The 121896-nt window shown below is 32.5% G+C and overlaps 3 protein-coding genes across 8 annotated transcripts; 2 read left to right on the top strand and 1 right to left on the bottom strand.

Moving 5' to 3' along the window:
• The first annotated feature begins 9256 nt into the window (after positions 1–9256).
• On the top strand, positions 9257–51413 carry Pstk (Phosphoseryl tRNA kinase). 5 transcript variants are annotated; one of them, XR_004760161.2, is made up of 7 exons: positions 9257–9794; positions 17610–17859; positions 22517–22718; positions 24828–24897; positions 33265–33358; positions 43891–44018; positions 51045–51182. XR_004760161.2 is itself a non-coding variant. In XM_035372859.2 (6 exons), exons 2-6 carry the CDS (start codon positions 17610–17612, stop codon positions 51287–51289), a joined length of 861 nt encoding a protein of 286 aa, XP_035228750.1. In that variant the 5' UTR covers positions 9273–9533; the 3' UTR covers positions 51290–51413. The 5 variants fall into 5 exon arrangements, 4 of the variants coding, with proteins under 4 accessions (XP_035228750.1, XP_035228747.1, XP_035228749.1 ...); XM_035372859.2 differs by lacking the exon at positions 43891–44018 and having other exon boundaries at positions 9273–9533; positions 51045–51413; XM_035372856.2 differs by lacking the exon at positions 43891–44018 and having other exon boundaries at positions 9273–9794; positions 51045–51413.
• A 6715-nt stretch (positions 51414–58128) lies between these two features.
• On the bottom strand, positions 58129–76504 carry LOC118200874 (uncharacterized). Its single transcript, XM_035372863.2, has 7 exons — positions 76369–76504; positions 67592–67700; positions 67317–67402; positions 63797–63913; positions 63543–63663; positions 58450–58519; positions 58129–58361 (listed from the first exon to the last, which is right to left on the bottom strand). The coding sequence occupies exons 2-7, from the start codon at positions 67680–67682 to the stop codon at positions 58307–58309; spliced, it is 540 nt and encodes a 179-aa protein (XP_035228754.1). The 5' UTR covers positions 67683–67700; positions 76369–76504; the 3' UTR covers positions 58129–58306.
• LOC118200873 (innexin shaking-B-like) lies at positions 75470–101091 on the top strand. 2 transcript variants are annotated; one of them, XM_035372862.2, is made up of 3 exons: positions 75470–75609; positions 85779–86040; positions 98526–101091. In XM_035372862.2, exons 2-3 carry the CDS (start codon positions 85789–85791, stop codon positions 99345–99347), a joined length of 1074 nt encoding a protein of 357 aa, XP_035228753.1. In that variant the 5' UTR covers positions 75470–75609; positions 85779–85788; the 3' UTR covers positions 99348–101091. The 2 variants fall into 2 exon arrangements, with proteins under 2 accessions (XP_035228753.1, XP_035228752.1); XM_035372861.2 differs by lacking the exon at positions 75470–75609 and adding an exon at positions 76931–77033.
• Positions 101092–121896: the final 20805 nt, after the last annotated feature.

The raw sequence follows: 121896 nt of genomic DNA, 5'->3' as shown, positions 1-121896 counted from the left end.
TTTTATCCATGTTACATTCTACTTAACAGATAGAATTATATCGACAGGGATAATGTTTAGATAGTATTGCACTCTTCTTTCTTAGTTTCCTCATCCATACATTTGCGTTAAAATTTCTCTTGGCTATGCTCTTTCGCCACAAAATTCGTTCCCGTTTCGCAGGTAAGGCACTGCGGGTCCCCCATCAACTTCTATTTAATGATTCTCTCTCCCTTTAACACACCTTCGCCCAAATCACTGCTAACTTCCCCTCACCGCTAATGTAGAGGGTATCCCACATAGTACCTGATACTTCCTCCCTAGTTCTTGAATTCAAGCGTATGCACTTGGTTTTCTGATAACTTCTTTGAATAAAATATTCTACATAACAATACAGTGTAAATAACAGTATTCTATATCGTATTATTATGTATTGATATAATTATGACGGAACTCCACAAACATATGCAAGGTTCTAAAATTTCAAGTTATTTGATAATTACCTGCGTATATAAAGCATTTTTAGAATTTTACGAAATAAAGTAGAACTATATGATGTTTGTTTAACTCATTATTCGCAATATACGCATTATACGATAATGGTGAATAATTTGAAAATGTCATAGGTGAAATGTTTTACTGAGGCTGAACTTCTGTTTCTCATGAATATTCTATGAAATAATAGTTTTTCAGTTCAGTTCTCTATAATTCTCGATACAAGGGAATTATTTCAATTTTAAGGTAGTCTAGCGAATCATGACTTGAATTTATTATATTGGTTTCTGTGTATTGACTATATTGGTTTTCAATATTAATTTAAAAAGAAAATATTTTAAGTGAGTTACCAGAAAAGCTGCGATGACCTACAATATATATTACTTATAGCCTGAACAGAGAAAATTTTATCATAACAACAGCATTAATGTAAAAAAGGGGCCAAGTTCGAGAGAAACGACGTTCGGCATAGTCGGTGTTACCGACAAAAGAGTTGAGATCTAACGCATGACAAGCTCCATAGCAGTTCCTTTAAACATATCTGTAGGAATGTACGACGTTCTTCAATTCATTTAAAAAACAATTTATTACTTACTTTGATATCGGATTTTTAGCTTGGCAAGTTTTTTTTGTCGATAAGTTACATTAAAAAAATTTGACTTCCTCAATTAGAAATTAACTTGCCAAGTTTAACGTATTCATTTTCTGTATTTCAGTACTTTAGCATCATATCATCATTTTCTGTATATGTTGGAAATATTTATTATAATTTGTAATCCTGTCTTCGTCACTGGGGTCATATTCTGTAGCATTTCATTCATGTTACCGGAAGGCGACGCATCAGCAAGAGGTGCACATAACGTTTTACTTTTTACGTCACAACCTCTCTCTCCTCAGAGTCTCTTCTGGCGAGTCCTGTTGGGAGGACAGAGACTGCTATACAATGCTCCAGGTGCGAATCTCTTTTCTGTGTGTGAAATAAAATATGTTTTTATATTAAATGTTTAAATGTTGTTCCATGATGTTTCATTCATGTCCAGGAGTCAGATCAGTTAATAACACATTTACCATAACTAGAGTGCTTCCGAGAGAACACCAAGAAAAATGGGGGAAATAAGAAACAAACACAAACAAAATAAATAAATAAATAAAATCTGATGTGGGACAATCTGAATTTTATGTGGGGCACTTAAACCTCGTAAAATTCAATTCAACAGCAATATCACAAAATATTTAAAAACAATATATCTTTAGAATTTCCGATAGACAGTCTCCTGTACTGGAGATAAAATTTTTTTTTTCGTACAGTGTTGCATTTTCTGGCTTTGAAATCGTTGAGTTTGTTAAAAAAAGTTCCACATAAAATTCGGGGGACGTTATTGAAAATTTGATGGTTTTGGGCACCGTCGTTTTTTCACAATGCGAGGAACATACATGCATTCATGCAGATTCTTCATTATTTAACTTTAATATAATACAGGGTTATGATATTTGGTGGCAACAATTTGAAAAGTGATACATCGCAATTAAGTAATTCAACGCAAAATGCCGATTCGAGACTAATAGCCCTTCCGGGCTGACACCCCTTTGGATTAATAATTCGATAATAATTAAGAATATGAATGCGAATCTGTTTCGATATTTAATATAAAACTGAATTTTAATTTTAATATTTTTGATTGGGCTGGGTTTTGATTCATTGCAAAGCACATAGAAACTTCAAGCTTAGCAGAAGGGTTGTCTGCACAGAATTTTCTTTACCAGAAATTTACTGAACTTCTCACTATACATATGGCAAAATCCGAGTAGCGAGTCCGGTGCAAGGAGGTTAGAATAGAAGGAGGGAAGGTTCAACTCAAACGGTGAAGCTTGGCGGCCATGTTACTGTTATCACTGTGACTTGTGCAAGGAAGTCTGTAATTGTAACATTTTTTTTTACCTTTTCTTTTTGAAGCATGTCTGCTTATATTGCATATGGATGCACAAATAGATTTTTGAAAAATATTTCTGGGATTACTGTTCACTCGTAAGTATTTTCTTTTTTTTTATGTAATTTCATAAATATGTTAAAAAAATGTCACAATGTCATGTTGTTTTCTTTCCAGATGTGACAAAAAAGACTTAATAATAATCGAAACATGTTAAATACAATACATTTTAATGCTTTTGCTTACAGCTGGTATCTTCGTTCCTTAACATACAATGATATATGCTAGGATTATATGCTTGCTGTATAATTTGAACGCTTAGATAATTCGTTTTATAATTTTCATGAAAAGTAAGAAATTAATTGTTGCTATTTTTATGAATTGTAAAGGTGTTAAATAAAGCAACGCTTTTCCTTATGTATTAATTATTATTCATTCTTAAGTTCTGTGAACTGTTACGAATATAATTTGTGCATTTGATCAAGATAAACTGTTCTGTTGTTAAAATGTTTTTGCATAAGCTGACAAATTTCTGAGCAGTATAACGATAAACGTAAGTAAAATATTTACACAATTGAACATGTGAAAAGATATATCCAAAAATTTATATAGGTATATTTCTGTAATTCAGTTTAATTCAAGGTAATTTCTTCGAGATTCATAAATATGAAACGCGCATAAACTGAAATCATTGAATTCACATAAATCTGTTTTATTTTATTAAGATTTATTTTCTTGTTGATATAAGGTTGTTGATTGTGAAAAGAATCTATTTAAAACTTTCATTTAAAAAAAAAAGCAACATGTTACCATTTTTTTAGATAATTATCTGCTATTAATTTCAGGTAAAAATGATTCTTTAATAAATTATAATAATATTGCGAATAAATCAGAAATATCACTTCTTAAAGAAGCAATTGGAAAGTATACCAGAGAAGTTGCTAATAAAACCTAAACAAATTCTTGAAATTATGCAGAAACATAATTTGTAAAGGCTTTAATGTTATGCACATGCATTTAGATTTCGAAATATTTCTTAATGATTTTCTGTACTTAGTAAATTACAGATATCACCTTTATAACTTTAAAACAAAAAACTAACAATAGCGAAGCATTTCATTATAAATTTAACATATTTTTACTGGAAAATTCATGCATAGAACAGCTTACAAACACGTACGTTTCACTACCGTATTGCAATGTTTTGAAGTAACAAACATGGACGCCGCTTGTTCCGTGGAGTTTCATTCCCCGATAGTGGAGGAAACTGCGAACCCTCCCTCCTTCTATTCTAACCTCCTTGGTCCGGTGCTACTTTGGTAGACGGTTGCACGGATTTTTGGCGATTTACGTTGACGCAATTGTTGGCGCGATTTTTACAAACGTCAGCCATCTTGAAAAACGCTGTTTTTCTGCATAGTAAAGTATTCAAAACTTTTAAAAAAATAAATATCGTTAAAAGTAATGGATTAATTTTTTGTTGAAAATGTCGCTTTTTAAGATGGCAGCAAGGGTAAATAAATACATTTACTATGAGTATAAAATAGTAAAGTAAAGTTACTATTATTTTCATATAGAAGAGAATAAAAACACCGCTATAAAAACATTGTGCCAACGTTTAATTAGATTAAAATATTACTGAAATTGAATATTGAATTAAAAACCATCATACCAACATTTAAAAGAATTAGAATATTATTAAATTCAAATACTTAAAAATACGTTATATAGAATATAATTAACATTAAAACATATGGACAATAATTATCTCAGCAATTTTTGAAAATAGTGTATTAATTTTTTCAACAAAAAATTGAAGTATACAATTATAAAATAAAGGAAAAATATGTACTTACATTTTCTTAGTCATTTAACCTATTTCTTATTGATAAGTACCACAAAAAAAATCAATCGAAATCATAATTTAAATAACATCTTTGAAGACATCTTTCAAGGAATACGAAGATATGAATTAAATTTTAAAACGGCGCGGAAATGCACAAATTTTCAGAAACCAATCAGAGAGCTGATTATAGCTTGTTAATGCCCAAATATTCTATAACCAATCAGAGAGTTTATTACATCACGCCTAGAATTAAAATTATTTAAAAATTTATACATAATAAAATCATTTTTAAAAAAATGCAAAATTAAATTGTATTTTAATATTTAACAGCCATAAATAATGTTTAAAACATTAGATTAAATTTATACATATAAAAACCAATTACTTTTAAAGTAAGGTGATGTCATTGGTTACATCATCCACAATATAAAATTTCATAAAATATGATAAACAATAAAATTTTTATTTCAAATAAAAGTACAAAATTAAATTGATTTTTAATATTTAGAAGCCATAAATAATATTTAAAACACGGAATTTATGCACAATAAAACACATTATTTTTTAAATAAAATGACAACAAAGTATCGGTTACCATAAATAACTTAATATCAATGGGTTTACCATAAGTTGTATTACTCGCCAAAAGAAAAATCGCCAACAAATTGCCAAAATCCGTGCAACCGTCTACCAAAGTAGCACGGCGAGTCCTTAGGTTAAGAAGTTACTTTGCATAAAAATCTGCTAATTTTTCAAAAGGATTTTAAAGATATTATTGCTTTAAACTAAGACAGATGGAAAGAAATTCTTACATCTTAATTCATTGTTAAGAGTTTAAAAAAAATCCTAGTTTAGTAAAAATTTTTTTGTTGTTGTTTGGGTGGTTAAATAGAGAAATTCAAAAAATCTTATATGACAGTAATTAAAAAATGTCTTCTTATTCAATAAAAGTAAGCATTCTATCTGTATATGGATGTTTAGTTTGTGAAAATGGTGATGATTTTACATTTATTTAATTGTCATAAGGAGCTGCTCCTTATGAATATCCTACGCTTTTGCTATTATTATTTACGATTTAAAACTGTGTATAATAAGTAAATATGTAGATACCTAAATTAAGAATAAAAAGAAAGGGAATGAAATGTTTGTCTTTTTTTATATTTTCTGCGTTCTTTGTAAGAAGCTTTGTTTTTTGATGGAAGTTTCTCATTGTCTAGCCTATTATTTTTATTGTATCTCTTCAGCACGAGCTTTTCTGTCATCATTTTTTACTCCTGCAGCTAAATAGGAATGTTCTGCAGTCAAACCTCCGAAACTAGTACTGTGTTAACTTCCTTTTGTAGTTAAATTAATCACTCGTAAAATGGTTGTAAAAGACAAACATTTATTTAAAGATAAATCTTAATAACTTATACGTAACGTATTCGTAAACGTACATAACATAACAAACGTACTTACTGCATCGCACCGTTAAACATTTGAAGCGTACATCATCTGCAAGTATATTTAAAAAAAAAATAATGATAAAAATAAAAATCTGAAATGTTTCAGATTTTAAATTACGTCCAAAGGGGCGTTTTTTTAATGTTTTGAGTGTTACCTTTATTTATTAAATATCATGTTCTTTGCACTTAAACCATAAAATTCAGTTCAAGAGCAATATCGCAAAATAATGTTAAATTAAGCATATCTTTAGAATTTCCGATATACACAGTCTCGCGAGCTGGAGATAAAATTATTTTTTTTTCTATATAACGTTGCCATTTCTCGCTTTTAAAGCATTGAGTTTGTAAATCAAAAATTCGTTAAAGTTTTACAAAATATAAAATCTATAATAAAACAAATTCCAAATTTGAGATTTCAGATGCCCATATTCGCAGTAGGATTTCGTCATTCAAAATTCGATGGCTCTATGTACCATTGTTTTATCACAATGCGAGAAATAAACAATCATTTATGCAGATTTTTCATTATTTAATTTCTTAAAATATAATACAGGACTCTAACATTTTGTAGCAACAGTTTGAAAAGTGAACCGACGTTTATGAGTCTGACGCAAAATCGCAAAACGAAAACAATAGTCCTTCAGGGACAAAGCCCATTTGGACTAATTATAAATAGAACGACATCCAGAAATTAGCTGTTGCCATTTTCTCAATAGATATTTGGTCTAATAACAATTAAATAATTTACAATCGTTCTTACAACTGTAAATGTTTAAAAGGTACCGTGGATTCCTGTTGTGTGAACTCTTTAATATTTGTTATTCGGCGTATTATTTTTTACTTTAAGCTTGTAGAAGCTCATCATTGTTGCTGTCTCTTGAATAATTTAGTTAAATATCCCTGTGTATCTACCGTTGATTTCTTTAATATACAAATAATTGATCCTTATTATTTCTGGTATTTTTCCCCTTCATATTTTTGTAAAATTATGGATATAGGATCTTAGGAGCGTCAAGCATTAAGTTTTTTTTTTATAAATGGGTGGAGTAAAATTGAGAAACACTACTCTAATCCCTTGGAGGCATGCCATTACTATCACTCTTTCATGAAATGGCCCCAGAATAACCGCTTCTCTTCGCTGCATGCTCTAAAGAAACCCTCTTACATTTAGCTCCAATCAGCTAAAATTCCACTGAAAAGAAGAATAAGAATATACTCTCTCCGACTGACCGGCACCGGTGGCGTTGTGCTGTAATCCAGCTGCTTTGGAGGTCTGGGCTGCTGGACGGCATGAGGTTGGGTTGGGAGGTTCTGTCCTCAATGTCTCCCTATAAGACGATCAGGCCTCCGCACTAAGCCGTGGCCTTCGAGATAACATGGCTGGTTAGCTACGAGTGACGTCACGAAAGGCGTCTGATCCTTCCGTGACTTTCTTTGCTTCAGATTTGAATACGAACGTTTCATCCGATGTTTAGAGTGTTTTGTTTTTAATAATGCATAATAATTAAATTTCCAGAGACTTGACTGGAAAACGTATATAAAAGGTCGTATATTCATTTGCAGTTAGAATTAATAACTTAATAAATATTATTTTTTAAGAAATATTAACGAAATTTTCTATGCCATGTTTTAGGTTATCTTGGGCATTTTTTTTTACACTGTATTGTAATAATTTGTTAGGATACACTCAAAAAAGAAAGTTTTGAAATAAGTAATTAAAAAGGCTGTTATTTATTAACATAAAAATGTCTTTACAGTTTGAGAAGGAGAGGAATGAAAAGATTTAGAAATATAAATAATTCACTAACAAAAGTAAATATAATTTAGCAAATTAAAATATATAAAAAATTATTTTTCCTTAAAACTATAAATATTTTAGAGCTTCCAAACATTATGCAAATGCATTTTTAATTCATTTAAATTACTATCTAATAAAATGAATAGCAGTTCAAAAGCCACAGAAAAAAATTTAAATCCCCAATTTTTAAATTAAATAAATTACAATTTTGCTGCACCATTACAGAAAACGAATAATTTTCACATATTTATATGTTATCTATAGCAATAACAATAATAATATTTACATTATTACTTATGTGTAGATGCATAATAAATAATATATTTACAAATAAAAGCCATCCATATAATGTTTCACAAAAGCGTAAAATCAATAAATTTGCCAACGAAAACCGCAAAACAACTATACATAGAACAAACCATCATTTCTGTCTAATTAGCAAATACTGTGCAAGTTGTACTAGTATACTGAAGCAATAATTAATCGCAATTGATAATTTATTTTGAAAAATTATGAAGTATTATCAAATAATAAGGAAACAGCAAAAGGATTCACCATAAATTTAAATGTAAAAGATACATTATTGAAAATATATTTGAAGTGCATCATATTTAGTACACTATTTTTAAAAAATAAAACAATGTCATTTACATACTCATATCTTTTCATCACGTATTCTTGACTTTTTAAAGTTTCCTTTCACCGATTTTTGTATGCATATTATTTTGAAGAACTTTAGTATAATTGTTTAAACAAATATTTTAAATGGTGCTCATTATTTTTTTTAATCTACTAAAAAAGGAATTCCACACATTAAACAAGTTTCATGAATATCAAACATGTTAATGTTTTGTACATATATCTCGGTAAGTTTGACCAGTAAAGAATGTTGTTCAACTTCTTTACTGGTTCTTCTTTACTTTCAGCTGGAACAACTTCATCTCCTTGATAAACTGCTATATCCATATGAAGCGATACAAAGATACTTTTCTCAATTTTAGGATGTGGATGAAAACTGAGCAATAAAATATAAATACCAACATCAGATTTGTGTAAAATAATATTTGAAGTATCTGAAATATTTAACTTATTCGGTAACATAGAAGAAAAATCCTCAAATGATGCTATTTTGTCCTTTCTCAAAAATTCGTTAAAAATATGCTTCTCCATCTTAGTTCTTTTTGCCTCCCTGCTCATCCTCTGAGGGGTTGGACTTTCAGATAAGTATTTTGGACAACCAGAAAAACTGCATGGGTAAGCATCGTTATTTAATTTAGGATGCCCTCTGCACATCTGAATAAAAGTACCTTCGTTTGTTGGTAAATAATCATAGCGAATAATATGATCTTTTCGAAAATGTTTTTCACACACAACGCTGCGATCACTTGGAATAAAAACTTTCCTTGGAATTTTTTTGATCCATAAATCCCGTTTTACCGTATCGTTTTGAAATTTGAATACTTATTCATTGGTGAAATCGTAATTGGATTTGCATGCTGGAACGCAACATCGTGCAGGTATGATGAAGACAGCTCTACATAGACGTTGATCGTTATTCTTGTTAACAAAGTTAACTAGTAATCTCAATTTAAAAACGAAAATATCCTTAACAACATTACTTAAATTTAGCAATAAAAAAGACACGAATAATAAAAAAATATAGTTCGTAATCAACGTAATAAGAAGTCTTCGCTTGAAGTGTCCACACAATGCAGTGCGAAGGGTGAAAGTTCAGACGCCTTACGTGACTTCAAATCACGCGATTCTGCAGCTGACCAGGCCATCCACGACTAAGCACGTTTAAGCAGGAGCGAACCGGTAGAGAGCGGAAACTCTCTCCGACTACCCCCCCCCGAAAAAAAATCGTTACCTAGTTGTAAAAATTTGCCCTATGTTTCTACTTTTATTTCTTTTACAACTATACAACTTACTTTCTTTCCCCTTTGGGCAGAAAGATGGTACCGAAAGTCTAATTTCCAGCTGCAATTAATTGTTTCATAGTGTATGTTGATTACCTCTAAACGTTGCGACCTGTTATAAATGTAAAATATAAACTGTGTTAGATTATTCTTATTTACTTATGAATCATGTCCTGTATTGTGTTAGTTGGTGGAGGAGTAGGTTGTGGTAAAACCAGGTTTATAAATTTTTTTCAAGAACATAAAAATGTGCTTTTCTGTTACAACCATGAGGAAAGTAAAATTTCGTCAGAATCTGCGCCGTTTGAACCAATGAAAGGAAAATCAAAAATATTAACAATTATCTTCGATGATTTATGCTCTATTGATGAGCAAGTGGAGATGGTACGCAAATCTTAAATTTTCTTATCATGAAGCATTTTCGTTTTCAAGCGAATAGAACGTGTTATAGCTTTTAATATTGATCATATTTATGATTATGTGTAATGTGCTATAGCTCACAAAAATGATTATGCATTAATTCCTTTTCTAACGATACCAGATTCAGCGATTACAGCATAGAATAAATGTTTTTTCATCCGATTTGGATTTTTAGGCACATTTATATAAATAAAATTTTATATGTTGTAGTTTGAAGTGCAGATTGAATATATGTAGTTTATAAAATTTAAAATAAAACTGTTAAAGATGATCAACCAAGTATTGTTTTATCATTAAAAAAACATAATAAAAAATGTTTATTCAGGAAATTTGGCTAATCTTTGGAATATGGTAACAAGTAGTTTGGCGACATTTTGGTAAGGTGATAAAGGTTATTATCTAGGATATAGTAAGGTACACAGTTCGAATATGTAAGGATATGAGAAGTACACAGTTTGAATCATAGATTATTTTGTCTCGGAGAAATGAGAGATCATAGAGACATGTAATGTGACATTTTCCGGAAAATTCCAATCGGGATTTTAGCTAATAAGCACTTGAAACAATTTCGCTGCTAAAGTGCAGAATTGCCCACTTATTCGTTTGGCGCTTTTTACAAGAGTAAGAAGAATTGGATTTTTGTCAATTTTCTTTGACTTTTTAAGTGAAAATAGGTCGACGTGTACATGGATAAAGTCAAGAGTGTGCGCAATGCCATTTTTTTGCAATTCTGGGATGTTTTTTAAGTAAAAATAGGTCGACGTATACTTGGATACCGTGTATATGCAATTCTTAAAAACACGGCAAGCAGTGGGCGATTCTACACTTTGTCCCAATTTCGCACCTAATCTTCGTCATGATTAAGCACTTTTGTTCCATAAAAGTTCTAGCATAAGCGTAATTCAGCTAGCATTGTTGGAAAAATGTTGAGGAAAAAAAAAAGCCTTTACTTCGTGAAAACAAAATGGCGTCAAAAAAAAAAAAAAATAACAGGTTGCTGTAGCAGGGTTGGTCACTAAAGTTTCACCAAAAAATCACCAGGTTACCATAATCCGAAGATTCCAGAAATTCTTGTTATTTTTTCCTCCTGTTGCCAAACAGTGTGTTCGCCCTAAAGCTTGATTATTTGATTGGCCTGAATATTTCTTGGCTAATATGGAACATTTATAGTGTTCTCTATCTTGAATTTTAGAATAAGGCAGTCAAGTATAATCAAATAATACTTTATATTTTCTATTTATACTTTCTTTGCCAAGTGAAGAATTTGGAAATATCTACTTTGCTGTTGAATCGCAAGTATTTTAAGACAAGTTTTTCTTCGTCAGTTAATTTAGCATGTATAAAATTTGATATTTTATCTTATTTTTCATTTCAGAGAGGGATTTTAATGTCGGGTAAAGATTTTGTAGCAATTCCTGAATTAGAATGAAATGTACTTGTAGAGCTTTGCAGATGAATCTGTCTTTCAGCTTGCTGCTGGGTCTTAGCATGCATTGCTTAGTATGCAATACTTCTTTGTGCATTTTATGTTTCATTTCAGTGTCATGATATTTTTTAAGAAAATTTAAGAGGGAATGTTGTCTCTTCTTACTCATTTTAAAATTAGTGGGGGTGAAGTGCAGAATTGCGTACTTATTTTGGCGCGTTATGTTTGGTGCCTTTTACAAGAATAAGAATTGGATTTTTGTTAATTTCCTTTTACTTTTCAAGTGAAAATACATCGATGTGTACATGGACAAAGTCAAGGGATTGCACAGTGCTGAATTTGTGCAATTCTATGATAGTTTTCCAAGTGAAAATAGGTCGATGTGTACATGGATACCGAGTTTGTGCAATTCTTAAAAACGTGCGCAGCAGGGGGCGATTCTGCACTTTCCGCATTAGTGGATGAACCTAGATTTCCTGAGTGGGATTTTTCTTTGAGGGTTGCTTGACCATAAAATTAATAATGATTAATATTATTGAGTCATGTCACTTTTCACTAACTCCGTAGGTTAAGAATAGTTCAAGTATGGAGTCTAAAGGAAAGATGAAATGAATGTGCTCATTTTCAAAACTATCACCTGATATTCAGAAATGTTCTAAAATGAATAGCAGGAAAAGATGCCAAAGGAATAACCAATACCATTTTAGTAAGGATAGCATAGGGATATTTCCTTTGAGTAAAACATGGATGAGAGAAATGGAAGCATTGCTGACACAATAGGACCTTGGGTCCTAAAGGAACTCAAAAGCCCATTTCTTAATTTTTTGTTTTCAAAGGCTATTTCGCCAAATGGGATATCATGTGAAGCTTAGGGCTTGGCTTAAAGGTTAGGTCTCTACCTACCCTACCTGTATCTCTATGATCCTCCAAAACATTTTAGATTTGAATGGGAATTTCAATAAAATTGATGCTTCCCATCACTTCTTGTAGCTCTGTCTTAGCAGATGTAAATAGTAACTTCCTTACGTGTATTCAACCATTTTCTGATATTCACAATTAGACTACTGCAGTGGTCATCTAGTGTGTTTAGTGAATAGTAAGTAAAAGCATTAACAAGATGAACATATGTGGCCTGTGATAAGAGAAAATCCAAAAGGCAGTAAAAAAAATCTTCAATAATAATATTAGAAAATAATGTCACTTTTAGTTTCTCTAAAGATTTTACACATAAAAAACATTTTGCGGAGTGCACATGGCCTTTTCTCCTTCCTCTGGGTACAACACAGATTTCACATGTTTTTAAATGCAATATTTGTTTGAATAATTTATTAACAATTAATTATTCTTGGTAAAAATATTTTCTTTTGAAAACCTAAAGTGTTTTCCATGTGAAGTACTGGATGTGGAATCCTAAGTAATCAATGCAACTGGCATGTTATATAAATTAAATACATTAGTATGTTAAATCAAAATATATATTTATATTTAATTAATTAAAAAGTAATATAGTCAAAAGTCGTTAATCCTGACTTGTCGGGACTTCGGCGATTCCGGATTATAGATCATCAGTTTAAATCTGGTAAGATGGCATGCAGAAATTATAAAATTAAAAATATGAAACCGTTATTTATAAGATAAAGAACAATTATGATCTAAAGGGTATCAAAATTTACAAAAAAAAAGCTTAATATTTATTTGTTTACTTTATTAAATGTTTTTTTCATTGTAAGTTGTTTAAGTTGCTTCATTTTATGTGATAATACTTTCTCTTTAATTCTATAAACAGACATAATTTCTTCTTTAGTTACAAAGTTCCACTGTTCAAGTCCTATAATTGCTGTGTCGAGAATACCGAATAATTTGTCAATCGAAATTTTTTCGTTTTCAATAACCTCTGTGTCACTTTATCGGAAGCGAATTATAATGACGAGGAATTTGATTTAAATCATATCAAAGATGGAGTACATCGAGATGATATACTACATTTAGGAAGGAATTATAAGCCAAATGAAATAAAAACATCTGCCCTGAAGATAAGGATAGTGCTGACAGATCAACTTCCAATTCATTGCATGCAGCGGCATTTCCCTTCCCCCTTGTCCCCGCAGAGCAGCGTGAAATTGATAAACAGATTTCGGAATGGTTTGAGAAACAAAGGATATCTGCTTATCCATTTTTTACTGCAATTCCACTTTTTGTTTAATGGACATTGAAATATACTTTCACTTTGTAGATCCTTTATATGTTAGTAAATATATATCAGAAATTCTATTTGACATAATCGAAAGTTCAAGCTTACTTTTATAAAATTGCTCTAACAATCTGCAAAAAATAATAAGCCGGATCCAATTCGAAGATTAAGGAACAACGCAATCTGCAACATTAACTGAATTAGATAATTTTTAGCTTAGCTTATACCGTCCATTATACATTAAACACGCATGCGCAAACGTATTATGCGCATGCACACACACATATTTGCAGCCGTAAATACCTTACGCGCATGCGTAAACGCCTATGCGCAGAGAGTTTGTAGCTTTGAGGTCCGGATTATGTGTGTCCAAATTAACGACTTTTGACTGTACTTTTAGCTTTTATAGTTTATTATAAATGAACTCTATTTGCTTTGTGTGAGCAAAATTTCCACTGATGATCATTTTAACCCGAATGGGATGTAGTCTCAAAATGAGATGTTGTGTCATCCACTGTAAACAGTGAATCACTTTTCAAATTGTTGCTGCCAAATAGTGTTGCCCTGTATTATCTTTAAAGAAATTATATAATGAAGAATACATGTGTGTTTGTAGGTTCACCATATTTTGAATAAACAAACAGTACCTATAGCCATTAAATTTTAAATAATGTTGTCGTCCATCCAAACGTGCACCTGAAAGCTCAAATTTTGAATTTTATATTTTATATTTTGTCAATTTTTGATATGAATTTTTGATTAACAATTTCAAAACAAGCAGTGGCAGTACTTGTTTTTATCTCCATCGCATGAGATAGTCTGTCAGAAATTCTAATGATAATATTTTGTGATTTTGCTTTTTCATTGAAGTGTATGTGACATAAGTGTGAAGATTGTAATATCTAATAAATAAAGTTAACACACAAAATGTTAATAATAAGAAGACTAAAAAAAAAAGGGCTGATCCTTGGAATATGGTAACTGGTAGTTTGGCGACATTTTGGAGGCGATAAAGGACTTTGGTAATAATGTGAGCAGTACTCAGTTCCGATTACGCATTATTTTGTGTGAGGGAAATGAGAGATCATGGGATATGTCATGTGATATTAATGCATGAATTACAGTTCTTTAATCGTAAAAGGGGGGGAAATTTGGAAAAATATCTGTGGCAGTATATTATTTTGTATTAAGCTTCATTGTGTGTTGTGTGAAGTAGTGTTGAATAATTTTCAGATTGTATGGTGCTGTCTAATATTATTTTAAAGATCCGGAAACAGGTGCACATACCAATACAATAGAGGGCACGTGGAGTGCTATAAAAAGCGCCATTCCGAGGCATTGTGATAAAGAGAATTTTGCTTTTTATTTAGCGGAGGAAGTGTGGAGGAAAAATTCGCAGAAAAAATTGTTCAATAATTTTATTGAATCAATAATAAAAGTGTATCCACCATGTAAGCAAGATTCTGAAGAAGATTAGGTAAGTTAGTATTTTTAATTATTTGAGGATATTATTTTTATGCATTGTTCTAAATGTAAGGTGGAAATAAAGTAATTTGGTATTATTGGAAAATTGTTATTAACAATGATTTAGTTTAAAGTAATTAGGATTGTAAGCTAATTTTTATTAATTTAATGTATGTGCTTATTTATATTTTAAGTAGTGTTTTTGAATTTAATTATATTTTAATTAAATGATAGTTATTTTGTGAATTATATGTTTGTAGAATTTGGTATACGTTAGAGTGGAAGTAAACGTGCATGGAAATAATTTAAATATTTGACGCTAAGTATTTGTAACCATTTATAATGTTTGCGGTATGAATTAGTTGGTGACGTTTGTAATATAATAGATAATGTAGAGGTAAAAGTTTTTGGATATTTTATTTATTTTATACGTGGAAAAGTTCATATTTGGAAAGTGTATATACTTTTTCGTGATCAGGTAATTTCATATATGTTCTTTTTACCAGGTTTAAAGATTCAGAAAATTGTCATGCATTTTCGTGAAATTTTTCTAATTTATGAGAAAAAAGCAGTGTATGTGGATATAGTGAAGAGTGTGCGCAATGCCATTTTTGTGCAATTCTGGGATTTTTTTTAAGTAAAAATAATTCGACGTGTACATGGTTTATATGTATGTGTTATTCTGAAAAACGCGCAAGGAGTTTGCTATTGTGCACTTTTTCCCAATTTTGCAGTGAATATTTGTTATGATTAAGCAGTTTTGTTAGATAAAATTTCTAGCATAAGTATAATTCGGCTAGTAGATTGTTGGAAAAAGTGTTGAGTAAATAAAAAGAAAAGAAACATGTCTTTACTTCGTGAAGACAAAATGGCGGCGGAAAAAAAAAATAAGAGGGTTGCTGTAGCAGAGTTGGTCGCCAAATTTTCGCCACAAAATCGGCAAGTTACCATAATCCAAAGATCAACCAAAAAAAGTTTTATAAGCCGTCTTACTAAGAAAACTGAACATTGATATGATGAACTAAGAAAAGACTGGACAAAAATAGAAAAACATATGCCAACACTTAATAGTGCATCGGGAATTCTAAATATATCCTGAATTTAAGGTTTTTTAAATTTTGCTGTTGAATCGTTGCAAATGGTTGTAAAGAAAACAGTGCTTAACCCCTTCGAGCTGGGTAGCGAAAACGCGCGCTTATCGCAGAGGCCGGCAGTGTCTTCCGCGAGCGTCTCTCCAGGGCCGGGAGCTTTTTTGCTACTAAGCCTAAATCCATGAAATTTCCGAAGTATCAATGCATTGTTTAATAATGCTCTATAGAGTATTTAAACGGCTTATGCTTTATAGATATTTTTATATATATACTTTAATTACCTTATTTCTTGTCTAAATGCATATTTTACACATTTTATTTTAATTACTCACCATTTTATGACTTTTAACATTATACATCTGAAAACTAAATATATTACTTAAAATTATCTTTTCGTATGAAAAATTTTAAAACAGGGATCTACACACAGTCCTACGTTACATTCCTTGAACTCGTAATAACTCATTTGCCGTTTTGGAGGATTTTTCCGGGAATGTGAACAAACGAAGCATCGTCGTCTCATTTTCTTATCAATCTCTTCTGAACAAAGTTTTGGAAAATGTCTTTCAGTTAATCTTTCAGAATCAATATCAGAATTTCAGAATCAATATCTCAAATATTTTGCATCATTTCTGCTATTTCATGCTCTGTTAAACATTTTCGACGCTTCGACATTGAAACGGTAAAAACAGAAAGAATTCACGTCTAACAAGATCTAATTATTTTCTAAAAACTGAACTGTAAACGGAAATACTCAACGCTTTAGCGCATATAAAACTTCTACTTACAATAAACAACTACCACGTGCGAATAAAGTGCGATTTAAGGAGAGGTCATAAATCACGCCATTCGGAAACATTTAGTTCCCCGTTTGTTTATATAATCAAAAACACGTGTATGTGAGTCATGCTTCTCTCATTTCAAGTAGAAGGTCTAATGCACATGTATCTGAAACCATATGGACATACAGTGCCATCTTGTGGCAGAAATTATAGTTTGAAAAACGTTCCAAGGTACTGGCACAAATACGTGACAGTCGGTAGAGAATGCAACAATCCTCTGGCACGCCTGCGTGTCGGCCGGTAGATAAGTGTGTTCGTTGCTGGCACGTATACGTGACAGTCGGCGCGAAGGGGTTAATAAGCTGGCTAATGTGTGTGTGTGTGTGATTATGGCAAAGCCTCGAGGGCTATCTGCCTAAAGGGAGGGATGCCTTCGTGGAGGACTTTCTAAGGAAAAATGGCTCGTATACACATTACACATAGGGAAAACCGCGAAAGCACCCATGCAGCCAGCCTGTTCGCGAGATTCGAACCTCGGACCGACCTACCAGTGATCAGCGACTTTACCGCTGAGCCGCTGGTGGGCTAATAAGCTGGCAGGAGTGACTGCAGCAGCAGACTCGTGGACTGCGAGCTCTCTGAGAGCTCTTCGTTATGGACAAGGCTGCCAAGTTGCTCTTCATTATGGATTAACAGTCTGAGAGTTCTAACATGCTATGAGTATTTCTACAGTATCATTATAGCTAAATTTGCCTCATTACATATATATGTGTGTGTATGTGTGTGTGTGCAGATAATTGAATCCTATAACTTTTTTTTTTTTAGATGCAAACAATTAAAGGATGGAGGAATTTTCGAATTGACCTCTTGATGGCTGCTGAACGATTCATTTGTATGGCTTGTGGTTCTGAATGCAATATGGCTGGACCCTTAACTGAAAGAAGTTATAAATTATTAAAAAAACTTGAAAGTTTAAATGAACCTTGTAGTAATATAAAGGATATTATTATATTTATTGAGGATAATTTTTATTACAGAAGTATGCGCTATGATTGGTTTCAAATAGCTAAAAGAGGTAGGTTTTAAAAATTTTTTTGGTGTTTTTACGTTTTGAGGACCGTAAAAAAATTGCAGCAAAAATGTATGCGCAAAAGCTCCAAATCTAGCAAACGTGCCCATTTAACAGCGCGTCAAATCTAGCGTACACGCTGATTTTCAGATTTTGTTAAGTTGAGATATTTCTTAAGATGTCATTGAAATACTAGTTTTAATTTTTAACACCTTTTTTTCATATCCTATGGATTTAACAATTTGGGAATTGTCCATGACGAAAAGTCTGCAATAGAAATTTTTCAAAGAAAAGGCATCATTCATTATAGAAAATTATGTTTGAACAACCAACCAGATGAAATTATGCTTTAGTGATAACTCGGTAGCGAAATAGTGATGCAGGAATCCATTCAGTTATGTTTAGCCTTTTTTTATATAAATTATAATAATGATCTGAAATAGTTATTTATTCTTATGCTTCCTATCAGTTATGTTTAGCCTTTTTTATATAAATTATAATAATAAAAAAGTATTATATGAAATTAACCTTTCATCTAAATTAAAACAATAATCTTAGTTATTTACTATTATACTTCTTTTCTTGCGTTAGGGTTGCCGGAATTATTTTTGGCAGCACTGGCATCAACAATAGTTTGGCGATTTTTTATGGTCCTCAAAACGGAATAGTACTTTTTTTTTTTTTTCTCTTTTTGTTAGATTTATTTCTATTTAAAGCAGCCAATGAATAGGTCTTTAGGAGTATTTAGAAACTTGCAAGTTACAAAAATTATCATTAAGCTATTTTGGCAACTAACGTGATGGCTGTTTTTATGAAGAAGCACCTAAAATATTTATCAATGAAAAATTATTTATAAAACACAGTTTTTTTGTCTGAAATTACTAATTTGACTTGTGTTTATTAAAGCAAATAATTTTGTGAAAGATTTACAGTATAGATGTTCTCTACAAGTTTTGACTTATGAAAACAGGGCTTAAAAGCTTTTAGACATAAATAATTATTTTTGGAAAAATATAGATGAAATATAATTTTTTTTCCCAGTTCTGAAAGTAGTAATCTCAGAAATTATGGCCTTAATTTACTTGATAAAAGCTGAACAGTAAAAACAAAGAGCTACTGAGTAGATCTCAAGACGCACTACTACTTGTTTCTCTTTCTGCGTACAGGATACATATTATGTATATATATATTCGTGAGACATCAAATGCATTTTAGAATATAGTAGAGAAGATTGTTATACCTAGGATCACTTTTGCAATTAGATTTTGTTTTTAAGAGTTATGTTGTTATTATGCATAAAGATAATTTTCTCTTAAATATAGGTTATGACTAAAATATAATTAAATATGTAATTTTTTCTTTTATGATTGATTGTAATTACTGTGCTCTTATACTGTACTTTAAAATAGTGCTTTTTATAAATCACACATGGAGCTATGAGCAAAAAATTCATTACACTATAAAATTTGTTTGTTAAGAATAGTGTAATGTTATTTAATGTAAGAACATTTTTTACCTGGTAATTTGCGAAGTGTATCTAAAAGCCATAGTTATTCTCTTATAAGGAGCTGTTTGAATGACTTTGGCAGATTTTAACTAAGTAATTTTCTCAGTGACATCAAAACATTCAGGAAATCAGGGAATATTTTCTGTTTTCCATTAAATCTGTAAATAATTTTAAACCAAAATTCATGTTATGGTTTTTCCGGTACTGTGTTCAGTATTTAATTTTTCTTTCTGAATTCATTCAACATATAGTACTGAACATCATACATAAATTTTTCAACCCCTTTGTAATCTTTTATAGCCTAAATCTCTTGATCAGTGAAACTGATTGATATTTGACCATGATATTCCTTAATTAAATTTAAGTGTAAAAGTATGTCACTGATATCTGAATCATTACTATATTACAGTAATATAGAAGCCTTATATTTTAAGTCCATAATATTAGGCTGAAATGAAAATTTTGGTAGTATTTACTTATTTTTCCATCAACCATGAAAACTGGCTGTAGTCCTGTCTAATTATTTGCCATCATTCCAATGGAAGTTTGGACAAAACAGGTCATTTTTTTTTTATTTAATTAGATAATCAAAAGATGCATATTATGAATCTAGCATATAAAAACTTATGAATGAATCTAGCATATAAAACATGAATTCAAGCCTTGAGATTATCTCACAAATTCATTAAACATGTGGCACTCATTCCAACGACCAGAAATCCTTAATGACACTTAAAATAGCAAGGAAATAGTCATCAATTTAAAGTTAGTACCACATATGTTCACTTAAATAGGAATTGTTTGTTGTGTTATACAGCTCCATGGTATTTTTTTATTCTGCTGAACTCAAGTCGTCGAATGTTTTGAAGCACACCAGTATCGAGTCCCAAATTTTAATAATTTTTTCAAAATGTGAGAGAAAAACAGAAAAATACTGTCTAACTTATCTTTTTTTTTTTTTTTTTAGTAAAACTAAACTGGCTTATCCAGGATTAATCAGGATTACATAAAAACAAGGGGAAGATCTTATTAATGTGTTACGGTGTCACACTTATCCATTATTGGTGTTAAATCACACTGTTTGGTGATAGTTTTTGTTAAAAATGGTCCATAATAAAGTTTTTTCTTTCATTTACTTCTTCTATAATCCGTTACTTTAAATTAGGCTTCAGGGTTGTTTTTTCACATTCTGTGTACCTTGTAATCATGATAATGACTGCTGCAACTGTTTTTGGAGTCATCTAACTGTTTTGTTCCATTTCATTTCTGTTTAACAAGTTTTGCTTTGTGATGATTGAAGGTTGAATGAAGGAATGAACATAAATGAAGGTTAACTTGAACTATGCGCAGTGATGACATCACACATTACGATTAGAAATGGAGAGATAGTAAAAATATCTTGTAGTTCTTCAAGTAACAGTCTATACAGTACAAAGTCCGTAATCTGGACTCATATTGACTTTGGCGATTCTGGATTAGGGGTTTTTCCGGATTATAGATCATCAATTTAAATCTTGTAAGATGGCATGCAGAAACTATACAATTAAAAATATGAAACCGTAATTTATGAAATAAAGAGCAATTATGATATAAATAAAGGGTATCAAAATTTACAAAAAAAAAAAAAAAAAAAAAAAGCTTAATATTTATTTGTTTACTTTATTAAACATTTCTTTCAATGTAAGTTGTTTAAGTTGCTTTGTTTTTTGTGCTAATACTTTCTCTTTAATTCTATAAACAGACATAATTTCTTGTTCAGTTACAAAGTTCCACCTATCGGAAGCGGTATTTTCTGTATCTAGAACTATACTACAGATTTCGCTGTCCGTTAATTGATTAATGATTGGAATATTGTCGTCGCAATGAAAAACTTCTGTTATATCATCTTCATTTATTACTGCTTCTCCACATTTCTTTACAAAATCCAATAACTGGAAAATTTCACCTTTAGTTTGCGATGTACGAAAAACTTCAAATTCGCGGCTATCATCTTCATTGTCCTCACAATGAAATATGCCAGCTGGCCATAAATTATGCCAAGCATTTTTTAACGTATCTGGAGACACATCCTCCCAATGCGCTTGCTTAAACACGCATTAATACGTATGCGTAAAGCATACCAAAAAAAGAAATGTGTGGCTTTGAGGTCCAAATTATAGATCATTCTTGATAATGGACGTCTGGATTACAGACTTTGTATTTTACTTGCCTCCTTTTAGATAAGTGTGTTGTCATCTTAGTTCTACCGATTATTCTGCTTGCTATGTTGTAGTTTTATTTGAAAGTCTTGAAACTGGTAGAGTATACAATATTTCTGACAGAAGTTTGAATTATTGTATATTTTGTTGTAGTATGTAACATTTTATTTGATAGAAAGCAGACAATTCAAATTTAAATAAAATTTTTTTTTCTAATTTAAATCATTAATTTATGCAAAAAACAATATTAGTACAACAACTAAAAATAAAGCATCATTTAGTTGTAATTTAGATCAAACTAATGTTTTTTCTTCTACTAATAATTTTTGTAAAAAACAATATAAGTGCAACAATTCCCAAAATGAAAAAAAAATTAAATAAAAATAAGTTGTCATTAAGCTTTAAATTATCGAGTAATAATTTGCATAACATAATCTATAACAATATTATATGTGTTAATATAATCTATAATTATTATATTCTTATTAACTCCAATTTAAATTAAAATAATTTACATTATTTAAATAAATAATTTGCATTCAAAGAGTAGTACAGCATATGAAAATTCCTGTTTAAATGGAATAATATGATTAATTTGATTTATATTTTCGTATCCTGTGCCTTTAAAATAATACTCAAATATGACATCAGAAATTGCTAAATTGCTACCACCAAGATTTACAAGGCCACCCTTTTCCTGATTTTGTTTAAGATATACTCAGCCTAGTCTATCTAGTAAATTGACTAGGTAGACTAAATTGGCTATAGATAGATTGACTAGATATCTAGTAAATTGACTAGTAAATGTCATGCAGTATTGCAGATATTTAATCAAATTAACATGTGGTGTTAATATTGCAAATATTCATGTTGTCTGCTGTATTTTGTTAGCTTTTGTAATTGTGGTTTAAGTCATAACTGCATGAATTATGATATTTTGTTTCATATTTCATTGTAGCCAACATTGGTTTTTGTCAAGTATTTTTGCAATGTGCTTTGAATACTGCCATCCATAGAAACAGTATTAGAGGGTATCACATTCCAGAAGATAGAATAAAAAGAATGCTGTCTTGTATGGAGTATCCTGATTCTGAAAAATATAAATGGGAAAAATATTCTATTGTATTTGATTCTTCATTATCATATGAAAATTCTCCAGTGTAAGTTATTTACATATTTTAATTTTGAAAAGTATAGTGAAATAATTATTATTTTGAAAAAAGTTTTTCCTTTGGAAATTAAGAATTTTTTGCACAATATTTATTATTACAGTATTTATTAAAAAATTGAATAGTTAAACAAATTAACACATTTATAAGAATAACTGCAGAGATCTGTCTTAACTATTAAGTCTCCCTATCTTGAGTACATACTTAGCATTTTCTTTTTATCCCCTTGTTGAATTTTAATGTCGAATTTAATTGTTGTTCTGAGAACATCATGTTTTCTTCAACCATATTTTCAGTCTTTTACAGGCTTCAGAATTTAGAAAGCAGATGAGAAATTTGATGCAGAACATATGGCCATCTTCCTTTTTTTTCTAGATGATAGATGATTAAAACTTCTTCGTGAAATCCACAAGAAATAAGGCTGCTTGAGTAATATCATCTGTTAAAAAGTGAGAACTGTTAACTACGCTACTGACATACATGCCAGGGATGATGTTCTCAATATATTTGCACTTTTACTGATGGACATGTAGAGATTAACAGTGTTACCCAAAATGATTTAGGTGGTACTTTTCGTCAAATACGTTCAGTTAGCTAAATTTAGTTCTTCTTTAGTGACCCAGATGTAATATTGTACTTGAACTGTTCTGTGAACATTTATGACCTTCTATGTTTGACTGTGATTTATGATATATATCTAATCCAGATTAATTGACCTCCTTTGTATGATTCTGTAAAGAGATCACAGTTAGCAACCTGCATAAACAACTTGCATGTGAAATTATTTATGGCCATGGTAGCTTAAAATTAAAATTATTTATGGCCATTGTATGCTTCTATTGCTACAAAATGATTGGCCACAAAGCATTCCTCCTCATTCTATTAAAGAGTCTTAGAAAACAATTTTTAGAAGTGATTGTAATATATGATCAACTTCATACTGACTCGCTGATACTGAATCTTCATTCTGAAACTCATTCTGCAGTTTATAAATGAAATTACAGTGGTATTGCTCATTGACCGGTTTCAAATGAATACTTGCTGTAAACAATTTTTCCACTGAATTTATCATTAAAAGAAATATGTGTTATTTTCTCCTTCTTTATGCAAAAAGCTGTAGATAATAGGTTTTCGCTCAATCATTTGTGAGCATTGAACTAGAGTACCTGAGTAGGAATTCCTTGTTGCTTTTCTCTGTGTTTCTAATGGAGTACTAGTTTCTCTTTTGTGTGAAATTTAACAAGAGGGAATTATGAAATTTAACAAGAGGGAATTATAGTGATTGGCTGTTCTATATCATGTGAAAAAGCAAAAAACTTGCACTAAACAGGTATCTTTCTGAAATGTTCTTTATTCTAAAGTTTGAAATAAGGCAGTTTAGCATTAAGCCCACTGCTCTATGTCAAATAGATCTTTGGGTTAATAATTAGGTTTCATATATTTCTTAATATAAGCTGATCTTTGTATAAGCCGAGAGGTAAGATTTTACTGCAGAAGTTCAACCAGTTTATTCTTTTATCATTGCACTGCCCCTATGTTGAATGATATATCACTGTAACTAGCCCACTCTCCCAATGTGTAGAAGCAGCCTATTAATTGAATTCATTCAGTTAGAGTCTGAATTGACAGTGTCCTAGCAATTGTATCTTATATGTAAGTAGATCATAAACTTTTAAGTAATTAATTCATAATTTGTTTTATTAAGATTGTGACAGTTTTGTTGTTTTTAGTTATAAGCAGGGCAGAAAGGCAAATTGTACCTTAAATATCACATCAAACATTCCACTTGTTTTATGACTGTGCAAAATATCTACAATAGTCTTTTATAATGATAATGCAGTTATCTGAAATTTTTTCTATTCTTTACTATATTTCGATAAAATTTTATTGAGTGATTTTTAATAGATCTCTTATTTATATATTTTGAATTTGTAATTTGACAAAATTTTACTTTAACAAGATGATGAGTATTAGATGATTTTTGAGATGAATATTAGCTTCTTAGCTTTGTAATAAACAGATTCAATGAAAAGTCATTGTAGCTGTTTATTATTTTTATCTGTATGTCATTGTTTACAGTTAATTTTTTAATTCATGTAGGAAGGATGTGGTTAATATAATAAAAGAAGCTACTAATAATCCTGCTGAAATTATGGTCACTGAAGACAAGGTATACTATTTTATCATTAAATGATTGTACATATGAGTCATATACATATGTTTCTTTTTGACACTCGCAATTAAGATAATTTTTATATTTGGTCATATATCTCTAAAACTGATGGACAGATTTAAAGAAATTTGGTACTGACATAGATTGATATTTAAAAAAATGTACCGTACAATAGTTATGACATGCAAGTATGATCATAGGTAAAACTCGTCAGCACAGAATGGTCTGAAACAGAGGCTGCAAGTTCGAACAAAAGAGGAATTTAATGATACTTTGCAAGAGTCGTACAATTCTCGCAACATGACTTCTTACAAAAAATGAACAATTTATGAATCCCTTTGGTAGTTAGTTTCACTCTTGCAAGTCAGATGAGAGATAAACAACAGTGCCATTTTCAGGTTTTGTGAGGGGAAAGGGAAGTTGTAAGTATCCTGTCAAGTGCATTGCAGACATGTTTTATAGTGTTTAATTCTGGAGATCTAGCTAGCCAATCCACCTGATTAATACCCTCACTTTCCAGAAATCATCCATCAGATTAGCTCTGTGTGGATGAGAGTTGTCCATAAAAATGAAATGTAGCTCTACTGACTCCTGAAAAGGTAAACAAGGGGTTTTAAAATATTATCCTTTTACTTCACAGCAGTCACAAAATCTCTGTCTAAGACAGTCTATGCATCCATCCAGTATAATGCCTGACCATACTGTAATGTATAATATACAGTCAAAAGTCTTTAATCCGGACTCGTCGGGACTTCGACGACTCTGGATTATCGGTTTTTCCGGATTATAGATCATCAGTTTAAATCTGGTAAGATAGCATGCAGAAATTATAAAATTTAAAATATGAACCCGTAATTTATGAAGTAAAGAGCAATTATGATGTAAAGGGTATCAAAATTTACAAAAAAAAGCTTAATATTTATTTGTTCACTTTACTAAAAATTTCTTTCAACGCGCGCATGCGTAAAGCATACATTACGCATAGTCGAAATTGGAAAATTGCAACCAGAAAACTATTTGATGTGTATTCCTGATATTTAGAATGACGAGAAATTTGATTTAAATCATATGAAAGACGGAGTACATCAAGATGAAATACTACATTTATGAATTGGCTAAAATGCTTCATAAGAATAAGTTCTTTGAGTATCAGCATTGGTTCGTAATCCCTTCTATTCGCGGAAATATTTGGCTTGACTAGAAGTGCCGGTTTGGCGTTACTTTATAACTCGAGTAAAGACGAAACACCTTCGTATTTACGTATTTTTATTAATTATTGTTCATTGAACGGGAGTTGGTTTGTTCCCCTTGAAAAGTCAACTAATTTCCGATCAATGACAATGATTACATGTTTTTAATTTAATTTTTCCTTTTACAATTGAAATTTTGTTCTTTATGATGATTTAATTCCAGTCCCCGTTAAAACATTATTAACATTTTACTTTCAAGTTACTTCAAAACATCTTTCAAAATATAACTTACCAGTATGGATTCACTCTTTTAAAATAATTCTACTTTAATTAAACTTAGGAGATAATATAATCAATTAATCAATATTGTTTAGGAAATAAATTATTATTAACTAACTTTGCAGCAATTGCGCAAGTAGTAGTAACTTGTTTTCGCACTAAATGAATTTAAGATCATACAATATATCGAGATATGAATATCGAGATGAAATACTACATTCCGCATTATGGACGTCCGGATTAAAGACTTTTGACTGTATATAATTAGAATAAGTAAATTATAATCAAATTATATTTTGAGTACATAGTTACTGTTCTGTGTTCACAATACTTTTAATGCTAGCATTTATTAATTACAGAATGCAATTACATAATGTAAAAATTATTGCAATTACATAAAGTAGAATTTATAGCAATTACAAAATGTAGAAATAAAATGAAATGGCGAGAAAAGTAAGGAATTATAAGCCGAATAAAATAAAAACATCTGCCCTGAAAATAAGGATAGTGCTGACAGATCAACTTCCAGTTCATTGCGTGCCGCATCCAATTGATAAACAGATTTCGGAATAGTTAGAGAATCAAAGGATATGCCTTTATCCATTTTTTGCAGCAATTCCATTGTTTGATGGACATTGAAACATGCTTTCGCTTTGTAGATCCTTTGATAGCTCCAGAATCGGAAATTCTTTTTGACATAACTGAAAGTTCAAGCTTACTTTTATAAAATTGCTTTAACAGTCGCCAAAAAATAATAAGCCGGATCCAATTCGAAGATTAAGGAACAACGCAATCTGCAACATTAACTGAAATAGATAATTAGATAATTTTAGCTTAGCTTATACCATCCGTTATACTACATTAAATGCACTTGTGTAAACGCATTATGCGCATGCGTAGACGCATACGCGCATGCATAAAGGTATTATGCACATGCGCAGAAAGTTTGTAGCTTTGAGGTCCGGATTATAGATCATTCCGGATTATGGACGTCCGGATTAAAGACTTTTGACTGTATAAATATATTATGTGGTATTTATAGCTTACCCAACTTAATGTAGGCAAACAAATAAACTAAGATTCAATAAGTTAATGATGAACTTAGTAAATGGCATGTGATATGTAGCGTAACATACAAGTGATATCAAGATGTCAAATTTAATGTTCTCATAATTCCTGTATTTTTAAAATTTAAAGAGAAAAAAAGAAGCATTGAAGTTTTTTTTATTTTATTTATTTTATTTTATTTTATTTATTTATTTATTTATTTATTTATTTTTTTTAATTAGATATAAGGCAAATAACTTTTCCTATTGATCAAATGTCAGATTTAACTGTTATGTACTTAAGAAGTGAACCTTGCATAAATAAATTTCTACTTATTCTACTAATATTAAAAATTAATGCAAAACTTTATTGTATACATCAGATGCTTTGTATAAAAAGAACTCAAAATAATTTAAAACAGAATAATAAGGAAATCTATCCCTTATTAACTTAAATCTTATTGGGTGCTAATTTTGAGTAAATAATTAAAACATTATGCACTTTCTATCCATTCATATTATTAAACCAGATTAACTAGATTGTCTTTCAAATCAGTGCAAAATTTTATTTCTCATATCTGTGGGTTTTGGGAGAACTATACATTCTAGTAGAATATTTTCTGTAAAAAATCCAAGTATGCAATATAACTTTATTATTTGCATTAATTGATATTAAACATTGTATGAAGAAATATTCTCATTAAAAAGGCTAAAGAAGCATAATTTTTATTTATTTTACTTATTTATTTATTTATTTTTGCATAAAATTAAATATGTACTCTGAATTGTTTACTACTTATTTATTAATTTTTAACATTTTGTTTATAATATTTAATTTTGAAAAATTCAGAATATTAGTAATCACCATCCAAAGCCAAATGAAGTGTGCTAATGTCAATGATTACAAGACTTGTGTACATTTGAAGAGGGAAAACTATATATTTTTTTATAATTAGAAAAGTGGTTCCCATCTTCTAAACTAGAATCTTTCATGCAAAGCTTTATAAAAAATAATGGTATTAAAAAAAAATCAATTTTTCTAATTTTCGTTGATTAAAAAGTAAATAATGAATGTGTTTTACAAAATTTTTTCTATGTATCAAATGTTATTTAATTATCAAATGTTATTTAGTCCGTATCAAATGCTATTTAATTTTGATTTAAGTCAGTCTGAGTTGTAGGAATTGCTACTGTAGATAATATGATATAACTGGATAAGCAGATGGAGGATAACAAACTGACCCAAAACTCATCTACCCCGTACAGCCATACAGTAATAAAAAATATTGTCCTATACAGGGCAGCCATATGGACAGAACTGATAACAAAAAGAAAGAAAGAAAAAAAAAAAAAAAAAAAAAGCTTCATGCAATCCAGCGCTCTTTCTATTCAACTACACAGGAAGCTACAGAATTACATCAGATGTAGCCCTCTTCCAAATTGTTAAAACCACAACAATTCTAAACAACACACCACTTGTTATATGACCTGAGCAAAAATTTTGCAAGACAACAGTACTCCAAATATGAAAGAATAGCAACTACAATTCCGTAGAACTTACAGCAGAGAAATACAAGTCACAAACACGCCCATATGTGCCCCTCCCCCCGTCCCCAGGAAAGAAAAATCACATCATTTTAAGCATGAAAAAAAGAAGCAAATGAAAAGAAAAATTCTCCCAATGGTATACAGACTGTTCTGGCCTAGAAGAAGGTAAAGGCAGCAGAAAGAAAATCTGCCTAAACCCCCAACTTGACAACCGAACAAAAGCTCCACTTGAACCAATAAAACACTGTATTCCAGTCAGAATCAGAAGCACTCCTGGAAATAAAATGCACCATTGCAAACTCGCTAAAAGTATCATAATATCTTCACAGACAGTCTTTCAGCAATGCACGCCATCGTGAACCCACACCATACATCGTAATTAATTCAAGAGATTACAGAAAGAAATTCAGTATAACAAATCAAAACTTTTAAGTCACATGCCTGAAAGCACATGCAGGGACAGAAGGTAACGAGGAAGCTGACATTCTAACCAAAGATTCAGTAAGGGGTCAAAATGCATAAAACGTATCAGTGCCATGGCCTGGCGTGCACTTCAAGAAACTCATAACCAATGAATCTAAAGCTGAATGGCAGAACTTGTGGGATAATGCCAAACAAGTGAAAAGGACATATCAACTGTTCCCAAAAGTAGACACTGCATCTAGTTCGAAGAAATAATGTGCTTCATATCAGGGCATAACCCCTTTCCCATGTACTTATATGAAAGGAATATAGCTATATCAGATCAGTGTGTATGTGGAGAAAGAGGCAACCTTAACACTATGTCACAGCTGAACATGATCTAAAAATTCTGAACTCACAAAGTAAAGTAAATCCTCTCATTAAGTTATGCCATCAAGAAAAACCATCTCGAAAGGAAATCACAAACATAATGAACTTTCTGTCAAAAGAGACAATGAGCTATGCAGCACAGCATAAAATAGCATAGCAAAGGTACTCCCTGTCCAAGAAATGAAACTAAAGTAACATCACATTTTCAAAAATGCCACAGTGCCCCACTGTAAAAGCAAACTACGTGCAAGTATAGCAGTCGAACAATGTAGATGTAATAGACATATAGATTTTAATATGCAATATAGACTAATAACAATGAGACTTTTAAATTTAGAAACTTAATGAGAGCCTTCTGACTTGCCAAATTCTAAAACTGTAGTAATTCACAATAGTGAACTGTAGTAATTCACAATAGTAGCTGTGTACAAAAAGCAAATAATTTTTTGCAAAAATGTAGAATGTAACCTCAGCCATCGCACTTAACCGTAATAGAGTATAAATGCGTACAGAAGTGGAACTGTTCTCCATAGTGTGTAATTATGAGAGGCATCAACTATGAAAGCATCATTGTAAAAAAAAAAAAGAGAGAGAGAGAGAATAATTAACTTTTTTCAAATTTGACCAACAACTTGGCCAATTGGTAGAGAAATCTAGTTCCTGTCAGAAGAGGCATGTCACGGTATGGAATGCACCAAGTCTGACACCTTGGTGGGCCTTTTTGTCGGTTATGTGGAATGTAGTTTTCTAGATTATTAGTGCAGCTGGACAATACCCACATTGCCAATGATTAAACAGTGAGTATACACTGCATTTCACCATGTCCGTATATAATTTAAAAGTAGGCGTTTGATATTAAAGTTGGTAACAAATAAGATAATTGTTTTTCTAACTTTAAAGTGGAAATTTTCCCCTTGATTGGGCTTTTTAATGTGAATTTTGTTTTTTATAGGCTCAGCTATCCAGAATTTTCACATATCTGAAATTCAGCATTTCTTGAGCTTTCTAAATAGTTGAGCTGTTTATATATATTGTTGCATTCTGTATGGAGTCATGGATTTGGAGTGATTAATGACAACACTTGATGAAGAATGAACACACATTTATTAGCCAATATTACACAGAACAGCTCCAAAAGCATGTTTACAGTCATTGAAAAACTACAACAAGCATGCTGAAACAATCAGCAACACAGCCTTCAAGCTATCGAGCTATAGCGGTGAAGACAGCTTCATAGTAAAGCAATAGAATATAGCTCCCAACTCTGTTCGGTCATTCTTGGAAACTCGGTGTACTCTCGAGACTCTTCATGTTACAACTCGCAATGTACTCAATGACACACTTATGCTAGACTCGCTGATGCACTAATTTGCGAAACACTAAGAGACTCTGTTGATGCACTCGATGAGCAACTTGACACTAGACTGACAATCAACTTAATAGACTACTACTTCTCATACAGGCAGGTTTGCATAGGTTTTGACATGTTTTCAAGAGCATTCTGGACCAAACCAGTAAGAATTCGTTGTAGAAGGTTCTCCATCTGTCTATGCCATATCACCAATTTTGTCACCAAATGGACAATTTCATGCCAAATCTGACAACCCTGCATCTACTTGCCATTTATGGCAACCCTAAACCCACCTTGCGAGGAAGCTATCTTACCAGGTGGTGGACATTTCATAACAATATATATTTCCATTTACTAAAAATATAATACTAGAACTATTAACTTTCTTATGAAGAACTACCAAAATCCCAACAGGGTTGTACAGAAGCATTTAATCAGTAGGAGCATTGGTGTTTTATGCATTAATTAGTTTGTGAAAAGGTAATAAATTAGAAGAGTGTTGGTGCAAGTTATTTTATTATACATTATTGCTCTGTGTAAATTGTTTAATTACCCTGGGAAACGCATGTTTTTGCAGTTTATCTGTAAGTCTCTAATTAAAAGAGCATTTCTACTTTACGATTTAATTAATTATAAAACAGACTTTAATTGGAGTTGGAGCTTTATTATAGTTTTTAAAGAAAGGTGGTACTGGAATTTTATTAGGGGGAACTGGTAATTTAGTTATTTAATTCTTTAGCCAAAATCAATTAATTAGATTTGGTACCTTTCCCCCTATACACACAGTGATCCCCAGATGCTTCCAATCTGGTGAGAGTGCCGAGTAACTGTTAAACACAAGTACCCAGTACATCTACAGGAAAATTCCTACATATCATTCTTCAGGAGTGACTAGTAGGAATGTTGAGGATTTAGCATAGGAGTGTGTTTATGATTCAAAACATTTACATTCATGATATTTAACTGAAACATTTTCAACACGTTACATGAATCACATCAGATTAGAAAAACTTTGGTGAAACATATTCAAATATTAAAGCTTAGACTATCTTGCAATAGAAGGGTTTTATTGGCATGTTACTGCGTGTTTGTAACAGTTTGTATTTATGTTTGTGACTATAAATTGCTGAACATCATTGAACACTGTTTGTCAGTGTGTAATTAAATTAATTAATTACTACATGATCATAATTATTAAGTATATATGAGAACTGATTTAGTTATTAATTGAGAAACATGCCTGTTGCACATGCATGAGACAAACAATTAATTAGTTAAGATACAATAACAAGCCGAACAAATATTAATTTAAAAGTCAAACAACAAAAATCAGCGTTGTATTTTCAAATTTCATAGGACTAGTTTCTATGGTTTTACCGAACCATCATCCTCAGCTGCAAAAGTGCAAATGAACGAGATAAGATATAATGATAAGATAAGAAAGCCTGGACAGGAGATAAGCTACTGGCACCATCTGTTGATGAAACCAGAACTAAAACATAATTTTTTTAAAGGCTGAAAGCAAAGATGGATTGGAATTGGGGTCCTTAATTAGAACAGAAGATTTTTTTTTTAATGTGAAATGCCTCTAGAAAATCCAGTTCACCAATCAGTGACTTAATAGATGGAATTAACTTTTGTGGTAATAATATTTATTTACTTAAAAGTAATTATTGATATCAATCACGGTTTCTTTTAAAGACTTATTAAAAATGATTAATTTGTGGCTGGTGATATTAAGAAATTAAAACATAATATTCTTACAGGGAATCTGAAGCATGAATAGTGAATAAGAGGTCTGGAAAGCTCCTATTTCATTCCATGTTACATAGTGTAGTTCAAAAGTTTGAAACACCAAACTAAGCTCGAGATTGATTGAAACGATACATGAATCCATCAGTTAACATTTATGCTGAGCAAATGGTATTTTTTTCATGTGCTATTAGTTAGTTCAGGATAAATGTGATTGGCGTTTATGCAAATTCTTATCCGAAATCAATGAGTTGACCTTCATATTTGCCTGATTCGATTCCACTAATTTTTTTTGTAGGAATTTGTTACATATATTTTCCGTATTAAAAAAAAAAAAATTAAATGTATTCTTATAAAACTGCATTCACCATTATTTATTTATTTATTTATTATTTTTTAATTATAGATTGAAGCTCAAAGAATTTGTTCCAAGAATGCTATACATCAGGCTGATAAGATATTAAGAAAATTAATATCGAAAAAAATTTTGGATATTAAAGGTTAGTTTAAAATGATGCAAATATTGTTTGTATGTTTTTTTTTAGACCAACTACAGTTTATTCTTATTTTAATGATGATAAAGATTACTACTTGTGGGATGATATTTTCATATTAGTTAAGATTAGAGTGTTGTGATATGATCTTTTTTGTATGTGTCTTTTACATTTTGTAACAAGTTTCATAAGATTAATTTAAATGCCTAATATTGGAAACTCAAATTACTTGGGAGATATAAAATTAATCAATTGGTACTCTATTTCAGAGCTTCTCAGGGTGTGGATAATTTGAGTTCACATAAAGTGTTGGAAAACTAAAAAAATATTTGTATGTGCAATGGCTGAAAATTAATTCAAAACCAGTTTGACAATACTGCGTATGTTGTACTTCTGTGAGTTTTATGATTACGAAGGGTGCTTCCTGACAGCATGTAAAAACAAGAATGACTATAGCTGTCTCTCTATGGCTAAAACTTTTAAGTGAATTGTTTGTCTATACAGTGGAACCTCGAGTTACAACCACCTCTATAAAAATTCGAAATACGAGGAAAGTATGAGCGAAAAATCTGTCTCTAAATATGAGTATTGACTCGAGTAACGAGCAATGAGCCAGGCTGTTGGTATGCATGGCGCTATTCCCCCCCCCCCCAAAAAAGAAGGAAGCCATGGTCATTGAAATTAAGAAAGAAATCATTGATAGACATAAGCGTGGTATAAAAGTAATGAAATTAGTAAAGACTTACAGCTATTCGACATTTGATGATCTGCACTATTCTGAAGAAGAAGGAAGAAATTAAGAAACTTGATGTGGCCAGAGGAGTTATCATTACTTTCAAGCACCATCCAAAACTCCTAGAAGACATTGAGACGCGATTCGGTGTCGGAAGCTGTCATAAAGGTAAAGTACGGTTATATTATTTACCAGTGTTATTTATTGGAAAAATAGATTTTTATGTTGATATTTTTGGGGATTCGGAACAGAATAACTGAATTTCCATTATTTTCAATGGAGAAGTTTGTTTCTAGATACAAGAAATTCGCTATACGAGCTCAATGCTGGAACAAACTCGTATCTCGAGGTTCCACTGTATCTCCATCAGATCAGATAATGGTAAACCTATTGCAATTAATTTTTATGTTTACTTTTTTTTTTTTTTTTTTTAGTACTCTTCAGCTAGTTATCTTTTCTTCCATTAATCTTTTCATGAGTAAAATGTTCTTTTCAGAACTCTTAGTAGTATGGCTACTATCTATCTTTGTTATAAGATGGGGGGAATTTTTATTTTCTCATTGTTTTACTTATGTCATTTGCCATACATTGTGCTTATTTCGTAATGAAATTCGTAAAGCAATTTTATTCAAGAAAACATTACAACTTATAATCTCATACAAGGCATTTTTGAAAAATAAAAATACATCGGAGACAGCAGGAAAGGTGATTTTTTTGTGAATTTTGTAATTTTAATAGATTGCAATTTGTGGATTTCAAATTATGATATCAGTTTTAAACATTTCAAGTAAAATAATAAACAACTAATTGAATAATTTATCTTAAAATACAGTCAAAAGTCGTTAATTCGGACACCCATAATCCGGACCTCAAAGCTACAAACTTTCTGCGCATGCGTCGCGTTGACGCATGCGCGTAAGACCTTTACCGCTGCGAATTTGCGTGTGCGCGTGCGCAAAATACGTTTACGAATGCTCGTTTAATGTATAACGGACCGGATAAGCTAAGCTAAAATTATCTAATTATCTATTTCAGTTAATGTTGCAGATTGCGTTGTTCCTTAATCTTCGAATTGGATCCGGATTATTATTTTTTGCAGAATGTTAGAGCAATTTTATAAAAGTAAGCTTGAACTTTCGATTATGTCAAACAGAATTTCCGATATATATTTACTAATATGTAAAGGATATACAAAGCGAAAGTATCTTTCGGAGTCCATTAAACAAGAAGTGGAATTGCTGCAAAAAATCGATAAAGGCATATCCTTTGTTTATTTAAACTTTAACGTTTGTTTATGTAAACTTTGTTTATCTTTAACGCTGGGGCGTGCAATGAATTGGAAGTTGATTTGTCAGCACTATCCTTATCTTAAGGGCAGATGTTTTATTTTATTTGGCTTATAATTGCTTACTCAATGTAGTATTTCATCTCGATGTACTCCGTCTTTGATATGATTTAAATCAAATGCCTCGTCATTATAATTCACTTCCGATAGCGAAGAAAGTGGCAGAGGTTATTGAAAACGAAAAAATTTCGATTGACAAATTAGTCGGTATACTCGACACAGCAATTATAGGACTTGAACAGCGGAACTTTGTAACTGAACAAGAAATTATGTCTGTTTATAGAATTAAAGTGAATGTATTATCACATAAAAAACGAAGCAGCTTAAACAACTTACATTGAAAGAAATGTTTAATAAAGTAAACAAATAAATATTAAGCTTTTTTTTGTAAATTTTGATACCCTTTAGATCATAATTGTTCTTTATTTCGTAAATTACGGTTTCATATTTTTAATTTTATAATTTCTGCATGCCATTTTACCAGATTTAAACTGATGATCTATAATCCGGAAAAATCGATAATCCGGAATCGCCGAAGTCCCGACGAGTCCGGATTAACGACTTTTGACTGTAGTAATTAAAATTAATGCTAAAATGAAACTATTTATGAAGTTTTGAAATTCATTTTTCTAATTTTTTATAAAAATATTTTTCTAATTACGTTCTTGCTAAAATTTTCTCTCTTACAGACAGTTATTCTAGCTGTGTGTGTTTCATATTATTCAAGAGCAGTTTTTAAATTTTCTCAATTTTGAAAATTGCTCATCAGTATCTCTCAGTTCAAGAGTCTTAGATTTATAGTGCTGTTATAGATTCAATTGGTGTTGGCATATCGTCGCTTTTTTTATCACTGTCGATTTCTACTGTACTTTCAACTCTTTCATAGTTAGATTTTACATAGATTGCTTCAATATTTTTGTAAATTGATGCATATTATTGAATCTTCTAAGCTTTCCTCATTGATGTTTCAAACATTAGTTATAGCTTGTATTTCCTCTAAGGCTTCTTCAACATCCTCCTTTTCGAAAACAATATTTAACTGATTTTTAAGAGATAAACCTTCTGCATGAACTGTCGACTTACTTATGTCCCTTGAAGTGCATTTTCACAAAATTCAATTCTATTCACCTTTTCTGTAATGGCTACCTAGATGGGAAAGTGGTTAGTGATTCTAACTGCCTTATCCAAGGGCCTGAAGAAGGCATAGATGTAAATTGTCTGTCCCTTCATAAGGAGGTAGTTGTGGCTCAGCTAAATATCTTTTCTGTAATGGCATTGAAACCGTTAATACCTGTCTGGTCTAAAGGCTAAATGTTACACTGCAGGAAGTGACACCTATGTTTTTCAGAAAAAGATCGGAGGTGTGTGTGTGTTTCACAGTTATCTAATTAGTAAAATCTTTTTTTTTTTCGTTTCTCAGTTCACTGTCCCCATGTCATTCGCAAAATATCGCTGTGTTTCAAAGAAATCTGCAAAAATGCTAATTGTCATCCAAGAGTTTTTGTTCTTGTAGTATTTTAGAGTTCTTGTAGTATTTTATTATTTAAATCTTTACTCCTCTGAAACAAAGAATATGTATTGTTAAATTGTCATCCAAGAGTTTTTGTTCTTGTAGTATTTTAGAGTTCTTGTAGTATTTTATTATTTAAATCTTTACTCCTCTGAAACAAAGAATATGTATTGTTAAGAAGGAAAACCTCTCTGCAACAGGAGTGGCTCCGTCCCAACGTAGAGGGAAACAGCTGTGCATGCACAAAATATGTCACCAAAGCTGGAAGCCGGTGGCGAAATATGAAGGTCACATTTAGCAAGAGTTCATAAAACAAATATCGTTTTAAATTTCTTTAAACTTAAAAAAAAATTAGTATATTTTTTCGCACTAGTAAATTAATTAATAGATTAGTTTTTTTCAGAAAAAAAAAAAAAAAAAAAAAAGCACGACAATCCAAGTATAAATTATTGCGAAAAATCAAAGAAGAAATGTTTTGTCAAAGAACATTTCTTCTTAATGTGTTCTTCAGTTTCCTGTACACATCGCAGAGGGGGACATTCTCGCTGTGAGGTTCCGTCGACAAATCCCTTGGTGAATTTTCCATAGCAAACTGGTTTACATTATGTCTATGGAACCATTCCTTCTTTACATAGATGTTCTTTGTCTCGAGGTTTTCTGCTTTTGTTGATAAGCAATACTGTCTTCTTAATTGTTGAGTCCATATTGCAAGTTATTAACACAGGAACATCAATTTTTTTAAACCAGCTGCTGTTTCCCTTTCAAATAGTAATGCATGTTTTTATAATGTTTTGTAATGCAGTTTCATCTGGAGTATATATATTGTGTGGTTTGTGTTCATCTAGTAGGTCAAGTAAGACATCTTTTATCTAGCTATCAGCCACATACAGGGTTCGTACGGTCCTTAAAAGTCCTTAATTTTTTCAAAAATGATTTTTGGTCCTTAAAAGTCCTTAATTTTGGCCAAAATGAATAAGTGGTCCTTAATTTTGCTCATTTGACATTTCTTATCATTTCTAATGATTGCCATTCTATGTGTGAATTGCAATTTCTCATGAATATGGAATTAAAATTGCAAACGATTTAAAAAAAAAAAAAAAAAAAAAAAAAAAAATTAGCTACCCGAACGAAAGTATCGGTGTCTGATGGCTATTCACCCAATCTTTCGAAACAGGTGTTATCTATAAATTTAGGCAGATTGTGACGAAAGCGTGAAGCCGGAAGTTCTTTAAGAGGCGAAAGTGATGATGAAGGTGCTCGAGAAAAAAAAAAAGGGGGGGGATATTCTGAAAATATTTGCCAAAATTAGAGCATTCCCAACCTGGAAGGCCACAACCCTTCTGACGCCAATAGGAACGAGATGCCTGGAAAGTGCATTTTCAATAAACTGTGGCTTCATCAAGCTGACTACGAAGACTGGATATTGATGGATGACAATCCTTATAAAGCTAAATGTGGTCTTTGTCTGAAACAAATTGAAATTTCTTTAATGGGAGAGTCAGCGCTGGAAATTCACATGAAAATTAAGTTTCATTTTATCATTTCAATTTGTTTTTACATGGTTTTGCTTAGCTTAATTTCTGTGTTTGTTTCAATTAAGCCATAAATTAATTTTTTATCACCTTCTATGGAGTTTATTCTCTTTTGCACATACTATATGTATGGGATATTGGGATTATGAGTTTATTTCTGCAGAGGGTCTGTTATCGATTTCACGGGAAATCTGTTGGCTCCATTTCGATTTTAGGTCGCCAAGGGCAAATTCGGTAACGCCAGCCAAGAAAAAGTGAAGTTCGGAAATACGTTTTGAAGCTTCAATAGACAATTAAGTATTTGGTTTAATCCTATGCTGTTGATAGTAATGCATTATTTTTGCTAATGGCGATACAATTATTAGTTGAAAACAACTAATTTAAAAAAATTTAATATTTTTAAAGCTGAAAACAACTAATTGAAACTAATTTTCCTGAATTAACTAGACCCAAAATTAACTTTCATGAATTACTAAAGTTATTGGGTAGAAGTTTAACTGAAAATCTGCTTTTACCGATGGTTGCAAAATGTCCCAGCAGTTGAAAGAGCCATTGAAATATGGGATGACTTGCTACTGTACATTAAAGAAGTTTAAATGGGGAAGTTTAAAAAAAATTCATCGAAATCCTTCTCAAATATTTTGGAGGCAACTAAAGATAAAACATTTCTTATAAAATTAATTTTTTTTCTCTCTCTGTCGAAAATATTATTGCCTTTCCTTGAATATTATCACAGTGATAAACTACTTATTCCCTTTTTTGCTGAAGATATCTTAAAACTTGTAAATGATTGCCTTCAGCACTTTAAAATTTTGAAACTAGAATAGTCAAAAATAACTAAAGCAGAAAATCTTTATAAATTTAATTTTAATGATCCAAATTGTTATAATAATAAAATTAAAGTTTATTTGGGATTCATTGCTGAGCAGTTAATGAATGATAAATGCTGCAAGAAGGACATTTCACAAGCTGAAAGTTTTGCATTGAAACAAGAAGGTCAACAATGTGTCTTAACAATGGTACAACACTTAATGTCTAAATGTTCAATAAATTATTCTCTTATTTGAAATGCATCTTGTATAGACCCGCGATTGATGGTAAAAAGTCCAGAAAAAGAATGAACAGAACAAAATGAAAATAGTTCTAACGGTATTAATGCAGAATAAACGTGTTTTACAAGATGATTGGGATGAAATTCTGCTGCAGTTTGGTGAGTTTCTAGACAAAGTAGTTAAAACAAATTTACATGAATTTTCTACTTTTGATCCTCAAAATCTTTCTCTTGACACATTTCTCACTTCTTATTTTCATGATTTTCACTATTCAAAAGTATGGAAAATAGTGAAAATGATTCTTTCTTGTCACATGGACAGGCCTCTGTGGAAAGGGGCTTCTCTGTAAATAAAGCAATTGAAATTGAAAATTTAAGTGACTCATCATACATTTTTCAACGCACAGTATTTGATTACATAAAATTTTCTGGAGGTGTTCTTAATATCGAAATTAATAAAGAAATGAGATCAGCAGCAGCTTCTGCAAGGTCTAAATATATGCAGTATTTAGAAGAACAAAAATCTTTAACTAAATCTGAAAATTCAAAGAGGAAAAGAAATATCATTGAGGAAGAAATTGATTATATGAAGCAGAAGAAAAAATTTCTTCAAAGGGACATTAAAGATATTAATGAAGAAGTAGATGCTTTAGCAGATGAAGCTGAGACCAGCATGAAAATTGATTTGTTTATCAAAGCAAATGAACTTAGAAGAAAAGTTAAAGAAAAGGAAATAGACATAAATAAATTAGATGTTAAAATAGCTGAAAAGATTTCAGATTTTAAAAAAGCACAAATGTTTTGTATCTTTTATTGTACAGTTTATTATTCTAGTATCTTTAAAAAAACCAAGGAAATGAATTGTATGTTTACAAATCAGTTATTTTAATCTGCAAAATATTCTTACATTGTGATTATAATAGTACTGTACTGTGTTTAAATAGATATCAAATAAGTTAAATAATAATCATGTAAATCTCTAAAATAGTGACTGTTATTAGTGTAAAATACATTTATACATGTTTTTAAATAAATTATGTTCCCAATTTAATGTTATCTACTTCATAACTTGTAGGGAGTTAGTTTAATTTTTAAAATTGTTTTATGGTAAGTATTAAAGTGAATTTAATAATAGTGCATAATACACACTTCTGTTAGTTTCTTAAAGTGAAATTACAAGCATGAAGTCGGTTGTATGGATAATTGCTTTATTCTATTGGTTTTTTTTTTTTTTTTTTTTGTTTCTTTGCTGATAGGTCCTTAATTTTTTCTTTGATGGTCCTTAAAAGTCCTTAATTTTCATGTAAGGAAATGTGTACGAACCCTGCACATAATAATCTGCCTCTTCCTTCTCATTATAGAGTTTCTGTTGAACAATGTTGGATCTCTCTTTCTCCAACTTACGAGCCATCTGTCAGTTGATATAATATTTTTTATTGGATTCATTTAGTGTAGTGGAAAAACTCTAGAAATAAAAACACTTTTTGGTTTTATAGCTTGAAACCATTCTAGAAAAGCAATTTCAATGTCTCGCAGTTTTGTGCTTCTTTGAGAGATATTCATTTTTATTATTATTATTATTATTATTATTATTTTTTTTTTTTTTTTCAGTTCTTCATTAATTATAATTTCGTGTTTAAGTAAACTGCACATTGCTGTTTCAGAAGCTTCTAGTTTAAATGTAGTTTTTCTCTGGCTGAAATTACCAAGAACATCAAAATTGTTTAACAATTTATCCTTTCCTGTCATGCTTAAGTCTTTTTGCTAGGCTAAAGATGGGATATAGAAGTTGAACTTTCACCTCCTATCAACTGGAATTTCAGAAGAAACCCTCACTCATTTACAGTGCCTCTAGAGGATTCTCAACCTTCAAGTTGAGGGAATTTTGTCCCTCTGAGGTCCACTGTGACAAAGAACTCTTAAAACAATGTTTTCGTGGTGCAGAGACTGGGGAATAGGAAAATTTCAGAAGTACAAATAAAATAGTTTGTCACTTAAAAGAATCAATCTTTGGTGAATGTGTTATAAACAGTGGAAAGGAATGTAATAAATAGCAATATTTTATTGATTAAACATATTCATTTTGGTTACTGGAAACTTTAAATGTAATAATCAGCTGAATTTATTCACCAGTGTGTTTATTCACTGGCTGAATTTATTCACTAGCAGCAGGCACTGTACATCCATACTCAGCATTATGAAACTATTTGAATAACTAGGTAAAAGGGATCATTGAATTGAAAAGTTTGCCAAGTTTTCAAGTGGCCTAAAATAATGCAATTGTAAAGCTGTATAAATTTTGTTATTTTATGATGCATATATATAAGTGATTCAAATTATATCATTCTTGTAAAAAAATTGAGAATTTGATGAATTAGCTTTTTGTCTCTAGGATTTTGTTATAATTTTATATGTTTATATACATATTCTCAGAAGAAAATCCACTTTTAGCATTAGAATTGAATACCAATCAACTGTATTCAAACAGTACATAAAGTGACATTTAAATACTAATAACTAGTAGGATTTAAATTTCATTTTCCATACTGTTTGAAATTGGTATATTTACTGTAATCCATCGATATTTTGAATTATTTCTGGAGTGCTTTTTAGGAGTCTGTGATAAAGAATTAAAAAAATTGAAAATGCTTTAAAATTATGATTTTGACTGTATACCTTTCTCCATCAGTGCAGGGTTTAAATATTCTATCTGCAAACTGTGATTTTTAAATACAGATTAGCACTGAAATTTTTAAGCTGAAAGCCATTTTCTCAAATACCAATAGTCAAGTTTAAACTATTCCAGTAATATTGTGAGTCAGTCCCCTTCATGCAAATTTTTTTCTAACAATGTATGGAAGAGACACTTGCCAATATAACAGGCTAAATATAAGAATATGTAAACAAAGTAAAGCCATATTAGATTGTCATAAATATTTGTTTCAGAATTTAATCTTTTCTATAACATCTATACCAATGTCTTTCCACCTTAAATTTAGACCTTTTATAAGTTTTTCAGCATGTTCAAAATGCTCATGGTTTGTGGGAAGATTTATTAGGGATATAGTGAAGTGAAATAGCATGTATTTTAATTTTCTAATTAAAACTAAGTAATTTTAGTCGATTAGGAATGCTTTGCCATGGAAATGTTATCATTTTTCATATTATTCATACTTTTAGGCATATTTTCCCTATTATTCATTGAAGTGTTTGAAAAAGTTGCCACAAGTTTTGTTTTCACTCAATATTATTCTTAGACATGTAATTTCTAATGCAAAATTTCTCAAAGTAGGGTAGAAAATTGTTTGGAAACATTCCCAATATTAGAATTAAGCTGATCCTGTAAGTAAAAAAAAATCTGTCATATATTCAAGCATGTAATGTGCATTTTTAATACAAAAAATAAGATTTAAATTTACGGGTGCATGTTATACTCGATATATAATAATGATAGATTTAAAAATAAGGAAAAGATAAGCATTACAAAAAAATTAGATTTCTACATGGGCCTAAGTGCTGTTTAATTAAAAGAAATGACATACCTTATGAACTTAAAAATTTTCATTATCGGATAACATAAAAAGTTCATCATATTTCATTTTCCATTATATCTTCAGGCATATCATCAAATTTTTTTCATCTTCACCATTACTGTTACTCAGATGTATAAATAAATAATCATCTTTCGCTCCATCTAGATTGTTAGAAATACTACAATTTTTAAATGACTTTTGAATTATGTCATATTTAATTACATTCCATGCTTTTATTATCCACTCACACACTGTTTCTAGATTGGCAGAGGCATTTGACCTCTTTTTGTAAATATTTTCTTATTTTTTAACATCCAGATACTCCAGATGTTAAAAAATTTAAATTTATTTTAAATTTCCTTTGAATGTTTTATTGATACACACATCTAAAAGCTGAGTTAATGGCGTTAATCCATCTGAAATAACTGTCATGTCTGTATTATACACTTTCAACAATTTCTTTGTATTAATTACTAGATGGGATCTGAACATGTTCCAAATTAAAAGACTTTTTGGATTCTTTTAGGCAACAGGACACCTTTGCCATACAGTTCTTATCCACAATTTCATACCGCTTTCATCCATCCACCCTTTCTCATATACATGGATGAAAACACCATTTGGAAAACTACATTTCAGTATCATCTTTCTTTTAGAAAGAACTGTGGGTTTTAATTTTGTACCGTGAGGTAGGGCTTTTCGTAACCTCTTGTTTTTATATGAGCCAGTTTTGGTCTTTCACATCAAGTGTTTTATTTTCTATCATATCAAACAGTGCTGGAGTTTCATCCACGTTTCCAATACGTGAAAGTAATTTTTTTTTTCCCTTCATAGGTCAATAATATACTTCTGGAAATTTATCAATTTGCTATCCAAATCTTTCTGAAGCCTTTGTGAAACTTTTGTTTTTTCTCTTAGAGCTAAATTATCCTGTGCCATAAATTGATGAGACCACTTCAAAGGTAATTTAAAGTTTTCACTTTAATTTGCATTCTTTTTTGCCCACTTTAAGGCAAATAAATATACGCTGTTTCTCGTATTAATTAATCTACTGTGGTTGTTTTCTAGGACCCAACTCATAACACTTTCTTCTAGAATGGGCCATTTCATTATTCTTTTAAGCAAAGAACATTTATTCTTTGGCATATTAATTATTGTGATTTCAATTTTTTTCCTGTCACGTACGGAGCTTTTACCAAAATCAAACACCTTTACTGCAGCACGATTCCCATTTTCTTTCGCAAATTTAATGACTGCATTTGAAACCAGTTCTGTATTTGTTTTGTGTGATAGGAGTCATATTTACTAATAAAAGGAACACTAGATCAACTGTAATTTAACTAAAGCAGATGTGATTTACTAAAGCCTTCGATGTTCACTTCAAAATCATAGCTTCAAATGACTACAGAAAAAGAACACACTTGACTACTAATTACCTGAATTCATTCAGGTCAAAAGTGCATTCTTAATCTAAAGTATGTCCCTCTTTTTCTTGACATCGTAGAATATTGTTCTTGTGTGCACCAGCATTGAAAACAACCTGCCCTGTTTGCAGAATGATTTACTCCCCCAAGGATTTCCCTCCCACACATAGTGTTTCTTTTAATGCTTGTCAATTCAGTGTAATGTTCTTCAAAAGCCTGGGGAAACTATTCAAAAGATAAGGGCATAGCACATGTATCTTTGATGTATCTTCTGAAAGAAAAGGTGGCATGTTATGTCCGAATATAACTAAAAATTTAAAACTGTAGTTTGAAGTTATAAGTGTGCATTATACAATAGAATATGCAGTATTTTTTTAATAAACTTTTTTGTATGAAGTAAAGGAAATATTGTAATCGTGAAAAATTTCAGGTATTATATTTCAATGAAAATATCCCTTTTGATAAATTTTTTGCTTGACATCTCTATGTACAGACAGAAAAAAGGCTAATTTTTCCTAAACGGACTGTAAAATGGATTTAAAATGCATTCAGAAGGGATATTTTTTGTGACATTTCTACATACATGTGTACATATGAATCTTGCATAACTCAAAAACAATTAGCCATAAGCGTTAAAATTTTATATAGGGGGACTGCTATAACATCTAGTCGTGCACCTCCTTTTATTGTTGTAATTGACCGCACCAAGCATATATATATATATATATATACAGTGCTGGCCAAAATTGTGGACACTTTTGGAAATTTTTATGTTTTTGAACTTTGTATGCTTATAGAAAACGTTACGTTTCACAAAATACAAACTTGTATATATCATTTTAAAGAGAATTTATTACTGAATTCAATAAAAAACAAAATTCAATTATTTGCAATACAAAAAAAGTTAAACGATAATAGTTATCGATATACATTAGATAGTGATGATTGCAGTGAGTTATCAGTACTTAGTAGGGTACCCTTTATTTTTGATTACAGCTTCACATCGATGTTTCATTGAGCTGACAAGAGTTTTAGGCTCTTCTTTCATTATTACATGATGCCAGGAAACAATTATAGCCTCAATTAGTTCCCTTTTATTTGATGGGCGCCTCATTCGGACAAGAGTTTTCAAACGGTGCCACAAATTTTCGATAGGATTGAGGTCAGGACTATTTCCTGGCCATGACAACAATTTAATGCTCTTTGTACGAAACCACTCTTTCGATATTTTGGCCGTGTGCCAAGGAGCAGAATCCTGCTGAAAAATAAACGAAGCATTGTTGGGAAGAGATCTCTGATGGAAGGTAGAAGTTTTGGTTCTAGAATAGTGTCAATGTATTTTCTGGCATTCAGTGTCCCATCGATGACATGAAGGCGACCAATACCATTTGCTGACATGCATGACCAAATCATAACACTAACTGGGTTCTTCACAGTTGCTTGAATGCAGTCAGGACGTAGCTCTTCTCCTATTCTATGTCTTACATATTTTCGCCCATCACTACCGAATAACGATATCTTAGTTTCATCACTCCATATAACTTGTGACCACTGATCATCTGTCCAATTAATATGTTCCTTTGCCCATTGTAGTCTTTTTTTTTTTTTTTTTTTTCGTTGCTGAAAATTAAGATAAGGCTTTTTTCGTGGAATTCTACCTCTCAGTCCAACATCTGTTAATCTTCTGATTGTTCCTGAACTGACAGAAACACCAGCATCATTCAGACCACTTCTGATGGCCGCTGATGACATTTTTTTATCTTGGAGACATAGTCTTTTTATTCTTCTGTCATCAATAGATGTGGTGCACCTTTTTCAGCCTTTCCTTGCTTGTTTTTTATTGAATTTGTCTCCTTATATCGTAAACAAAACTTTCAGACTCCAGATGTAATCACTGAACCACCCACCTGCCTTGCAATTTGAGCATAGGAAAGACCACTTTCTCGTAACACAATAATATTACATCTCTTTCTAGGTGTCCAATCTACTCTTTTATTTGATGTCATTGCTTCTTGACTAAATATTAAAAATTTTTACAAAAATTCCTACTTGTAATTGCAGTGTATAAGAAACAGGTCCTCCTTCTACAGAACAAAGCAAAATAATGAATTGTTTCAAGTGTAAACATGATGTCAGCTTCTACTGGCAGTTACTGACATTTGATTGGTTCTCTGAACAAGAACAGTGATTGGCCAGGAAAGCTAGACATTACAAACCACTTCATAACTGTGTTTTATATATATATATATAAAAGTAGGTATAACTTTTTTGTATTGCAAATAATTGGATTTTGTGTTTTGTATTGAATTCAGTAATAAATTCTCTTTAAAATGATATATACAAGTTTGCATTTTGCGAAACGTAACATTTTCTATAAGCATACAAAGTTCAAAAACATAAAAATTTCCAAAAGTGTCCACAATTTTGGCCACCACTGTATATGTTTGTGCGGTTATCTTGAATAAGAACATAGTAGAGCACAACTTAAGCATAATTAACTGCTTTATTTTACTAATATGAAATAAAATATATAAAAGGTAAGTTAAGTAAAAGTTAATAGTTCATGTGGCAGGTAATCTCACAATAATGAAATAAGTGGATCCGATTAACATAACGGTGACTAATATTTCTCACACATTATCAGTCCTCAATAAATACATTCAAAGGCACATCTTACCCTCATGTGGCTAGCTATAGACAAACACCATCCACTTGGACCACAAGGAACTTGAGCCTCCAAAGAAACCGTCTGTTTCCCACCGTCTTGTAGTCGTTTGCAAGCTGCACTAAGCTGTGATGACGTTACGCCTTGCTGGGTAGAAGTAGAAGTAGTCGAAGAATCTACCTCCATATATATATGGGTAGGCCTTCTACAATGTGGTTGATATATTCTCTGAAAATACTGCATTGTGGGTAATTGCGTTATAGGAGACAGAACTTAATACAAAAACTGGGATGCTGAATGATTTAGAAACAATAAATGAGCTTCTTAATAATTTTTAGTTTTAATTTTAGTTTTTTTAACAATGAATCCATTTGACATAAATTAAACATACTGTAATTTATTTTACTATATTAATCATGTATATAGATTAAACTTCAGCCTCATTGCATAAAAAATTGTTAATTAAATAATCTGGGCATGGCAAGAAGTTGCCAAATGTGTAGCGAATGGGAGGAACCAAACAACTGCAGGCAATTTGGTGTGTATGAATAATTTGAAGGGCAGAGTGAAAAAACTGAGAAAGGTCATTCTACCATTGTAAATTGTCATGAAGTACAGTGTACGTGACATCGTCATGAAGTATAGTGTATGTGACATTGTCTTGAAGTATAGTGTACATGACGATGAAAATGACACATTTATGGGCACTCAGCCCACTTTAATTAAAGTCTGGGTTGGGTTGTACTCTTACAGGGAATTAATGTATTCATGCTCAGAATGTCTACATAAGATTACAATACTGGAAAAGCAAGGAAGCCACAGTTGTCATACAAAGGTAATGCACTTGGTCACAAGGGAACAATTAGAATGAATGTGTAACCCTAGCAGTTTCTAGAACACCTGTCTAGTGATAGGTTTCTACTTTCTACACTGGCACGATGTGTTGGTTAAAGGTGTATTCAACTGGAGACTAGGGGGAGCCAGCACACATTTCCTAAATCACGTTGTAAAAGTACTGCATTGTAAGAAAATTTACGCATTTTTCTAACTACGCTGGAGGGAAAACGCATTGTAAAGGTATCATGTTGTAGGAGGCCTACCTGTGTATATATATATGTCTGTGTGTTTGTGATGTATATATATATATTGTTACGAATTTGGTATTTAAAAAGCTAATGTTAGTTCAATTATAAATTAAATGGTTTTATTTCTCGCGCAGTGCAGCACGTGACGAATATTAAAAGAAAGCTAAGCCAGAAAATTGAAAATACAAGAGCCCGTGCATTAAATAAATAAATATCTCTTTTTGATTTCGAGAAAGTACTGGAAAATTCTAGCGCGTGATTTTAAAATGTTATAAAAGGAGGAAAACATCTCAGTTCGTAGTAGTTGCTTAGTTTGTTGTTGTTTAGAAAACTGCTCTTGTTAATTGTAGCGAATTCGCGGATTAGCGTTCTTTAGCTGTTTTGAATTACGTTCTATTGGATATTTGAGTAGTTAAAAGATAACTACTGTGAGATATTGTAATACTGCATGATAATTTGAGAAAATTTAAGCATTTTTGTTGTGATAATAATAAATTTTTGTTGATTTTTCATTGGACTTGTGCATTCATTTCATAACGAACCCGTACGCACGCAACAATATATATATATATAATTTAAAGTAAAGTAGAAAGAACAAACAATAAAAGACCTATGTGGTCAAAATTATAGAAGAAACTCATTGGGTAAAAAAATAAAAAAAAAAATAAAAAAAAAGAAGGAACTCACTGGGTATTCTTAATTCTTAGATGTTGATAAATTGTACATTTTTTGCTTTAAAAGTAATTGAATTATGTTGTTCTTATGTTCCGTTTAAGCATTTTATGCTTTAGTTAATCAGCATAGTTATTGATCATGCAGTAGTTATTGATTTATCAAGAATTTAAAAATGTTGTGAGGCATAAAAAGGCCTCCATTTGTTTGCACTTGAAACTCTTGGTAAAATAATTATTAAATCTGATTGTGTGCCAACTTTCATATCTTTTTGTCTACTGGGACCAAAAGTTGACTTTCCATTGCGTGCAACAAAAATTTTGCTTTTTGCCCCATCCTCCAAATTGCATGTTTTAGCGATGAGACTAATTTTATTTGTAAAAATTGTATTTTTTTAAACTATATTCATTTGTTTAAATTTTTCTATATTTTACTGTTTTTAGTGAAGATGTTTTGAGTTTATGTATTTTTGCCTTGTCACAAAGTGAGAACTGAATTGATTGAATGAATATATCACTAATGAAATTTGAGGAAATAAGTTTAAATAGAGTGTGGCAAAGTGTGTGTATAATTTAATAGAGTGTACAAGGAATTCATGTGGTCATCAGATTTAAAAAAAAAAAAAAAATTTGTTTTATATATAGGTAAATTTTGTTATTAACTACTCATTACTATTAATTACTAATTACTCTTAATCTTGAATTACAAACTATCAATCCATCATTATTATTATTATTGAATTTTTAATAACTGCATAACAATGCTACAATATTTAAAAAAATTATGAAATAATACTAATGAAATCTTGTTCTGCTACTTAGGTTAGATCTCCTCTGAGATCTTTTTTTTTCCTAACTTCACTTCTTTAAACAATTTATTCAAATTAATTATATAATGATCTAAATAAATGAAAGTAACAATATTTTTTCACATTTAAATATTTCTAGTTTCTTTTCTCTGAAATTCCCTAGTATTTATTTATTTCTAGTAAAATGCCTCTCAGATAGAACATAAGTTTTAAGATATATAAGTAAGTATAAGTAAGATTACCATTCATCAATTACTTAATAACTGTAAAAATTCTTTCAAGCTATAGAATATTTTAATTTTATATTATGTTATCTAAATGTTGTTGTTATTTAAAAAATATTTTCATTGCCAATAGCCTCTTTCTGCTGTGAATGTAAGGAGTTAGTTATTTTTTGCATTCCTAAAAATTCATATATATATATATATATATATATACCAGCATTACTTATAAATATTTTGGATGTCTTTTGGGAACAGGATTGAAATTAAAAATGGTTGATGGCCCATGAAATAAAAGAACAAAATTATATTCTCAAATGCAAAATTTTTAATTTACGTATGTACTGATTTTGGGTGTTTAATGTATTAAACACACAGATATATATTTTCATGCATGTACTATATTGGGGTTTGTGAAATGTGTCACAAATTCCAATATAGTGCATGCAAGAATTGTAATTTTTTGCCTTAAAAGGTTATTTGTGGCCTGCAGCTTTCTCTGCTACAAACTTTTGATTGTAAATAAGTAAAATAGTAGTTGATATTCAAATGCAAAATACTTTACTTTTCAAGTGGAATTAGATATCATCTAGGAAATGAGCTAGCAGATACTTTTAGATTGCAAAAATTTTCCTCCCTTGCTTTCGAGAAATTGTACAAATGAAATTTCAAAAGGTTTAGAATTTTTTTTGTGAATTTGCTCTCAAGAAGTTAATTAATTACTTATCATTATATATTTGAACTTTCGTAAGCGGTTAAATGCTTTCATTTAGACTGTTTGATGTACACATTGGGTACTTGGGTACACTGTTGGGTGTATCAACTAACCTCCACCCCGCCCCCCAAAAAAAACATGACCAAAGGAAACTGGTCACTTTTTTATATTCAAATGTATTATTTAAGCTTTTTATTTTTCAAATGTATTATTTATCCTCCATGAATAACTGCCTTAATTAACTAATGATCATATTAATTGAAATTGACTCTAAAATTCTTCGCATCATTTAGCTTTTACATAAGTTTCTTTATAAGAATTTAATTAATAAATTTTTATATTTATCATTTTGAGTTAATATAAATTGTATGATTTTAATGCATGCAATTTATTTATAGAAAATCTGATAAATGAAGATATGAAGATGGCAATTTCTACCACTGTTAATCTTCGTCAACAACTTCTGAATGATTTGAGACAAGGTAATATTAGTATTCCCAAAGAACTTATAACGAATATTCAGAAGGTAGGAATAGAATGTGTACAGAATGAATACGAACAATATTTATCTAAATTGTTCGAGAACATATGGAGAGAACGAACACTGCAAATGGACATAATAAATTTAAAACTGAATCTCTGAATCAGTTTTCTTGATATATTTCTGCAGGCAGTAATTGATATATCTCTTTGTATATATATATATATATATATGTGTGAAAAAATAATGTAAGTTATGTAAATAAATAAAAATAATATTTTTTTAATTTTGCTGTATCTGTTGCTTTTGGAGTCCATTTTAAATTATGGTTATTTTCCTTCTACATGTAACTTAAATTAATAAATAAGAGAGTTGAAAAAATTGTAATTATAGTTCAATTTCAATTATTCAAACTCCAGATATCTGAATATGTAATCATTCATATTCCCTTTTTTATTATTATTTAAATGAAGTTATTCTTATTTGTCATTAATTAATTTTTTCCTTTACTTAAATAATGTTGCGGTGCATATTTTTTTTAAACTATTGAATTAATTTCAATAATTTTTAAATGTAGATAAATGTGTACAACCTGTAGAATCACCTGCGTTTAGCAAGTGTGGAACCTCTAAACATTTATCAAAAAGAAGTAGATTACAAATAGAACATACAGAACAACATCCCAATAAGAACTATTTTTATTCGTATTTTTCAGACTTCTCGGATAATTTTAGTTAGCAAATCTCTGAGCCAGTTCAGAAATCACTTCAGCTCAGAATCCAAAAATTAAGTGATAGCAATTAGAGGAATAAAAGGTTTCTGGGCCAAAATCCAGTCCTTTAGCAAAAAATGTATTAGTAAGCACTTATCATAAGTTTAAGATCAAGTCAAAGACTTAACGTTCTTGAAGGATCTTGATGAACGTTATTGAAAGTTATTTTCCAAGTGAAGTTTGCTGCAAAAGAGCAAATAATTTCAACACTGAAATGTAATAATATGTGCTCTTCATTTTACACTGGATGACTATATACAAGATCTAAAGACAGAATTGCTTAGTGCAACTCCTAAAATGCTGCTGAAAGCCAATGCTGTTCCTGTTTTACATCTTCCATCATCATCACATGAAAATAATTCCCTAAAGCAAATAAATTATATATGTTGTACTTCAAAAACTGAAGTCAGTGTGGAGAAAAAGATTTCTGATAATAATGATTCATCCAGATTTATGCTAGGAATAGGGCAAGCAGGTATCGGCTTATGAAACAAGGAAAAGGAAGAGCAAGCAGGTGACAAACTCATAAAACAAGAAACGAGCTTTGGAAAATTAGCTTCCCTTTCCCCAAAAAGAAAAAGGTAGAGACATCTAGTGATACGTTTGAATTAGCTTAAGACATGAAGATGCTGGAAAATAAGAGATTAAATAAATATGTTGTGTTGTCAACTAAAAATGCAAAAGAAAATTGTTTTTACTGAACCTTTTACTGCTTCTGGTAAAAGACTACATAGCTTTCAGAAAATGAAGATTAACAAGCAAGCATGTGAAGTTAAAAAAAGAAAAAATCAGGAACAATTTTCTCATACCAAATTTGTTTTCTGAGATCAAAGGAAAATTGTTAAGTGAAATGCAGATGATATTTGCAAAACTACAACATTAAAGGCAGTATCCTGAAGATGATGCAATTACCTTAGACAAAAAATAGGGTTACCATTTCCTACGATTTCGATTTTTAAGAGATTGATTTTTCATTGTTCTCTTGGTTTGTTATGTGATGAGCTTAAGGTTATGCATACTGAGGCATTAAGATGACAAACCAAGAACATATGTGTGTTCTTTCATCTGATGGAATGAAAGTGCAATAGAATCTGGTATGACCAAGCAGAGGAAAGATTGTGGCTCCATATAGAAATCTTCAACTGGTAACCGTGTTAAAAATGCCCCATAGAAACCGTTTTATGGGTATCCATGGAATTTTACTTGTCTACTGGTTTTTCCTACTGGTATCAAAATGTGTGACAGAAGCCAGTAAAACTTCCTAATGGTACCCACAGAATTCTACTGATCTCTGTAGTGGTTTTTCTTACTGTTATCAATTGGTACTTATACAATCAACCTCAATTTCAATACAACTTTGTATTGGTTTATACTGACTTTTGCTGATTTTCGTACTGGTGTTGACAGAATTATATTGATACCAACACAATCGAAATGTATGTCACTAGACTTTCTATTGATTTATATGGGTTTATACGAATTTTCTAACTGACATCAATAGACCTCTTATAAACGATTTCCCAATATAAATGTCATTAAATAAGTTATTACTTCATCATTTTAACATTTGCATTGAGGTTATTGAGCCCTCATTTTAAAATTACTGATTATGCTGTGTAAGTTTTCAGATATTTTGTGATTTTGTTTTTAATCATAAAGATTTTTTTAAATTTTAAAATGTGTGCTTCTTGCACGATAATTTATATTTGCTATTTTTTAAGCGAAACATTTAATTAGAATTTCATATTTGGTTTTTATAAGATAAAGTGCAAGTCCTTTGTTAAAAATTTCATAGCTCGTCATTGGATGTAATGCTAAAATTTTTGGGAAGCACTGAAATACATGTTATGCAAATTTATTTTCATTCAGAAGTTTCAGTGGAATAAAGAAAGCATAGCAAGAACATGAAGCTGTTGAAATCTTATTGTAATTTCTCTGAAAATTCTGTTCAATGTAGCAACAATTCTTTCTCAGTTCAATTTTGGATAATAATTCAGAATCTTATGATTTTTCACCTCTGCAATGATCGAGCAGATAAGATGGCTCAATATTAGTGATTTGATCTGCTCAAAATAAAATAGCCAATTTCCAGGTCCTAAACTTTCGAAAAATTCTGTTCAATGTAGCAACAATTCTTTCTCAGTTCAATTTTGGATAATAATTCAGAATCTTGTGATTTTTCACCTCTGCAATGATCGAGCAGGTAAGATGGCTCAATATTAGTGGTTTGATCTTCTCAAAATAAAATAGCCAATTTCCAGGTCCTAAACTTTTGAGAAGAACTAAAATTCTTCTATAAGGTGTGCCTCCCCTTTAATAGAAATCCACAGTGAGCTTTGTTTTAATTCAATAAGTCCCAATCCTTTTTTTTTTCCTGCTTCTACGATCCATACAAGTAAACTTATAAATAATTATGCTTCACATGAGAAATACCAGTGCCTGGGGCAGACCCTCCTCCGCCACCCTAGCTACGCCACTGATCTCTATAAGATGCATTTTAAAATGATAGAATTATTGCATATATATGTAAATTAAAAATATGAAAGCAAACTACTAATTTTTATTTTGCAATAGTCCCTTTGTTCTTTTCTATTTGGCTACTTCTCCTTTTCATCCTTTATATAATGACGATAATATAGCTAATTTGAAACTTAAAATTTCTAGAATTGAAGCCTCTCTCCTAAACTAAATTTCCATATTGAATAACTATGCACTTTGCTTCTGTATCTCAGCCAAGACTGCTACTTGCTGCTTCTCTTCTTAACACAAAAATCTCAAAGATGTAAATGTTTTGAATCAGGCACAATTAGAGTGCAAAGTGAGTCGTGGACAAAAAGGTAAATCAAAATAAAAATGAACATTTAATCTGCTTCGGCTGCCAAGTTTGCTGTTTATTATGGTTCATCATCTAAATTTTACATCAAGTGTTTTTGAATAAAGTAAGGTTTTAATTAAAGCAACTAAAAATGTTCTATATTTTAACCATATAGAAATAACGATTGCATAGATGTTGATCCATGATGAACAGCAAACTTGGCATATTTATTTATTTGATTCCACAATTGACATTTGTGCCCACAATTCACTTGGCACTGTAATTGTGCCTGATTCAAAACATTTACATTTTTGGGATTTTTGCATTAAGAAAAGAAACAACAAACAGCAGTGTTAATTAAAGTTACAGAAATTTACGTCTAAAAGTCGTAAGTGGTACTTACCAGGTCATCTTATATCTTTATGGGCTTTCATATTTCTAAAAATTCCTGGTAGCATTCAACAATAAAATATGTCAATAAACTGAATGCGTGTTATTTATATATTTGCTCATAAAAGTATACTGGAAACAGAATACAATGAGCATTGGTTGCAGAACAAACTATCACTTCCAGACAATTCTCAAGGGGGAAAAATACAATATAATACAGTGCTAAAAGTGTCATTACATGGTTTCAGTTAATGTATATAGAATATTTCACGAAAGTCACTGAGTCTATTCTCGAGATTCCCCATCCTGAGTTTGGGTAATTAACCAGAATTCATCATTATTTTCAGTGTTGATACTTGTGGGGTTTATGCATTAATTGTCCACTACATGTAATTTTAGTACTATTGCATTCTTTAGCCTCCTAAACAGTCACTCTATCCAGATGAGAATCAGTCAGATCTAATTCTGATAGCCAACGAAGAATATTCACTGTGTTTAATTCATGTAACTTGTTTTTCCAGTTCTGAAACCTTTTAACTGTATTTTCAGGTAGTTTAGTGTCCCATGATGCTTCTATTTTCCAAAATTTCTGAAGAAGCAATTTTGATATCAACGTATTGGACAGGTGAACCCAGTCGGGTCAAAAATCTGATGTACTACTTGATAGGATTCTTTGCTTAGTAACTGGCTCATTTTCATTCCTCATATCAAACAAATTGTATGACAGAATATCATTTTTGATATTTCAAGTGAGACCTAACACTGACGCATCAAAATCTTTTACAATGTATGTAATGTGACATTCCTACTTTTTAATTATACAGCTGATAATCAAAAGAAACATATAGTTATACTTACATCAAATTTAAAATTAGCAGTAAATCATAACTTTACAATTAAGAAAGTTACTGGATAATTTTTAAATAAATATAAGTTCAAAGACAATTGCTGTCAAAAATAAGGTAAAATTTGTATTAGTCTTATGTGTCTCTAAATTCTGCTATTAGTCTTAACAGTTCTGTAATTTCTAGTGGTTTTATTCTGATAGCAGATTCTTCTTAGATCATTCTGAGACGCTCTATGCTTGAAGTTTCACTAGAACTCTCCTTTTCTGTCGACGTTGAGGGAATCGCACTAAATGTCGAAGATTCCTGTGATGTAGTTCTTGTTGTTCGGGTGCCAGCGTAACATCTGGTATTCTTACAGAGCATAAACTAACTAGACGTTAAAAGACTGTAAAGAATTATCCTTACGTCTTAATTACAACAAAGTCTAGAGAAAGGGTGTAAGGGATCCTTTATTAACTCAGTATATTCATAAATGTCACCGACTCATGCTTACAAAAGCCAATACTTTTGGCTTAACTCAAAAAGTAACAAATAATTTTAAGTAGAATAGAATTTTTTCACAGGTCACTTAATGTGCAAGCAGGCTCTGACTCGTAAAAAGTTGACGTAAACTAGCCTAATGGGTATAAGTGCTCAACACCACAGAAAAGATATCAACGTGGCCTTCAGGCAGGCAGAACATTCTCGCTCGCTCTATCACTAAATTCACCTTCCCAAACCTTCCATGAAATACTACTAACATCCTTTTACCTCATTAGGATACACGTGTGCAGGGATGCACCGTCCATGTGGGCAAGGTCGTGGGGGCACAATGGCACCAGCCTTAAAGGTGTCACTGATAATTTTATTATCTACCAATACAGATCGGTGGTGAATACTCCCTCTTTCTCTAGGGGCTTCTAGGCAGGCACACCATTCATTGTTCGGTCAAGTTTTTAGGTCTAAGCTTGCAAAATTTGGGCTTATTTAAACGCTTTTGCTGTTGGTGCAGTTTAGCAGTTTATTAATTCTTCATTGTTGTCGTGAGCCATATGAGTGTACCAACTATATGTTTTTGTAAGTCCTGATATGCTAATGTAGAGATTGTAAAAAGTAAATCCAGAAAAGTTTTATTTCTGTTACATATTTCCATTATATATATTTATTTAACATGGGCAGTCTAAATATATTTTATTTGTCGTTTTGTTTCTTAATAATTTGGAATAATGCTTAACAATAGTTTTTGTTTTTGGTACTGTTGTTTCATCCTGTAATAAAAATATTAATAATATATTTGTAAGTGTACCTATTTGCCTCAAATAAAAGATACATACCAGTACTAACAAGTCTAAAGAGTTTATCGTAAATCTCAATGTTGAACTGTGGGTAAGTGGATGGTAATTTTAACCCAATACATATAGTTTGAGGGAAAGGTACCATCAGTATTTCGTATGATGTCACCAAAGATACTTCATGTGTTCCTGCATGTGCACTACCCCATTTACATTCTGGTGAGAAAGCATAGGTTGAAAGTGAGAGTAATAGGAAAGTTGCTTTAAAATAAAATTAACTGTTAAATAACTTAAACGAATCCCCACGGTATATTTTGATAATTTTATGAAGTGTAAGTTAGATTGGGTTATTTGTTATGGTGAAATATAGAAAGAATATACGTACAAGAATATTTAGGGAAAGTTGAGTTACGTTAATGTTACAAAGTTGGAAAAAAAATCCCTCTAACAAATCAGCCTATTAGAGTGCTAGATATAAATGAAATATTTTGGAGCAAAGTTCCCTGGGCTGCCTACTGCTTAATGACTTATTATATAAACTGTAAGTAATATTCTTTATGCATCCAAATTCATTATTTATAATTTATTTATAGTTTGTCTTTTGCTACGTTCATGAGAGGGGAAATACCTTATTTGCTGACTTTTAAATCAAACAAACTTCAAATGTGTTTAAGTAATGCTTTATGCATACGCATTGAGATAGCTGAGAATATTATCATTTTTTAGCTCCAATATTTATTAGAATATTTGATTTTGACAGATCTAACTAATGGTTGCATTAGTTGCAACAACATTTTGGCTTTTTTATACTTTTAAATAGGTTGCCTGTGTGTTAGTTAAAAATAAAACATTAATCCAACTGGGTTAAAAGAAGTTGAAACAAATTTAATATTAAATTAGCTAAATAAATTACAGATTGAATAAACAATAAGAACATATTAATTGTAATATTAATAATTTTTAGGTATGAATTTAAAAGAGCTTCTTAAATTATTTTAAAGAGCAAAGTAAATGATTCAGTAGATTATGCAATATAACTTCTGTTAAAATCCATAACCTTACATTTTTCATATATCACTTTGGTTAAAAGTCTGCATCAAATAATGAAGTGTCTATACCTTCTAATTCTGACATGTACCTAAAAATAAATTTAAAAAACACAAGTAAAAAACAGCAGGGTTTTTTTTCCCCATATTTACAAAATTTAAAAATAGGATTTTTCTTACTCATCATTTTTCCCGTCATTATTTGGTTGTATCTCTGGTGGGTAACTTCTTTCTTCATTTACACTGTCATCTTACATCAAAGAGAAAAATGAAAGCATATAAAGGATTTAGACTATTAAATATTACATTAAATGTTTTAAAATAGTAAATATTTTAAAAGACTAATTTAATAGTAAATATTTTAAAGAACTAAGAAGTGACGTGAATTTACTGCCATTTATAGGTATTACATATGGAAATATTGAAAAATGGGAATTCTTTAATTGACCATAACTATAATACTAAACTTGAAATAAACTTTTAAATATGAGAAGACAGATTCCATCTTAGGTAAGTCAAGATTTGAAACAACATGCTCATCTAAGTTTAAAAAAAAAATATGCCTTTAGATAAGACATATTTTTAAAGAAGGCATAAGTCATTCTTGTTTAAAAATAGTAATCTCTTGTTTCATAACCATAAATATATTTTTAACGAAATAAATCACCATGACCTCCACATAAATTAGTAAATTTATTCAGAAGTTGATTGGGTAGAAAAGTGTATAATTAATTAAATAACCAAGTATGCTTTTTGTAGGTTTCCCATTTGAGCCTAAAATCTGGTTTTGATATCGAACTTCATGTGGTTAAAATGTATAAATTCAAGTTTAAATGTGATGAAAATTATTGCAGTTTAGAATAATGTGGTTAATGTTTAATTGCACATCAATCCATTAATGATAAAAAATGTTTCTCAACAGATAATTTGCATTTGTTTATTATTTACTTATTTGTGGTGATGTATATGATTATTGCAAAGAAAATAAATGAAGATTTTCATTTTTGACAAGTTTCTTGCAAACTGAACCATATATAACCAAACTGAATTGCTAAGATATTACATACGTGCTTAGCATTGCATCTACAATCGTGTGCAAAATTTAAGGAACTTTTACACATTATGTCAAATTTCTGAAAAAGTGAAGAACAATTTTAATGATATTTGGTATGAAAATATGCATTTATAATAAAGAAAGGGAAATGTTTATGTAGTGATGATTATCTGTAAACCTCATAGTGCAGGGATTTTCAAAATTCATGTTGTCATATCGAACTAAAAATGAGCCTAATATTGGGTATGGTCCGCTCTCACAGCCATGCAAGATCACGCAGCATGACTGTATACTGGACAGGAGGCAGTTGAGGAGACCTGTTGAGGAGATCCCACCCCTGCAGCAAACCAGCTTTTAATGATTGTCAAAGGGGAATAGCGAGATGACATTGCCCTCTTAAGAGTGTTTCAGACATGTTGTATAGGGTTAAGGTCAGGAGATCTGGCTAGCCAACCCATGCGGCGAGTATCCTCTTTTTCCAGATAATTGCCAACCAGCTGAGCTCTATGTGGACAAGCGTTGTAGTCCATTAATAGGAACTCAGGAGCAACTACATCTCTGAAAAGTCAAACACATAGGGCCCTGCGACCTCCTCTCTATAATACCTCATAGCAGCCTTTGTGAAACATATGCAGGGCTGTGCAGCTATTCTATTGATATATAATGCCTGCTCAAACCATTACCCCTTCACCACCGGAATTGTCTTTTTCCCTGATGCGGAAGAGATGGTGTTGTGTTCCAAGCTCTTTCCAGATAAAGGTACGTAGAAAATCAATGTCCAGGCTGCATCTCGATTCATCTGTAAAAAGTACGGTGCTGCACTGAAGTCAAGTCCAAGGCGCATGTTGGCTGCACCATGCTAAACGCGCTTCCTTGTGTGCTGCAGTGAGCGGGACGCAAATAATGGGTCTTCTGGCACACATATCTATTTCATAAAGCTTTTGGGCAAGTGTAGACCTTGAAATTCGGGTTCCAGTGGCAGCATACAGCTCACGTGAGAGTCTTCTGTGCTGTGTGCGGCTGAAAGTGTCCAACTGCGACTGAAAGTGTCCAAATAACGATGCTCATTCGTTGTTCTGGATCTTAGTTGACTTTTCCAGGTCCTCTCGATATGGATCCAGTGTCTTAAAACTGTTTCCACAAATTGCAGACGACACTGAGTGTTACATTGAGCTTTTCTGTAGCGGATTGCTCTTGTGATTGCCCTGCCTCCAGTTTACCGACAATTCTCCTTCTCATTCCGCCATCTATATATTCTTGGCTACTCATTTTACTCAATACATTATAAAATTTATTTAGCGAGTGTCGTAAAGGAGTGCGAACACACAAATGGCCGAGAATACCTTGGGTGCTTATCTTTTCTTCCGATCCACAATCACAGCCTCCCAGACGCGCACTTATGCGCTTATACATTCGACTCTGAGTATTTGCATAATTTTGCGGGGGGGGCATAATTAGTGCTTTTAGTTCAATACGTTTCATAAAAATAGGTAAATTTGCAAATTCTCTTAATTTTGCACACGAGTGTATTTTACAACTATTTACAATTTCATGATTGTAGTCTATGCAAATATATTTTTTTAGTCAGCCACAATTATAAATTGTTCGATTCTAACATGATAAAAATTGCAATATCTAAAATTTAATTTCTATTCATAGCTTAAATTTAGATGGAGCTTCTAACGAGATTAATTCCAATATTTTAATTTATTTAACCGTTTGTCATTAATTTTAATTCTTTTTTCATTCTTAAACTTATTGCTTTACTTTTTATATAATTTATTATTCATTTTTATTATTTTAACCATTTAATTTTATTTATCTTTCCTGATGCATTTACACATGATTCTGGATCTGATTTTAGAAATTAGCTTCTATCAAAAAATTACGTTTATTAATATCATTTTGTTCTGTCAAAAAATTATGTTTATTAATATCATTTTGTTATCTTCTGTCAAAAAATTACGTTTATTATCATTTTGTTAGCTTCTGTCAAGAAATTACGTTTATTAATATCATTTTGTTAGCTTCTGTCAAAAAATTACGTTTATTAATATCACTTTGTTAAAACCAGTATTGTAAATGAAGTTTTGGAGAAAATATTGTGAAGGGAGACACATATAACAATTTATTAAATTAAATTAAAGCTAAACCGATAAACATGAACTAGAATGTTGAAATTTCATTAAATTTATACAAATTGAGTAAAGTTAGTGAAATATATCACAGTAATCTGGACTGAATTGTAAAAGTAATATGTAGAAAAAGACATAAAAATAAAAACTACAATAATAAATACAATAAGGAAGGAGCTGTATTATCTCTGTCAAATTCAAACTTTTTCAATTCTTCTCCTTTTTCAAGAAGGGGAAGAATTTAACAGTGATAGTTACCTCTTTTTCTGGCATAATCAGTTATGTTTCTGTCACTTTCAGTTAGCCGAGACATCGAAATTAATTATTTTAAATTATTTTTACCTCAGAAAATAAGAAACGCCATCTCGATGTAACCAATATGCCAAAACAAAAGTAAATAAAAACTAACATTCGAACTAAAATTCATTGAAACAAATATTTATAAAATATGAAAAAAAAGTTTTAACTGCCAAAAAAAGAAATTCTACACATGAAAAACTGTAAACAATAGCAAAAATATAGAATATTATACAATCTGGAATTTAATTAAATTAAACTTTCATCTAATGTACCGAAATTCGTGTTAAAACAAAATAAAAAAGAGTTCAGCGCATTAAGCCAGTAGGAATTTACTTACTTCAAGCTTTAAAAAAAAAAAAAAAAAAAAGAAGGCCACATTTTTTTTTTTTTTTTTGCGTGAAAAAGGCGTCATAGGAATGTACTGGGCTACTGTTGACATTTGAAAGGAGGGGAAAAAAAGAAAAAAAAAAAAAAAAAAAAAAAAAAAACTTACGCCTATTCCACGCACATGTGATGGTCATTTTTAAATTAATTTTAACTTAAATTTTGTTCGACCCAAAGCGCCGTGGCTTTGATAGAAATTACTTATATGACAGACAAGAAAATTTATACATTCCAGCTATTTTGTGCAAGTGACTTACATTTTAGTTTTATGTTATTTTAATTTACCCTAAGTAGGGTAGATTATAGTTTAGTTTACTGTTACTTGCTCGTTTATATGTATTTTTAAAGACAAAATTTGTCATTAACAATTCAAAGACAATAACTCGTATTATAGTTTTAAAGCAATGGTGTTCAAACTGTCAACTCAAGGATCCCTCAGAACTAAAAGGTACTTTTCGGGGAACCCAATCTCACGATTAGAAAATAGATCACAAAATTAACTTAAAGTACATCAATAAGTTACAGGTACTTTATGTACAGATAATTAACGAAAAGCATTGCATTTTTTAGTTAAATATTTTAACATAAAGTTACTGTAATTTACTCCTTTATACATTAACATGTGCTCTGGGTGTCACCTACTCTTGCGTTATATTTGACGGGGTTCTGCTTGCAGTTTTTTTACACAAACTATTTAGCTTTGTTAATGGCAGTAGCATTCCAAATCCTGTATTTAATTTATTTGCATAATTTTTGCTTTCACATACGTTGAGAAAGATTTTTCACTTAAATATGTTGTTCCGAACGGCATTAAAATTGTTTATAGCTGTTTAAGACCCTTCTAGTTATTCTTCATGAAACTTCAACCAAAAATTTAGGGGCTACTCTTGCATAAATTTGGATTTTAATGCCGAGTTTTGCTGATATGCCGAAAGTTCTTTCCTGATCGTAGTACTCGAATGGAATTTTTATCCAATTATACTTAGTTTTTGATGGGAAATAATTTTTTTATAGCTTTCTTCAATTGAAAAGGTGTTCCTTTGTACCATTTTTAAGACTGTCGTCTAAATTCAGTTAATTTTCCATTAACAAACTGTTTAGCATTGCTGGCATTGCATGTCATTCTCTTTGACATATGAAGATCACATATTAAGTTTTCAAACTAATCCATAACTAAATGGATCTTTATATTTTTTAGTTAATAAACACTTGTCAACTAGTGTGAGTGCTTTATAATTTTCTTTTCGAATTTCTATTTTGACTCCTGGGAATCAGTGGAACACAGTTTGAAGACCACTGCTTTAAGGTAACACTGAGGGGTAAGGGTTGGGTGTAAGTACTTAATCAGTTAAAAATAACCACTTAGTTGTTATAGCATACACAAAGTACTTTGTCTTTACCATTTAAACCATGAGTATCCATTTCAGATTGTTGTAAAGAACATCGAAATTCCTTCATAAACTGAGCAGCATCAGAAAAAAACTGTTCTCTAATAGACTTCAAGTGAACTTTCAATTCTTCCTAAGGAGTTAAAAACATCTATTATTCGCTCTGGTATATTTTCGTTTGTTGCTAGATTCTGTTTTTTGTTAGTTCAGTAACTACTGTTAACAATTTTTAGAATCTGGAAGGGAACATGAAATACATTAATTACTTCGGTTCTTTTCAAAATTTCATTCTCTGATTTGAGTTCCTTTATTCTTTCTCCGAGAATTTCCTTTCTTATTGTTAAGGATTTCAATGATACTTCACGGTAGCTTAGCTTTTTCGCCTAGAAATAAAATTGTTCATATATTTAATGTTGTACAATTTCTAAAGCACAAATAAATCTTATTTTTTCAAAACTATGTATAATAATCTGATACGCAAATTTAATATGTTGAATTGTTTTTCATTAGATCTAGATGTTTTAATTTTCAAGTAAATAATTAAAGTTTAGCCGATAATTATAAATAACTTCTAATCTCTTTTATGTGCATGAAAGATGGATCTTTAAACTTTTATAATATTGTGAGAGATTTATACATTTACTCGGATGGCACAAAATAAATAAATAAATAAATAAAATAAAAAATTTAAAAAAGTTAATTTAAAGAATCTGAAAGTTTTCAGGTATTACTCTCAAAGGAGCTTTTTCTAACGCTTTGTGTGTTACCTTTATTTAATAAGTATCGGGTTCTTCGCACTTAAACCATAAAATTCAATTCAACAGTAATATTACAAAATAATTTTAAAAAGCATAACTTTAGAATTTCCGATACACAGTCTCGCGCCCTGGCAATTTTTTTTTTTTTTTCTGTACAGTGTTGCCATTGCTGGCTTTGAAATCGTTGAATTTCTTAATCACAATCTCACAAATGCTTTAAAAATATGAAATAGATAATAAAACAAATTTCAAATTTGGGCTTCCAGATGTCCATAATCGGGTGGAGATGTAGGTTATTCAAAATTTGATGGCTCTAGGTACATTTGTTTTATCACAATGCGAGAAATATACATACATTTATACAGATTCTTCATTATTTAAATTCTTTGAATATAATACAGGGCGATAATATTTGGTGGCAACAATTTGAAAAGTGATTCAAACTTTTGAAGTTTTCGACGCAAAATGCCATAACGAAATTATTAGCCCTTCTGGGCTGACGCCGCTTGGGCTAAAATGAAAGAAAAATCTGAAAGGATTTAGATTTTAACGTTGCATTAGAGGTTTTGTTAAGATTTTTTATGCCCTCGCGGAGTTCGCAGTTTACCAAGCTGCTCTTAGTTTCACTCCTGCTAAAACAACTTTTATTTCTGCCTTTTTAATTTTATTATTAAACATCATTTTCTTCGCAACACCGCCACATAAAATTTAAAATAAAAATAACAAGAACTTTAAGACCGCCATATTTTTAGAATTCTCAATAGAGCGTTAAGAGCTGCCATACAGTTTTTATTTATTTATTTATTTATTTTTTGTCAGTCTTTTTTTAGTTTATCCTGTCAAATTTTCTTGACATACGCAAGGTGATACATAGCATTCTTGTTTGGTCTTCCTTTAATTTTTTTTTTTTTTTTTTTCTTGAAATCACTTTTACAGTTACACCACATAAAATTCATCAGCAAAATCAGAGCAATTTTAGAACAGCATACATTTAGAATTCTCGATCCAGTGTTGAGTGTTGCCACTAATTTTTTCAGTGTTTTTCAGTTCATCATAATCAATGTTCAATTTCTTAGTAAGATGACTTGCACAATTCTTTTTTTGTCTGCTTATTATTAACTTTTTGTCCTTTTAACTTAATTACTAAACACCATTTTCTTCGCACATACACTACATAAAATTTAACAGCAGCATCACAAAATATTTAAAAACAACATAGCTTTAGACTTCGCGATGCAGTAAAGTGTTGGTATAGTAAATGTATGGCAATACATTTTTTATACACGCTGCATTATTTCTTTAAAAAAAGAATGGCAATAATATTTGGTAGCAGCATTCTTTTATTTGTGTTGCTATGCAATTTGTTTTTATATTCGCTACATTATTCCTTTAAAAATAAAGAATGACTATAATATTTGGTAACACCATCCTTTTATTTGTGCTGTCATAAATTGTTTTACATTCGTCATATTATTTCTTTAAAAATAATATATGGCGATAACATTTGATGGCAGTATCCTTCTATTAGAAAAAGTAAAACGAACACAAAAGTGGGGATCAAAATTAATAGCATAGCACCTCTTAGTGCTTAAAAAAAAAAGAAGAAGAAGAAAGATTTCAAATTTTAATGATCACCTAAAAGGATTTCTCAAGGTTTTTTAAACTCTCACTGAGGTCAAAGTTCAGTCTACTGTTGCACTCATTCCTGCTAACCCAACCTATTTGCTTTTGTCTTTTTAGCTTTATTATTAAGCATAATTTTTTTCGCACTTATGCCATATGCAATTCAACAGAAAAATTGCAAATATTTGAAAAGCAACATATGTTTGAAAAGCAACGTAAGCAACATGAATAACAACATATGAGAAAAGTTATATGGACTCAGAGCTGGAAAACAGAAGGTTGCAGAACTACTGAAATGTCATTTTAGTCAAAAGTTCAGTAACGGAGAGCGTTCTCCTAACAAATATTAGAAGAATAATCTCTTGATCGTTAAAAAAATAAATTAGCATTGATCTAGATGCTAATTTGAAAAGATCTGATTTGGGATTTGCTAATTCTTGTCCCCTCTCAAAAAAGATAGGGGGGGGGGAAAATGTTTTTTTTTTTTTTTTTTTTTTTTTTTTTTTTTTTTTTTTTTTTTTTTTTCTAGATATCATTGGAAAATACAGGAGTTTTCACCGATTGACACTTTTCTGAGAAAGGTATTCTATCATTTTAGATACGTTCTGTAAGGTCTACAATTCTCCATTCAGCTTTTCGGCTTTCTTTCTGCTGAAATATAAGGTGTTTTTGAACCAGTAGGGCATACACCATTCGCATGTCCAATTTCATAAGGCGTGCAGAATTCTAGGCATAAATTCTGCACACACGGTTTAGATTTAGATCATTGCTGATCTTCTCTCACTATCAGTTTATAGGTCACTATCAGTTATACAAAGTTATTACCTTTACTACATTTCAGTCTATTCTGGATACGCAAAATGTTCCGAAACAGCTCTTGTTTTCAACAGTTTCAGGGCTCTTTCAAATGGCTTTCTGACATTTGAAATTTTAACTGCTTATTATAAAGCATGGTCTCCATATTCCCATTTGATCTTTCGAAAAGTTTCATTTGCATTTTCTTTAAGTTCCACATAAAACTTTATTGCACAAAGTTTTTCAAAACTGTAATACTAAAATGTTTTAATACAACGTCTTAAGGCGTGCTTATGGTACAAAGTAAAAACTAATTTCAGTACATCAAAAGAAATGTTTCGCCTTTTCACATGTTCTGTTTCCATTCTTGCCACAGTGCGAGCAGTTTCATTACTTTTTTACACTACATCTCATAGAAAAATGAGTTGCCTTTCTTTGTAACGTAATGCTGAGCATGAACTATCATATCAAAAGTTAATTATTTTTAATAATCTACCCTACGGCCATTAATGATCATAAGAATTTTGAAACTAAAGATTTTAATAATCAGAGAAAAGGAAAAAAGTTTTGTTCGTTATAATTCTGTTATTACAGCATAGTTTTTAATTACCATTTCTGATGAATTCTGTCGAATCGAACTGCAAATTTTTTCCACTTCTTTTATTTCTTTTTCAGAATCTGCTATCTTCTTTTTAACTGTAATTTATAAAATTATTAACACAAGTTTAAATCAATGATATGAATAAATAACACTGTATGCATAGAATCTGATTCGCTTGTAAGAAATTGAAGATATTGCATTCAGTAATACTAAACTGGAAAATAGGATTTTTTTATCTTAAATTTAGACAAGCCAAGATGATACACAGACGGAAAAATTCTTACGATTAGCTAAATGTTGATGTTGTGCCTCAGATTCTTGCTCTGTTAACTGGATAGTGTTGAACAAGTCATCCAACGACTCAGTCATTTTCATAAAATTTTTATTATCTGTCTGTTTCATTTTTTAAAAGAGAAAAGAAAAGAAAAGAAAAGAAATATATATAAGTATTTTTTTTTACAACTAACTGGTATTAAAAAAGTTTAAACAAATTATTATAAAAATTCATTTATGTACTATATATTTCAACATAAGTTAAATTCTTAAATAAGGTATATGTGAATGATAATTTGAAATGAAAAAGCTTACTCGTTTTGATAAGCTACTAAGGTAAATAATAATAAATTTTTACTAGAAATTTTATATATAGAAATTTAGATAACTTGCAGTATGCAGAATTCATTTTCATTTTTTTTTAATCAACAGGGGTACACACGAGTACAACTTCCTAATTTCTTTTTGAGAAAAATCGAAATTTCTGTGAAGGCGCGCTAAAGCTATTGATTAGGGTATGTTCCGGTACACACATTACGTATCACCCATCCATGTTGTAATCGAAAAAAATTGAAAGGAAAATCCATAAATGCTCGCATAAAGAGTTTAACTTTCTTTTAAGAATTATTTTAAAATGGGATATACTACTCTGGAAGTCTTAAGTACAGTGAAATATATGAGAGTCAATTAGCTCATACAATTTATTGATTTATTCCTCTGTTTTGTTTATCTTCAATTCATCATCTTTATAATAAAATATATTTTTATTATATATTATTTATTATCGTTAACGGCGTGTATTTATTTAAAGGAAAAAATTTATTTTTTAAAATTAATTACAGTATTTTCATACAATGATCATGGCGTTATGTTAGATTATTGATTTTCAAATTTCATGTACTAATTTTTATAATAATATGCGGCCTTAACAAGCACTGAATTTTACGTTCGTATAAAACTGAAGGATTTGATTCATATTATAAACGCAGAAAGATTCATTTCCTTCACAGCTGGGATAGTTTAATAATAGTATTTCTCTTTTATAAATAGTACTAATTTTTTAATTTTGTAAAAATCACATAAAGGTAAGTTTTTTTTTTTAAGCATCAGGTATAAAAAGGAGCAACATATATTCTTGTTTAGTTAGTAAAGGTTTACATACTGTGATTCAAATAAATCGTCAGATAATTGCTAATGATATCTAATGCTTGATATTTCATAATTTTCTCAAAAAGAAGTGAAACAGGAAGTTATGCATAAATACGTTTTAATATTTATAATTACTGTGTGAGAATGAATTTATAGTCTGAAAAATATATTAACAGATGACATATTCAAATATGCATTTCAAAAACAGAATGGCATAAACATATTAGTGATTTTTATTATATTTTATGAATCATCATTTATATTAAAATATTAATTTAAAAATTTTATAAACTTCAGTAATGAAAAATTATTACATTTGATGTTCAAAACGTAGAAAACTTTACAAAGTGTATATATAAAACTATATACTATATTGATATTGAAAGCTATTGTAAGCCATTTTCTTCCACCTTCCTTTTTTTTGTTTAAAAATATGTCCTTCCATACCGCGTGCCTTCGTGGCGTAACTGAAATCACGAAAGTAATTGGAGCTAACAGTATGGATATCCAAAGCTCAAATCCTGGTAAAGATACTAAGCCGGAGAAAAACACAGTTTTACGTATCCTGTTTCGACAGACCTAATGACTCATGTCCGAAACAGAATGTGGATGAAGGTAATTCATCACTACCAGGATTTAACGATTCGGTCTCCGCTTTTCCAGTCGCCCTTTAAGTTTTGGGAGGATGTAAAATATTTTCGCCATCTTTACCATGGGCATTGGTGGTGCAACAAATCACGTCCGGATCGGAATCATCGGAATCAGAAGGTCTAGAGTTTGAATCTCAGAAAGAGAACAGCATTTTTCATGTCTTTTGCTTCGACAAACTTAATTACTGTACAATATGTTTAAAAAATATTGTTTATGTTAAAAATGTTTATTGCAAAATAAATCCATGTTGTGTAGCGAAATTAAGTGGTTTAATTAATTAATGGTTTATCCCGCGACGAAGCATCTGTGTTTTAAAAAATATACTTAGTTTGATGTCTTAAGCAACGCACTGAAGGTCTTGTTTTTCCAAGTGCAGATTCTCAATTTTGTGGATTAGCCGCGTGCATCGTCTTTTAAAATGTTGTTCGACTTGAAGGCATATGAAATATAATATATTTCAGATATTTGAATTTTTATATTTTGAGCCCCCAAACAACTCAATACCAGAAGATTTTGATGTCAACGTTTAACGTTTCATCGATGTCGATTTTATCACCAGACACAATCTGGAAGGAAACGCAGGGTGGCGTCCAGATGAGTTTACCTTCCAATTCCTGAGACAAATCTTTTCGGATGATGGCCTCTGTATCTATAGTCATAAGGAACTCCGTTAATATGTACATATAAAGAGTCCATTACTGCCGCCATTCATTGCGGAAATCTGAAGCGCTTTACAATGGGGTAAGGCAAGGTCTGACGTGCAAAACTCGTGCTAATCTTTCAATGCTTGTGTGGGCCGAAAAGGACGAAAGAGAAGCAGCTGAGGGAAACTGCAATGTTATAATGTACGATCGCCTTTTAAACGCATTGCCTCTGGGATCTCTGCCATTGATATGCTAATGGCAACTACTACATCCTCGTTGTTACTCATTGCTTCTCAAAGACTCAGGTGTTAGAAACACTTGTTAGCAGGCACCCGGGTAAAACCACATCCTGTGTCGAACTCGTACGAAAATGGCATATATTTTCTAAAATAACGTGATGAAGTCCATAGGTGAGATGAAATCTCACCTATGGCAAGTGCGATGATTGAGTCTTGATATATAGGGTGCGGCAGCGTTCATAGTAGAATATTAAAAGCACACCATAAGGCAGTAACTGTAATTTATTTATTACCTCTTATGTCAATTAATAGTTAAAGGTATGCCATTTACTAATGTGTAAGTCATTGTCCATTGCGTGGATTACTTTTTGAATATGATGCCTTCTCTGCACAATACACTCATCTAGGCGGCGTTGGAAGCTTGCCATAAGTCGGCGTAACGTATTCCCTGGAACATTGCCGACGGCAGTTCGGATGCGATCCTTCAACTCAGGAATGGTGGCACAACGTGTTCGGAAAACTTCTTGCTTCAGGTACCCCCAAAGTCGGCACATAAAAGATCAGGTGAGCGAGGTGGCCAGGAAATGTCACCAAAACGGGAAATTACCCTACCTGGAAATGTCTGTCGCAATGGTCCGTCCATCTGGAACTTTCCCATGACGTCCCAAGTTGAAATTTTGCCAATAACAAAGTAGTTATTCTTGAAATAACTTTCAACAGCAAAGGCACAATGCTGTGCACTCCACCGATCCATATCAATGTCACACTCAAAATGGCAGCTCATTAGTACACGAATGCGGCACGAGCACATCATTGTACTACATCGTGCAGTACGGCATTGTACTACATCGTGCAGTACGGCATTGTACTACATCGTGCAGTACGTCATTGTACTACATCGTGCAGTACGTCATTGTACTACGCAAGTCAAATTACGCTATGAACGCTGCGTTATAAGCGTTAGATACTTCCCCTAAGAATGTCCGTGGTATAAATGCATGCTTCTCAAAGTGGCTTGAAGCGTATCCTATATCAGATCAAGAGGCTGTCACAGTAGCAGAGGTAATGAAAGAGCATTGGGTTTCCAGGTCTGGAGTGCTTTTTCAGTTACGTTTCGACCAAGAAAGGAATTTTATCTCGGCTGTAATTAAAAACCCTGTAGAGTACTCAGCACAGACAAATCCCACTGCTGACACCAAAATTGTTGCGTTCCTATAGATTCCTAATGGGCTGAATGCACACAGAACCTTGAAAACTTCATAAAATTTATTTTGCCCAAAGAAAACACTTTACAATTCTTGAACTTTCCAAAAGTGCTCGTACTGCTCTTCTCATCAGGGCAAAGCGCAATCAGTAGTTACCACTTCAAGCTACTAATATCGTGAATGCAAAATACATCCAAAGAGCGAAGCTCGAAGGGAGATCTTTCAATACTCTGAAGTCAGCTCTGAACTAAAAACTGATGCTCTCCGGTCTTATATAGTTTTCCTTGGCTACCGAGAAATCTCTAGTACCTTCCATTTTTCGAAATTACTAGAAGATATATAAAGTTACATATAAGGACAGGGTACGGTTACAATTACATATAGGGATAAATTACAGTTATTCTATTACAGTATCAATTACAGTCACACAGGGATCAGACCAAAATGTCGCCAAATGTTCACGAAGTTTGGCGACTTTCCGAGTTCACTTTCTAAGTTCCAGGTTCACAAAGTTTGGCGATTTCTTGCTAATTTTGGCGATAAAAAGTAGTCGTCTAAACCATCGCTTGCTTGGCGATATCTCGCAAATTTAGCGAGATAGCCATTTACCTCAGTGTTAAATAGATTCGCCAATGCAATATTACTTTACCGGAAGAGCTTCGCTTTTCTTGAAGCCGTTCATGTTACATTATATAAAATCCTTAAGATCTGCTTTAGTCAGTTGAGATAAGCTATGTTCTTTTAAGGAACGTAAAAAACTAGCGACTTTGGGAAGAAGCTGAATAATTTTAAAACAGTGATTTTTAAGCAGAGCCGACGCCTAATTTGGCGCAACCAGTGCAATTGCACAAAGCGGCAGAATTTAGGGGCGGTTAATGTTTGAAATTTAGGAAGGCATTAAGCGGTAGAATTCAGGAAACGCAGAGATTGCACTTGTCGTCAAAATGCCTGGCACTGGCCGCATAATGGCATCCAGTTGATCAATCTGAAACGAATTTGGCTTAGAGCATAGGCTGAATGATGTATCATTGGTGTGGGAAGAAATGTTGGCGACTCATTAAGCAACCCTATATTTTGGTTTATTTTAGTTTATTACAGTAAAGCACGTTTGTGCTATTTGCCTAAGGGAAGGGATACCTTCGTGGAGGACTTTCTACATGAAACTGGCTCGTATACAGCTTACACGCGGGGAAAACCACGAAAACGCCCATGCAGCCAGCGCGTTCACCTGGATTCGATCCCAGGGCGGAACTACACTCAAGAGCCAAAACATTATGACCAGCCCTACATTTTGCGATGAAAGCGCCTGGATGACGTGGAAGACACGTGATCAGGGGGAAGTGGTATTTAACTGCTGCTGGAGAGTTTAAGCAAGCATTCTTTCTTTTACTTCTGAGTGTGATGGCAAAGGCTGCAGATCTAAGCGATTTTGATAGAGGGCAGATTGTAATGGCTCGAAGGCTCGGAACAAGTATTTCCGAAACTGCACGACTCGTGGGTTGTTCGCGATCTAAAGTTGTTAGTACGTATGAAAAGTGGATGAATGACGGTGAAACCAGCAGTAGACGACATGGTGTTGGACGTCCACACGCTATCAAAGAAAACGGTCGTCGGAGACTGTCTCGCATGGTGAAGCAAAACCGGAGACAGACAGTGGCTCAGTTGACAGCCGAATACAATGCAGGGCCAAGTAGAAAAGTATCGGAGCACACTGTTCAGCGGACACTGTTGGATATGGGGCTACGCAGCAAACGTCCCACTCGTGTGCCTTTGCTGACCAAGCGTCATCGCCAACTGCGCCTGCGCTGGGCCCGGGAACATCGCGACTGGTCCATGGATCAGTGGGAGAGAGTTGTCTGGTCAGATGAATCACGGTTTGTCATTCATCACACCGATGGTCGTGTCAGGATACGCCGTCTTCCAGGCGAACAGTTGCTCCCTCAATGAACAGTAGGTCATACACAGGCCGGTGGTGGCGGTATTATGCTCTGGGGGACGTTCTCTTGGGCGTCTCTGGGACCCGTGGTTGCAGTAGAGCAGACCATGAATGCTACAGGGTATCTGAACATCATTGCGGACCAGTTGCACCCTTACATGGCCTCTGTTTTTCCAGCTGGAAATGATGGAATGTTCTAACAGGACAACGCTCCGTGTCACAAGGCTACAATTGTGTTGGAGTGGTTCCAGGCACATGATGCTGATTTCCAGTTAATGTCCTGGCCGCCTAACTCACCGGATCTCAATCCGATAGAACACGTTTGGGATGTCATGGGACGGCAGCTCAGAGGTCAAAGACCACCAATTCGCAATATCTTGGATTTGCGTGACCGTTGCTACAACATCTGGTACAATCTGTCTCCGGCCATCTATCAAGGACTTGTGGCATCCATGCCAAGGCGAGTTGAAGCTGTGTTGCACGCCAAAGGTGGCCCAACTCGTTATTGACAGGTGGTCATAATGTTTTGGCTCTTGAGTGTATACCAGTGTTCAGTGCTCAGCCGCTGGTGTGCCTTAAGCAACCCTACATAAGCTTATTTGTCAAGTTGATGGCTATTGAGTGATGCTAACAATTACAATATTGTGGAAATTTGCTTAATCTTTATTTAATGTTCATGCTGATTGCATTTTCTTATTTGTCTAGTGTATGTATCATTTAATGTTAGATTAATTTGTCATTAAATGTTACATTTAATATTTGTTAACATATGTTATAATTATTTTGGCTTAATTTGTTAATGTTATAGTTCAATAATTTAAACTTTTTTTTTTTTTCATTTAGTTAACGTATGTTGGCGTTTCTGTTTTCTTACTGAGCATTCAATAAACAGAATTAAGGAACTGTACAATCCTTCAGCGTTACGTGCTATATTCGTCCATATTACTGTTTGTATTATTACGCTATTATTGACGAAAGATTAATAAAATACCAATTAACAATAAAAAAATTTGCATTATTTTATCAGCTGAAACATGCTCATAAAAGCAGTTTTTTAAATTTATACTAAATCATATATCAATTATCATTTTTTGAAGAATGCTTAAATCTTCTTCTTTTACGAGTATATTTATGTATGTATATTAAACATAATCTATTTAAACGCGTTTTACATGCATACTTCCGTAAACAAATTTTTAAGTATTTTTAGCATGAAAAACAATCTTTCTGAACACACATAATAATTGGTAATATTATTAAAATTTTCAAAAGTTTATATATATTAATGAATATATATCTTTATTGTTAACCTTTAAAGTTTCTATTAGATAAATTATTTTGCTCTTGTTGCAATTCTCTTTCCCGAAATTGATATTCAGTATAACCAGTATTACAATCTCACAAATCAAAATTATATTACAACAGAATGAATGCCATGTATTTCACTTAAATAACCTGATAAGTTGCAAATATATGAGTTTTTATATTAAATTCAGTTTTTCAGTGGCAAAATTATAAACCAAAGAAATTGTTTGTTATAATTACGGAGATTGCACCCCCCAAAATTAAATTCTACGTAATGCATTAGGAGTTGAACGTGATAGTGACATTTTGAAAGTAAGCAAATTTGCACCAGTAAATTTGCATAATGAAATCTCTTTTCGTTGCTTTCCAGCTATTCTATCAATATATTAAGAATAACTTTATTGATCTTAAAAATTATCTGCATTTCTCTTGGTTTTATTTAATTTATAGAAAATTCAAAAATAATTCTTATAATTTCTAGAGTTACAATGAACTGAAGTTTTTGAATTAGAAAAACAAATATTTTAAATTAAAAAAAACAAATTCTAATGAAATATATCATTGCAAAGAGGAATAATTAATCTGAGCACTTAAACATTTGAAGCATTATTACTGCAGGTCTTTCAGTTCTTTGAAAAACTTAATAGTCTTTTTTATATGCTTTAGCAGTTACGCACCATTATGTTGCTACCTTTACGTTAGAAGATCACCAAATTATTTGTCTATTTTTTTTTTCTTTTTTTAAATAGGAATGCAGTCGCTAAGTTAAGGGTCTGAAGTTACGTAACTTCATGAAAACGTTCCACCTCTCATAACCCGAGCGGGGCGCCACAGTCGCAGACGGAACAAATTATTATACAAGAGAGCGTTATCTGTTGTATAGCGGTTATTATTTTGAAGGTAATATGTATTGCTGTGTATGACTAAGTTATTTACGGTATTGATTTTTTTGAATGTTCAAGTGTATTTCCGCTCAGTGTATCTAAATTTTATAAAATTTAATTATAATCCAAAATTATGATGTAATTTTAAAACTCTTTTAACGAAACTGACGTGTTATAATAATACATTTTTATGTTGTTGACTTTTATAGTGGAATAAGGTTGCATAATACAACAGTGACGTGATATATGAAAATAAATTTATATTCTGGTTTGTGAATTATTAGTTCATTTTTTATTTGCTAATGAAATTTCATAAATAATCAACAGCATTGATTTGAGGTTCGTTTTAGAATTATAAGTAGCATGTGTGGCGTAATAATAATCTATTTTTTATTTGTGTTCATATTATTGTGAAAAGTAGAGTAATAATGTAGAAAGAAGTAACAGTTAAGTATTTAATAGAAGTATAGCCAATGCATGAAAAAAAAATGCTGATAAATTAAAAACTTTAAGAAGTAGTATTTTTTCATTTCTGTTTTTGATTAAAAACCGTAATTTTTTTAGTGCTTTTGAAACTCCGATAGATATATTTAAATATTTTTTATAAATTAGTTGAAATATGCAGTATTACGTTTTGCAACCCATAAATTCCATTAAACAATATACTTCATAACTAAAGCTATAGGTGATAGGAGGTTAAATCGAAACAGATTTGTTATTATGTCAGTTACTGACAATGATAACTTTAAGAACAGATTGTTTGTTTTTCTCTTACCTTATGCTTTTCAAAATTTGGTATAATTCTTGATGATTTTAAAAGCTGCGGAAGTGTTGCATTTTAGAAATATTTAGATAATTCTAAGAAACTATAAAATGTAGTTAACGGTCGAAAACCTATGTATTATTAAAAAGTACTAGATTTTAAGTATGTCGAAAATCTAACTGTTTCAAACTGATATCGTTTGGGAAATTTGGGCCGGAAACATAAATTCAAAGTGGCATTTTTACTGCAAACATATTAAATATATAAATTGAAAAATTAATTCACCTTCAAATATTCTTAATCTAAAAATGATTAAAATTTTCAGTTTTAATTATTTGATTGTACTTGCTAACTTATTTAAAGAATAAATATGAAAGGTGGTGACTAAAATAATGCAGTTATATTGTGGAAACTTTTATTTAAAAATGGGATATTTAATTTTTATTTAGTATTTTATTAATTCTTTTACTTGAATAATTTATAAATCAAGAATGATTATAATATATATATATATACATACATATATATTAAGTTAAGAGTTGGTTATCTATTTTCAAAGGAAGTCTTGTAGAAACGATTGTTTTGCGATGATGGCAACCTTGCGTATTTGTAGTGTAGTCTCAATAACTATAATTGTTAAAAAGCATCCTGTACTAAAAAGGTATTCTCTAAACAAGGTATTTTTATTTCTTAAATTTAATTGAGACTCATTTTGTGTATGTGACAGAAGCTGTATTTGTATCTTAAGTAAAATAGATGTTGAGATAGTTGCATTTTTAGTAGTTGGATTCTGTTTTCTTTTAAAAACAATTTGTTGCTTTTCGTAAAGTTCTTTCGTTACCGTGTTAATAGTTGAATAATAAACAGGACGCCTGTCACCATTCTTTTTTGAATATTCAGCGTCTTTTTTAAGGTTAAAAACTTCGTTTTAAAATATGTAAGATTTAATGCTTAAGATTTTCTTATTCATTTTTGTGTATTTCTGAACCGGTGTTCTGGAACATTATACATCTGAAATATTTAGGAATTTAGTTTACCAAAGACAGTTTTACTGTAAGTGTTTTTGATTACATACAGTAGCTTAAATATAGTTTTTCGGGAATGAGATCGTAAGTATGTAAAAATATTTTTAAAATTATGTATGGCATTCCATATATTTTCACAAAATTAAGCTTCCTTTTCAGATGATGGATAAAATTCTGTAGGCTTAAAATTTTCCATTTTCAAGTATAATGAAAATACATGCTTTTAATACTTTTGGTAAAAATTTACTAATTTATTTTAAATTATATTGAAATCAAAATATGCTGTATCTCACATTTGTTTTCGGACATTTGTGTTCTTCAGTTTTATTTACAAATAACGATTACCAAATTTTAGAAAAATGACTTTGGTTTTTTTTTCGCATGTATTATTTATCATCTAGTTTAAAGCCTGCTTTTTTTATTAGCCTGCTGTTAGTTATTTACCAAAATGCTTTTGGGAAAAACTTAATTAATTCAAAAAAATTCCGAAAATGAACTCGCTTGCATATTCGGACACTTTAAATAAACAGTTTATATTTAATAAAAGCATGAAAATAACGGGACATTCAATATTTCGTTGAATATCTTTTAGTTAAAATAATTTTCTTCATGTTCCTTGGCATGGATTTAACTAATTTTTTCGTGTAAGAATGTTCTATTTGTTTAGCGTAAGAATTGCTTTTAGTAGAACTTTCGAAGCAATATTGTGTTTTCTTATAATTTTCTTCAATTCATTCCTTGCATGTTTGATAGGATTTAAGTTCGAAGAATATTCAGAAGTTTTGGTAATTTTGGGACATTTTTATAATAATCATGAGGCAATATTTAAGCTTGTATGTTCAAGGTAGTTAGTTATCTTGGAATTTTTGCATTCCAAATTTTCTTGCAGATGTTTTTCTGGTTTTCATTTAAAATATTTATATATTTAAACTAATCCATATCATTTTCGATAAAAATTAAATTTCTTTTTCTGAAGGCAGCGAAACTTCGCCAAACCTCTACCGCTGTGCGAAACGGTAGGCCGTGTGTTTCTCGAATTCAATTAATTCGACTGTTGCCGTGTAAGGATTATGTTAATTTTATTAACAGTTAAATTTTAAGTTCCTTTCCTGTCAGATTCTTGGCTTCAACTTTCTACTTCGGCCAGAACATAGTTTTGGAATCTTGCTGAATATTTAATGAGGAGGAGCGGTATTTAAACCACGAAGTTACAGAGTCAGAGAGAATCAGAGTTTCTGATTTACGCGCGTCTGCCCTTTTACAGTAACAGCCGTATATTAATTCATCTATCGAACTCAAATATATTAAACGTTGACTTTTCTGCGAACATAACAGTGTTCCAATGTAACAAAACTTTTCTTACTGTAGATTTTGAGAATGCCAAGAGTATTTTCCTTATTTTCTTGTTGACAAAGAATTTCATTCATGCTGATCGCCCATTGTATCCATTGCCCTAAATAACTGAGTTAACTTTAATTGTAAACTGTTCTTATAAATCTGCTGAATGCTTCACAGTATTAATTTTTGGGCTGCTGTTTGATTTTTCCATAGAATAAATAAATATGCACTTCCTTGGTTTTAGCTTTGAAATGTTTAACATCAGAGGTAGTTGAATGCTTTACGTTAAAGATTTCGAATACTCTTACCATCTTTAAAAAAGATGTTTTGATAAACTTTTATTGCAAGGAATATTTTGTTGATATTTATTTCACCATAAGCAAGGCTTAAAATGCAGAAAAATAATATATTGGGAAAAAAATTGAAATCTGTGTTTCAGTATTTAGGAGATCTTTGCAAATGAATTTCAAAAATACAAGTGTCCGAAAACAAATGCGAGCCACTGAATACTCTTTATTTAAAAATTTTGCCGTTTGTTGGATGTATTTACGGGAGGAGTATCAGAATTATAAATGTAATTAATTTTTTTGTAAATATTCTATAGGAAATATTTACGAAAAATGTTTAAACCAAAATTTACGAAATGCACTACTTTTCGTGAGTCGTTTGCAGCTCTGGTATGTAGAATACATAAATAAGAAACGGATACAATTTTATTTGTTATTTCATGAAGAAATATAATCTTTCTCATAGTAAGAACTCGTAGGGAATACCAACATTTATTTATTTGTGAGAATTATGTTGTTAGTTTCTAACCAAAAATTAAAATTTTTTCTAAATTATAAATGATTGGATTATATGAATTGTAGTGTCATTAGATTTATTTTGGATCAAAAAACAAGATAATTCGAAGCAGGAAAAAAAAATTCGAATTCCGGGTCTCTCGACTGCTAGCCTGACGTACTTCCGGTTACACCTCGAATGCATCTGGTTAGGAAGGAGGAAAGAATTCCGTACATTCTCTTCCCCCACTTACTGGGCAGCAGGCAACTCAGTCGGAAAATCCAGAGGGTGACAAATTATTCCTTTGATTGTACATGTAGAGCGATTTTGAAATGTTTGGAGCAGCAAAGAGGAATTTGAAGTTTTGGACTAGGAATAAATTATCCGTCGTCGGAATCCGAACTCTGGACTCTCGGATTGCTAGTCAAGCGTGCTTCCAATTATACCACGAAGGCGCGTGGTAAGGAAGGAAAAAAATTCTTTACAGAATATTGCAGAGTTCATGAGGAAGTTCATTCATATCACTGATGGAAGGGAGTTTTCTTAGAAGACTTTGTAAAGGAAATGCCTAGTATTCACGTTATACATGGAGGAAATCACGAAGAGCTCTCAAAAAGCATATTATTTTCCGGATTTGAAAATGGGTCAAGTATTTAGCGATCTTAACCACAGTGTCACCCGAGAGGGTATTGTGGTACTGTGGTGTATAAATAACATTTTAGTTTTACAAGTGTATTTATATAAGTGAATGTTTGATTCATTAATTATATAATCACATCAAATCATTATTACCTCTCTAAAAAGTAATTCATTCGAAGAATATTTCAATGAATGTCGTTTACAGAGAAATTGAAGGGAAGGACATTTGTTAAGAACAATGCGGATGAAGGTGAATTTAGTATGTTCTTAACGATCGGAGATAGCATAGCTCATTCAATGACAAAAATAACTTTGTGTAAAGAGACAGATAATAGCAACCACCTTAATTTTTTTTAAGGAAGTGTTATATTCTTTATTTATTTGTAAGAAAAACATTTATATGTACGGAATTTTTTCGACAATGAAAGTCATGAGAGTGAAGTATTAATCGCAAATAAAATTATGATACTTGTTGAAAATCAGAAGTAAGAAGGCATTAAGCGTTCTTCTATCATCCCAGCCTTCCTTTCACCATTGCTCTAAGATCATTCCTTTTCAAAACTTGAAAGATACATATATTTATTTATTTAGATTATTTTCAAACATGTTTTAGAAAATAACAAAATATATACAAAATGTCGATAAACACCAAAACTTAAATAAAAGTTGTTTTTTATGTTCATAAAATAAAACTAAATACTTAACAGCTAAAAAAAAAGCCAACCTAATTCTTCCCCCCCCCTTCGAAACTGAAATTGCCTCCAGAGAAAATTTCCCGCTCCCTGGTTTAGAATCCCTATTGTAGTGTTTGATTATGCTTTTTCAGTACCACAAGAAACAAAATGCATACAACTATCTTAAATTTACCTAATCAACTTGAAAAAAGAGTTTCACATCATTGCAAAGTTATGAAAACTCGGAACTGCAGTCTGTTCATTAGAGCAAAAATAATAGGTTTAATATTTTGAATAAAATTAATTTTTTTTTCTGTTTGATTTGTGAATTTGACCGTTTATATTTATAAATCTATCATCATACCTACTTAGATTACAGATAGATACATATCTGTCATTAATATTTCAAAAAAGATTTGTATTCGAGAAAGAGTATTTATGCTTTTACATGTAACCATTTGTATTACAGTATAAAACGCTTCTGTGTGTTATTTTTATATAAGTTCCTGATTAAAAATTTAATTTCTTTAAAATTATATACTGGTAATTCTCAGAGTTTTTTAACTATAAATTTTTCTTCTAAAACTGCTTTTGTTGAATAGAGGTCATTATTTTCATTCAGATTTAAACCAGGTTTTAGTTAATCAGGCAGAGCCCAGAAATGTTTAACAATCTCTTACATAACCTCTTTTAGAATTTCTTGCGAGATTACCAAGCTCCTTGATGAAACTGAATGGGCCGAAATAAAAGTTTTCATAAGCCTTCCCCTTTTTAAAAGAATGCCTAGCTTTTTAAAATCTTGTACCTTAATTAAAGTCGTATTTCCTTTTTCTTCTCAACCTTTAAAGGTATTAAGAGGAACACTAGTAGGTGTTTATTTTCGAAGGTTTTTCTAAAGTAATTTTGAAGATATCTTTCCCTCATGTTGTCAAGGGAACTGTTAATTTCATAGGATGGATGCTCATGTAATATTTTTTTTTTTTAAAGTTTGGAAGTCCTCAAAGCAATAATAAAGAACATAAAATAAAAAAAATAGTGCTGAAGTTTAGTTTTACATACTTTAAATGGAAGTGTATTTATACAGTCAATTAATTTGGCACTTTTGATGTAATTCATTAAGAAAATAACTTTTCTATGATTATGTTGCGCGGTTATTTTAAAGTGGCTATATATAAAAAATGTAGCAGCATTTTTCGTGGGAAATTATGGAAAATTTCAGCCAGCCATTCACAAACAAGGAATACATAGGAAATGTCAGACGTTCAGTGGCAGTTATTTGTCTACCTTCAAAGGAGCTGTCGGCTGCAGAGTGGATACAATCCCAGTATTCTCTATTTAAAATATATAATGTTGTTTGCATTTCTTCTTCCATCTTGTTTATGGGATTGGTCTTTTAATTTCAGCTGGTTTTCAAGTGCAAAATGAGGAAGAAATCGCGGGGAATTAGCGAGTAAGGAGGTAAAGGCCAACTACATGCTATTTGATACTAGAAACTGCAACAAACAAGTTGCGGTATTTAAAGTGAGGGCCGGTGTCTGTGATGAAGGCATCAAGTTTCTATTTCATAATATTTACATCACTATGAAAAGAATTAATATAATCTGTTGAAGTCATTCATATCAACTTAAGTTTCAGTAGAAAAATTCTAGGGTTTTACAGCTCCGGAAAGAAATTTCGGATTCTGATCTTTGTTAAAGCTGTTTTAAAATTTTTGTTACGATGCAACTTGTAGTAGTCGATGAGAAGATGTGACATATATTTACCAGTGAATAAATACTCTTTGTATTCAGTTTTGTCTAATAAATTTATTGGTCTGGTAAAAGTTACATATAAGGGGCAATTAAAACGATATTTCAGAAAGGGCGTCAAACTAATGATATTTAAAGTAACTCGGAAAGCATTATCAACATATCAGATGAAAACAATTAAAAACGTAAAGTACATACATTATGTTGTTCTTCCCATGTACACAGCTACTTGTTTTCGCTTAAAAATCCCGATAATTACACGAATTTGGAATTGCGCACGTTAAACATTATATATATTATATGATACTTTACTGTTTTTATTTCTTTAGGCATCATAAGCCGTTTGCAATAACCTTCCAAAATAACTTTATGTATCTTAGCCTTGAGTCAGAAGTTATCTTTTTCAACCATATGACCATTTTAGGCACGTTATCTATTGACAGATTTTGGCTTCATACGTTGTTGTTTACAGCATTCCCCCCTTCCCAAATTACATTGTAGTGTAAAAAGTTTTGTATAATCTGGCTAACGAATGAAATTTTGAAGGTCTTAACTCAACTGAAACACATCAAATGAATGAAAATGTATATAAATGGCGTGAGAAATTTGTATTGTGACTCATTTTGTGAATAAATAGTAGCTTTAAAATCATATGCTTTCTTGTAGTACCAGAGGGCGGAAATTGCCTTCTTTTACTTCATCTAATGTAGCAACATGTTTACTTTTATATACAAGAATTGAAACAATGACACTTGTATGTGATAATGAATGGAAGCAGGCAATGTTTGAATGCCGCATCTGTAAGTTCAGCTTTGTAATTTAATATGGAAAGTACACTTTAAGGAGCCTTAAATATAAATCTATGGAATAATAGATTTTTATAATAATAAAATAATGGTGTGATATTGATGCTTATCCGAAGGGAATAGGCTATGTATTCTGAAGAATGCGTTTGCGTATTCTTTAATATTTTTATGAAATTTAACACTGGCACTTTTAATATTCCATGAAGTGCAGTGGTTTAGATTTGGTGCATTATACTATTTTCAATACTACTAAGGAGCGTTTATTATCTTTCTAAGGCCTTTATTATAAATTATCAGGATCTTCCAAAAGATTGCTTTTTTTGCTGTATGTTCTGCATATGCATTTTATGTATTACGGTGACTTTTAATGAAAAGTTCGTGATTCCTATCTGTTATTGCCCATAAATTGATAATGGTAAAGCCAAATGTTTGAATACTTATTTCAAAATGTCGCATTAAAGTAAGCAAGTTAGCAGAAGTAACACTAAAAATATACTGTTTCATTTTTGTCATACAGTTTCTTTTTGTACTTTGTTTCTGCTTGTACCCTTCATAAATATATTGTTAATTTTTGGATATTTATAGCTATTCTCAAATCAACTAAGTTCTCAAATCTTCTAAAAGCACCTAGATAATTTTGCGACTGATTTTGAACAATATCCTTATATGAAACTTGGTGTTAAAGGTAGCAGCATCATCAAAAGACGAAGCTAATTAAGTTTTGGGGATGAGGAATGTCAGCTTTGATATTGTTACGAAATGTCTAGCCGCGGTAAGATAGCTTCCCTCCAAATCGGGTTTACGGTTGCCAGAAAATGGCAAGGTAAGGCAGGATAGCCAGATCTCCCATTTAGCGACGAAATTGGCGATATGCCGTAGACGAATGGAGAACCTTCTAGAACGAATGCTTACCGGTTTGGCCCAGAAAGTTCTCGAAAGCAGCCCAAAATCTATATAAACCCTGCCTATACGCTGAGTAGCAGTTGATCGCGACTCTATCGAGTTGATCGTCAGTCTAGTGTTGAGTTGGTCGTCGAGTGTATTGCGAGTTAGTGCATCGCGAAAGTGTGTCTCGTCAGTGTATCGCGAGTTGGTGAATTGAGTGCATCGCGAGTTGTAGTGAACAGAGTCTCGAGAGTACGTAGAGTTCCAAGAACGACCTAACAGAGTCGGGAGTTGTACTCTGGTGCTTTGCCTTGAAGCTGTGAACCATTGACGGAGCGAGATTATTCTAGAACGAATTCTTATCGGTTTGTCCCAGAATATTCTCGAATGTGCCCTGCGTGTACGCGGAGTAGCAGTGTATCGTGAGTTTTCTCGAGTTTATTGTCAAGTGTATCATGAGTTTTATCGTGAAGAGTATCTGGAGTGTGTTAAGCTCCGAAAGCGATCGCCCGAGTCGGGAGCTGTAATCTGGTGCTGTGCCGTGAAGCTGTCTTCACCGTTATAGCCCGATAGCCTGAAGGCTGTGTTGCTGTTGTTTTAGCGTGTTTGTCGTATTTTTTCGACGACTGTAAACGTGTTTTTGGAGTTGTCCTGAGTAACATTGCCTAAATATAAATTGTGTCTGATTCTTCATCAAGTCTTGTCGTCAATCACTCCAAATCCATGAACCCGTGCAAAAACACAACAATATTGAATAAATATGGAGCAAGTACAGACTTTTGAGGAACTCAGCTTAAGCTTCGTTCTGATGGAGAAATTATTTTCAACTTTGAGGTGCCTATCAGAAGTTGAAATTGATTAGTTTATATATTAAGGTTTTGTGCTTAATTCTGCTGAAGGCTTTGTCTAAGAAAATCACTTTTTAAAGTTATTTGAATTATATCCTTCAGTAAGAATGTTTATTAATGCTTAAATACTGATAGTCCGTTTTACATATGCTTTCAAATCCGAATTGTTCAGGATAGAAGAGTATGTAGCGATAGAGAACATCGAATGATATTTAGGATCAATCTTGAACATATTTTGAAAAAAGCAGACAGTTGGGATTTCAGGAGATCTGAATGGGCTGTGATATTAGTCGGTTTAGTTATTTGGAGTTATGTACTTGGTTGTATGCGTGAAAATATGCATGAGATAGTAACATTTCTTTTCTCTCCTTCCTCCGGTTTTTTATTATTATTAAACAAAACAACAAAGTATCGATAAACCTCTGCGCTAAAGGAATTTAATAATTCATATTTATCGAATGTATCGTAGCTTATGTTTAGAAATACTGCTCCTTTTCAAATATTATTAAGTGTTAAATTTTAAATGCAATGATTTTCGCTAGCTTTGAAGACCTCGTAAATCATCTGGTTTTCATGCTTAATTTCAGTTTCATTTTGAATTTGATCTAATGGAGATATGTTCAGATAACTGACGTGCTAAACAATTTAATTAACTACCATTTTCCACTAATTCCAGGTTAATCATCATGATTCACGTATTTAGTGCTTTGAAGGGCTTATTACAAGGTAAGAAAATATACATTGACCATTGGGTGTTCCGACTGCACTACAGATTTACAGTTCTTCTTTTACTGTTCTTTTGCATCATCGTGAGTACCAAACAGTATGCTGGAGAACCCATCAAATGTTCCCCAGATCTGCGTGTTTATTCTGCAGTAGTGGATACTTACTGCTTCATTACTACAACATACACTGTTCAAACAGCCATGAATTTAACGGTAAGAATTCTGAGTGGTGTTTTTTAAATGTTAAATTTATCTGAGTTGCAGTATTCCAGATGATTCAATATATTGATTATTCTTCCTTCTTATATATACTGTTACTCTCTTTTACGTAGTTTTTTTTATGCGTATTTGTAACAAAAACTAGTTTACTTTATGCATTACAGTAAAACCTTGTCGAACGCGGATTTGCGGAAGATGATATACGAGTTATCTTAATTTTTTCATTTAATTTGTCCAATTTTAGAATTTCGTATATACGCGATACGCTGCAGAGTTTCAGCCTCGTTGCTATAGCTTAACCCTTTGTGGCACAGTGTGTCCGGTCTGGACACACCTAAAAATTTCCTTCTGTACGCACAGAAAAATTGAATGAAAAAGGATTTATAGGTTACTCTGAACGTTCTTTATTTATAGTAGATGGCAGCTCAACACAAACCAGTCCATATATTTTAGCCATGTTTAGTTTTTTAAGACCCTCATTTTTCAAAGAAATCTTCCAAATTTTTTAGGGTATAAAAGGATTTGTTTAAAAAAATTCTATGTTATTTTTTTTGGATGTATGCTAATCTCTTTATTCTATATTAGTTTTAAATTTTTACCTTGAAATCTTGCTTAAAATCAAACGTCGAGACTGGGCTCACCGATAATCAGGAGAACTGAGCGTCTGTATTCTTTGTTTCTTCGCATCTGATCGGTCAGTTCATTGACAAGAATGCTCGTTTCAGCACTCTTTTCGAAGCTCTATTCAATCAGTGTGCCACTTTGGGCACACCCACAGAATTAAAATGATAAGTGGTATCTTCACAAAATTTTACTTGTGTACTCTTGTAGGCCTAATTAGACTGCCTACCCTTTTTTTAATCAAAACTCCGACTTTGAAAGGTAGCGTGCCGGAGAGGGTTAAGAAATGGTACAAATTGCAAAAGCAATTAGCGACGAAGGAGGTTTTAGTTATGGAGGAAGGAGACGTCTAAGAATGAATCCAGAATGACTGAAGAATTGGTATCTTCACCATTTCACGGAGAAAGCAGGGATAATGAAGAAAATAAGGATCTGAAATTTAAAACGAATTGTTAAAACATGCATAGGAGCTATCTGGTTTTGCAATAGAGTTTGACCTAAAGAAAGAAGGGGGATATTTCATGAGAGGAAATAAAAAATTCTGCGTTTCTTACTGCGAAACTTCGTGTCAGCCAAGCTAATATCACTAGCTTTTTTCAAAAATCGTTGCATTATCTAACTACTAATTAAAAATACCTTTCAATTAACATTTGTTTCCTTTTTTTTTTCTCTTTTTAATTATTTAGGTTTGTTTGAATTATACAGACCTAGTTGAACTATACTTAACACATTTTTTCCACAGAAAGCTAACTTTGCGGAACGCGATTCCGTGCGCACAGTGTCTTAATGACATAAAAGCCACGTTCTTCAGGGTTTCACTGTATTTAGTATTTTCGAGAACTCGACATTTTCCAGAAATCTGGATTTTGAAACGTATTGTGATATTCAAGTATTCAGATATTGGGTTTCTGCAAATAAAATGGCCGATTTTTTAAGAACAGTGGAAAAAGAAGGGAATAAAAGAATAACAATATCTATACCTGTTTTAATCGGAATAATTTCGAGCAACATCTATGCGTCGTTGTATATATGGCAGAAGGCTATTTATACCATATTTGTAAAAACCAGTATCTGGAAGTGATTAAGTCCTCCATTCCGAAATAAACTGATACGCTGTTGTCAAAGTATTTCTTGAACAAAAAATGTCTCAAGCGCCGAAAAAAATGGTAGCTTATTGGGGGAAATATTAGGGAAGTATAGAGGATGAGACACAGTTTCGTATCTAAAAGGTGTTTAAAACTGTACAGTAGTGCGACGAGCATATGCAAAGTTTTGATGCTCTGTCCACTTTTCACGCTGATACTGTCAGCCGTTATCCTAAAGCAGTAGGACTCTAAGGTCAATTCACTAATGTGGGTTGCTTGAGGTAATATTTATCATGAATTGCCCGCATATCTGTACAGTTTTGATCTGCAGTTATCATTTCACCTCGTTGAAAGAATAAGGAATGAGTAACACCAATGGAAAACTGGAACATCTTTCTTGCAAAAGTGTCTTTAAAGGTCTTTTTGAAGTATCTTTTACTTTCAGCTGCTATGACGAACATGTAAACTTTCTTAAGTATATCCAGTTATAAATTACAGTCGTAATTCAGTGCAAAAAAAAAATTTTTTTTTAATTTCTCAAGATACAAGAGCACACTTTCCGAACACTCGTGGAGTACGGAACCCGCTTGTCGAGCCTCTTTACTTTTCTTTTATTTCTTTGTAAGTGCCCACAAAACAGTTAAAAGTACACATTTATTGTACGGGTGATCTTTTATGCAGTTGTGGATCTGGTACGATTAAATGCTTTAATTCATTAGAATCAATGGAGGAAGGAGGATAGCCACGGTGTTCGTTTTGTAACCTCAGATTTCCTTTAAACTAACGCGAAGTGGTTACTTTCATTGGTTGTTCCTCCAGCGAATGTTTTATTGATGTTTTTTACTGTAGCTGCTGTATAATTTCTCAGTTTGAATTCAAAACGTAGTGCTAGCTTTGTAGGGTTTATATTTTAACTAACATTTATTTCAAGTTTAAACTATCTTTCCTGTCAAGCCTTACTTTTCCCTGGAATTGCCAATGCCAGAGTATGTAAATTTTAGTAGAACGCGCAAGGATTCAAATTGTCAGCGGAAGTAATCTGAGTTAAATAGAAGGGAAACGAGTTCGAAAGTGTGCTTTCTTGCTTCACGGGCGTGGAGGTGGCTAGTTAGAAATTGAAGAACCACGCGTTTCGGCCTGTGTGCTTGCCTCGGCAGATTGTTAATCTTTCAACGTAATATTCAGAAGTTTGCTGAATTGTCAGCGGTATTTTAGAACGCGGTGAGGTTAGTTACGTTTAGAGAGCCTCGTAGTTAGTCACTTGTTATTATCTCTTTTCAGTTTCTTATTTTTATTTTACCGCCCGGTCGGTGTGGTTTGTGAGCGTCAAGAGCACGCACTTGTAATTTCTAAAGTTGAATAAAAAGGGATTTAAACCCTTCTCAAGACTTTGTCTACTTTCCAGTTCTCAGCAGTCACCACTATTGTTGCGTGCAGGTTGGAAGCGCACAACATTACAGCTTAATTGACTGTGTTCAGTGATTGACTTGATGCTAATATTATTAAACGAAAATAAATACGATCACTCACGGTCAGCGTTATCACATGACATAAAAATATTGGCATAAATATTTTCTGTGAGTTTACATATTTCATCATATATTACATATGAGTTTACGTTATATAAAACTCACAGAAGTTTCGAATTAGAAAATGGGATTATATCAAACTATACTGTGTACGTCAGACATTTTATGCACTATTGATACCAGGTTTGATTAACTGAATAAAGTAATTTGGATAGCCGCTAACTCTCCCGGTTTTACTTAAAGCTCCTGGTAGATACCGATTTTCGAAATTTTAAATTTTTACTCTGTATTAAGGGAAACATTTCACAGCAATAAATGAAAATAATAGAACTAAATAGACTAAAAAGTGTTCAAATTCCATTCCCCTATCTCTAGCGGTTTTTAGTATAATTTTTCTTATCAGCGCAAAAGGGCTATTAGTCTCGAAACACAATTTTGTATTGATTCACTCTTAAGTGAATGCTGTAAATAAGTTCTTTCACTTTCATTCGAATCTCTCGCAATTTGGAGAAATGTAAATATTTCAAATTTAATTTGTCTGCTTTTGATTAGCAAACTAAGGTATTTAAAAGCGGCAAATGCAAATCTTAAGATTATTATTATCTTACTTTTCAATCCGTTTGCTTTAATTAAAAATCTGATGTGAACACTACATGACTTCTTTATATGGCCTATTCAATTATACACAATTTTTACTGCATTTCATTTAAACTTATTTACTCGAATTCCTGAGAGAGAGAGATCTTATTCATTAATTCAGTTCTCACAGAAAAAATACATAAATACTCAAAACATTTTTATTAAAAATTGTAAAATATAGAAAAATATAAAAACACCAAATACAGTGAGTGTAAAAAAAATTACAATCAAAATTACAGTTACTACGCAAAAGCAAGCAATTCAGCCAGCGGGCAAGAAAGCAGATTTTCCGACGCACAAAACTAAAAGTTTGCTTTTGGTCCCACTCCCCAAAAAGACACTAAAGGTGTAGAAACTGACTTTTAATTCACTACTCTACTAAGAAAATGTAAACAAATCGCCGTTCTTAACTGGCCACTTAAACTTTTAAATTGTTGATAGTTCTACAATTATTGCATGCAAATTAGCTAAAGGCATAAAAATCACACAATTCAATCACTTTTAAAGCAAACAATGCACAATTTACCAACATATAAGAATAAAAAACTGTGCTCACCAAGCTAGGCAATATAATAAGAATATATATATATCAAGCATAGGTCAGCTTGCAACACCATGAAGAAAAGCAAATATAAAAAAACAGTATTGCCTAAACAGTATGGCATGAAGACAAAATGATTAAATTTGTAAGCATTTTTGGAGGTTTACAAGGATGCGAAGTTAGTATAAACAGCTGCCACCCTGGCAGCTAAAACGGGCCTTACCGCGTTAGGAATAGAGTCAAACTGGACTTGGATGACAGAAACGGACAACTCATACCATGCTGCTTGAAGTCTATGCCATGCTTTATCAATCGTATTAGCTGCATAGGAATTGCGGACTAGTCAACCCATGACCAGATGTCTTCAGTGGATGACAGATTTTTGAGACTGTGCAGGCCAGGCCAGGGCAGCAATCTAATACCCTGCGTATCGTGGAAGGTCAGAACACAATGTGCAACATGTGGTCTTGCATTATCCTGTTGGAACATGGCGTTTGGGGGCCTCGAAGATAAGGCACAGCTACTGGACGTAAGATGTCAGAAATGCATCCATCTGAGTTCAAATTACCGTCGATCCTAACTAGAGATGTGTGTGTCGTGTACCCAATGGCTTTGCACCGAAAACAGCAATCCGTATGGAATCCTCCACAAGCTAGCCTCAAGTAAAATATATCAGCCAGCTCAAATCTTCATGCAGCCACCAAATACAAGCAACGACAATCCAGTACAAAATACAGCCACCACAATCCTTAACGGAGTCTTCCCCACAGACAACGCGGAGGAAGATACGCCAGCACAGAAAATTGTTCGCATGAATACCACCATCCCACCGACTCCACGTGATATACCATTTAGTGACAAGGAAGTCAAGCAAATTTTGCAACACCTACCCCTGAAAATGGCCCCCGGTCCAGACGGCTTGGACTATAGCATCATCAAAGTTGCCTACAAAGCACGTCCCTCCTTCTTCTACAAATTCTTTAACCAACTGTTTGACAACCAAATATTCCCGCAGGCATTCAAGAAAGGACAAGTTGTCCTATTCCTGAAAAAGAATAAAAGCCCGCAAGACCCGCGCTCTTTTCGCCCGATATGCCTTTTGCCAACCCTGGGCAAAATTTACGAGAAATTAATTGTTAACAGACTAAAATATCATCTCCATAGCAACAATCATCTCAGCCCCAGGCAGTATGGCTTTCGCACTGGTCTGTCCACTACGCACGCCCTCTGCAAAATTCGTGAAACAATTCAACGCAATAGCACCACAGGTTTCCATACAGCTTTCATATCCATTGACCTCCAGAGTGCGTTTGACACACTCTGGTGGCCAGCGATAAGACAGGCCCTCCGAGACGCACAGTGTCCATCCAACCTCTTCAGCGTTTTTAGTAGTTATCTAGAGAATCGTAGTCTTCTCATAGCCATCAACAATGACACTACCTTCAAAGTGCAAGAAAGAGGATGTCCCCAAGGCTCTTGTGCTGGACCGATTCTCTGGAATTTAACATTCAACTGTGTACTGGATGCAAACTGGCCACGACATACAAGTGTCATCGCCTACGCAGACGACGCAGCTCTTCTTGTCAAAGGTCGCACTCGTGCGGAGCTCGAGAAAAACGGCACCGAAGTCTGCTCCCTCCTCGCCAATATCTGCAGCAACTTAAAGCTTACAATCTCTACCGCAAAGTCATCAGCAATAATAATACCCAAAGCAGGCACGAATCCAACGCGCCGCCCCTGCATCAAACTACAAGGAGCCAACATAAAGATTGTCCAAACGCTAAAATACCTAGGTGTAATATGGGATAAAAAACTAACCTGGATCCCTCACATCCAAGAACTAAAAAACAAAACATCAGCTATAGCCAGAAAGGCCCGCGCCTTCCAAGATAAAAACTGGGGTCAGAATCATCATATTCAGAAGATCCTCTACCATGTGGTAGCTGAAAAAATAGTCTTGTATGCTGCTGCCGTATGGGCCCAACCGATGGGAGGACGAAAGATCAAACATCTTACATCTCTTCAACGACCATTCGCCCTGAATCTCTGTAAAGCGTACCGCACCACAGCCACCAGCTCAGCGACAGTCCTTGCAGGGCTCATTCCACTCCACATACGGGCAGAACAAGAGGCAGTGTACACCACCCTCATATACCTCCGCAAAGATGCAACATTTGGCAACATAACATACAGCCCTCTGCAATTTCAAAGCCTAGGTAACACTCTTCACACTCATCCTGCACGTAAAGGCACAGGAATAAGAATTACCATCTCACGGATACAGCCACTGTCAATGACGCGAGTTTCAAGGGATACGCAAATATACACCGACGGCTCTAAGCAGGAAGATGGAGTAGGCAGCGCCTTTTGCACACTATGACAAAGGAAGAATCAACCATGTATGGAAAGGACGCCTTGACTTAAACAACAGTGTGTTCCAGGCGGAGGTGCAAGCAATTATAACCGCGGTAGATTACATTTTCAATAATAATATAGAACGGGCGAAAATTTTCACTGACAGTATGTCAACGCTTCTAGCACTAGATAATCACAACCACACCTCGCCCTTGATCATCAAATTACAACAACTTTTACAGCGCAACCCGCAGAAACATCTCTCCTTAACATGGATCAAGGCACATGCAGAAAATGAGGGGAATGAAGCAGCTGATAGCCTGGCCAAGCAAGCAGCCACTGATCCAGAAGCTGAAAAAATCACAATCCCAGCCCCTCCTTCCTACCTCAAAGGGCTATTACGGGGTCAAGGCCTAAATCTTTGGCAGGAAGACTGGACGCACTGCACAACTGGAAGACGTACATACAGCTACCTCCCGAAAGTCAGCACTGAACGCAACATTGCAATAGCTCCTCTTACGGCTTATATTACGGGACACGGCCCATTCCCGACCTACTTCAATAGACATGGCATAACAACCACGGACATATGCGCCTGCGGAGCGGAAGGCTCCCCAGACCACTATGTTTTTGAATGCCATCTGAGAGCAGGAAATCACCTCCCTCTTCCTATCAACAATAGTGAAGCTTATCACCGCTTCCTTATAAAGCACAAACCGGCAGTAAATACAATTTGCAAAGTTGTTAACAAGCTCAAGAGAATGGGCCAAGATTTGTGCTCTCCTCATTAACCAAAACTCTCAAGACATGATACACTAACTAAGTCAGCATGCAGTTCCACATTCTCAGACACATAAGTCTACTCCTAAAATTTACATAAGTCCCTATTACAGACACCTTTCAAATAATGTACAATCAAATGTATTTAACATTTCCTCTTCTGTATATGCATAATACTTAATTTTTTTAATTTTTATTTATTTTATTTTATTTTATTTATTTATTTATTTATTTTTTCCCTATGAGCCTGTATTTTGATCCTATTATTTTGTAACTGTATTTTTGTATCTGTATATTTAATTTGTATTTTTATTAGAATTTTATTGTGAATGTGCAAAATTACCATAGCAAATTGCAACAACAAATGTCAAAACGGTAAAACGAATGCAATCTGCCCTTGTATGGCCATGTAAATGATCTTGTTAACATCCTAAAAAGCTCCCGAGGCGGCCTCTTGAGGCCCCAGGGAGTTGTTCCTGGTTAGTGGAGGGCGCGGGACACATGCCTGTTTACCTCTGTTAGACATCAGGCGTCCCCGTCCTCCGTTACCAACCAACCAACCCAATGGCTGTCCAAACTATCACACCAGGTGCAGGGCCCCTATGCCGATATCGAATGCAATCAGGTGACGTGCGGTCTCCTCGGACACTTCAGACACGTATACGGCCATCAGAATACTGCACGTAGAACCGGGACTCTTTTGAAAAGACGACATTTTGCCACTCCTGTGTCCAGCTTTGTCATTTGTCGCACCATAGTCGCCGTCTCTCTCTGTGCTTCATTGTCAAGAGAAGGCGAAACCTCGACGCAACTTACGAGCTGATACTGAGCGTGCTGCAAACATAGCCATTTCCTGACTAATGGTAATAGTCCGTGATGTGGTCGTTCGGTTTTGCAGAGCTGACCTGACAATATTGTCTGTCCTCTCTGGTCATGGGAGGGAGTTGAATTCGTGCACGCCGTTGAGTATGACCCTCAGCAATCCATTGATTCCATATTCGCATGACAGTGATTGGATGTCGACCAGTGCGACAGGCGATATCACGAAATGATAATCTACACTTTTGATGGGCAACGATCTTGCCTCTCGAATTTCCAAACTAGCTGGTAAGCATTACCTCTTCTTATCCGAGTCATAACATGATATTTTGGGCAAACTCCGACCTTTCAAAGCACTTTCCGAATGAGAAATCCACTACACAACTTTTCTTTTATGCAGTGATTCAGATGTTCCTGCTTTGTCTAATTGCGCTGAGATACTAATCCATTTGTATATCCCAACTTCTTCCTTTAATGTGATTGTGCCGTTCGTCAGATCATTCCTTTCGGGTCAAGCAATTTTAATGGCCAGTAGTGTATATGTATATTTATATATGATGTTATAGCAGTCTCATGTACAAAATTTCAATGTTCTAGGGCTACTCGTTCTGGAGTTGCGAAATACGTACGTACAGACGTCAAGAAAAAAATCTTTTCTAAATCTATTTTAAATCTAATTTATAATTCTTTTTGGAAAACACAGTCCATTAATATGTCCGTACGTAAAGATGTTACACAAAATCATCGTTCAAATGGTTTCGAGGGCGGTTGAAATGGATATTTCCTTTGAAATATGATATCCGATACTTTTCGCGATTACAATACTTCCATTACATCGTACAAGCATGTAAAAATGCATTTAATTCCTGATAAATCTAATTAGAAACATTAAATCTTAACTCTCTCAGTTTTCTTTTTAAATTTGATCTAATTATCTTAATATGCTACAGATTATTTGTAGAACTTTCAATGAAGATTCAACCAATATTCAAACACTTAATATTTGTATTGTATTTTGTGTAACTTTACTAACTAAGTTACATTAAGTTACATTAATTACTAAGTTTACTTACACAATATTATGTATATTAATTGTTACTTTTTTCGTGGTATGTAAAAGTGTTTTGATTGATTCCTTCCTTATTCAGAATTTTCTCAGTATAAAGGGGAAGAAAATTACAAAATAAAATTAACGAAAGAACATAATATTTAAAATATCTAAACATTTTTATATTTTGTATAATAATCATATAGAAAATTATTCTAATTTGAGTCATGTACACTCTTAGACCAAAAAAAAGGAGTTGACGCACCAAGAAGGAGTTATCCGAATGGGACGAAAATCGGTAGAAGATGTACATGTAGAAAAGTAGTACATGTACAGAAAAACAAATGATTACAGTTTGAGAAAAATTAGATGATTTATTGAAGTGATAGAGCTTCACAAAGTGAAAAAGTCAGTACAGTCAAAAGTCGTTAATTCGGACACCCATAATCCGGGCCTCAAAGCTACAAACTTTCTGCGCATGCGTCGCGTTGACGCAGGCGCATAGGCGTTTACGCGTGCGCGTAAGACCTTTACGGCTGCGAATATGCGTGTGCGGAAGTGCATAATATGTTTACGCATGCGCATTTAATGTATAACGGACGGTATAAGCTAAAAATGATCTAATTCAGGTAATGTTGCATTTTGCGTTGTTCCTTAATCTTCGAATTGGATCCGGCTTATTATTTTTTTGCAGACTGTTAGAGCAATTTTATAAAAGTAAGCTTGAACTTTCGATTATGTCAAATAGAATTTCCGATATATATATTTACTAATATGTAAAGAATCTAAAAAGCGAAAGTATGTTTTGAAATCCGAAATCTGTTTATCAATTTCACGCTGCTCTGCGACAGGGGGGGGGGGAGAAACGCCGCGGCGCGCAATGAATTGGAAGTTGATCTGTCAGCACTATCCTTATCTTCAGGGCAGATGTTTTTATTTTATTTGGCTTATAATTCCTTACTAAATGTAGTATTTCATCTCGATGTACTCCGTCTTTGATAGGATTTAAATCAAGTTCCTCGTCATTATAATTCGCTTCCGACAGTGAAGAAAGTGACAGAGAGGCTATTGAAAACGAAAACATTTCGATTGACAAATTAGTCGGTATTCTCGACACAGCAATTATAGGACTTGAACGGCGGAACTTTGTAACTAAAGAAATTATGTCTGTTTAATAAAATTAAAAAGAAAGTATTATCACATGAAACGAAGCAACTTAAACAACTTACATTGAAAGAAATGTTTAATAAAGTAAACAAATAAATAATAAGCCTTTTTTATACTCTTTAGATCATAATTGTTCTTTATTTCATAAATTACGGTTTCATATTTTTAATTTTGTAATTTCTGCATGCCATCTTACCAGATTTAAACTGTTCATCTATAATCCGGAATCGCCGAAGTCACGACGACTCCGGATTAACGACTTTTGACTGTAATTCGTTTGTCCACCTCTAGCCCTTATGCAAGCAGTTATTCGGCTTGGTATCGATTGATAGAATTTGCGGATGTCCTCCTGAGGGATATCGTGCCAAATTCTGTCCAATTGGCGCGTTAGATCGTCAGCATCCCGAGCTGGTTGGAGGACCCTGCCCATAATGCTCCAAACGTGCTCAATAGGAGAGAGATCCGGCGACCTTGCTGGCCAAGGTAATGTTCGGCAAGCCCTAAGGTAAGCAGTAGAAGCTTGTGCAGTGTGGGGGCGGACATTATTTTGCTGAAATGTAAGCCCAGGGTGGCGTGACATGAAGGGGCAACACAACGGGCCTTAGATTTTCGCCAAAGTACCGCTGTGCTGTAAGTTTGTGACGGATGACAACCAAAGGGTTCCTATTATGAAATGAAATGGCACCCCCAGACCATCACTCCTGGTTGTCGGCTGTCTGCTGGAAGACAAGTTGGTATCACACTGCTGTCTGGGGTGTCTCCAGACTCGCCTTCGCTGGTTATCAGGGCTCAGTTCAAAGCAGGACTCATCACTGAAGGCTATTCTACTCCAGTCAGTGACATTCCAGTGCGAATGAGCCCGACACCACTGCAAATAACGAGCTTGACGTTGTACAGAGGTCAATGGTAGTCGGCGCAAGGGACGCCGTGACCTCAGCCCCCTTTCTGTGAGACGTCTATGAATGGTCCTTGCGGTCACTGAAACACTTAGTTGCACGTACAATCGATGATAATGATGCATCTGAGGCTGTGAGTGCCGCTCTGACGATTGCTCGGTCTTCACGTTCTGCCGTTTCTCTTGGACTACCGCTTCCTTCTTGACGCTGTGTGCGGCCATAGTTCACCCATCGCTCCTGCTCAAATGTCGAGCTAGTCGCCGATAAGTCCAACCGGCTTCTTTGAGTCCAACTACACGACCTCTCTTAAATTCTGACATCTGCGCATATCGTTTGTGCATCTGTATGCGAGGCATAGTTACTGTCTACCAGAGTACACGGAATGAAATTCGTGAAGAATTTATGACCTGAATCGTAATTTCTCCTCTTAAATATCCTGCCAGTTGCGCAGATCAGATGCGCTGTAGCGACAACCGTTCATTCATTGCAGCCAAAATGTAAAATTTGTATTTTCCGTCGAAACCTGTATGTGTATGCATATCAATTTGTGTTCAATTTGCTTTATATCTTCTCGGTGCGTCGTGGCGCGCCCTTTTTACCCCCTAATTTCGCAGCTATGAATTTGTGACTAATGTTTAAAATAAAGCAACTTATTTATACTCAGACCTTTTCCTTGTATGATTTTATGTTCATAAATTTAATCGTCTGTACGCTGTTTGTAAATTTTTATTTATTAGTAATTATTAAATTATTCCTAATCATTGGTTTTTAAGTGCATTTATTTGATACTGATTATTTTATTCTTCGTTCAGAGGATGAGAAAAATTTAAATGAGGAGCGTTTAATGTATTTATAAGAAGTATTGTTTGCATGTACTTATTTCGTTTTGAGAAAATAAAAGTTACGTTTTTAATTTTTGGTTATAGTGTAAAAACTGTAATTTCTACTTCGTCATAATTTGGTGTCGACTTTCTTAAATCCTTTCTTTATTTATTGCAGCCCAGCCAAGGAGCTCCTCATCCTGGTGTCTCTTCATCTCAAGATGAAAGTAATTATATTTATCACGCGTATTATCAATGGATCGGATTCCTGTTGTTCTTTCAGAGTGTATTATTTTACTTTCCGCACTGGCTGTGGAAGAATTTTGAAGGTGGAAAGCTTTCTTGGCTTTTAGAGAGGGACATCAGGTTTTGCTCTAAAGAAGAAAAAAACAAGTGTAAAGATCTAATAATTTCTCATCTCCGGACAATATGGCACATCGATAGCACCTATATTTTCAAGTACTTCCTGTGTGAGATCTTGTGTTTAGTGAACTTAATAGGACAAATGATGCTTCTTGATCTAGTACTCAATGGACAATTCTATTCATTCGGCATCGAAGCTGTTCATTATTTAAGAAATTATACTAACCTGAAATCGAATCCATTTTTAAAAGTTTTTCCTAGAGTCACCAGCTGCACATTTCGGTACTTCGGGGAAACAGGTAAAGTTAGAAGCGTGTCTGTGCTTTGCATACTTGCGATCAATATTGTGAACGAGAAGATATTCTTGATCTTGTGGTTCTGGTTCATCATCTTACTTATAATAACATCATTGGCTTTCATAGCTCGTGTAGTAATATTCTTTTTTAAGGCCGTATTGTTGCATTTCTTTCGCCTTAATTTCCGAGTTCTGCGCCCGGATGATTTAAGAGTTATTACAGAAACTGGTAATATGAGTAATTTACTCTTTGTTTACTTTCTGGGAAAAAACATGGAACATAATTACTTTAACGATGTAATTATGGATTTTGTTGCAATATTACAAGGCAAAGCGCACTAAAAAATCGAAAATTAGATTCCCCCCCAATAGTAGCAGTTTCTATCCAGAGAGAAGAACCTGTTTGTCAAAAATTTGTGGGAAACTATATAAATACAAAAAAAGTATAAAATTAACAGAGCAATAACATTGTCTTTTGGCGTAGATTTTAGTCAAGACTTTATCAATTTCGTGGGCAAACAGGTAGAGGTCCCTCTTCATCAGGAGCAAAGAAATTAAAGCCACGGTTGTATTTATACCCAAAAAAGATTAAAGTGAAGGTAGCGCCATCTATCATCAGAAATAGCAAGGAAAATTGAAAAATTAAGTTAAAAGAATTGTAGAAACGTTAAGAAGTACTGGATTAAACTCATTAACTAAACAAGATAAAGCTTTGTGAATCTGAAAAGCTTAAAGAAAATCCAATTCGCCAAAGAAAGAAGACTTTTGGATAATTTTTGCAGATTGAAAGTCAAAATTGTGAAATTTCCCACTAATAATTAGCTATCGAAGGCATGCAAATTTCGCCTTTTCCGATATAAGATTGGTTGGTATTCCATGATATGAAACTTTAACGTTATTTTAGTTTGGCCGATATATATCAAACCACACTGACAAGAAATGCTATAAATTCTCCAAGAATTAATGCCAGAAATTAAGAATCGAACCATGGATAGGCCAGAAAATGGAACTTCTGGAGAATCTATGCAATTTTGTAACCGACAGAAGGATGAAATGAGAGCACAATAAGGTTATTAATATTATTTTTAACAGCAGATTGTCTTCTTTGTTGGAAAGATAAAATTTTTTAAAGACTTTATCAATGACCACGGGAGAAAGTCCTCAGCCAATTGTAATTAATCTCAAGTAATTGATTTCAGTTGCAAGCAAAAATTCTGAGGAGCAAATTTCCAAATTTGATGAGGCTCTACCGTAAACCTTTTTCTGTTTGTTTGTCTCCCCATGCTAGGTTATGTCACTCGATTTAAGCACAAAATGGTTTCTTTATACTATTATGTATTTCGCCACTTATTTCTTGGGAAATTTGTAGCATTCCTTGTCATTGTGATTTGACATATATCGACCGAACTAAAAGAGCGTTAAAATTTCGCATCAAGAAACTCGAGGCTTATGTCCGAAAAGGCGAAATTGACATGTCTTCGATAGTTAATCATAGTTGGAAATTTAATTACAATTTTGACTTTCGGCGTACAAAAGTTATCAAAAACGTGGATTTTCTTGAAGGTTTTCACATTTATAAAGATCTATCTTGTTTAGTTAATAGCTGTAATTCCAATCCAGTCCTTGCTAACGCTTTTAAAATTCTGTTAATTTTTAAAATTTTCATTAATATCTCTGCTGACAGATGCGTTACCTTGTCGTTTGTTTTACTCCTTTTGGATATAAATACAACCATGGCTTTCCCTTCGTTACAGATTTCTTTGCTTCTTACGAAGAAGGACCTGTACTTGTTTGTCATCGAAATCAATAGGCTTGATTAAAATCTATACCAAACACAAAGTTGCTGCCTTGTTAATTTGATGTTTTACTTTGGCGTGTTTCTCTTCTCTTTTAGTTTGTTTTTCTTGCTTTTGCCTATAAGGATGTTGCCTTATTAATTTTATGTTTCTGCTTTTGCCTATTTAGAATTGCCAAATAAAATAAATGTTGTATTTATTGCTGTGAAATGCTATAACCAACATGAAAATGAATAAATAACATTTACGAAAATAAAATGCTGTAAATTTTCTAAAAAATATTTATGTTATTAAATAACATTTTATTTCAAATAAAGCTAAAGGATGTCAATGAATAATCTGCCTTTTCGTGCACATGCCAACTTCTAGAGACAACCATCTCATTTCGGTATACAGTAGAAGGGTTTCGTGGCGGTTTCCTATGTTCTTCACACATTATACTATAATGTGTTTTTAAACTAGTTACACAATTAAACCCGCAAAGAAATTAAGTGCACAGAAAACTCGTAGAAGAATTACAGAGAAATCACGATATTATCGCAATGAATTTTCGCTATGAATTGACTATATTGACTAGTAATCTGTCCTATAAGGGGATAAGTTTCGGGGACCATAGAGGAGATTACGAGAATTCTCAAAGCATTGAGAATGAGAGAGAAACTTTTGTATGCAGTTCCATAATTGCCAAGCATCCTTTGCTAGAGGAGATTCGAAGTTCAACTCGGCGAATTTTCGCCTTCGAAATATACCTTCCAAATTTCAGTTTGACTCTATTTTTTTTATTATTATTCCTCAAATTCCTTCAGTTTTATTTGTTTCATTTCCTGTGGTAGTCGAGGAGCCTTGGAAAGAACACGTGAAGCTCTTAGACTCAAAACGGCATTAAAATCATGCGAGTGGCCTTGATGTTTAGAAGTAGTAGCTTTGTACAGATTCTGTTTAAAAGAAAATGTTAAAATGAATTTCAGGGATGCGAATATTCTTGAAATAGTAATTCTTGCAATAGATCACTAATCAAAGAGTCCTTTAAAATCAGTCACCAATACATTCCCATTAACATGTGAGGTTACACTTGATCTGGTAATGGTAATGTTTCGTGCATACGTCTTCGTAATAGATTGAATGCACACACGTCCGAAGATAGGTTAATAACATTTATTTTATCGAAGGAAACACTTCAAAGTTTTGAAACTTTCCACAAATATAGTCGTACATCTCTTTACATATCGCAGAGTACAACCAGTAGTTACATTTCAATCGACAATGAACGTTAAACACAATGCAATCCAAAGCGCAGCTAAAGAGAAAGCTACCCGGAGATATCTCAGTACTCCGAACTTACGCCGAGTTAACAGCAACAACTGCTGAGAGCAGATGCTTTCTCCGTCCTTATGTAGTTTTTACCCGGCTACCGGGATATCTCTAGTACTTGCTGCTTCCGGAGAATACTGGAAGGCAATATGAATGTGATCAATTACAATACTTATTACGGTGATACAGGGATCGAACCAAAATGTTGCCAAATATTCGCTACGTGTGGCTGGCTACCTTTGGTAATTTCCTCCCAAATTTGGCAATAGAAATTAGTCGCCAAAACCGTTGCCAGCTTGGAGATAAATCGCCAAATTAGCGAGGTACCCATTTCCTCAAAGTTAAACAGACTTGCCCTGTATTCTTACTTTTCCGGTATAGTTTCTCTCTCTCGAATTTTTATGTAACATTACACAGAAAAATACAACAGTTTGACGTAGTATTGCACTAAAATCATCTACCTATGTATAAAATTCGTAACACTAATTTAGTTCTATAATCTGAAGAGAAGTGAAATGAATTCGCGTTATGTCTGAGAATAATTTAAACATAATTTAGAACATAAAGGCACTGTCTTGTGCTACAATTTTCACAACTCGTGATGATGCAAAATAAAATAGTCCAAATTAATTCCGACGTTGAACAGTAATCAAGGAATGCAAAATTAAATACTTCTATAAGGTGGCTCACTAACACTACCAGATCTTCAGAATTTACTGTCAGCAGCGAAAAAACGCAAAGCCTAATAAGTACAACTATATGATCTGGCAGGAAACTACACTTAGCGCCCATGCGATACCAGAAGCAAACGATGTCTTATATCCAAAAAAGAAAAAAAAAAAACTCAGTTTAAATACTCGCTACTCATTCGAATTCTGATGAGGAATACTGAAAGCAGAAGTTACAGTAAAAGCTAAAATTATAAATAGCTTGTTTACTAACAAAAGATTTCTTACAAACAAGATGCTCCGAAAATTTGGATAGGCATGACACCAAGGTTCATTTTCCCGTCAAGACACAGTGAATCAATAAAGATCATGAACTAGTTTTTTTTTTTCAGCAAGCCTAATGACACGAAAAAAATAACAGACTACAGCGCAAATTAATGACAAAGCACGATTACAGATATTTCATTTGCTCAGTTTAGTCGGACGATAGGTACAGCATAGACGGAAGAGCTTACTAATTAATAGAATATTTGGGTGTTTTAAACAAGGACTTCGAGTGCTTATTAAATTATACTCAGTTTAATTTCACGAATGATAAGTATTTTAAGTTATATCAGTTGGATTTATCATTAAAAGATACAGACTTAAACTAATAAGAACAGCTTTTATTGCCTTTAAATCGCTCACCGTGTTAAAAAAACAATTGCAATAGGAAAGAACAAATTTCTTTAAAATTGCAACTGTCATAACAAATAACAACAGTCTCGAAACTAGCTATTTGAGAGATCGCCTGAAGAAGAGTTTAAGAATATAATGAAAATACTTAGCAAGTTGTTAAGATTCATAAGTTATGTAACTGTTCAAAATTTTGGTCAGATTCCGCTGAAAGACGTCTGTAACATCTATGAACTGCTTGATTAGGCGTGTAAATAATCATGCGTGGTGTGAAAATGCACCTGCGGTGGTTGGCGATTACGACAGCACGATTTTGTGCAGATCCATCCGAAGTTCGACCGAGAATGAAATTTAGGGGTCTCGTACCCCAGTGGTCTGAAACTGGCTGCCCGCGAGGACATTTCAGTTATGAATTTATTGCAAATATAACATTGCAAAGTTTTAATTATTTGAAACCCGAGTTTACATTATTTACATTGCCATCAAAAACTAACGTAAATAAACGCATCAGAAAATCTACTAAGAACTAATTAATTTACAATATGATATAAATCTTATTCAAAGATTTAAAAATATAAATTTTATCCACGTGTATGCGTGATTGTCAAAAAAATAAATCAGTTACGAATTTTTGTACTGAGAATAATCTTTTTGTACAGGTATACATTTATATGTGAAGAGCGTTTTTTCACAGTTAAAAATTAATAAGAAAAAACACGATTGCTAATGAACATCTAAAAGCCATGATGAATATAATTTCTAGTAACTTCTTTCCAAGGCAACAAATCAAAATAGAAAAAAAAAAAAAAAAAAACTATAGCAACTACTACAAAATCAAAACGCTATTAAGTGTCAAGCTGGCGGTAAGAAATAAAAGAAGTTATAATTATTTACATGCAAACATATGTATTTTTATTTTTGCGTCGCAGAAAAAATTAACCAACAGGAGAAAGAGACTAAGTGTCATTATTTATTTTCAAGTTTTGTCCTACTTGGAAAATTTCTCTGAAGCGTTAGGACAGTTTTCATAACTTCTTTCAGTTTTAATTAAAAGAAGATATTTAACGATTAATTTTCATAATTGCTTTCAGTTTAAATTAAAAGAAGTTATTTAATGATTAATTAAACATGTTAGAACTATTTTAAATTAATGTTAGTCTAAAAGTTTGATATTTAGCTGTCAGTATTATATTTGTATGGTTTAGTGTAAACAACAAAAATTTCTTACAGGTACTAAACTTTAGATTTCAGATAGAAAATAAATAAAAGTTTGATTTTTTTTCCTTTGCGATGTTATTATTATTGTTCGTGTATGTTTTAAAAATACTTAGTTAGCGATATTTAAAATGTATTTAAAATACTTTTTATTATATTCATAAAATTTTTTTAATTATGTAAAAAATTCTGGCCTGTCAGCTATTTTCAGATCGTGCATGCGGCCCGCTTCGCAGCAGTCTCTCGTAAGTGATTTTGTCTAAACGGATCTTTAAGTGTTTGCTAACTACGTAGAAACTGTACCATTACAGAAGTCTTTATCATTTAGCCTATTGTCAGCTTTACTGATCGCAGCATCACAGAGGGCGGTAATTAAATTGCGTACGTTATCTTAATGTTCACAAAAAATATATGCATCTATTACCACAGAGTAAAGCGGGAAGAAAAAACTGGAGAAATAAATTATTAATTCGGATGTTTTATTCCTCTCTTTCGTATGATTTCTTAAAAGCAGTAATCGTAAATGGAAATATTTACTAATTGAAAAATGAGTTCTTTCAATTCGTTCAGGAATTACTAATTTGGTTCGTTATCAAGCGATTGTGAAATACACTTATCTTAACTGTCTGCTTAATTTAGAACCTGCCAGCGATTGGAATGATGTCACAGTTATGCCAGGTTTATCTACTTTTGGACATAAATAAGGATATTATTTTAAGGAATGCTTACATCTGGAAGATTTATGATCTTCCCTTGACATACTTCTAAATATATGAGTTTAATATGAGCACAGATATCCTCAAGCACGTTAAAACCAACCATAATTAAAACAAGAAATCGGAATTTTTTTTTCTTTTTGTAACATACATTGAATGTGACTCTTTAATCAGTTATTAATTAATTAATTATTAATCATTAACCTTATGTAAAAAACAGAAGCGGCTATACATCTTGTAATACCATGTAAGACGATGCCTAAGTACTGGTAATGCACATTTGAACCATGATCGTCTTCGATTACTCGGTAAACAAGCATGTAGGGTATTCTTAGTTTATTTAACCCATTGGTTTTCAACGGGGGCGGTACCGCCCCCCCACGGGGCAGTGGATGGATGCTGAGGGGCGATGAACTTATTTTGGACGGTGAGCTTGTTTTGGCATTCGAATTTAAGAACTCCCCAACAAATTTATTAAATCGATTATCCGATTTACACCATTTGTACTAGCAATAAAACGAACTCCGTCATGCATAATTCTAAGAATGGCGAGACGAATCTGCAAAAAATTCATCCTGACAAACAAAATAAAGATTTGTCGTTTTTCCCGAACATCAGAGCTAAGTTTCTGAAAGCACCATTTGTCTCAGGGTTACTAGCAATCTCATCAAAAAATAGGACGATGGTTTGGTAGCTTCTTATAATAGTATATAAAAATTAATTGCTAATCGGGGAAAGCTCATACCATGGACGAAGAGTTGATACTGCTGGCTGTCAAGGAAGTTTTAAATATGGTTTTACACAATCCAGTCGCATCCAATGTTTGTAAAAAAATGTATTAAGCAATGATACAATGCGATGACGAATTGATGACATGGCGAAAGATGTACAAGCTTCATTATGCAAACTTTTGATACCCATCGAATTTTCTCTTCAGATTGATAAATCAACATTTCTAGGTACTAGTGAGGCTTTGCTGTAAACGTATGTCCAGTTTGTGAAGGAAGGAACAATTTTTCAAGAGATGCGTTTTGCAAAAATTTGATTGCAGATACTAAAGGTCTAATCTATTTTTAATATTGTTAAAGGCTATTTTAATAAGAAAAATATTCCCCTTGCGAGCATTATGTCTGCTGCCACCGATGGAGATCCTGCAGTGGTGGCTCGTTATCATAGTTTCATCGCACTTTTGAAGAAAGAGGTACCAAATCACGCCTGTTACGTTGTTGAGTCGGCCTAGTTTAGATATAACTTAAAAGTGTTAGTCCAGCACTACGCTTTCTAGACTAGGATTTATTGTGTTACAAATTCTTAGTTTCCACCGCAAACTGGACTGGATTTGTCGACTGGATTTGTCGGTGTTATTGTAAAGCACGAAGCACGTGCCTTTCTGTTCATAGTTGAAAATAATAAAGGGTTATTTTTACCTTTCTTCTATTCTGGTAATTATATCACGCCTGTGCGAGAAGTTGCCAAATTCATTAGTAGGATCTAGATTAGTTTATGTGGCCAAAGAGAGTTAGATCCTACAATAAGAATCTCGATTGCGCTGTGCTTTAAAAAAATTAAATTGTTTTTTTAAGAAAAATGGTTTTTGAAAGAAAATTTTTTTGTTTTTGCTTATTGTGGAGTGACGGAAAAATTACTGTCGCAAACCATCAGCATAAAACAAAGTTGCCTTTTGAAAATGTTATAAAAAGGAAAAGAAAAACAGTGTTAGCAAATGATGTTATGGCATTTATGACCTATTTATATCCTCAACAGTAAGTCTAAATGTGCATGACCCTGAATATACAGTCAAAAGTCGTTAATTCGGACACCCATAATCCGGAATGATCTATAATCCGGACCTCAAAGCTACAAACTTTCTGCGCATGCGTCGCGTTGACGCATGCGCGTAAGACCTTTACCGCTGCGAATTTGCGTGTGCGCGTGCGCAAAATACGTTTACGAATGCGCGTTTAATGTATAACGGACGGGATAAGCTAAGCTAAAATTATCTAATTATCTATTTCAGTTAATGTTGCAGATTGCGTTGTTCCTTAATCTTCGAATTGGATCCGGATTATTATTTATTGCAGACTGTTAGAGCAATTTTATAAAAATTTAATTATTATTATTTTTAAATAGCTTGAACTTTCGATTATGTCAAATAGAATTTCCGATATATATTTACTAATATGTAAAGGATATACAAAGCGAAAGTATCTTTCGGAGTCCATTAAACAAAAAGTGGAATTGCTGCAAAAAATGGATAAAGGCATATCCTTTGTTTATCTAAACTTTAACGTTTGTTTATCTAAACTTTGTTTATCTTTAACACCGCGGCGGCGTGCAATGAATTGGAAGTTGATCTGTCAGCACTATCCTTATCTTAAGGGCAGATGTTATTTTATTTGGCTTATAATTGCTTACTCAATGTAGTATTTCATCTCGTCTTTGATATGATTTAAATCAAATGCCTCGTCATTATAATTCCCTTCCGATAGCGAAGAAAGTGACAAAGGTTATTGAAAACGAAAAAATTTCGATTGACAAATTAGTCGGTATTCTCGACACAGCAATTATAGGACTTGAACAGCGGAACTTTGCAACTGAACAAGAAATTATGTCTGTTTATAGAATTAAAGAGAATGTATTATCACATAAAAAACGAAGCAACTTAAACAACTTACATTAAAAGAAATGTTTAATAAAGTAAACAAATAAATATTAAGCTTTTTTTTGTAAATTTTGATACCCTTTAGATCATAATTGTTCTTTATTTCGTAAATTACGGTTTCATATTTTTAATTTTATAATTTCTGCATGCCATTTTACCAGATTTAAACTGATGATCTATAATCCGGAAAAATCGATAATCCGAAATCGCCGAAGTCCCGACGAGTCCGGATTAACGACTTTTGACTGTATAAGCATATAATTCTCTGTTACTAAATAATGAAGAATCTGTATGAATGTACAGAGTTTCCTATAAATATTGGTGCAAACGGTAAGGGCAGATAGGGCACGTCAAAAGGATTGAGAATTGTATAGTGATCCATGACCGAAAGCATAATTCACAAGTGCACAACAATATCGCCACTGAGGGAGGGGTTTCAAAAATGGACCAATGAGCATCTATTGCTCTTGTGACGTTGAATTTTTGAAATTGTGCATATGAGCGCATGTTGTTATTTACGATTTATTTTGCACTTGTTCTTCAGTTATAAATTCTGCTATCATTTTAGAAAAAATCTCGGCGTGCTTTCATTTTATAAATTTATTTAAATGTCAACAGTTTACTTTCACGAAACTTATCACGCACTGATATTTGGATTAATGTTCGTAACATATTATCGCTCTTTCCATCGAGAAACTGACACAAGCTACAATTAGCCTCGAATGTTATGCATCTACTAACATTTGTGGATTAAGAGAATTCAAATGTATAATATATATATTTTTTTATTGAGCTGAGAATAACTGGAAGTGTTACAATGAATCTAGTATTTTCTTATCTCAATGCTTGATTTTGAAAGCGTAAGAATCAAAATATAAATTGGGAATAATCCGATTATACCTACTGTTAACATTAAGAGCTATATATATGAATAAATTAAATATACTCTTGGTGAATAAGATAAAGTCATTCTGTTTGGAGAATATTTCTTGTGCAGGCAATACATTTAAGTGTGAACAGTTATTAATGCGAAATTTAACACAGTAAATTTATAGGAATGCAAATTAGAAAAGTTCACTTTGAATAAAAGTGTATAAAAGCATCGCCCATTATTATAGAATATGTTTTTCAAATAAACTTGAATAAAAAATGCTAAGCTTTCTACTATTTGCATATATAATTATGTTTATATTTGATCTAAATTCGCAATGACAGTTTTCACAAGAAATCCACGATGCTTTATTATTTTGTGCAGGAAATTGTGTGGCAAACTATTTTCAGCCATCTTGTTTAAAGCGCGGCAAAAGTCATTTGGAATGACAGATATAATACGGGAAGCTCAGTAGTCCATTGTAGAAGGCCACTTCCTCAGTGGCGATACAGATGTGCACTTACGAATAATGCTGACCGGAAAACTCATGGGAAATTGGTGTCAGAGGTAGAAGAAATGAAAGGACACAAGACAAAGGCTACCAGAAGTGTTTATTGCAGTAGTATTGCAGTTCTTGCAGATATTATAGTAGATGATACCATATCAAAATGTTACGAAATATGTTCAAAGTTTGTACCATTAACAAGCGATACGTGCGATCACTGATTGGTGGACACTGTCAAAAACACTTGGAATTACTTGGATATCGGCGGCGGTAAAGACAATTCTTGTAGCTAGGTCTATTTCAGACTTGATAGGTGTTTTATATAGCAGTGCTCCCCAAAGAAAGAAATCCAGGCTGCTCAAATACGGAGAGCTGGGGGAGGAGAGCGGGGAAGCAACCGATCCACCACGATCAATCACTACATTCCTTCATTTAGCATCATATTATAATGATATTATTAATTTTTTATTCAATTTTATAAATTGTACAGGTTGTTTCTGAATTCAGTGTCAATTAATTCTAAAATATTCAAATATAGTCGTTAGTAATGGAAGCTTTGATCGATTTAAGACATTAACTTGCTAAAAGAATTTATATTTATTGCAATATTCGAATATTTATAGCTTCGGAATTGTTGTATAATTTCTTTAAAAAAGAAATAGACCACTTTTTAAATCTTACAAAATTTTTTAAAAAGATGTTATTTCGCAATTCGTTTTCAACTTGATAGATACCTTGAGTAAGGATTACGATTCAAATGATCATAATCTCACTCTAAATTTGCGGCGAGCCAAAAGTCTTCTCGAGAGGTTGATGGTAGGGAGAGAGAGGGGTGGAAAACAAGATGGCTGTTGCCAACGACAGGCGTAAACTTAAGTTCTTTGTCAAGAGAATTTTCGTGGGCTTGGGATGACTATAGGTCACACAAGTGAGCATTAGCAACAACAACATTTTTTACTATAAATATAACCCTATTATCAAATAGTATGTATATCAGAAATATATCTCTGTTATGCCTCAACGACCATATATGTCAAATTTCTCACCTTCTGATCCCAATATTATCTAGTCAAAAGTCGGTAATAAAGCGAGATTAAACCTTTTCAAACAAGTTATCAAAGCGCTGCGATGCGCTGTGTATGACAGATATTATAAGAGCTACAACATATTCCCTAAACTTCCATGAAAGGCAGAAATTCTGAAGCAAGTGTATGTATTCAACAGGAAAAAAACTGTGATTAAGTTGTAGGTTTTGCATTTCAAATAAAACTGCCTTACAAATATTTTTCGCGAACACATTGAGCATAATATTAGAGTTTGTACTCTGTACTATCAAAAATACTCTTTACCTTTAGAGATAATACGCCAGATCGTTGCCGTATGAAATGTTACTATATTTATTATCGAAATAATCGTTGTTGTTGCTGTATTTGATCTTATTAAGCACAATTTAGTGATCAGTATTACAGATTTGAAAGTGTGACTGTGCTGGAAAAGGGGAAACAATCTGTCCATTTTGCTCAATTTCAATTTTTTATATTCGGGTACCTGTTTAATTTTACAGCTTTAAACGTCTTCAAAAGTACAATAAATACTTCATTAAATAATTTATAAGGAAATTAGGGCTCGTCAAAACATTTTGTTGCAAAAGTTAAACTTTGGTCTATGTTTGATTTTCACTCTACAGTATTTTCTAAAAAATACAACAATATTTTCAAAATCGAACGCTTATTTTGAAATGGAACACAATACTGAAGTCCAGGATGTCTGGTCACTTTGTATGAAAGCATTAGTTCTGGTTGACTGAAATTTTGATTATGCAGGGATAAAATCGGAAACATATTGCTCAGATTTTGAGGAATTCTTATGTAATTTTTTTATCAAGAACACAAACAATTCCTCACGTACCACAAAGAAAATTTCATGTTAATGTCGATTAAAAAAACTAATTCAAACATACAAGACTTTATTGTAATTTTGTTTGAAGAGAATTTCATCATAGTGAATATTTCTTAGAATGTTAGTGTGTAACTTATGTAATTTTCCTCCCGAAGTAATTTTAACAAACAACTTTAAAAATATTAAACTATATAAAATATTTACTCCAGAAGCATAACGTAAAACTACTACAAAAATATAAGATTACAGCTGGGGGCCTAAAGTTACTGTCCAGTTAGTTAACTTTAGCGAAGGATAATTAAGTCCTTTTGATCAATCCAACCTCAAAAAAAAGGGAGAAAATTATATAGTTTTTTGGTTTGTCACACTTGTGATTTTACCAATAGTAAATACATTTTTTTCGTTGCTGATGTTTTACTTGTGATTTTGTTGTCGGTCAACATTTTAGGTTTTGCTATCAAATTTTGATGGTTATTTTGTTTTTGATCACCTTACAATAGCGAATTAACAATTAACTTGTTTCATTTTATATTCTGAACCTAATATTATTTTACATAATTATTTTATGCTGTTATAATTGTAATGAAAGTATATTTAATAAAACACATTCATTCTGCGTTTCTCAACTGGGGGAAGAGAAATTCCCCCAGAGGAGAATTTCATACTTTCAAAGAGGAAAAATACGATCAGGATTTTATTTAGCTCTAAAGTATTTAGTTTTTTTTTTAAATATAAAAAGCAACTTTTGTTCAAGTTTTGGTGTTTACCATTATTTTCTATGCTTTTGTAGTTTTGTATACCTTTGTTCTATACTTTTGTATAAAACACATTAGAAGAGTCTAAATATAAATAAATGTATATATACATTTTTCAAGTTTGGAAAGGATGAGGGGACTGATTTTCTAGTATTGGTGAAATGAGTACATGGCGAAAAAAAAAAAAAAAAAAAAAAAAAGAAAGTTGTGAACCACAGCACTAACATCTCAAATGATCGTGCAAATGCGAGAAAAGGCAACACTGAAGGATATTATAACCGTCTATTACAGCTGTATGACCAAATGGTTATTACATTGCAGGATTAACCTTCACTTAACTAAGAAAAATTCTATGTGATGTTCAGAGCCTTAATACAGGGCAGTTGCCCCGGGTCCCCAAATCGAATAGAAAGTTTATTATTATAAAACTTTAAATATCTCCAAAAAGTTCGCTTGTTCATTACTGAAGTAGTGAAGCAGAGGGAGGACTCAAAAAAAATTTTGCCCCGGGCCCCAGTTAGGCTGAGTCGGGCCCTGTAGGTATTCTCTCTTTGAAACACGAATTAAGAAAGTAAGATTAAAAAAAAATATTGATGATTTTACTTCTTTAAAAGCAGGAAAAATTAAATTAAAAAGTAAATGCATGAAAATTAGTAAAACACCATTTTTATAACTATCGGATTATTGTTTTTTTAGTGTCGTTTATTATTTTGATTGGATTAATAAACAAATTATCAAAAAAGTATTTTTTAACCCTTTTCATTTTAAAAACCTAAACCGGGCCTTACCAAACTATGACCGTGGGTCATCGAGTGACACGTTAAGTGATTCACTTGAATTCCGAGAATAAAATATAATATATAAAATTAAATTTTAAAACATAAATATGAAACGAACACTTGGAGAATATATAAAAAAATGAACTGAAACTAAACAATAAGAATAACATTTTTGCTGATTACAAAGTTGTAGTAACGAACATGCATTTTTATTTTTAAAAATAAAACCTGTAGCTTAATTTCAAGAAGAAATCGATGTTTGGCAATGCCGATCTATAATCTATAATTATCTTCTCCCCCCCCCAAAAAAAAGGCTTTGCCATTTTGTTCCCATTATAAATGGAAGCAAATATTTTCCAACATGAAATTTATCTTAAGTAAGAACAGAACCAGCTTAACTACCTAACTAAATTGACGTCACAAGTGAAGCATCAAGGAAGTCACTGATATTCGATGAGAAAAAATTCATGTAGTAGTCATGCTTGTTTTAATAATAATTATAATTTTTATGTTTTAAAGCCTATTGTGATTATTGTCCCAATAAAACTTATTATTCACCAAGAAAGACTGTTCTAAAATGAAGATACCAATGATCCGAAATGACTTCGTCATACGCATATTTTGGTTCACCTTGACTCGCAGCCAAAAAGGTTGCCGACATAAACCTTTATTTGTAATATATTCCTGGATTTAGAAAGCAACGGTTAAAATCTGTAAGAGTTATGAAATTATGATTTAAAATAGCTTTGATGGATATAAAAATACAGATATCTAATTAACTTCTAAAATATACAGCGGCATTCCTTTTACTTTTTTCTCAGGTGAAGAAACACAATTTTTGGTCACGCCTCTGGTTTTCAAATCTAAATTCTCCATCACGCAATAAAATTTAATCAGTTCTAAAATTTGAAAATTTATAATATCTGGAATAAAATGGAAGTAATGAAATTATACTTCATTAACCATAAATAGTCCTCATACATTTTTCCGATATTATGATCTGACAAGATTTCTTGCGAATTTACAAAATAGTTCGTGAATAGCACGTTAGATGGCGTCACCGTAGAAAACTTTTAGTAAAACGATCTAACATTTATTATCACAGCGCTGTAATAGCAACGACAAAATGAATTTTCCTGACTGAAGTATTTCATGCAAAAGCTGCCATCGATATTATAAATTAAACGAAATCTTTAATGTGCTAATATGATAAGAATAATGTACTTAGAATAAATAACTGCATAATTAAAAAACAAAATAAATATATTTTCTATTTTTCTACATTATTTTAATAAGAATTTTGAGCTAATTTTTTTAAAACATTAACCATGTATTGAAACGTAAGTATTTGTGATTAATTAAAGTCTTATAACTCTGGATTAAGTAGAGAAGTTCGCCTTGTAAAATGATGATAGATGTCATCACTTAAATTTTAATCTGGATCGGAATATCATTGTCTTTTAAGAGTACCGACTTAGGTAAAGTTACCAGACGTCCGCGGTATCTGGCTACAATCCTGGGGTCCAATTACGTCCGGGACTACTAATTCGCAAGTGCACATCGATATCGCAACTGAAAGATGGGTTTTTAGAACGGACTAGTGGGCTTTCAGTAATATTTTCTGTTGCATCACGTGACCTTTATCGCACTTTTGAATTTTTTTGCAGTTAGTAAGGTGCCGCCTAATTTTTTCTACAAAGTAAAAAAAAGATCGTGAATTCCTTGTGAAGTTTTTCAAGGAAAAATTAAATCACAAATAAATTATTCTGATGACATCAAAAATGGGTCGAAAGAATATGAAAACCGCTCAACGGAGATAGTAGTTAGCGACGTTGTCTGTCGTACCGAAGGGCTCGGGTTCGAATCCCGATGATGATAAAACTGCTGAACGTCGGTAGTTCGATCCCAATTCAGATCCCGGCGAATGGCTTGCTGCGTGACAGTTTTAACTGCTTTCTCCGTTTGCAATGTGTACAGGAACCAGATTTCCTTATGTTGAGAAATATTTGCTGTTGTTGCCAAAAGATATTACGAGTCCGTGTATTGGATTACTTATTGCCTCGCCTTGTGGATACGTGACTATGTAAAAATTGATGATTAATTCGAGCTTCTACATTAGAATTCGAACTACAGTGCACAGTAAATTAGAATTTTAGAAACATTCGATGGAACTATTGAGTTCCCGCTTTATAAAGTATGGTACGGTACGCCACTGAGCAGGCTGTTGGACCTAAGGAATATACCAAACGGAATAATACGTGCCGAGTGGAAAGTTTATCCATCACCAGCTGCCATCACCATTAGGATTAAACTGGCAGATAAGCGGCATTTATTATGTTACTTTTGCAAATACAAATAGTTACATAGCAATGTGAATGATTCATAGACATCTTTGCACGTAAATGCTTTGAATAATTCTGTATAAGATTTTGTCCGCAATCAAAAGAATATGACCATAATTTTTGCAAAAACAATGGCTGTCTTCATCCGCTTGAGGGATAAAAACTCAATGATTAAAGTTCATTACTATTATTTGATGCAGACTTTTAGACTGCTTCGTGTATGTATCTATAGTAATTATTTTAATTAAAAGATGAAAAGCATCCTAGGCCCATGTACCCTCAATTCTTTGATTTAGTAGTTTCGATTTTTGTCGATTTCGCCACATGGTGCAGTGGACGCGAAATCTAGAATCTTAATTAATATTTCAAAATAGTATTTTCGATTTCTGGATTAGCATGCGAAGTCTACAAACGGTAAGTCTCTTGTCTCTTGTGATAATTTAGTAAAATGGAACGATAAACAAGAAACGAGCCCATCTGCATGCTTCTCTAAGACAAATTATTAAAAATGTAGATGGATACTCAGAAGAAGTAAAACAAAAGGAGTTAGAATATTGTATGGAATTTTTAAATCATAAAGAAACAGAGCTATACAATTTAGATGATGAAATACAAAATTTGATTGAAGATGTTTCAAAATTAGAGTCAGGTATAGGATCTTCTGTAGAATATAATGATAAACTAGTATTAAGGAAGTCTCAAATCAACCGTTTTTTAAAGAAATCCAGCAATGTCAACGCGAATTTAAATAATTCATCTATGGAAAGTCGAAACCAAAGGACAGATTGATGATAATGTAAAATTACCCAAAATGTCAATTGACATATTTACGGAGACTATGAAAAGAGTCATTAGGATTTTTGATGCTTTCGCCAGGATTTGAACTCCGGACCTCTCGGTTACGCGTCGAGTGTGCTTCCAGTTACATCAAAGGCATGCGAAAAGGAGGGAGAAAATATTTTATATACTCTCCCTTTTAAAGGACGACTGGGGTTTAGGGGACCCAGTTGCCAAATTCTGGTGGTAACGCATTATCATCTACCACCTTTTAGTTCAAGCACGACCTATAGAGTCATTAAGTTATTTTGATGCAGGAGACGTGAAAAATGTGCAGTGTCCTCGCCGGCATTCGAACCCTGACCCTCTCGAATACGCGTAGAGTGTACTTTCAGTTATACCACAAAGTCGTGCGGAAAGGAAAGAGAAAACACCGTATAACTGTAACGATTGGAAGATATTTTGAAATTCATTCAAAATTACGATGCATTAAACAACAATGCTGCGCTTTCGAAAATCGAAAAATTCAGTTATTTGAAATCCTATTTTTAAGTAGAAACGTAGCATCACCTATCGGCGGTCTCTCAATTTCAGAAGCAAATTATGATTCGTCCATAGACATTTTCTTAAAAAGAGATTCGGTCAAAATGACTTAATTATCAATATACTCATCTTTCTAAGCTCTTAAATTTAAATTCCTTCTAGCACTTGATGTGAAACCAGGAGCATATTCCAATATGTCAATTAAAATTTTGATCAAAATTATTCTCAGAGATGTATATCGTATGAATAATGGAAATTCTTCAACCTACGATTCAAACATAATTCTAGGCCTTTTTCCATTTAGAAAAAGAATCACAAGAGAAAATAATTTATCTTTTGAACGCAAACCAAAGCCGGAAGTGAAGAGTATTAACAGACATCCACCGGCGTCAAAACATAAGCAAGCTGTCACCACGTAGGAATTAATCACTGTGTAAAATCCAAACTGCATTTTTTGTTCTCAGATTCATGATTCAGAATCGTATACAATGTTTATAGTTAAAGAAAGAAAAAAAAAAAGATTTTGAAGCGACGGGTTGGCTGCCTTTTAGACAACTGCAAACCAGAGTTTGTAAAATTTGCAAAGAAAAACATCCGGAAGCCATATGTTTTCCGTCTAGTTTGACAATAAAAAATACAGAGACTGATAAAAATATATTAGATCAGCTTGGAAAAGTGGTATACAAAATAAATGGCACACTGAAGAAATTGTTTTAGCCGTTTCACGTAGTGTAAATAACTTTTACAAACTTGCACGATAAAAATTAAAACAGCTAAGGATAAAGCCAGGCTTTGCATGGGTAATGGAAGTATGAAAAGTTTTTGTACCCATGGGGGTGGGGAAGATAGCGAACAAATTAAACCTCGAAGTCATAAGGATATAAGGTACTTCTCCCGCTTTCCTAGCGTGCCTTCGTGGTGTAGTGGTTCTGCACGCTGGGCCGGTATTCCAGAAGTGCGTGGTTCGATTCCCGGCGAAGGCGATTGCTTATTTTTCATCTCTCCGGCTTTTCCAAATTACTTAATGACTCTACAAGGAAAGAAAGTTGTCTGTCTACACCGTTGGAAACGTCTCATCCACTCAAAATTATGATCTGCTTAAATTAAAGAGTTATGATCAGCTTAAACTAAGTCTAGAACACGGAAGTGCTCCGAATTCTAGAATAAAATTAGGCAAAACACACAGTTAAAAAATTTGAAACTCCCACCCAGATTCTCCACATAGCAGAGAATTAGGAAAATCTAGCGATATTCAAAGAATTTTAATAACTGGAGCGTTCACAAGAAGCAGAAAAGTTCTAGATAAAATCAGAGTAAAAGAAGTTTTTTGCCGAAGAGTACAAATTTTTTTGAAGCGGATTATTTTTACAAAGGGACATATCAAATACTTGAACAAAAATCTTGTAGCAGAGGAAATTATTTTTAGCTGGTGCCTGCAAGGACGAATAGGCCTTTTTAACTTTCATTGTAGTTGTGAAAAAGATTTTATTTATTAACAAATAACAAAATCAAGGGGCTTGGAAAATTCAGGATTTGTTGATAAGAAGAAAAACTTTGATTAATTGAAAATGAAAGCCTCAAATATTTCGAATCAAATGTAATGTATAAAAGTTCTGCCTACACATTACCTTGGAAACGTTACACATCAAAAATCTAAATGATAATAGGAAAACAGTAGAACATAGATTCAATCCACTTCGTAAACAATTGGAAAAAAAATTCCAGTCTATTTTTCGAATACCATAACGTAATAGAAAATCAGTTAAAGCAAAATATTATAGAACCAGTTATAGACCTGTCGAATGAAGAAGGTGCATTTTATTGACATGGGGAACTTACACGTGTGAACCGAATTACGAGCATATTACGTATTATTTATAATACGTTATTGCATACTTCAGGCTCCATTTCTCTAAACGACTGTCTATATGTTCGGCTAAATCTATATTCGGAAGTATTCGAAATCTTGTTAAGATTCAGGTATAATCCTATAGCGTTCATTGTAGATATAAAACAAAACTTTTATAGATTTTCATAGATAAAAAGGATCAAGACGCAGACAGGTTTCTGTTCGCCGAATTCCTCCAATGATAATACATTTTCTTCTGACACATGTAAGTTCACTAGAGTTTTATTTGCAATAAGCAGTAATCCGTTTCTTTTTGCCGCCGCCATTAAACATAACTTGTGAAAATATAATGAACTTTATATCCTACAACGGTTAACCTTTTGAATGAGAAACGTGTATGTAAATGGTGTTCTTGAAAGTCAAATGGCAATCAATAAAGCATTAACTTTTAGAATCAATCCAGATTTTTTAAGGACACAAGCATACAGCTTCATGAATGGCACACTAACTCAGAATATAAATTATGTGTAGAAGAAGATATCATTTCAGATGAAAATTCCGAAGTTTTTAAAAGAATTCCCATTTAAGATTTTGAGTATGGTGGGCAAAATTCAGAAGTTTGGCTGTATTTTGACGTTCAAAACTTATTATCCTTCACATTTAAACCAAAATGTTAGGTAGGATATGCAATATACCGTACTTGCCGGCGTATAAGACGCACCCCCTTTTTGTATACATTTTTGAAGGATAAAACTTTATTACCGATCATTATAATGAATTTACAGTATTTTAAATATAAAATAATACAAATACAAAGTAATACTTTCTGCAAATACCCAATCTATCTGGGAAAGAACACCTTTTAATCTCCTTTGTGAAAACCCAGACACTCATCTCCAGAGCTAAATGAGTCACCTGAAACCTCTTCTAAATCAGCATCTGAATCCTCATTCAACAAACTGTCTTCTGTACCGTCCAGTGCATTACTAATGCCGCACTTCTTAAATGTTTTAACCACTGTCTCTGTTTTCACAGCATCCCATGAAGCTTTGACCCATTCACAAACGACGTATCGATGTATAAGACGCAGTATCAGCGTATAAGACGCATCCCGTTTTTCAGACCTATTTTCAAAGAAAAAAATTGCGTCTAATACGCCGGCAAGTGCTATAATTGGAATTTTAGAACCTTTTACTGTTAGAACAAAGTTATTAATACAAAAATCTGGTCACTCGAATGAACCACTACGAGAAGATTTGTCCTCTGAATGGAAAAAACGGTTTGAAGGGTTGCTTAGAATGAGTGAATTCATTACCTCGTTACGTTTTCATACCCTCAAACTTTACTGTTGCAAATCTTGAATTGCATTGCTTCTCAGACTCAAGTATAAAAGTCGCATATTTACGTTTCACAACGAATGGTAAAGAAATTAAAATTGTTTTTGTCACTTGTAAAAATATGGTAGCCCCACTAAAATCTCTTTCTTTACCGAAGTTAGAATTAATGAAGGCACTGGTTGTCAGCCATGATAGGAAACAGTATTTTGAAGGCGTTGAAGTTGAATATCGGTACTATTTTTGAACAGAATCAACAATTACTTATTCTTGGGTCAAGAAACAACCTGAAACCCTTTGTCAAAAATCGTTTCGAAAGAATCCAAAAACTGAGCTCATCTCAAGATTTGCATTACTGCCTAGGTATAGACACTCTGAAGATTTCGTATTTGGGAGAACGAAGATCCCTAAGTTAGTATACGAACTAATATGACGCAAGGTGCACAGTAGAATCAACTCTTTCCCGACCTATGGCTAAAATTAGAAATTAAAGAAACAGCAGAATAAAGACAAACTGGAATACACCCCCAAAGAATCCAGCTATATGCAGTGTACAATCGAATATACGAATGATATCTTCGACATATCAAAACATAGCAACTTAGAGAAGATGTTAAGGGACATTGCCTGAAGAACATGTTTCATTGCAAAATTAGGAAAACCCAAAGATATTCAAAGAAGTCTAATAGCTGAAGAGTTATAAGAAGCAGGAAATTCTAGATAAGATCCGAGCAAAAGAACTTTTTTGACGAAGAGCACAAACTCCTCTTTGTACAGTTTTCTTCCATACACCGATGAAAAAGGAGTCATGATATTGAGAAGAAGATTGCAATTTTCTGACTTCTCTCTAGAGAATAAGCATCCAGTTGTCCTACCCCCAAATTACAGATGACAATGCTAATTGTACGCAAAGAACACGAGAAGATAATGTATAGAGGAACGGCTGCGACTGAAGTCAAAGTTAGATCTCGTTTCTGAATTTCTAAATGATCGCAGGTAGTCGAAAAGACGTTAAAAAGTAGTTTGATTTGCCGGAAATAGGTATTCAAGCCAGGAGATCAGATAATGGCGCCTTTATCTAAGGACACAAACCAAGAATAATTTACTTCCATTCTTAATTTGTGGAACTGATTTCACTGGATAAGTCTACGTAAAGAATTCTAAAGCACTCAAAAGTCCTATTTTGTTTTATCCTTCTGTGCAATAACCCGAGATGTACACTAAGAACTTATGTCAAGTATATTAACAGAGTCCTTTTTAATTGCATTTCATAGATTTTTGAGCAAAAGTGGAAACTGAAATGTCAATCTACTCTGGCAACGCCAGGATGTTTAAAAGAAAGAAGTTGAGAATATTTCTAGAGCTTTAGAAGGTGGTAAATTCATGAATTTTATTGCCAAAGAAAGAACTAGTGAAAGTTTATAATCGGGCGAACTGCATGGGGGGGGGAAGGTTTTATCAGAGATTCGCTTGATCTGTCAAAAAATGTTTAAAAAAAATTTAGGAAAAGCATTATTGACCCTTGAAAAATATTTGCACTACTGGTCGAGGTATAGCCAGTTCTTAATCAGGACCTCTAAGCTATGTTTACAACGATAATGACGAGCCATAACCTTTAATTCCAATGTGCTTCTAAACATTGGGCAAACCGATTTGAATCATCCTCTGAATTTCGCAAGAATCATCGGTGGCGAAACAGCAAAAGAAATATTCTTGAAGAGAAAGCGTTATCAAGAAATGCTGTTTTACAGTTGAGGTAAAGGTGGAAACGGCAATATTTATTAGATCTTAGAATTGATCATTCTTTAACCCTTTCCGGCACGCTACCTTTTAAAGTCGGAGTTTTCATAAAAAAAAGTAGACAGTCTAATTAGGCCTAGAGGAGTACACAAGTAAAATTTTGTGAATATAGCACTTATCGTTTTAATTCTGTGGGTGTGCCCAAAGTGGCACACTGATTGAATAGAGCTTCAAAAAGAGTGCTGAAACAAGCATTGTTGTCAATGAACTGACCGATGAGATGCAAAGAAACAAAGAATACAGACTCTTAAACCCTTATCACACTTGGCTACAGTCCCGGCTAGACGGGATTTTTTTGAGAAACGAGATTCTGGAGGTACTGATTTAACCGGGAGGATTCCTAGAAAAAAGAGCCGTGCCTGAAGCGAAGTCCCGCCTAGCTACGGAAGCGTTG

Source organism: Stegodyphus dumicola, chromosome 3 (assembly GCF_044657685.1).
Source record: "Stegodyphus dumicola isolate Sdum_Otavi_A_Nest chromosome 3, ASM4465768v1".
NCBI lineage: Eukaryota > Metazoa > Arthropoda > Arachnida > Araneae > Eresidae > Stegodyphus > Stegodyphus dumicola.
Note: the sequence above shows the minus strand (reverse complement) of the source record. Positions and strands in the feature narration are given on the sequence as shown.

Excerpts from the sequence above, each read along its gene's own strand:
- Pstk (XM_035372856.2), top strand. The coding sequence starts at position 9,579 with ATGTCCTGTATTGTGTTAGTTGGTGGAGGAGTAGGTTGTGGTAAAACC. Across the intron at positions 9,795-17,609 it reads TTGATGAGCAAGTGGAGATG|ATGCAAACAATTAAAGGATG; the intron begins GTACGCAAATCT and ends TTTTTTTTTTAG. Across the intron at positions 24,898-33,264 it reads TTATGGTCACTGAAGACAAG|ATTGAAGCTCAAAGAATTTG; the intron begins GTATACTATTTT and ends TTTTAATTATAG.
- LOC118200874 (XM_035372863.2), bottom strand. The coding sequence starts at position 67,682 with ATGAAAATGACTGAGTCGTTGGATGACTTGTTCAACACTATCCAGTTA. Across the intron at positions 58,520-63,542 it reads GGATACTCATGGTTTAAATG|ATGACAGTGTAAATGAAGAA; the intron begins GTAAAGACAAAG and ends CTTTGATGTAAG. Across the intron at positions 58,362-58,449 it reads AATGACGGGAAAAATGATGA|GTACATGTCAGAATTAGAAG; the intron begins GTAAGAAAAATC and ends ATTTATTTTTAG.
- LOC118200873 (XM_035372862.2), top strand. The coding sequence starts at position 85,789 with ATGATTCACGTATTTAGTGCTTTGAAGGGCTTATTACAAGGTAAGAAA. Across the intron at positions 86,041-98,525 it reads AAACAGCCATGAATTTAACG|CCCAGCCAAGGAGCTCCTCA; the intron begins GTAAGAATTCTG and ends TATTTATTGCAG.